Source organism: Aulonocara stuartgranti (assembly GCF_965226115.1).
Source record: "Aulonocara stuartgranti genome assembly, chromosome: 8".
In the NCBI taxonomy this organism is placed as follows: domain Eukaryota; kingdom Metazoa; phylum Chordata; class Actinopteri; order Cichliformes; family Cichlidae; genus Aulonocara; species Aulonocara stuartgranti.
The window spans coordinates 3221833-3362908 of record NC_138959.1 but is presented as its reverse complement, the minus strand read 5'-3'; the positions used below and the strand labels follow the sequence as shown (position 1 = coordinate 3362908).

The 141076-nt window shown below is 41.3% G+C and overlaps 10 protein-coding genes and 1 long non-coding RNA gene across 16 annotated transcripts; 8 read left to right on the top strand and 3 right to left on the bottom strand.

The window, feature by feature from the left end:
* Positions 1–6192: 6192 nt before the first annotated feature.
* Positions 6193–9226, top strand: oxld1 (oxidoreductase-like domain containing 1). The gene is made up of 2 exons (XM_082544434.1): positions 6193–6512; positions 7272–9226. The coding sequence occupies exons 1-2, from the start codon at positions 6462–6464 to the stop codon at positions 7617–7619; spliced, it is 399 nt and encodes a 132-aa protein (XP_082400560.1). The 5' UTR covers positions 6193–6461; the 3' UTR covers positions 7620–9226.
* Positions 9227–14704: 5478 nt separating this feature from the next.
* pde6gb (phosphodiesterase 6G, cGMP-specific, rod, gamma, paralog b) lies at positions 14705–18134 on the top strand. The gene is made up of 4 exons (XM_082544435.1): positions 14705–14813; positions 16257–16478; positions 16574–16614; positions 16700–18134. Exons 2-4 carry the CDS (start codon positions 16333–16335, stop codon positions 16774–16776), a joined length of 264 nt encoding a protein of 87 aa, XP_082400561.1. The 5' UTR covers positions 14705–14813; positions 16257–16332; the 3' UTR covers positions 16777–18134.
* Positions 18135–20429: 2295 nt separating this feature from the next.
* LOC309713077 (uncharacterized protein) lies at positions 20430–27527 on the bottom strand. The gene is made up of 2 exons (XM_082544421.1): positions 27153–27527; positions 20430–23936 (listed from the first exon to the last, which is right to left on the bottom strand). Exons 1-2 carry the CDS (start codon positions 27310–27312, stop codon positions 22474–22476), a joined length of 1623 nt encoding a protein of 540 aa, XP_082400547.1. The 5' UTR covers positions 27313–27527; the 3' UTR covers positions 20430–22473.
* A 2084-nt stretch (positions 27528–29611) lies between these two features.
* Positions 29612–32922, bottom strand: LOC309713083 (uncharacterized protein). Its single transcript, XM_082544430.1, has 2 exons — positions 32691–32922; positions 29612–31468 (listed from the first exon to the last, which is right to left on the bottom strand). Exons 1-2 carry the CDS (start codon positions 32809–32811, stop codon positions 30309–30311), a joined length of 1281 nt encoding a protein of 426 aa, XP_082400556.1. The 5' UTR covers positions 32812–32922; the 3' UTR covers positions 29612–30308.
* Positions 32923–49274: 16352 nt separating this feature from the next.
* On the bottom strand, positions 49275–54566 carry LOC309713080 (uncharacterized protein). The gene is made up of 2 exons (XM_082544424.1): positions 54154–54566; positions 49275–52100 (listed from the first exon to the last, which is right to left on the bottom strand). The coding sequence occupies exons 1-2, from the start codon at positions 54272–54274 to the stop codon at positions 50779–50781; spliced, it is 1443 nt and encodes a 480-aa protein (XP_082400550.1). The 5' UTR covers positions 54275–54566; the 3' UTR covers positions 49275–50778.
* Positions 54567–54684: 118 nt separating this feature from the next.
* Positions 54685–57673, top strand: LOC309713089. Of its 2 annotated transcripts, XR_014278479.1 has the most exons (5): positions 54697–54729; positions 54851–55466; positions 55825–55977; positions 56342–56432; positions 57037–57673. It is a non-coding gene; the product is annotated as an uncharacterized lncRNA (long non-coding RNA). The 2 variants fall into 2 exon arrangements; XR_014278478.1 differs by having other exon boundaries at positions 54685–55466.
* Positions 57674–63021: 5348 nt separating this feature from the next.
* Positions 63022–78224, top strand: nploc4 (NPL4 homolog, ubiquitin recognition factor). The gene is made up of 17 exons (XM_082544420.1): positions 63022–63231; positions 63857–63937; positions 67309–67418; positions 67567–67794; positions 67872–67920; positions 67999–68093; positions 68169–68292; positions 68794–68973; positions 69120–69206; positions 70465–70536; positions 70625–70751; positions 72675–72835; positions 72985–73056; positions 73161–73253; positions 73760–73876; positions 74209–74311; positions 75528–78224. The coding sequence occupies exons 1-17, from the start codon at positions 63217–63219 to the stop codon at positions 75686–75688; spliced, it is 1875 nt and encodes a 624-aa protein (XP_082400546.1). The 5' UTR covers positions 63022–63216; the 3' UTR covers positions 75689–78224.
* A 278-nt stretch (positions 78225–78502) lies between these two features.
* LOC309713085 (uncharacterized protein) lies at positions 78503–82507 on the top strand. Its single transcript, XM_082544432.1, has 4 exons — positions 78503–79379; positions 79494–79594; positions 80598–80727; positions 81155–82507. Exons 2-4 carry the CDS (start codon positions 79495–79497, stop codon positions 81423–81425), a joined length of 501 nt encoding a protein of 166 aa, XP_082400558.1. The 5' UTR covers positions 78503–79379; position 79494; the 3' UTR covers positions 81426–82507.
* Positions 82508–82885: 378 nt separating this feature from the next.
* Positions 82886–86530, top strand: LOC309713075 (uncharacterized protein). Its single transcript, XM_082544419.1, has 7 exons — positions 82886–82973; positions 83516–83664; positions 83754–84763; positions 84841–84996; positions 85474–85640; positions 85734–86020; positions 86111–86530. The coding sequence occupies exons 2-7, from the start codon at positions 83563–83565 to the stop codon at positions 86351–86353; spliced, it is 1965 nt and encodes a 654-aa protein (XP_082400545.1). The 5' UTR covers positions 82886–82973; positions 83516–83562; the 3' UTR covers positions 86354–86530.
* A 90-nt stretch (positions 86531–86620) lies between these two features.
* Positions 86621–116076, top strand: rnf213b (ring finger protein 213b). The gene is made up of 58 exons (XM_082544409.1): positions 86621–86873; positions 86962–87175; positions 87271–87326; positions 87399–87564; positions 87650–87799; positions 88071–88169; positions 88313–88438; positions 89819–89987; positions 90083–90250; positions 90461–90610; positions 90706–91334; positions 92203–92362; positions 92469–92686; positions 92783–92926; positions 93026–93178; positions 93521–94787; positions 94875–95059; positions 95161–95313; positions 95921–99721; positions 99807–99943; positions 100444–100542; positions 100643–100755; positions 100869–100982; positions 101561–101619; positions 101715–101871; positions 102043–102178; positions 102611–102799; positions 103170–103303; positions 103400–103575; positions 103911–104114; positions 104199–104386; positions 104475–104595; positions 105181–105281; positions 105409–105585; positions 106025–106170; positions 106262–106361; positions 106498–106609; positions 106830–107034; positions 107174–107361; positions 107495–107617; positions 107983–108084; positions 108186–108431; positions 108977–109061; positions 109146–109180; positions 109301–109401; positions 109502–109646; positions 109742–109898; positions 109989–110083; positions 110170–110418; positions 111737–111869; positions 111974–112057; positions 113010–113193; positions 113595–113796; positions 113876–113953; positions 114108–114305; positions 114496–114585; positions 114942–115120; positions 115598–116076. The coding sequence occupies exons 1-58, from the start codon at positions 86704–86706 to the stop codon at positions 115734–115736; spliced, it is 13659 nt and encodes a 4552-aa protein (XP_082400535.1). The 5' UTR covers positions 86621–86703; the 3' UTR covers positions 115737–116076.
* Positions 116077–116820: 744 nt separating this feature from the next.
* Positions 116821–139020, top strand: cep131 (centrosomal protein 131). Of its 5 annotated transcripts, none has more exons than XM_082544414.1 (30): positions 116821–116978; positions 119093–119289; positions 119376–119464; positions 122100–122211; positions 122720–122847; positions 123166–123270; positions 123395–123574; positions 123710–123827; positions 123951–124067; positions 124595–124790; positions 125291–125385; positions 125466–125585; positions 125722–125917; positions 126017–126111; positions 126216–126395; positions 126483–126674; positions 127035–127172; positions 127250–127375; positions 127617–127733; positions 127917–127946; positions 128348–128450; positions 130059–130260; positions 131311–131418; positions 131585–131702; positions 131811–131885; positions 132340–132482; positions 132899–133076; positions 133237–133433; positions 136743–136803; positions 136910–139020. In XM_082544414.1, exons 2-30 carry the CDS (start codon positions 119104–119106, stop codon positions 136979–136981), a joined length of 3777 nt encoding a protein of 1258 aa, XP_082400540.1. In that variant the 5' UTR covers positions 116821–116978; positions 119093–119103; the 3' UTR covers positions 136982–139020. The 5 variants fall into 5 exon arrangements, with proteins under 5 accessions (XP_082400540.1, XP_082400544.1, XP_082400541.1 ...); XM_082544415.1 differs by lacking the exon at positions 116821–116978 and adding an exon at positions 117256–117434; XM_082544416.1 differs by lacking the exon at positions 116821–116978 and adding an exon at positions 117585–117660.
* Positions 139021–141076: the final 2056 nt, after the last annotated feature.

The window sequence follows — 141076 nt, the reverse complement described above, 5'->3', positions numbered from 1 at the left end:
CCTGATTATCAGACATTTTCAGATAGTTTTGTCATAAATGAAAGATAATGTGCAATAAAGATGATGTAATCGGATTAGGTCAACAACCAGTTTGTGCTGTGATGTAGTTTTTTCCATCACCAACAGCAATAATTTACACTGATTTCTTATTCAAAAATACGCTTAAATGCAATTCAACACTTTATTTGTTTTCCTGGTAAACTGACTCGCACACACAAATATTTTTCTGCCACTTCTGGCCATTCACTGTTCACTTCCTTGTGATTTTATGGAAGCAGCGGCTCCACGAGTGAGTGAACAGTGTGGTCTTTGTGCGCTCAGGACAAAGCTGGTGCTGTGAGTCAGCCATCAGGACCTTGAGGAAGGACACCTGAGCACCAAAACACCTCCATGCTACCTGTTAGACTGAGCTCATCGTCGCAGACTCACAAAACAGCGGGAGTTATCAGTGCCACTCTTCCCTGTTTGCCCAGACTGTTAACACACCAGCAGCAAGAAACTGTTTCCTCAGTCATGCAGTGCTGTCCTATTAGAGGTGCATTACCAAATAAACCTATTCTGCACCACCAACCTGTAGGAGAGGAAAATATGCATGCCTCATATCTGAGGTCAGACAGCATGACAGAAATGATAATCAACACTTTGCTGCCAGTCTGAGTTTCAGAATCCAGAATCCAGCAGATGACAAAATCCAGGAGGAACCATAGAAGCAGGAACACAGAACAACCAGAAACATTACAGGCAGTGTTAACTAATGCACTGGCAAAGAAATGGGAAAACTTAAGCTTGTTATTCACACGGAGCTACAAAAGAAAGTGATCGCAGCTGTGGGGAACAACAGAGACGCCGAAGAAAACCAAACACAAGGCACAAAAGACAACTGACAAAATAATACAGGAAGTGAAACGTGATAACTCAACAGGAAAACACAGACAAAAGAACCCAAAACAAAGGAGCTGGCATGGGAGAATGGAAGTGAACCGTAAACAAAAAGAAAAATACATAAAGATAAATATATCAAAAACTATGACCAGGAATGGAGGAAAGGGAAAACATGGAGCTAAAGACAGCGTAATCTAAGAAGATACCAGAAGATAATTACAGAAAACCAAACTAAAAGTTCATAAACTCAAGACATGTGCTTGTTTTGATCCCTTTACCTTCGTTTTGAGTCTCTTAGTTCTTGTTCTGAGACTCAACTTGTGCTGATTTTATTCTTCTTTGTGGGTTTTTGTGCTTTTTTATGGCTATTTTACGTCTCCTTGCTATCACTTAGAAGTTAGTCTGTGGTTGTTTTATGTCTTATCACATTTCTCGCACTTGCCTGGAAAATATTTCCCACCGCGCGGGTGAATGTGCAACAAGTTGTTAGAAATACTCCCAGACCTTTTGTGCACCCAGGCTTTCACTGGGATTATCTGTGATAAAGCTAATCCTGCAGAAAGCCTGCAGCCACTGCAAAGCTGCGTGTTGTTTGTGTCAAAGCAGTTTCTAAAAAGTCAAAACGATGTCTAAAGTTTGAGGCTTTTATCCTTTAACCCTATTTAATTTCACTGAACACTTGTCAGCTGTTAAATTAAGAAACTCCCAATAAAATAAACCCAAACAAAAAATGTGCACACCAGTTTTACTGCTGGTTTGTTTTTTGGTCCTTTGGGCCCCTAATCCAAAAACTGAACGCATATTTTGCTTCTGTTTGGATATTAAACATCGAATCCCTGCTAATGAAAACGTCCTACACACAGAGAAACTTTGTTGTAGTAAAATAACTCAAGACTCATCTTTGCAGCACCTCAGGGAATTCCCAGAAAGCCCAGAGGAGTGCTGAGACTGCACTTTGGGGCCATGTGAAACTTTTCCTAAATCAAAAATAGGGGTGAGGCTGCTCCTGAGGAAAGAAGCTGGTGGAGCTCTTGGAGAAAACCGACCCCATGGCCTCCACTGCACTCAAATGCCTGGCATACTTGAAAGGTTCTCAAAGCTCCCTGATCATCTTAACCATGACTTTGCATTCCACAAATGAATCAAACTTTTGTTTAAGTTCATGTAAAAGCAACATTTTGTGTAATATTTATTAGTATTTGTTATCATGTGTGTATACTCCTGTGCACAGACTGCATTCAGTCAACACAGTTTAAAAGGCTTTTGTGTTTAGTTTTGTGGCAGCACGTGTAGTGATTAGCAACCTGTGTGTGTCCCCCTGTTTCACCCCACAGTCCAAAGACATGCACGTTTAAACGGTGATGCTAATACAGCTGTGGGTGTGGATGTGTGGGTGTCTGACTCTGTGCACTGGCCCTGTAATTGACTGGTGACTGGATCTATTTTCAGTTGTTTTCCATGTCTTGGTGATTGTGTCTCTTTGTTTGTTTTGTATCGTTAATTTGTAACCTCTATTTTTAAATATGTTGTCATTAAGGGATTGTTTTGTTTCTTTGTGGTTACTTTGTGTCACTATGGTGAGTCTGATAGTTTCAGATAGTTTCAATTTCAACAGTTTGAGTGTTTTACTTGTGTTTTTATATCACTGTGGGAACTGTGTCTGTCATTCTTTTGAGATTGTGTTTGTTTGTGGTCATTTGGGGTCTTTTTGTGATTGTTTTACACTTTTTGTCACCTTTTATGCCACTGTGGCCATAGTAACCGTCGCTGTTACTTTTTTGTGTCTTGGTGTTTCATTTGTCTCTTTTTGGTTGTTGTGTATCACTGTGGTAATCACGTGTGTCACTGTCTTTGTGATCGTTTTTGCCTCTTTGCTTATCTTTCTGCATTTCTATATTACAGTAGCAGCTGATCAGATGACCCCGTGTAATGTAAAAGGCATATTTCTATGTGCATTATGATGTGACTGCATTAATTAGTATCTTCTTTTATTTTGGGAAGATCACAAACTGTCGGGCACACTTCCTGATAACAAAACCTTTGTGGGGTGGACTCTTTTTATGAAAACCATAAAACCATTATGCTAAAACTGAACCATTGAGCCTCTCCTCAGGATAAGTCACAGAGGGGACTTCTGCTGAGATAACATGCCCCACCACACACCTGGTATCTCATGCCAGGCTGAGCAGCTGCTGTGTTTCCACACACGTTACCATGGATGTGGACTGCAAACACTGAAGTCTGTGGGGACCTCACTCACACTACACACACACAGAGACATGTCCTCCATGCATCAGGGAACTGATCAAACAGTTAAACCACGGCCATGCAGAGAACAACGACATCAGAAGGTTTGTCTTCACGTGTGGAGACATTTCACCGACCAAATCTGCTTTACTGTGGCTGTAAAGCTCTTTCAGGCCACTGAGCCATAATTCACCTAAATCTGGGTCACTGAAAATACTTTGTGGAGAAAGCATTTGAGCCTTTTAGTACAGTAACAAAAAAAGTCAGTCAGTAAGGCCGATAATCCAAACAAGAGGCAGGCGAAGGGCAGTGTCCATAAACGGGTCACTTCCACGCATGAGAAAATCTAACAGGAACTAAAAATGAGCAACAAACAGGAAAATCTTACAGAAGAATTGTGCTGGAAAACACAAAAACAGTTTAAAAGCTTGATATTTGCAGAGTGCTGCTCAGGTGGAATAAATACTGGAATGACAAATGAGCTAATGCTACAAAGGTGTGACACAAAAGGGCAGAGCACAGCACAAAGGCTGTAAGAGAGCTGAATGAAGTGTTTGACAAACAGAGATTTCAAAATATCGCCCTGGAAAGCAACCGAGGTGCTTAGTCTGTGTAGATTCTCAGTCATCCAGGTCATGGAAGTCTTAAGAGCTTGAGAAAAGAAAGCAACTGGACTTCGTTGAGCTTGTAAAGATGTTTTGCCTCGCATCCACAGTTCAATTCAAAACAAAAGGTGGAGAGTCCCAGGTAGTCCCCTAGTGAGGGTTGTCCCCTTTGAAGGTTGTCCTGAGGGTCACCTTGCCCCAGATGAGCCAATAGGTCACATGATAGGGTGTGGTAAAGTCCCACGGTGGTTTCACCCTTAACCCCCTGTGATGAAAATAACCCATCCCTTTTTTACACCTTGGCTCATATGAGTCATGTGATCAGCAGTAGGTCAGCGACCCCTCAGGACCACCGAGTCCAGGTGTTCTCTTTTTTCAAGCTCTTAAGACAACCGAGACACTTTGCTCCTGTCTTCAAGTAAAAGGATCATTTGACTTTATTCTTAAAGCATTTTGTTAAAAACAAATCAGTGTGGATCATCTCCACTTCATTCAGAATGAAAAATATACAATCAGTCTGAATCAAATACCAGACAAATCACCAACAGCTGTGACATAATGCAAAATGTAAGGATACATTTCAGAGGACTAGAGGTCCCACTACACGGTCCCAAAAAGGGTTTTACATCAAGAAAAATCTCATGTTTATCCATTTAAACATAAATGAAAATCTTTTTATCTACACATGAATCCCCTGGAGAAATTTTGGATACTGCATTGTTTTATGTCTTCCAGTATAGCCTAGCAGTTAACAGACGGCCAGCTACTGAGATCATTTTGTCTGTCTCAGGAGCAACTGAGGCAAAAATTTTTAGACTCCAGTTTCCAGTTACACACTTCTTATTTTTAGGAGTTTCTTCTTAATCAAATTTCTGTTTTTAGCCTGAGGATCTCAACCTCCTGATCCTTGATCTTAAACTCCACTAAAACACAAGGCCAAACGGAGATGTGAAGTTAAATGGAAAATCTCCCCCTCCTTTGTTTGTTTAAATGGGCCCGCTCTTAATCCATAGAAGGAAAGAGATAACTGTGTGTGGGTAAAGTGCACAGTGCATTGAATAGAAGCTGTCTGGCCTGATTGGCCACATGCTTTCTGGTCAGTTGGTTCAGTGTGTTTACCTTTGTATGTAAAAGTGGTGCACGGCAGTAAAAGCCAGTAAAGATGAACCAGTGTTACAGTGACTACTTCTAAACCTAATCTAAATCTAATCTCTTCTTATTGTCAGAAACAGCTGATTTGTTTTTTAAATAAAGGTAAGTATACCTGAAGTACTCATCGCAGAAACAAGCTCCTCTGTGACTGATTATTTTAATATATGTGACATTAATGTGTGTGATTTCACCACTGTAGCTGTTGAAGACAGTAACTTTTACTAGTTTTATTTCAGTGCATGTCCATAATAATGTTCCACCACTAAGGATAAATATATATATTAAAAATAATTATGTTCTGCAGCATTCAGAATTTCACCAAGATAAGAACTTTATTCATCCAAAAAGGAAACGCTATGTGTATCCACTATCCCTCCTCTGCTGATGTCGACCATCTCAGCCTCGCCTCTCTAGCTTTGTTTCCAAACTGCTCAACCTGACCTGTCCCTTTGATGTATCCATGTCTAATCTTATCCATTCTGGTCATCTTCAGCTCTGCTGCCCCCAGCTGTTGTTTGGTCAGTGCCACAAACCGTACACCATAGCAAGCCTCACTACTATCTTGTAAACCTTCACTTTCACTTTTGTTGCTATTGTTCTGTCATAACTCAATCACTCCATCCTGCCTGTACTGTCTTCTTCACCTCTCTTGCACACTGTTCACTCATCCACTTCCACCTGTCTCCTTCTCATTCACACATATGTATTCTGGCTTCTCTTTTCAAAGTATACCTCCACCTCTTCAGGCTCTCTTCCACCTGGTCCCTTCTCTCACTATAGATCACAGTGTCATCTACAAGTATCACAGTCCACGGAAATTCCTGCCTGATGTCATTTCTCAACCTGTCACCAATGCAAACAAGAAGAGACTCATAGCCAATCACTGATGTAATCTCACCCCCACCTTGAACCCATCTGTCATTCCTACCACACATCTTACCACTGTCCCTCTATATGTCCTGCCCCACCCTCACATACTTTTCTACCACTCTTGAGTTGCTGTACCACGGCTTTCTCTGATTCAGCAAAATGCAGTGAAGCTCCTGACCTTCTTTATACTTCTCCATCAACACTCTCAAGGCAAATATGGCATTTCTAGTGCGGTAAGTGATCAAACACTATAACTATAAAATGAATACTGTAGTATTAATAGTAATCATTCCGTCTAGTGAAGACAAATATTATTTTTGACTTTTAATGTGTGTCTTTAATATTTGTCTGGCTTTACTGCCGTTTCTGCTTTGTTTGTATTGTAGAATACTGACACCTGCTGGCCAGATGAGGGAAATATTTTTATGTCCCGCCCAAAAACCTAATCAATGCTTTCAATTGGTTTAAATTTTACAAAGCCCCCATTTAATTGGGTGATATGCTTTATATTGGCCAATCACCGCTGTTGTTTACAACCAGCCTCAAAAGGTCAGAGTTGAAAAATGGGAAGCAATGCAGCTCTAGCTGTCACAGCAGCTAACATGGTGGAAGTTGTAAACTCCAGGAAGGAACAGCTTAATTAAACATTCACTCTAGAAAATGAACCACACAGACGCATAACCGCCCGTCCTGCCCGACTCTGCGATGCTGTGTGCGGGTGTTAAAGCCGTGAGGTCGTCGGCGTCATTACGAAAGGTTGGTGGCTAAGCTAACGGTTCGTTTAACAGCTGATGATGTCCGTTGTGTTTTTAACACTGGAGTAACTTTACACGGTCACTCGTTTGGGTTGGGAAAGCCCCGGTGTCCCTCCCAGGAGAGCTGAAGGACGTTACTTGAGAAAGGGAGCTCTCCTTAGACTGCCGAACCGAGATAAGCGACACAAACTGGAGGGAGGCTGGAGAGAGGAATTCAGAGAGGCTGGAGGGATTTACAGACCAGGATCAAACCTTTGAACCCTGTAAAGAGCAGATAGGAAATGGAGAGCCTTGAGAATTCAGTCTACTATTATTATTATTATTATTATTATTATTATTGCATTATTATTGAGACCATACTAGGATCAAGAAGTTACAGCCCCGGGAACAAATGTTTGGTCCTGCTTGCATCGTCAGGCTTTTTTCCCTTTCTTCAGTAATTATACTCATATATGAAAGTGTACTTACTGTACATGTACACAGAATAGCTTGATTTTAACTTACTGAATCCACCACCATGCACAGTTTCACTAAAATCTTTACAGTGTCTTATAGAAAATGGACGATGGGGCTTTTATAACCCTATTTCTAATTTAAGTATCTTTACATACACACACCTGAAATATGAAGAGATTATTAATACTTAATATTTATAGTATTATTATTATCATTAGTATTTAAGAGACTAAAATGTAAAGACAGATTGATGTGTCCTCACCATGTTTCACATGATTTTCACTGGTCCTCTCACTGTCCTCAGCAGTTATGGACGAGTCATCTTCACAGCGGGATTGTTCACCACCTCCCTGCAGGACCAGATTCGCCTGCTGCTCCTCCTGTTCTGACGGACTGTTCTGAGCCCGCCGACACAGAGCAAAAGCGTGACTCCATCTCCACTTGGACCCCCGCCCAGGGTCCCCCGCCGCCTCCTACGCACTGCTGCATGAGTGGCTGTCATAACTGCGTGTGGATCGAACACGCAGAGCAGCTGCTGGAGTACTACAACGATGGAAGCGAGCGGGCGCTTGCTGCTATTGAGGAGAACGTCCTCGATGAGAACCTTAAAACTTACCTGAAGATGGAGATCAGACTCTTAAAAAAGACGTGACCGTCGCAGCCAGTGGCATTGACCGCAGTGCTGCCAGAAACCCTTCACAGGCTGAGGTTTTACAGCACACAGTGTACCTCCACATTTTCACCCCTCCTTCATCCTGTGGGGCCCACAGTATATGTCTCATTTTAGAAAGCTGGCAGACGTTAACAGATAAGACTTTGGGTCTTTGGTGGTCATTGTTATGTTGCACTTATCTAATATTTGCTTCTAAAAAGCAAGGGAGGAAGAGTCGCCATCTGGCAGGTTGCTGGAAATCATAAATATTCAGAATAAAAATACTCTTTGATTTTTACTGGAATCTGTTCAGACCTGCTTTGGCCTTTATTTCATTTAGACAGTGCAGATCTGTCAGGATGTCAAGAAATCTCAACCATGAAAGAAAAAACACAAACACTTACATTTGCAGAAGCTTATTAGGATTATCAAACTACTTCATTTGAAAATGAAAGCAACTCATTGTAAAAGAGTTGAGTCAGGAAGTCTTTCTCCAAACTTCGAGTGTTTTTAAGTTATCTAAGGTTACAGCTTCCTCTGAGGCTCCACAGTGTGCAGAGAACAGATGCCAGTCGGACCCTTTTAGATCTTGACATGTTTGTTTTTTTCTTAAGGAAGTAGTTCATGAAAGTCACAGTGTGAAATGTTCTTTTTCTGTTAGAACCTTGTTTTTTGGTCCAGTTCAGTTGTGGTCTAATATTTTCTAAAAATGGTCGTGTTCTGTGTCTCCGCCTGACGGTGCTGCTTAGCAACACCAGGGCAGATGTTACTGATGGGGGCGTTCTGTTGCAAAACTACAGAATCATGAACCTGGACTACAAACAGGTCCTCTTAGATTTCTTTGCTGGTCGTGCAGGCTGACCAAAGACAATCCAGTGAAAATAGCACTTTATTACCAAATATTTGTAATAGGAAATGTTATTCTCTCTGCTGTCTACTCATACTCAGCGCAAGATTTTCTTATGTGGGTCATATGAGTTGTTGGAAGGTATTATTTCTTTTAATAAAGTGTGTCTTCTGTTAAAGGAGGTGATGAAGTATTAAAGCACATTTCCTTAGTATTTGGAGAATTCAGTGAGGTCTGATTATTGAGGTCTCACTCAGATAAAAAGCTGCCACAACTTTAGTTTCCAACAGTTAAAGTTGTGCACAGACTGCAGTCCAGCCAGTGGTCTGCTTATAAAGCATAACATTGCATCATAACACAGTCCAACGATTCTCTACATGAAAGACCATCGTTACTGTGAATAAACATAAAACAAACTAGTCCAGTGAAGAAATAAATAGCTCGAGCTTTCAGGGTCTGGAACTGCAGCTTTTTGAAGGTGTGATGAGTTTTTGTCCCTTTCTAGTGGATGTTTGCAAGTAATAGTTATAATGTGCACAGCATCATGAGCTGACAAGAGGAGCAATGCTTTAAACTTGAGGGATGTCTGAATTGTTGTCACATGCTGTTTGGCGTTTGATTGGTTTGCATTGTGTCTTTGCAGCATTTGCACATTTGAAGCATCCGAACAACACTTTGCCTCTCTGTATTTGACTTTATTTAAATCATATTAGAAATTAGTTTTAATCCAATGCTTGTTAAATAAATATTTTTTATTTACTGTCAGATTCAGAGTGCTTTATTTTTATGCCGAGAATTGGTGCACACAAGCACACGTGCAAGTTCAAGCCTGAAAAACTTTAATAGCCTCTGTAGCCACTAGGAGGAGCTACATATGCATAAAACTGTCTGCTGTACTGCAAAAATGATATGTATGACGACCTAACTTGTTTATTTCATCATCATATATTTTTATCCAACCAGCTCCAAGTGTTGTTTATATTCTGATGGGATTATAGTCCGAATATTTAATAAACACAAAATCTTTGTGGCTTCAGGAAATTAAACTTTGTTCTTAATTGATATTTACAGTAAGTATGTAAAACACTGCATTGTTCTCATGATGTTAATGAGATTTAGATCCCTTCTTAGGTAATAATGACTGGTTGTGTCAGAGAAGAAGCCGATCACGTTCGGTCCTGCCACCTTGATGACGTCTTTAGTTAGCCTTCTCCCAGTCCCTCTGGACCAGTATCTGAGGTGACCCTGATCTGACTGAGTCAGCATTAGTCCTGATTACTCAAGGTTCAGTGCTGCAGCCAGCCATACAGCGTGCAGAGTTATGCTTTGATCTAGGTTATGCAGCGGATTAAGAATGAGACGTTTCACTGATCATATGTAGAGCAATGACTCTGACGTGATGGAAAACGTTCAAGACAGATTATTGGCTGATGCCAAGGCTGCAACATGCCACTTTGCATCATCGCAGTGGGGAACGTTCTGTGAACAGTAAGCTGCGAGAAGTCACGAGTTAGCGCTAAACAGTTTTCTTGTTTCAGTTTCTTTCAAACTGGCATAAAATTGGACCTTTCTGTAGTTTAATAAACGCAGACTGCCTGTAGCTCAAGAACTCATCGAGAATGATTTACGCACCAAACGTAGTCAGATTCACGGGTGTGGGTGGAAAACATTCTAGTTAAACTTGTCAGTCATAAAACTGATAACTTGAAAGAATTAAATGTTAACTGCAGATGACTTCAAATCAATGTTCCCTCTAAGCTGCGCGCGCGCGCAATTGCGCATTGCTGGCACGGTCTCTGCGCACAGAAAATCTGCGCTGCGCACAAAAAAGTCTAACCTGAATTGAAATTAAAATTAAAACTTTAACAATTCTGTTTTGCAGTGTTAGTCAGTAAGTGACTGGCTGCTCCCGTATGGGATTAGAACGATGCCACCTTATCCCATAGTCCAGCCAATGATGCGATTCACATTCATATATAATCAACGTGGTTGCCAGGCTATGACAGCGTCCTTATGTGCCGACATCGGTGTTTTAGCTAGCAAAGCGGCTGATGTGGAGTGAAGCCACGTTAATGACAACGTGTACAACCACTGGAGATGTGAGCAGGACAGACGGAACAACTGACAGGAAAAGTGTGGACTTTATACCAGTTTTTAAATTGTGTTGATCGGCCACGTAAAACCAGAGTTATGATAAAAATATCTGCAATGTTTGGTTTTCTTCCTGAATACTGTTGTTGTTTATATTTACTGTGCGAAGAAACGGTAAAAACGGCGATTAATAAGGAAAACCTCTCCGCCTGTGAGCAAACCCCCCCCCCCAGCCTGCTTTTCTATTGGTGGAAAAATGTACCATGTCGACCAATCAAAAATTGATATGGCAACATGGCATTTAGTTGTTTAGGTAGGGGGAAGTTTTAGGAGTGACGGACATGTGAGAGATTCGCAACGTTTAGCGCAAATAGTGTGTAGTTAGTGTGTAGTGTAGTCAGTAGTGTTGTGTGTGTCAGAACAATGAGGCGCCTGCTGAGTGTTACAGGTGTTACAGCAGTGACACATCTGCTGCTGTCAGGCCTGCAGGTATCAGGCTGCTGTTCTCCTTCATCTCATAGTGGACAGAAATTATTTTTTGGAGCGGCACAAATAATTTGTGTGGCATCAGATTTGATGCAGAACAGCTGATTGTTCTGTAAATAGTTTGAAATGTTTATTTAAAAAACGCCTTGGCTTTGCAAAACTCAGTTACTTTTTTGAAGAAGTAACTATATAATGAATTGCCCAACATTGGTCATTATATACTGTATTTTCCAGACAGAGAGTTACAGACTCTCTCCCAGACCACAGACAGTCTGTGGTCTGGGAGAGAGTATTATAATACAAGTCAGAGCTTTATTAAGAAAGAAAGAAAGAAAGAAAGAAAGAAAGAAAGAAAGTTGTGTTTTCAAAATTGGAGTTGAAGTTATTTTTCCTTCCAATAGTGTTAACATGCTACACAGGTCATGAACAAGGTTTTTAAAATTTTTCATTGTAAGTGGGCTAAAGCAGTTGATTAAAAGTCGTCTAACATAAATGTAAATGCTGTAATGTAACTTGGATGGATTCGATGCTGGCGTGACCACAGTGCACACGTCTGCTGTTGCTCACAGTGGTCCAAGGGACGCTCAGGGAGTTTGTGTGTTCGCTCAGACACGTGAAAAATTAGAGGGAACATTGTTTTAAATGTATAAAACTGTGTCGTCTACAAAGAAAAGAAAGAAATGTGCCAAGAACAGGGCCCCGTCGAACTCCATCAACAATCACTTTTCTTAAAGGATCCTAAAATCAAGCTAATATTGAAACAAAGAGGAAGGATTATCTGAGTCATTGTGATTCTTTTTTCATTAATTTTTACATTTAGATTTGTTTTTTCTTTAAAGCCACAAAAAGATATGAATCAAGGAGTTTGAGACCAGAACAGGGTCTAGAGAACGTGGCCAGTACTTCTTCCACATTAGTGTCTTCAAATCTAGAGTTGAAGTAAAATCCTTCTCCTCACATGCAACATCTGATCCCATCACATGTTAAAAATCGTATAGCCCTTTTATCCCAACAGAGCACTTCCCTCTCAGAGTGCAGGATTACTTGTGGCTCCAGGTGTTTTTAAAAGTAGAACAGGAGGCAGAGCTTTCAGCTTTCAGGCTCCACTTCTTTGGAACCAGCTCCCAGTTTGGGTTCAGTCAGACACCCTCTTTACTTTTAAGATTAGGGTTTAAACTTTCCTTTTTGATAAAACTTCTAGGGCTGGACCATTTGACCCTGAACCATCCTTTAGCTTAGGCTGCTGAGGGATTTCCCATGATGTACTTCTGAATCTGTTTCTTCTCAATTTGCCTCTTTTCACTCCAGATATACATGTATATACCCTGACTCCACGTATTAACATTTGTCTTCTCTCTCTTGTAGTTTGTTATTTGTCCTGTTTACTTGCTCTCATTTTTTCTTCTGTCTTTTTCTTATTGTTTATTAAATTTTCACTTAAACTTACATGCAATGTTTTGCAGGTTTTGTTTAAAGCTGAAGGTCAAATGAGTGAAGAATTTCTCTAACAGTGCTTTGTGATGGATGGTTCCAGTTCAATTATTTAAAAGAAAACCGAGCTGCTGTTTGGGATGTCTCCACATGTTCAGTGTGTCTCTAGCATGTAGATAGGAGCTGCTGATGTTGGCTTAGTCCCCTGTTTAATGGAGAGTACTCCCACTGCAGGGTGTTACAGTGATACACACAGACAATGTAAAATATTTCTGTGGGTTGGAGGATTGGAGGGTTTCACCTTAAGCAGATGGAGAGATTGCATAACAAAGATGGAGTGGGACTGTGGGGCTTTCAGGAAGCTTCCAGCTTCATCTATAATCTGTTTGAACATATTGTAAGCTGTGTGATCTCATCCTGCATCCTACTGACTCAAATCACTAATTTAATCAGCATTAGGATTTCTAAAGACATTTCTGGAAAACTTCATTACAAATACTATAAAATACATAAAGATAATGTTTATATGGCAAACTGCATTTATCACAGAGCATCTTTCTTCCATAATCTATCATTTCCAAAGTGATTCTGGAAGAAATCCTCAGATCCTACTGATGCTTAGAGCGCAGCATCAACCATTTATTTACAGATGAAATGTGTTTAATTAGCTCATTAAACAAAACTGTGAGGCTGTTAGACAAACGCTGCTCTAAAAATAACTTCAACTAAGAAACTATGCAAATAATACATTTAAGTTGAAACTAGTTTTTAAAAATCCTAGTATTAATTTACAAGAAAAGAAAATTAAGTAATTTACTCTAATGATACAAATGCCTTTATCATTTTAAGCCATTTAGTGAGGTGCAAGCAAAAATCCTGCATCGGGACTGCAACAATTTTCCTAATTTGATCAATTTGCTGATATTCTGTCCTATTAACTGCTATTTTTCTCCAGCTATATAAGGGACACTTTTCTTATTTAACCTAATCCAAAATCCCAAACAGCATCCATCGTTGCACACTGTTTGGCTCTGGTGGAAAAGGGAAAGCAGCTGGTTTTCACTCATTACTTGATCAGGTTTAAGCAACGAAAGTTTAGGAGGTGCAGGAGGAGACTGTGGCCTGGGTTTAAATCATGGACGTAGCCACAGTAACGTGACCCATCGCCAGCTTTAATAGCATCACAGGGTTTTGGGAACCAGGTGTTACTATAGAGGGACATGCTAAGTTGTCAGCTACATTTGCCTGCTGTCTTAAAATATACAGGTGCAGTGCACTGTTCCTAAGTAACAGGCTAATAAAATACTAGAAAATCACTGACCAAAACTGAAGGACGAACTTCAAAACATATTATTTATTAGATAATGACCACAGAAATGCTCAGAAAGAGAAAGGCCATAGCTGACTGCTACCACCGAATGTGTTAATCAACGTGGCCTCATGTATGAGTTTAAGGCTTAACAAAATCAATCAGGTGAGTTACAAAAAGAGAGAAACTATTCATAGAGGCCAAAGCTTTGTAGCAGGCTGTAAACATGTTTACTTCTGCTTTAAATTTGCAAATGGAAACTAAAGGAACTACATTTCTGTATTATCTTCATTTTTCTAACATGATCCTTAAAGGAAAGCATTAAAACGCTAACAGCGATGTTTTTTACAACAGGCAGTCTTATGCATGTCTTTCTGAAAGCATCAGTATTTATGTCCCGGGGGTGGCACAGGGCTGATTTACACATATTGTGAAAAAGAACTTGGCGAGTGTAGATCAGAGGTCATCAATAATTTTAGTTCGTTTATGTTGTGTACAAGAATATCAGCTTTAGAAACCGCAGCTGCAGATAAATATAGTGCATTGAAAAAGTGCAAAATATCAATAAAATCAATAAAAAACAGATCATTTTTCCCAGTATGTTATCTTTTTTAAAATATTTCTGTAGTGTAGTTTCTGTAAAATACTCAAATTCAATGTATGGTTACAAAATATGAGAAAACATCTGTAAGACAATAATAATATCAACAATTGTATAATTTCACAGTGAAATTTCTCACTGAAATGTTGGAAGTTGACTGTAAATGTACACAGTTATGCTCCACCACTGTTCACAATGTGCACGTTTGCACCTATGTACACATTACAGTTTAACCTAAACCTCAAACATGTGAACTGTTGACAGTCAAGAAGGGAGGCGGTGCCTCTGTAATCTGTGTCGGCTATAAGAGGGACCACAAGCCCCGACTGGCCCTCACAGCAAGCCTAGCATAGAAGTCCACTCATCTGCTAAACGGATCGGCGCTGCGCTCACACCCACTCGTCTGGCTGTTCTTCACCCAAGCAGCCGGTGAGTAGACCATCATCACCGATCAGTGCTGATATTCAGACACCGTCGGTGGGAAACTTTGTTGCTCTTCTGCAGCTCTGTGTGTCTCAGTGAAGAACATGGGTGTTAACATTTTTTCCTTTATTAGGAGAAAATAATCCAGATAAAAGAGTTTAGAGCTCCAGAAATCGTCCCGCTTGGATATAAAAAGTAAACAGCGATTTATGGTGTCGTTTGTAATGTGATTAAACATGACAGAGTAAATTAGTGCAGATGTTTCTGACCTCTGTTAATCAACAATTCTGCAATCTATAGACCGACGCTGTTTAACACTCAGTTATCAGTTATTTTTATAGTGTATCTAAAAACTGCCTACAGTGCAAACTTACTCCAAACCTGGATATAACAACTTGTTGTTTCATGTACAAGTTCTTGCTTCATTTATTTATCTGACAGATACATTTATCAGCAACCTGGACAGAAAAAATATTTTAAAATGATCTCACAACAAGCACGTTCACTTCGGTTTGGCCTGTTTAAAGCTGTCAAAAAAGTTTCATTTTAAAACTGGCTCAAACAAAAGCAGATCTCTGAGTGTGTATATGTGAGTATATTTAACCCACACATACTCTTTTCTTTGCTTTCTTTCTTTAATTTACTTTCTATATCTTAATTTTTTTTTTTAATTGTCTAAAAATATTTACTTTTTTTTTGGTTTAGTTTTTCTTAGTTTGTTTTGCCAGTTTTATTGTTTAAATACACAGGGTGTTTCTCCGGGCAAAATTCAGAATAGAAATTACAGTTGAAACACAAACATTTCCATTAAAGCCTCCTCAGACAGGCTGTGATGGCAACTTTGACCAAACTGGCAAAAACTAAAACTCAGGACGTTTGTTTGTTTGTTTGTTTGTTTGTTTGTTTGTTTGTTTGTTTTTGTTTTAGTTAGCATCGTGCGTTAGCTGTAATAACCTTGGTATAACCACATTAATGGTTAAGACCTGTTCAGGCTTGTCTGTGTCATTGGGACATGGTGAGCGGATTTAATGGTTTAGACCTTCAGTGCACAGCTCAGCGTTTCTGCAGTGGTGTCCTTGCTTTAACAAGATTACAAGTTCACAATCAGCTCAAAACAGAGAAGGAGAGCGCACTTATTAACTTGAGCCAGGGATTATGGGTAATTGGGTCATCCCAGCAGGACAAGCTGCAATGTGGTCCACCACATTCAGGTGCTGGGAAAAATGAGAGTGTAAGTCCTGGCAGGTGCTCATCAGATCAGTAATAGGATTATAGATGGTAATGTCAAACAGAGGTGACAGGAGCCGCCTGCTATCTGAGACAGGGTTAGAGAGTTTCAGATCATTCGCTGCTTGACACTAAAAGGATTTGCAGATAATAACCTAGTGAGAGTTTCTCTTTATTTCTGTGCTTTTAATTGCTTTTTTCCCTTTGTTTCCAAAAATAAAGACTTCACCACCAAGACTTCAGAGAGGTGTCTAACGCTAACAGCCTGCACGCACATCCTCATACATAACTGCTCAAAATGAATCTTGAGCCACCCAAAGCTGAGATCAAGTCGGCCACCCGTGTCAGCGGCGGCCCCGCCACCCCACGCAAGGGACCCCCCAAGTTCAAGCAGAGGCAGACTCGTCAGTTCAAGAGCAAGCCTCCAAAGAAGGGAATCCAGGGGTATGCTGTGAATACTTTTCTTCTTCGGGGTCTTGTTAAAAACCAAATAAATCAAATTAAGTGATTTGTAATTATTGCAATGTTCTTCTTTGCAGATTTGGAGATGATATCCCTGGGATGGAGGGCTTAGGCACAGGTAAGTGTATGCTACGGCTGAAACCATTGGCTTCAGTGCTCTGCAGGGACCTAAACAAGTTCACATCTGTGCTGTCTTTTTGCAGACATCACTGTCATTTGCCCATGGGAGGCCTTCAATCACCTGGAGCTGCATGAGCTGGCCCAGTATGGTATCATCTGAGCCTTCCCACATCTCCCTGCAATCCCCTGAGGATTACAGACCACCTTCATGCACTTCAAACCATCTGCCTCAGGATCCATCTCCTATCTTTATGTGGAACTACTGAACCATTATGAACTGTAACCAACACAAAAAAATGGAAAAAGAGAAAAAAAGCCACACAAAAAAAACTCTCTCTTTTCTAACTCTGGATTCTTTCTGTGATTCTGCAGCTCACACACATCTGCTTATGTTTAGGATCTGTTCGTTTTAAATTCTCACCACTTCTCGCAGTAGACCTGCACCGTCGCCCGGCCGCTCTCCTCCTATCTTTCACTATCTCTGTCTCTCTCCTTCCTTTTTCTTCTTTCCTGTTGTCCTCGCGGACAAAAAACAAAACGAAACTTATGCAAGCAAGGCAGCCTCAATTTGAGTTTAAGTGACAGACCCGTGAAGTGGGTGGGTTCCCATTTCATGTGCTTCGGCGCCTCTCTCGCCATCTCAGAGGCTTTTTCCATCGATGCCGAACCTATAAAATTCTAAACCTGAATTCTGTAGAGAGCAGACACCAGTTGCTATTGCTGAGCGTAACATTTCGATGGGATAAGCGTTAATCAGATATCCCTCTTTTCCCTCTGTTTTGACCTTTAACTGCACCCATCTTCACCAGGATTGCACAAATCTTCACCCTCATGGTATCTGGAAGTCTTCTGTTAGTTGATGCATGTGAAGAACAACCTCTCACCTTATTTTCACAACACAAACTAAGAAATAAACCACTTTAGTCTCACCTTAGCAGATTTTAAATGTTGAGGAAACCAGTTTCTTCCCTTCGACTACCAGGAGTGTGCGTGTCTCCATCATTTTTCACACTTTTGTTCTGTTAACATTATCCCTATTTGTATATCTCCCATATACATCAGTGTATATGAATCTATGTATTGCATATTTAATACTTGTTTATTTCTAACACTTGCACACAACACTACTGTGCCCTGTGTGTGTGTTTGTGTATTTGTGTTTTTAAGCTCATTATTTTTAGTCTCATGTAGAGTAGGTTGTACATTTTTCCTCACTGTCCATTATTCGGTCTTATGTTTATTTTATTTCAACTCTACAGTCCTCTCTATCACTGTCATCTTTTTGGCCCATACCCCAAACTTGTGTCTTTCAAAACATTAATCTAATCAGGACAATGCTGACAAGCTTTGATGTAAAGCTGGTGGATGCACTGTAGTAGTGAAAAAGATGGTGGAGGGATGAGTGGGATGGATGTTTCAGTACAGATCTGAAGAGATGGGTAGTGGAGCGTTGTCCTCTCTACAGGACGAGGGATAAAAATAAAGCATAAAAAGAGGAAAATAAAAAACAGTGTGTTATTTTTTCTATTCAGATTCTTTTGTGGTTACACTACACTAAAGCACATTTAAGTATTACTGTATTACCTGTATTCACATGTATCAATTTATATTTATGGTAGTGCAGATACAAGTAATAATTCTGCACATGCAGGACTGAGATGTGGACTTGAAAATATTTGAATCGACTGCTATAAATTTACTGGTAACAGGACTAAATGCACATTAAATCACAAAAAGCCATCCTGAGAATCCGAAATCCACATGAATATGAAGTCCAGAGGAGCAGAAAGACAAAAACAGACCCTTTTTATATAAAGCCCGGCATACAGATAAAATGCTGTGAAGCGACACTATTTACACAGAGTGGACACGGGTGAAAAGATGAGGATTGTGCTGGCAGTTACAAACAAAGAAGTGGAGAGAGGGGAAGAGAAAACTAACAGATCTGAGGTTACTGACAGGAAACTCTGGGAAAACATTAACATGATGCTAACATAAAAGGAAGAATGTCAATAAAAACAGTGACCCAGTTAACAAGAAGCCAGAACCCCAACATCCACTTTATATTTTACTTTATTGGTCAGCCTATTATTGTTATTATGTAGTGAATATACTTTACGTTTTAGAGGTTATTAGTGTATTTATTGGAAGAAAATGACGGCTAATGTAATTTCAATTGATATTTTTGTAATGTCGGCTATTTTTGGTTCACTTGGATATAGTAAAACATTAAAAGTACTTGGGAGTATTCAAGTACACTTAAAGTGTCTTGTAGTATACTCGATTATCCTTCTTGTGCTTTAATACAGCACTGGATAACTAATTCTTTGGTGACACTGTGAGTAAAAAGAATAATTAGTTTGTACAGTGGTCCCTCGTTTATCGCGGGAGTTGCGTTCTAAAAATAACCCGCGATAGGTGAAAACCATAAAGTAGTCAGCTTTATTTTTGAGACCATTCAGCATTAATGAATCAATGGTACAGTAGTGGAGGAAGCAAAAAGAATGATTCGGGTAAAGTTTGACTTATGTGACTGTTTTGTTTCGCTTAATGTGCCTTATAATCCGGAAAATACGGTAACTTCTACCTTCCTTTAGCATGTCCAGAAGTCCACCTTTTTATGCGATGTTTGGCATCATCATCTGCCTTTGACGGTGCAAAATGTTTTGTCGACATTGTTATGTTTGTTGGGGAGAAAACTTACAAACATACACTACAGCACAGAGCCACACTGCTAGCGATCGAAGATGTATGTAAATTTGACAAGCTGAACGCATTCTGTACTGGACTGGAGACATAGCACGAGATTGATTGACAATGGTCTACAGCCAATCAGGGCGCAGAAAACGATACGCTGTTTTAAAAAAAAAAGAGCATGCAAAATTGCACCAAAAAAAATCAGCAAAAACAGCGATTCTGCGAAAGGTGAACCGCGAGAGGGACCACTGCGATGCGCTTCTATCTCTTCCAGGTATTGGTTGGGTGGTGCTGCTTCGATTTAGGATGCTCGACATTGCATACACACTGATGTCCTGACAACCATTCACACTAAACTTTCTTTACTTTATTTAATTTGACAATTTAACAGCAACCTGAGACTGTGTGGCCTAAACTCAATGTAGAACCCCATTAAGAAGCTAACGTAGTGGGCTCTCTTCTTGAGGCCTTACTATGTGGGTATTTCAGAAGGAAAGATAATGTAATGCTTTGTAATGGCAGATGCTTTGTCCTGGGCACAGCTCATTTGGTGACAGTGGGAGGAAGAACTTCGTTTGAACAGGAAGAGCCCTCTGATACAGCCTGGTTCAGGGAAGGGGAGTTATAACTGCTCCTGAAGGTTATTCTTGTTTCATGTTTGGAGTAGAATAAAGGGCCATGCTCCAACTGATGTTTAACCAGTATTTTACTTCTCTTCACCAGCAAACACTGCGAAAAACCATGCATGCGCACCACAAAGCGCCATACTCAGATCCACCAGTAGGTGGCGACAACACAACATAGGAACCAGCTTAAACATCCAAATTTGAAAATTACAATCACCTTATAAACACATTCCAGTGCGACAGCTACAGGAGTCATCTGCTGTAAATGGCATGGGTGTGATAAGTAGGAGAAAAAACGTTTATACCACAAGTAATCTGATTAAATTAAATTCATTTTTCTAATCACTGTCAGGCTGAGCGGCACTGATTACTGTTGAGCAGACACTTGGATAGTGATAACATTTCTTTATCCATGTTGATTTAACTGTTCTTACATTGTTTGACATGATATTCGCCTTAGCTTATGCAAATAATACACATAAAACACGAGTCTGTTCAAAGAATGGTGTTTTATTTTATTCACAGTTTTAGTGTGATTTATGTTTCTTTTTTTAACCTGAATGAGGTCACTATCTGTATTTGTCAGGGAAATGTACAGTATTGCAATATTTGCTTAAGAACCTGGGATTACATGAAAACAGTACAAAGATAAGTTATCAAATGTTAAGAAATTTTATTTGTGGACCTCAAGTCTTCAGTCCATCAAGTCAAAGGAAATTAGAAACACAGTTGTCTTATACAAAATATTTATCTGGCAAATTTACCTTTAGAGCCATCATGAGTGGTTACATTGCATAGTAAAAAATAAATCTGGGAGCAATAATAAAAATCATAATACTGGTAAATAACAAAATGTGTATAAGGCTAAAGGAAGGAGTATTATACATTTTGATCAACACTGAAAGTACACTTTTTCTCGATATAACACTTTATTTTTAGCAGTCGAGCTACACTTTCCTGCTGTTATTTGTTCTCCATCCAGCCTATTCTTATGTGCTTTCCTGTTATTAAAAGTAATAGTATTATTATTATTATATTTGATCTATTTATTAACTAAATATGTAGTCCATCTATTGTGTAAGGAGCTTGAGAAAAAAAGCCTCTGGACTTCTTTAAGTTGCTTGAAGACGTTTCACCTCTCGTCCGAGAAGCTTCTTCAGTTCTAAGGTCAAATACCTTTGACCTTAGAACTGAGGAAGCTTCTCGCAACTTAAAGAAGTCGAGACGCTTTTCTTTCCAAGGTCTTTAGAATATGATGACCTAGATGACTGAGAACCTTCACAGACAGTACATCCATCCTTTTTCTTAACCACTTATCAAATCGAATGTGACAAGGGGCTGAACCCAGCATTAATCTTATTTGTGTTACTAAATGGACTGCTCAAAAACATGAATTGACTACTATGAAGATGTCAATGGGAAAAAATCATAATGGCTATCTAATACTGATATGGACTGGAGTAATGAGATAGAATGAAAGGCTGCCTCATTGTTTGAGGAAATGAAAATTATCTTAAGGGGCTTAATTCAAAGACACCTCAAAAATTAAAGTGAAAAAAAGATGCTACAGACTGGTCCATTTTGCCAAGGGAACCAGGGCACCAGTGTGGACCTGCCAATTCTGGTATTCGATGGCAACTGCCAATCAGGCACCACGGTGAGCATAGGGCCCAAGAGGACTTCAGGCTACCCTGATGAAGTCTGTTTCTGATGGTTTGTTTAGAGACATTCACACCAGTGTCCTGCTGAAGATCATTTTTTAGCTCTGGCAGTGCTCATCCTGTCCCTCCTTACACAAAGGAGCAGAAACCAGTCCTGCTGGTGGTTTAAGGATTTCCTACAGCCCTGTCCAGCTCTCCCAGAGTAACTGCCTGTCTCCTGGAATCTCAAACCTTATGACAATGGCAAGTATTGATGTGCCATCCTGGAGGAGTTGGACTACCTATGTAACCTCTGTAGGGTCCAGGAATCATCTGCTAAGTGTAGTGACACTGACCCTTACCAAATCCCAAAATAGTGAAAAAAAAATGAGATAAAAGGAGGGGAAAAAGTCATTCCTGTTTTGGGGGTTGTCTCATCATCGCCCTCCTGGTGCACCTGTTGTTAATTTCATTAACACTGACTAATAACCCCCTCTGCTACTTGACTGACCGGGTTAATATCCCAGTGGTTTAACTGACTTGATTCTATACTCCTAATAAAAAGTATTTCTTTAACTTTTTGAGCAATGCATTCTTAACTTGTAAAAGTTGCTTCACTCTACCATCACACGTGACTGGGGAGAATTTACTTCTTTCCATGGATGTTAACATTTTGTTAGCATCATCATTTACCTCGTCATTCTCTAGGATATTTCTCCCTTATGCATTTTTGTTTAAGCTTCAGAAGAGAGACAGTGGAATACAGTAGACCTGTCTGAGAGGTATCAACCTACACTCTCAGTTATCACGGCGCCATGAAGGAAATCCACTGCTCTGATCTGCACCAACACACTTTACAAATATTTTGGACAAAACCCTGTTACTTTACAGTTTCTATCGTGTGTGGACCCTCATGTGTCTTTTCAGGGTTCCCTGTCGTGAAAATGTTACGCCGCAGACATTACAGCCAAATGGTTTCTCTCCTGTGTGAACTGTCATGTGTGCTTTAAGGTGTGTCTTTCGCTTAAATTGTTTTCCGCAGTCATCACAACTAAACGGCTTTTCTCCTGTGTGGAGTCTAAGGTGTCTCTGCAGACATCCCTTTTGGCTAAATCTTTTACCACACTTATCACAACCAAATGGTTTCTCTCCTGTGTGGACTCTCATATGCGCTGTGAGATCACTATGTAGTCTAAACTTTTTATCACATCTACTGCAACCAAATGGTTTCTCTCCTGTGTGCACTGTCATATGTGCCTTCAGAATTCCCTGTTGGCTAAAACTTTTACCGCATTCATCACAGTGAAATGGTTTCTCTCCTGTGTGAATTGTCATGTGCGCCTTTAGAATTTTCTGATGACTGAATCTTTTACCACAGTCGTCACAGGTAAATGGTTTCTCCCCAGTGTGAGCTGCCATATGTATTTTGAGAGTGCATTGGTGTCTAAATCTTTTGCCACAATTATCACAACCAAAAGGTTTCTCTCCCGTGTGAATTCTCATGTGGATCTTAAGATGTGTTTTCTGGTTAAAGCGCTGTCCACAAAAATCACAACAGAAGGGTTTCTCTCCCGTGTGAATTCTCATGTGAGTGTGTAGATGTGTTTTTTGGTTGAACCTTTGTCCACAAACGTCACAGCCAAATGGTTTCTCTCCGGTGCGTACTGCCACTGATGAATCATCATTTTGTGATACTGTAAAGCATTCCTTTTTAGCCAAACCAGAGGAAGACATTCTTCCCCTCTCTCCCTGAAGTGACTGTTTGCAAAGAAAAGTTTTATTACATTCAGATACTTTAGAACTGTCTTGTCCTTTGTCACTATTTACAACTAATTCAGGTGTCCTGGTTTCCTTCCAGTCACTGTCACTGTCTTCAGTGTCAGGTCCAGAGTCTGATAAAGGCTCCTGCCAATAATAGTCATCATCATCATCCTTAATACTGACTTCAGTCTCAGATAAGCTGGAAGCCTTTTCATCACCATTTGGATGTACATAAATATCTTGATCTGGACTTCTAGCTGATTCCGGTCCTCCACAGTCATCACCATCAGTTTCCATTTTTATTCCTTTAGCTGGGGGGGCATTTAAAGCCTCTGCTTCTCTGTTGCATTTAGTTTTTCTTTGAGAAGTTTGTGAATACTCGGATTTCTCGTCACTGTCTTCATGTTTCACACTGACAGTATGGCCTGGAAACCTGGAGATATCCGCCACCTGCACCCCATTTAGCTGCTCTCCCACCTGACTGGTCCAGAGCTCCTCCTGCTCCTCTTTTATTTGGATGACCTCTGGGTCTTGCGGATCTGAGGTGGGGCTCCATTCAGGGGGAACCTCTTTAATTGCCAACAGTTGTGAGATATCTGCATGGAAAAATAACACAGACATGAGCATTATGAACAAAAAACTACAGCTGCAAAGGGAGAGATGCCAAACTGTGTTTCATTGTTCTGGTAACAGTGACAATAAAGATCTATCTATCTATCTATACTAGAGGTAATTAAAGTAAAACTGGTAAAAATGGTAGTGATAACGAAGTAAATGGAATGAAATTAATAACTAAAAAAACGTAGTTATAGTTATAAAGTTAATAACCAAGTCACACAGGAAGCTCATGTGTGACTGTGACGGTACATGACTGATATCTGATTTGACACTACTACCAGAACCACAAAAGAATGTGGCTGTTTTCTAATTTTACAATCCATCTGGAAAAGAATAAGAAAAAATTGTTATTATAGCTATACAGAAGAAGAATTGCTTACTTAGTGCTAGGCAATTCCACGCATGCTATGACACTTCTGATTTTACTACACAAGCAAACAGAAAAAGGAGAGTTTAACTGGTTTATCAGTAATAAAAAGAATAACTGCTCACTTGAAGCACTGAGAAGCACACTGAGAGGTGATCTGTATCAACCTCATACATTGGTCAAATCATATGATGCAGAAAAAAAATGCAATGAAATGATAATCATAATCCATTAATAACTTTTTAAGCATGGCAAAAATCCCACAAAGGCTGGTGAGGTGCAGACATTTTTAGCACTAATAATTGCAGATTCAAATGAGCTACATCCAAGAATAGTAAAGAGTAGGGATGGGTATCGTTTAGGTTTTATCCGATACCGGTGCCAAATCGGTACTTTTGAAACGGTGCCGGTGCTCAAACGGTGCTCAAACCGGTGCTTAAAGAATGGAGAACACAAAATTGGTCCAAAAACCTCTCATGTTCAGCTGTTTTTTGTAAAAATATAACAATGTTAGCCTTTTCTGCAGCTATGGGGCATATATGGTATCACTCTTGGCTGGAAGCAGTGCTTAAACAATGGAAAAAAAACACAAACTTTGTCCTAAACCTCTCATGTTTAACTGTTTTCCACTTTTTCTTTGGTCATTTTAGCCTTTTTAGCCAGGGTGAAGGGAGTATCTGCCATCAAACAAGAGGACAGCCGCATGTAGCTATGATGATGTTTGCTAGTTCACCTTACATGCATTAATGTAATAACGTGGTTAGCCTACTCAACGTAAATTAGCTACTCACGCAGAGAAGAACGGCTGCTGCTGCCATCATCATCCGTCATCATTTCTGCTACACTGGCAGGCTAGGGGCCAGGACTCTCCTCTTCGTGTTTTTGGGGGATGTTGCATAACAGGCAACCCACCCGCAGTAGATGTGCTCGGTGTGAGGTCTCGCAGCAAGCTATCAAATACGGCGCATTTCTGGGCTTTTAAAAAAAACTCTATGCGTCGCCAGGTGTTTCATCGGATTTGAGGTGTTACCTCCTTTGACAGTATCACAGTATCAGCTTAAAGCACTTGTTGCAGGCTGCTGAGTTTGCATCTTCTGCTGTGAAGTACAGCCAGACTTTTGACCGCTTCGCCTTGGACATTTTTAATCTGTAGCTCTGCTCTAACAGAACGTACGTACCTGGCCCCGCCTACTATCCTCGGAAACGTAAAATGATTGGCTAGAATCTAAAGTGTATCACAGCTCAGGAAAAAAAAGCACCGAAATGTGCGCTGCTTTTCGGTCTGGTTACTACCGTTTATGTCAGAACCGGTGCCATCATGGCACCGGACACCGGTACCCATCCCTAGTAAAGAGGGGTGGAGAATGAAAAAAAGAGAGCAGAGACTCTCAGCAGTTAACAATCTATTAAAGATCATTAGGATCCCACATGAGGAATTGGAAAGTGTGGCTAGGAAGATGAATGTCTGCAATGCCCCGGTGGATGGATGAATGCCCTGCAGTGTGTGAGCTGCTGATGTTTTACAGACTTTGGCTTGTTTTCAGGTGATTACCAATGTCTGTTTTGGTGTGGATTAATTTCTAAATAAAGGCCCATGCAAGAAGAAATAATTTGAATTATAATACTAGTACTACAATATACTGTGAAACCACCAGGGTCCTAAAAGTGCAGTGGCACAACTTTTAGGTCACACCACCTAAAATTGAAAAAATAAAACAAAACAAACAAACAAACAAAAACAGTCAGCAGAAAACAGGAAATAAAAACTGGATTTTGTTCTGAGTGTTCACTCTTGAGTAATCCATCCACTCCAGCCTTCTCTCTCTCTGCCAGTTTTTTGTCTCTACAGCACTTCCAATATATTTCTGCTTTAACCTTTTGTTATGTTTTTTTTTTGTTGTTGTTTTTTTTTAGAAGAACATGGTTTTGGTTAAAGATGTCTTTTGCAAATAAAAAAATAACAGTCTCTTATTTGTTCAGAAGTATATTTATGCTGCACACAAATATTTAAGATATGAAGCCACCTTTAGTAGAGCCTTTATGGACGCTTAGAAGCAGACTGAATTTAGTCCGAGATTAAAGAGCTGCAGTTAGTCTAAAAACATTCTTGCCTACAATATAAACACCAGGCCTGATTTATTTCTAGAAATATTGATCAATCATGAAATGTGAAGACTAACAAAACATATTTACAGATTCAAAGTCCTCACAGTCATACACCTGACACATCAGTGATACTAAGTTCTGATGTCTTCACCTTTGCTCCACAGAAAATGTCCTGTTGTATGGAGGTTAAACTATAAATGGAACATAAATAAGAGACTGCAGGTTTTTGATGTAAACATTCATAATCTATCGTGTCATACAGGGGCACACTTAAACAATTAAAGGCAGTATAATCTCAGTAGAACAAGTACATAAGTTCATACTTGTGAAATTCTTATATTTGTACTACACGCCTTATCACATATTAAAGGCACACTGACAGTTTGCAGTCAGGCATCCATTATGTTAGAGTCTCTTTGAACTTTTAATTAAGTAAAAACATGTCCCAAACTTTGGCTTGCACTGAGGCTGAACTACAAAATAACCCTGTTGTGTACCCACTGTAAACCGTCCGGGTGCTGCTCTGTACTGTTGCCGTTCAGTTCCGTCTTTTACAGCGTTTAAAAAAAAGGAAAAATAAAGTGGAAAAACTGTTTTTGGTATTTGTGAACATATTCCGCTTTACAGAAGCTTTTTATGTGAATCTTCTTCTTTACTAAGCCCTAACGTCCGCCTTTTCACCAGTAGAAACACTCCACATTAAATCTGTGATGATCCTTACCATCTGTCTGCTTTACATCCAGCTGCTGATGGACTCCCAGCGGTTTACTGTCCAGGTTGTCTTTAAAACGAACACTTTCAGTGTCGTGCTGCTGACAATATTCCTCTTCGTTCATAGTGTCCGCATTTGTTCTGTTCTTTAAAATAAACTGGAGGCTCATTTGAGATGAACCAGGCCTGCGCAGGACCGATCACCTCCGCTCACAGTTAAAGAAGCGCTGGCTTCATTTTCTGTCCTGCTTCTACATCCGTGGATGTATTATATAAGAGCGGGATGCAGATTCCAACAGGGAATCCACTCTCCTGAATCCTTTTGTTAAACGATTTGTTGCCGTCTCCGCTGGTTTTTGAGCAGGCATCGGCACGGACACCTTTATTCTCCGTCACCATAGTAACTACAGGCCTTGCAGCAGCAGCAGTAAACAGTTACACCACACAAACGTACATGTCAAAGGCAAATATTAAAAGATAAATATATGTTTTAAATATATCATATTACTAGAAAAATAAGTATTGTAAAAAAAATTATATATTAAATAAATAATAAAGAAACAAAATAAATTCTAATATTATAAATACTGTAAAATAATAGTTAAATTCATTTTTTATTGTGTTTTTTAGTTGTATTAATTTTTAAGTTAAAAAAGATCACAAATGTTAAATGTTTAGCTATGAACAAATTACATATTTACAATCATGTTGTTTGCAGCATTTGTGAAATTTTTCAGTTTTTATAGACACGTTCAAAATTTTAGTCACTCAATACAAAAATGTTATTCCTGGTAGAAGTTTGAATTAACAGGATTAAAAGGAAGTCGCTTGATTGCATTTGTGAACGTCTTCAGGAACGGAAAGATCGTTTTATTTTTAGCAATGATACAGCTATTAAAGCTTCGGGGTTTTAATTAAGAGTTTAAAATAATATATTAAAATAGGCCCTATCTAAGGTATTTATTTCCCATTTATTCTTTCCAATCTTGCCATTTATTTTTATTAGTTCTAATTAGTAGCCCAACTAATGAGGATTTACATACTTTTAACTCAACAGCTGAAACAACTTGGGCATCTGTGATCCAAACAGTTCTTACTCTTTCCATTCATCCCTTACAGTAAAATCAGGCCGATGTGATATTTCTGTCACTAATTTTAATTTGTGTGCTGTATCAGTCTCCATTATTTCCATAAACATTATCCACTGATTAACACTGATCAAAACGTGACTTCTTTTTTTATTAATCCGACTAATCAGTTCTTTTCTCCATATATGTTTTATTGGAAGCCACAACCTCCCCTGTTGTTCGGGCAGATGTCGCCCTCTGCTGGCCTGCTAAAAGAAAAGCACTAGTACTACTCGTACCAATTCAAATGTATCCTACCATGAATAAGAGGGGTGTGGCTGTCCTCTGACGTTTTCCGTTTTTGAATTAATTTATCATCCAAAAGCAGAGAAAGAAAAATAGTGTATATGCTGTTCTTTACATAAAATATCTCATTTGAAAATCTGAGAAACTCTTACTTCACTGTTTGCTGTAAAGGTAACGGTCCTTATTTCTCCATTCACCATGTACACACACAGTGGCTGGAAACAACACCTTTTCTGTCACTTCCTTTTATTTCTGGTTTTATTTACCAAAAGATTTCACAACAGTACAAAATAGACACATCTATATTTATGATATTTATCCTCATTGTTTTCAGAAAGGCATCTTCTGATATACGGCACATTGGTAGCTACAGTTTGGTGGACTAAGAGGACGTCTATTTAACTTAGGAATTGTTCAAAATCAATATTTTACTGGGTAGGCCTTGCAAATTCCATGCATCTATTTTTTCTCCCTTTACCCATGTCAGGGTCATGGGGGTAGCAGCCTTAGCAGTGATGCTCAGACCTCCTCCAGTTCATCTGGGGGACACCGAGGTGTTCCCAAGCCAGCTGGGAGAGTCCCTCAGCTGGCATCCTCCAGTGGGATGTGCCTGAAGCGCTCACCTAGGAGGCATCCCAGTCAGATGGTGAACCACCTCACTGACTCCTCGCAGAAATTAGTTCCTTTTCTGGATATATTTTTTTATCATTGTACTTATTTTCATTGAAAATAAATACTGCCATTCATGAGAAAAGAAGATAAATTGCTTTCATTTACATATCTTAATGGCTCCTCAGCAAAGATTTCCTCCACACAGTGAAATGAAATTTCCAAATTAATTTCAGTCAGATGTTATTTCTAATCAGTTGCATTCCACTCAAGCTTCAAATACAATGAAGCTGATAAAAGCAAGGTATGTGCTTGACTTTGACAATTAAATATCAAATATTGTACCTGAGCACATTTGACCAGCTTGGTTGACTAAACACAAACCCAACCAACCCAAGGAGGGGCATACTCACTGAGAGCACATCCTGAGCACTCTGAAGTACTTTTCGGTGTAAAAACAGACACACAAAGACTTGTTTTTTTCTTTCTTAATTCCTTATTTATTGCACGCAGGCAAGTAAAAGACTTCAAATATATATATAAAATAAATCAATGTAAGACAATTAATTGTTGCATTCAGTGTTTCTTCATATTTCAACAAATTCAACTGAGAAGGATTTTCATCCGAGTATTAAAAACAATACTTAGAATTACATTTATGTTAAGTTGTCCAGTTTTGAGCCTCTGAAAATAGGGCACAAGTATAAAATGGTGATGATTCTTGAACGTTTTTTTGTAAAACCTCTTGAATTAAAGGTGAAAGTCAACCTCCAATCGCATATCGATTGATTTAAAATCCACTGTGCTGGAGTACAAAGACATCTTCTACTATCCAAATATTTATGGACACAGCTGTACATGACTCCAGACGGTACAAAGGGCTTTCATTTACTTTTGTAAAGCAAATCTCTGATTTATACATGTACTTTCTCATGAAAGCAACATTAACAGAAGCTTGATTCAGATTTACTGCCAAAACACTTTTTAAACAACACTCCATTAACTGCAGTTTCTGCAAAGCAACTTCTTAAAAGCTGACTTGACAATTCAATACATTTGTAGGACTCATCAAAATCAGATTGAAGGCATTTAAAAAACTTAAAATATTTAAAAACTCTGTGTGGTCCTTACCAAGGCACTTGGGTAATGTATCATTCACAATGAACCCTGAAATAATGCAGCTTCTAACACTTGTGAAGCGTCATGTGAGCCTTAAATCGTGTCTTTCGATTGAAGGTTTTTCCACAAACATCACAGCCAAACGGTCTCTCTCCTGTGTGGATCGTAACGTGACTCTTCAGATACTCCTGCCGGTAGAACCGTTTTCCACAAAAATCGCACCCGAACGGTTTTTCTCCAGTGTGCCGTCTGGTGTGCTCATCAAAATGCTTCTTCTGGCTGAAGCTGCTGGCACAGAAGTTACACTGATAAGGTTTCTCTCCAGTGTGGATTCTGATGTGTGCCTTGAGATGAGTCTGTTGGCTAAATTGCTTTCCACAAAACTTACACCCAAACGGTTTTTCCCCTGTGTGAGTTCTCATGTGTGTCCTCAGAACACCCTGCTGTCTATACTTTTTACCGCAGACGTCGCAGCTGAATGGTTTCTCCCCCGTGTGCACTCTCAGGTGACTCCGCAAGTTCCCCTCCTGTGCAAACCTCTCACCACAGACGTCACAACCAAAGGGTCTTTCTCCCGTGTGGGTCCTCATGTGTGTTTTAACGTGCATTTTGCGAGTGAACTTTTTACCACAAATATCACAGCTGAACGGCTTCTTTTGTGGGTAGAGTCTTATGTAAGGCTGCTGCGTAAACCTTTCAGTGTTAACACTGTTAGGAAAGTGAGGCACAGGCGTCTCCTTCTGATCTCCATCGCTGGTTTTTGTTTCAGGTCCAGGAGAGGATAAAGGTTCCTGCCAATCATCATCGCCGTCACTGATGTCAGTTTCAGAAGAATCAGAAGCGTTTCCATTTGCTTTCAGCTCTGCACAAATCTTTAGATTTGGGTTTCCAGCTGGTTCTGCTCCTGGATAGTCCTCTCCATCAGTTTCTGCTTTTATCCGATTAGTCTCTCTGTTGTAGTCATGTTGGTTCTGGTGGAGATCTGAAGTCTGAGTTTTCTCATCATCATCATTTTCAGTCTTCACAGTGGCAACAGCGAATGAGAACCTGGTGTTATCAGCTTCCTCCGACCCGTTAAGCTGCTCTCCCCCCGCACTGGTCAGGAGTTCTTCCTGTTCCTCCTTTATTTGGAGGATCTCCTGGTGCCGATGGTCCACACCGAAGCTCCAGTCAAAGGGAATTTCTTCTTTAATCACCAAAACCTTCTGGACATCAGGTGGCAATACTGAAACACACAGACATGGACAGTTGTGTAATTAACTGAACTATTTTAAAGGAAACTAACTTTTTGCTCCTCAATTTAAAAGGACATTCTTTTTTTTTCTGCTACTCCTTTATTTCCCGAAGGGTCTCCACAGTGGAGTTTGCAGTTTATCTGGGTTTGGTAAAAGTACTAAGAGCACACTAGTTGGTGCTCTAAGGTTTGTCTCCTTCCAGCCTCAAGATGGGGATCTTTCACATGACAGCCAAACCACTACATCATGAAGCCATGGGTGCATGAGACACACATGGTGGAAATTAAGCTATTAAGAAACATGCAGTTTTACAAATACTGGAATAAATATTAGAGGCAGTGGATGCTGCTTATAACCAAAAGTATAAATGTTTCAAAAATGTATTTCGGGAAAGTAAGAGAGAACATCATCATCAGCAAACTGATAACAGTATTGCAGTTTTCCTATTAAGAAGTAATAATTAGGCTGGAAGCATGTGGTTAGCTGTTGTGGTATGACTTACATTTCTACAGCTCAACAAGTAAATATTTAGAGCTAATCCTTCCGTCAGCCAAGATGTTCAAATCAAATCAAAAACATAACACACAGCTACGTTTAGCTTTGGGCTAAAATATCACATCTGTAAAGGTAAATCATGGTTTGGAGTAAAGCTATTAATTGTGTTTTGTTCTCAGCTTTAAAACGTCCACATAAATAGACATAGAATTTGGAGCTGCATATAGAGATGTTGAAAAAAGTCAGCTTATGGGATACAGGGTTTGTCTCTGCAGTGGGATGTGGTTTGTGGCTCAGCTGCAGAGGAGGGCTGGAGCAGTGGGTTCAGGGGACAGAGCCAGGGAAGGCTGGCTGGCACAGCTGTTATCCATCACACTAACCACGCCTGCCCCAGTTCAGCATTATTATTTAAGTAATTAAAGCACAAACGCTGCCTTGAACTACACTTGTGTGCACCCTTTAAACAGTCCGGGTGCAACACCGAACCCCCCACTGACTTTCGCTCTTTTTAATCCGTAAATGTCATTAATAACTATTAACAACAACTATCATTACCAAAGTCGCTTGACTGCATTTGTGAACGTCTTCAGGTTAAGAAATAAAAGGAAGCTCCGTTCCTACGTGAACAGTTCATCGACCCCCTAAAACGAGCTACCAGCCGCTAAGCAGCCGTTTCCTGTCCGATAAACTCTCCACGTTAAATCTGATTATTCTCACCAGCAGTTTGGTTTACACCTTCTTTGTCCTGTTGAAGGACTGCGTGGAATTTCATTTCCGGGTTTTTCTCAGAAAGAAGACTTTCGTGGTTCTGTTGTTGAAGATATTCCACTGTGTTCATGGTGCCCGCTGCGTATTTGATCCTTTTTTCCAAAAGAAACTTGGAACGAGCGACGCATGCGCAGATTATCTCGCAGTTCAGTCCGTGCAGTCACGCCACTGGCTTCCCTTCATTGGCTTCCTGTTAAATCCAGAATTCAAAATCCTGCTCCTCACATACAAGCAATGTTCCCTCTAAGTCCCCTCTAGTTAGTGTGCAGTTAGTGTGTAGTGTAGTCAATAGTTTTATTGTGTGTGTCAGAACAATGAGGCGACTACTGAATGATTACAGGTGTTACAGGAGTGATACATCTCCTGTTGTCAGGCCTGCAGGTATCAGGCTGCTGTTCTCCTTTATCTCATAGTGGACAGAAATTATTTTTTGGAGTGGCACAAATAATTTGTGTGGCATCAGATTTGATGCAGAACAGCTGATTGTTCTGTAAATAGTTTGAAATGTTTATTTAAAAAAAACGCCTTGGCTGCATTTTTAGGTAAACAGCTGCAAAAAACTTTGTTTGCATAAATCAGTTACTTTTTTGAAGAAGTAACTATATAATTAATTGCCCAACATTGGTCATTATTTACTGTATTTTGCAGACAGAGAGTTACAGACTCTCTCCCAGACCACAGACTCATAATATAAGTCAGAGCTTTATAGAAAAAAAAGAAAAAAATAAATAAAGTTGTGTTTTCAAAATTGGAGTTCATGTTATTTTTCCTTCCAATAGTGTTAACATGCTACACAGGTCATGAACAAGGTTTTTTTTTTTTTTAAATTTTCATTGTAAGTGGGCTAAAGCAGTTAATTAAAAATAGTCTAACATAAATGCTGTAATTTGATTATTTTAATAAACCATGTAACTTGGATGGATTCGATGCTGGCGTGACCACAGTGCACACGTCTGCTGTTGCTCACAGTGGTCCAAGGGACGCTCAGGGAGTTTGTGTGTTCGCTCAGACACGTGAAAAATTAGCTGGCTTATCTTAATGACCTTGTAGTACCATATCACCCCATTAGAGGACTTCACTCTCACACTGCAGGTTTACTGTGTTCCTAGAGTATTTAAAAGTAGAATGAGAGGCAGAGCCTTCAGTTTTCAAACTCCATGGATGACGTCAGTGCGCACACTGTGTCTGAGGAGGATGTGCGGAAGTGCTTCAGGAAGGTGAACGCGCGCAAAGCTACTGGTCCGGACGGGATTCCCGGCCGCGTCCTCAAGTAATGTGCGGCTCAGCTGGCTGGAGTGTTCACGCACATCTTCAACCTTTCCCTCTCTCTGTCTGTAGTCCCAGCCTGCTTCAAAATGGCCACCATCGTCCCTATACCCAAATCCTCCACCATCTCCTCATTGAACGACTGGCGACCTGTAGCCCTGACCCCCATCGTAAGCAAATGCTTCGAGAAGCTGGTCAGGGACTTCATCTGCTCTGCACTGCCCGACTCACTGGACCCTCTACAGTTCGCATACCGCCACAACAGGTCCACTGATGATGCCATAGCCCTGACACTACACACTGCCCTGTCACACCTGGAGAAGAGAGACACGTATGTGAGGATGCTGTTTGTAGATTACAGCTCAGCATTCAATACCATCGTTCCCTCGAAGCTGGACAGGAAACTGCAGGATCTAGGACTGAGCAGCTCCCTCTGCAGCTGGATCCTTAGCTTCCTGTCTGACAGACGCCAGGTGGTCAGACTGGGCAGCATCACCTCATCCCCCATCACACTGAACACTGGTGCTCCACAGGGGTGTGTACTGAGCCCTCTCCTGTACTCACTCTACACCTACGACTGCACAGCCACTAACAGCTCCAACATCATTGTGAAGTTTGCGGACGACACTACAGTGGTGGGTCTTATCACCAATGGTGATGAGACGGCTTACAGGGAGGAGGTCAGCGCCCTGACCCACAAGACAACCATCTCACCCTCAACGTCGCAAAGACAAAGGAGTTGATAGTGGACTTCCGGAGGTGCAGAGAAGTACACACCCCCATCACCATCAGCGGCGCTGCTGTGGAGAGAGTGAGCAGCTTCCGGTTCCTTGGAGTACATCTGGCTGAGGATCTTACGTGGTCAGTACACACAAACAAAACAGTGAAGAAGGCGCAGCAGCGCCTCTTCTTTCTCAGGAGACTGAAAAGATTCGGCATGAGCCCCCGCATCCTCAGGACCTTCTATCACTGTACCATTGAGAGCATCCTCACTGGATGCATCACCACCTGGTATGGCAACAGCACCGCCTACAACTGCAAAGCTCTCCAGCGAGTAGTGCGGTGCTCTGAACGGATAATTGGAGGTGAGCTTCCCTCCCTCCAAGACATCTACAGGAAGCGCTGCCTGAGGAAAGCGGGGAGGATCATCAAGGACTCCAGTCACCCCAGCCATAAACTGTTCAGACTGCTTCCATCAGGAAGGAGGTTCTGCAGCATCCGGTCCTGTACCAGCAGACTGAGAGACAGCTTCTTCCATCAGGCCATCAGACTGCTGAACACGTCATAGACACCTCAGCTTCACTACTGGAACTTTAACATTATGCACTCCATACTGTATATAAATGCCACTTGTTTTGCACATATTCAACTCTGTATATTTTATATATTTTATTATTATTATTATTATTATTATTATTATTATTATTATTATTATTTTATTTTTTTTACTATTTAATTTGTAAAAATGTGTATACACACACACACACACACACACACACGTAGGAAAATATTTAGTATACACATCCAGAAATGCATACACTATTATATATTGTACATATATTTATTAGTTTCAGGTTGGCCATTCTTATATTTTGCTCGTTTGTGTTGTTGTGTTTGCACATCTCTGTTGCTTGTGGGGCTCGCACACAAGAATTTCACTCGCATGTGCTGTGCCAGTGTGCCTGCACATGTGATGTGACAATAAAAGTGATTTGATTTGATTTGATCCATCTCTTCCCATCTCAAACACAGAAAACATGCAAGTTTACACGAAGTCTTACAGACTCGTGACGCACATACACGCCATTTCTGTGTTTCAGAAATGTTCTGAGAGGTGTCAGTGGCTTAAGTTCATCTGGACTCGACTATTTCAACAGTCTTTCTTCAGGTGTGAGTCTGTCACTGTTCACTCAACTATAGATGGTTCAAAAAACACAGTTATTATCTGGAACATGGAAGCAAGACCACATATCTCCTGCACTGGCTGCCAATCAGCTTCAGAAATTATTTTACTGATTCTTTTAAGGGTTGCACAGTTTAGCACTTTCTTACCTGTCTGATCTTTTCACTAGATCACCAAGGTCTGCAGATGCTGTGCATTAAAATACTGTGACTGCTGACTTTAACTAATTTAATGTATGTACATGTAAATCTTCTGTGTATTTGTGGTGTGTAAAGATTGTAAACAGTGGTGCGTAAAATGTACTTGATTGATATACATTAAAATGATACCACATTTTCCTTAATGATTAAATAAACCCATTTCAGCTACTCAGATTTGTTGCTTCCTGTTGACTGAGGGTGAAGGATCATTGTTGAGTGTGTGAAACAAACTGCCTTTCACATCAGGACAACATTGGACACTTTTAAAATCTTCCTAAATGTCTTTTACTCGTCTAACTGTGGACGGTTTGGTTAACGGGTGCTGTTTCTTTTAATGTGCTTGAAAGTAAACTTGACTTGGCAACAAAGGAAAACCAGCAGCTGAGGTCAGGACCCAAAACCCCATCTGCACCTGAATGTAGAAACACATCAGAGCACAACAACTGGACCATTATGGCCTGATAAACTTTCACTCATGTGCCTTTAATGTCTCCCACTGCTGTTGGGTGCGTCAGAATTTAACACAAAGGCAAAATGAGGGAATCAACGACTCTCAACGATCCAATCAGATGATTAACTGCCGCCCTGCACCAGCTGTAGAGCCTTTGAGATCTGAGTTGAAAGGCTTCAGAAACTCAAGTCCAGTTGCCTCATTTCAGCACAGTGTAGACCCAAATTCTCAAAATTATTTAACAGATTAATTCAATTATGTTTTTAGAAGCTCTAATCAGCACATGTCAAGTCAAGTCAAGTTTATTTATAAAGCACATTTAAAAACAACCAAGGCTGACCAAAGTGTTGTACAATAAAATACAAATATAAAATACAATAAAACACAAGTACATAAAACACCTCACTGATAAAACAATAAGTTAAAACAGTAAGTTAAACCTTGCTAAAAGCCAATGAGAAGAGGTGAGTTTTAAGAGCAGTTTTAAAAGTTCCTAGGCTTGTGGAGAATCTGATGTGAGGAGGTAAACTGTTCCACAGTCTGGGTGCAGCCACAGCAAAAGCCCTCTCTCCCCTAGTCTTTAATCTGTACCTGGGAACATCTAAAAGCATCAGGTCTGCTGACCTCAAAGATCACCTGGGGCGGTAAATGCTAAGAAGCTCTGCCAGGTAAGGAGGTGCAGTACCGTTAAGAACCTTAAAAACCAGCAGTAAAATTTTAAAATCAATCCTAAAAGCAACTGGAAGCCAGTGGAGAGAGCAGAGGACCGGAGTGATGTGGTCTCTCTTTTTGGAACCGGTCAGCATGCGAGCAGCAGCGTTCTGCACCAGTTGGAGGCGATGCAGACAGGAACGATCTAAACCAGCATAAAGGGAGTTACAGTAGTCCAGCCGTGATGTAATAAAAGCATGGACCACCCTTTCTAGATCGTTCCTGCACAGGTAGGAATTGACTTTAGCTAAAATCCGTAGATGATAAAAAAGATCCCTTGACTACGGAGCTGATTTGTTTATCAAATTTAAAAGTAATGTCAAAAGTAACACCGAGGCTCTTAATGGAGGAACCCCTAACTTTGGAAGTTAGGGGTCCCATAAAATCAAAGGAAAGGTTGGGGTCTTTAGGAAGCCCAAACACAATGACTTCAGTTTTACTTTCATTTAGATGTAGGAAGTTAAGAGCCATCCAAGTCTTAATGTCAGACAAACAGGAGAATAACGGCTGCAAAGAGTCCTTACAGTCTAACCTCAGAGGGAGGTGGATCTGAATGTCATCAGCAAAGGTGTAGAAGGACACATTAAATTTGCGCAGCACATCGCCCAGAGGGAGCAAATACAGAGTAAACAGCAGGGGGCCTAGAATGGATAACAGTATGGATAACAGTATGTTGTGATCGACAGTGTCGAAGGCTGCTGTCAGGTCTAAGGTTACTAGGACAGCAGCACAACCAGAGTCTACAGTTAAAAGCAAATTAAAAACTCTCAATAAGGAGAGGTTAAAAACCTGAGAAGTCACCAGAAGGTCTGCAGATGCTGTGCATTAAAATACTGTAAATCTTCTGTGTATTTGTGGTGTGTAAAGATTGTAAACAGTGGTGCGTAAAATGTACTTGATTGATATACATTAAAATGATACCACATTTTCCTTAATGATTAAATAAACCCATTTCAGCTACTCAGATTTGTTGCTTCCTGTTGACTGAGGGTGAAGGATCATTGTTGAGTGTGTGAAACAAACTGCCTTTCACATCAGGACAACATTGGACACTTTTAAAATCTTCCTAAATGTCTTTTACTCGTCTAACTGTGGACGGTTTGGTTAACGGGTGCTGTTTCTTTTAATGTGCTTGAAAGTAAACTTGACTTGGCAACAAAGGAAAACCAGCAGCTGAGGTCAGGACCCAAAACCCCATCTGCACCTGAATGTAGAAACACATCAGAGCACAACAACTGGACCATTATGGCCTGATAAACTTTCACTCATGTGCCTTTAATGTCTCCCACTGCTGTTGGGTGCGTCAGAATTTAACACAAAGGCAAAATGAGGGAATCAACGACTCTCAACGATCCAATCAGATGATTAACTGCCGCCCTGCACCAGCTGTAGAGCCTTTGAGATCTGAGTTGAAAGGCTTCAGAAACTCAAGTCCAGTTGCCTCATTTCAGCACAGTGTAGACCCAAATTCTCAAAATTATTTAACAGATTAATTCAATTATGTTTTTAGAAGCTCTAATCAGCACATGTGACATCAGGCACCACAAGAGGTTGGTGGTTTTTAAGGTTGACCTGTCGATCAACAGACGATGGTGAGTTTTCATTCATTCTGTTGTCTAAAACAACTTCCTGCTCACATTAACACGTAGCTGAGGAAATGAAATATTGCTTTTGTGTAAATGATTTAATCACATTAGTACTTGGACTAGTTATAGTGGACAGGAAATATTTACATTCAATGTAATGTCCAGTTACGTTCAACCCCCTGCAGATTTGGAAACTAGGACACTGATACAAATGGATTCAACAGCATCTTTAGCAGAAGAACCTTTGTTCCAGTGATTACATTAACATTTAAGTGTTCACCTTCAGTTCACGGCTGTGGTGTGAAAGACGAGTGAAAGAAGTAACGACAGTTATGCTGGAGTAACTGTTATTGTTCCAGGAAGCTGGACCCTGCCCCTCTTATCAGATACCTGCAGGGCATCCCAGACGACTCGGAGCATTTCACACCTTGACCCAACAAACCCAAAAGGGTGAATGGGTGGGTCAACGACTCTGAGGCATCAGGAGAGGTTAAAAACCTGAGAAGTCACCAGAAGTCAGTCTGAACCGCAGGACGAGAGGAAAGATGTCTTCAACCATGGGTAAGTCCTGGCTGCCTGCTTTTTAGCACTTAGATGTTCGCTAAACTAAGTCATTCTTATTACAAATGTACAAAGTGATTCTTTTAATTCTATCACTGCTTTCATCATCATCTATTCCTGACCTAACCTAACCTTTCTTCCAAAAAACTTACCAAGTTCAGAAATAACCTTAACATTTATATTGTTCTGAAGGCTTCTTTTTAAAACAAAGTAGAAACATTTTATTTTTAATAGTTGCTGAGATGAAGTGATGCAAACCATCAGCATACACGTGATCTTGTCCTGTATCTTGGTGTTTACCAAAGAAACATCATGCAGGCGGCTTTGCTAATGACAGAAACGTCCAGTTTGAAGCTCCAGTCAGTGTACGAAACGATAACTAACGGCGAGAACTCATTTTCCTAATGAGTAAAGAAACTTTGATTGTGTTTCAGGGCCACACGGAAGAATTTAATTTTGTTTCTCATTGCATTGTTGCTCATACATTTGTGATGCTTGTACCTTTCAGATATTCAGCAGCTGTTACCAATCAAAGAAGAACCAGATGACTGGAGCCCTGATATGGAGCAGCAAGTCTCACAGCTCCTCAGCATAAAGAAGGAAGAGGAGGAGGAAGCTGACATCACTGATTTCCCGCTCGCTGCTGCTGCGGTGAAGAGTGAAAATGAAGAGAAAGTGCACTCACTGTTTCATCATGTTAAAAATGAATACAAGGACGAGGAGGAGACTCAGACCTGCAGCTCAGGTAACAAACAAATTAAATTGAACTATGAAACTGCACCAACATTTTTTCTCTGTGAGGAATCAGGTTTTATATTTTGTCTGCTTCTGTTGTGGCTTTGTTAGTTTCACTTCAGTAATGTTATTAAAATATGGAGGGTATTTTTAGGGCGAGATTTAAGAACAAGTGATGAAATCCATTGAATACAGTCACCTCACTAATTTGATTTGTTTTATTTTAGTTTCTCTTCGTTTTAACTTAGTTGGCTGTGATTCGATTGGATGATGTAACTCTGTGAGATGGGCTTTAGGTTAGAGTCCATTCTGCAGGATACTGGAAACCAGTGTCCCCATACACCCAGCATTTTGGCTTTTTTAAAATATGCTCATCCATCTGTGTGTACCTTGCAGGTGTCCATCATCTGTTTGATATTAAAGAAGAGGTTTCCCATGAACGGAGCCCGATTGAAGACTCGGACTTCTTCCAGGAACGCTGCATTGGCCAGGATGGACTGCAGGAGGATGACACACGTGCAACAGCTCCCAGAACCTTTCCGATGCCAATATTCAGTGTTGCGTCCCGCAATGCATTGCAACGCCTCAAATTTGAACAGAGAGAAAAAATCAAATTCTGCGTGAAAACCAAGATATCTGTGAAGAAAACCTTCCAAATGCTTCAGGAAGTTTACGGCAGCAAAGCAATGAGCCGATCAAGATGCAAGGATTGGTATTTGCGTTTCAAAAATGGCAGAACATCCGTCGATGATGAAATCAGGTCAGGGCGACCCAGCACGAGCACAACTCCCAAGCACATCCGAGAAATCGATCAACTTGTGCGCCAGGATTTCCGGATCTCTCTGAGGGAGATTTCTGCCATTCTCAACGTGTCATTCGGAACGGTCCAGGCGATCCTGACGTCCACTTTGAACCTGCACCAAGTGGCTAACAAGCTTGTGCCCAGGCTACTCACTCCCGAGCTGAAGCAGTATCGTTTACGAGCCTGCGAGGATCTCCGTCAACAGACGCGAGATGACCCAACGTTCATGTCCCGGATCATAACTGGCGATGAAAGCTGGGTGTACGGCTGCAAGCCTGGAAAAGCAAGGAGGGTGAATCCGACAAGGAGCCAGTTCAAGGTCAAGCTCATCGTCTTCTTTGACATTCACGGGGTGGTGCATCGGGAAGTTGTTCCCGACGGTCAGGCGGTTGATGCTCCGTTCTACCTCAGCGTTATGACGCGTCTCAGGAAGAACATCGAGGCCAAACGACCTGAACTGTGGCAGAAAGGCGACTGGCTGCTCCATCACGACGACACACCCGCCCACGACGCACTGAAAGAGTGCCATTATTTCTGCTACACCGACACAAATCTCATTCTTCACCCACAGCACTCACCAGATTTGGCCCCCTGCGACTTCTTCCTCTTCCCCAAAATCAACGCCAAGTTGAGGGGACATTTTTTTGACACAGTGGAAGAGCTCCAGCATGCGTCACTGATAGTACTGGATTCACTGGGAGAAGAGGACTTCCGCAGAGCTTTCAGAGCGTGGCAGCAGCGCTGGGTGTGGTGTGCTGCTGTGCAAGGCAACCGCTTTGCAGCTGATGGTGGCCAGATTTGAATTGAATACATATTTTTGTATATTTGTTTCATATTTTTTCTATTTTTATTTTTTTTGCATTAGCATGCATTTTTACTGATGTTTGATCTTGTTACATATAACTTTTTTTATTGTTTAAGTAGAGTGAAAATGGTAGGTGCTACATTGCCGTTGTAAATATGTCAGCATGTGCATATTTACAATTGGATCACTTTATAAAATGTAAATAACAACAGAGCAACAACAAAAAAGAGAAGGATGGGTCTTATTGTCATGATCAGAGCGATCCAATATTAATTCTCCAGATCCTCTGAATCTTTTGATGATAGGTGGTGTTGATGTTTAGATTGGCAAAGTCTTCAGTTTTACATTGATAGTTATTCTGAAACTGTTCCACAACTTTTAGATGTTTCTTGTTGTTTTTTGCAGACTGGTGAACCTTTACTTGAGAAATGTTTTTTTATTCCAGTCATGTTGTTGACCTGTTGCTGTAATTAGTCATGAAAAACTTCCTCCAGCTGTTTATTTTGAGTCCCTCTCGCAGCCTTTTTGAGATGTGCTGCTGCCATAAAAGCCAAACTGAGCGAATGTTTTTCATCTCAGGTCAAACATTTGATGTATTTTGTTGGGTTCTTTTGTGAATAAAAATATGGATTTGTGAGATTGGAAGTCACTGCATTCAGTCTTTATTTTACACAGCATAGTTTTTAGTTTGTAGTTTGCTGGGCACTGGGAACGTAATAGAATATAATAGAGGCACAGAGACCAGAAACTACCGCTGACCACGAAACACTGACGATGCAGGAAGAATAAAGAGAGGATAACTTACAAAACTGAGCGATTAAACACAAAGCAAAACTCAGTATTCCCAGGGATCCACAGCATACTGGAATTTAAAAGGGAACAAATAAACATGAGCCTAAAAATACAATAAACAGAAAAGTGTAAACCTTGAACACTGGAGACGCAGGAAAAACCCCAAAGAAGCTCAAATTCAAACATATAACCAAAAATGTCTAAACTCCAGAGCACAGTGAAACCCAGAGACCTGGTTTGCACCGACTAGCAGACATTTTTTCCCATCATTCTCCACTGCTGACTCAGTGTCTGTCCTCCACATGCCCAAGACAACATCCACACATCATTCTTTACTTTGGCATGAAGCAGCTCACAGGCCTCGCTCGGCCTAGCAAATAAATGAACCCATCTCAGATTACAGCAGACCTAAAGTCAGATAATCTACAAACAAGCTGTTATAAAAATTTTTATTAACCTTCACGCTGTGATAAAAAGGCAATAAAAAGTAAATGTGCACGTGAACTCCAGACAAACAGCATCAGGGGGAAAGAATAAACAAAGGAAGTGAACACACAGAGAGAAAACACAAGGAGCTAAACTTCAAAATAAAACAGGAAGCAAACAGAAATGGAGACCAGGGCCCTATTTCAGGAAGCCGGTTTAGAAAACTCAGAGTGAAAAACGATATGCAGGGTTGAGTAACCCCGAACTGTCCAACTCGGAATATTCGGTTTCAGAAAGGCTGATAACAATTAGTTCAGTCAACGCGGAGTTGCTTTAACCCCAAGTGAAGCGCGCGGACGAGGATACATAAAGCCCTGATCAGTGGAGCACAGATTAAGCGAGTCACCATGGAGACGGAGGGAAAGAAGGCGCGGTCATTGTATTTTACAGCGCTTGAGGCCGAAATTCTGATGGCAGCATATGCCGATAACATGCAAATTCCGCGGAAAAAAGTAACACAGCGACAGCTGCAAAAGAAAGGGAGCATGCATGGCAAAACATAGCCGACAGAGTCAATGCGTGAGTGTTAATTTAAACATTGATCTAGGGATTTCCACCCATTTAACACGTTATTTTATCATATGTTATTTTATCATATGTTATTTTATTTGTTATTTTATACATTTTATTTTGTGACGTGATGTGAGCGCAGGTGCAACCCAACAGGCCCCAAACGTTCCTGGCAGCAAGTAAAAATGAAATATAAAAATATAGTCCAAACAGGTAAGGTGTAATTGTATTATGAGCCATAGTGCTCGGTCTGTTTGTCCGATGTAAATCAATTGCAGTTAGAGGCTACATTAATTTTCTTTCTGTAAGCACTTATTGAAATTATCTGAGCACATTACAAGTACATATTTGCTTACTCTGTATGCTCAAATGTGACCCGTTATAGCCAACAGAAAAAAAGCGGAGGCCCGAAAAACAGGTGGGGGTCCTCCACCACCACCACTCACAGAGGCTGAGCAGTTGGCCCTCAGCCAAAACAGTGGGCGCCCTGTGGCCGAAGGCATCTCTGCGGGGACATCCTCTGAGGCAATAACCCCGCAAGACACAAGTGCCTACATAGGGGGTAAATTCAAAATAATACATGATGTGCATACATCCTTTCTTCACAGTCACCTTTGCAGTGCTACTCATTCATTTGATAAACTCTTTACCATAATGGATTATTTTGTAGTGAAGTTATTTTCCTACTGATTTTGCCTTCCCTCAGTCTTGGTTGTCTTTGAGAGCATAATGACAATGAAGTGTAAGGTGATTGGTATGTTTGTTAATTGCCATTTGGTCCCTTGTAAGTTATAAGTGACCTGTATAAACCTCATATTCTATCAGTTGATGGTGATGGTGTACTGCATCTGGTGCAGCCTCCTGTTGAGCCAGACCAACATGCAGTTATGAGTAATACTCCACAGATTATATGAGTTTACAGTAGAACAGCAATGTTGTTTATTTCTTTACTACAGGAAAATAATGAAGAAATATTGACAGCTGTTACAGAGGAAGAAGCAACAGAGACACTTTATGAGGTTTACATCTTTTAATACTTTGTGTACAGGAAATACAGGCGACCAATAAAGCCAGTTGAACAAAAAATCTGTTTATTCTTCTTTCAACATGTTGAGGTGATGGGTCAAAAGAAATGATTGTGACATATGGTGTCTCTGACTGCGCTTCCATCTTGTATGTCCGTGGGAGGGTCAGGATGTTCATGGTTTGGATCACTGCTGATGTTTGGTTCAGAAGGACAGTGTTCTCCTCTAATTGTGGCAATGTTGTGAAGAATCACACATGCCACAATAATGTCACATGCCCTTTCTGGGGTGACCCTGAGTCTTTGCAGGCACTGGAACCGGGCCTTAAGCATTCCAATAGTCATTTCAACTCTGGCTCTTGTCCTGCAATTAGCCAGATTATATCGCTGCTGTGGGCCCGGTTCAGGGTCAGGGTAAGGGGTAAGCAAATAGGGTAAACATGGATACCCCCTATCACCAAGCAAGTAGCCAGTGAACTCTCCTAAGACAGAAGGATACACTTCAGTTCAAATGTCCCTGTAGCAATTGGTCTTTATATATTTTAAAGTATTTTCAACTCACCATGTCCAAATTTTGTGCTCAGTGTACATTCACGGAATATTTGTGAGTCATGAACAGAGCCTGGCCACTTGGCTTCCACATTTGTGATAATGTTGGCAGCATCACATATGATCTTCACAGTGCAGAGAACACAAATTAGCATCCATTACTATGATGAAATAATTTGTTAGTTTGACATGCTACAGGGAACTATGTACCTGTACATTAATGCTGTGGAAAGACTTCCTGTTCACATAGTCTCCTTCATTTACTGAAGGAGCAATGATTGGAATGTGAGTACCATCTATACAGCCAATCACGCCTGGGAACCGTGAGAATAAATGTAAAATTTAAGTAGTAGTTCAAGTATCACCACATCATGAATTAAGTTTTGGTCATCCTGATACCTGCAATTTTGTGGCATCCCTCTTTGATAAATCTTGTGGGTCTATGACCGGGGAACACCACACACGAGTGCAGGAGACGTTTCAGTGCAACTGTAACATTCCTGACTGCCCGACAGACGGTAGCCTTGGAAACGTGCTCAGCTTCACCAATATTATACAGAAAGCTCCCGTTTGCAAAAAACCGAAGTGCGATACAAATAATATGTACAGAACTGAGAGCATGTCCGCGATGTGTCACATGCGTAATATATGGCCTGAGGATGTTATTCAAATAACTTAGAGATTGTGCTGAGAAACGGTAACGTTCGCACAGACAATCATCAGGAAATGATAAAATGTCCAAACGCGCTCTGATCACTCTCTCCCGGCGGAGAGCTCTGCGGAGAATTTGGGCTTCACAATCTACTGGCTCTTCAAGGAAGGGACACGCCATGTCTGACACTTCCTACTGTCAGGTTTCCGACAAAGGGGCGGAGACAGTCAGGGTTAGTTGTAGTAAACCTGCTAGGGGGCAGGTTAGCTTCACGGCGTGTGTCGTCATAGTGACTCACTCAGGCTTCAGCTGAACTCGCTTTGTGAAACCGAAAACCCAGAGTTTTCGTTAACTCAGGGTATACTTACTCAGTTTTTCCACTAAACCGGCTTCCTGAAACAGGGCCCAGGAATAATCTCACATAAATACAAATAAACACAAACACATGAGAACAGAGGAAAAACTACAAAAACACAAATGAGCAGAAAAACTAACAACAGCCAAAGACGATTATAAAAACCGAGACAATTAACATCTACTGTTCAAAGCAAGCAAAGCCTTTAAGTAATCTACACCATTTATTACTTTTCCTCGGTTTTCTGGCATCACGCCTGAAGTCGAGGTTCGAATGAACTTAAAACATCTGAGTTTCGTAATGTGTTCTCAGCTTGTTATAATTCTAGACAAAGGGGAGTAGCAATTTTAAAACATAAAAATATTAATTTCACAGTACTCGATACAGTTATATTTCCAGAGGGCAGATTCTTAATCATTAAACTATCTATACTTGATAAAACGCTATGTATTGCAAGTGTATATGGTCCAAATGTTGATGATCCCTCATTCTTTCACGGTTTTTTCAGTGCACTCTCTGAACACTTAGATGGCACACTTGTTCTTGGAGGCGACCTCAACCTGGGACTAAATGAAGACATGGATAGGCTCAACACAGCAGGAACTCAGCGTAATTGGCAGTCCACAAATATAATCAAACAGTATATGAGCGACTTTGGTCTTTGCGATGCATGGCGCTCCCTTCACCCCACCAGTAAGGAATATAGTTTTTTCTCACATGTTCATCACTCCTACTGTCGTCTGGATTATTTTTTTATTATTTATTTCTGCAAATATTAATCTCCTGCTAAAACCAGGCAAAGACCCTGTATATCCCTCAAGCTATCGTCCAATATCCCTTATAAATGTAGACCTTAAAATAATCTGCAAAGCTCTCTCAAAGAGACTGGAGAAAATAACCCCCCTCTTAATTCATCCTGACCAAACTGGTTTCATAAAAGGTAGGCACTCATCAACAAATACACGTAGATTACTTAATTTGATAGACTACTCATACAGTAAAAACCTTGAAACTACAATATTCTCTTTAGACGCAGAAAAAGCATTTGACAGAGTTAACTGGAAATTTCTGTTAACAACTTTACACAAATTTGGTTTTGGATCCTCTTTCATTAACTGGTTAAAAATATTTTATAACTCCCCAACAGCTTGTGTCAGAACAAATGACCAGACATCCTCCAGCTTCTGTCTCTTGAGGGGCACCAGGCAGGGATGCCCACTCTCCCCTTCACTGTTTGCAATTTTTATTGAACCACTAGCAGCAGCAATTAGACAGAATTCAGTAATTAAGGGCATAAAATGCAAGAACGCGGAACATAAAATCAGCCTTTATGCGGATGATGTGTTACTCTTTCTCCAAAACTCACAAACCAATATCTCTGGGGTGATTGAATTGATAAACTCTTTTTTTAAGAATATCAGATTACTCAATTAACTGGTCAAAATCTACAGTCCTCCCAATTAATTGCTCTAAATATAAAATATTTAGGTATTAATGTTTCTCCCAAGCTTGCAGATCTAACTAAATTAAACCATATCCCACTTTTAAAGAAGGTAGAAGGTGATCTGACTAGATGGAAATGTTTACCCATGGGAAGGGTTGCTGCTATAAAAATGATGGTCTTACCAAAAATAAATTATTTATTCTCAATGATCCCAACTAAACCGCCACAAGATTGGTTCAGATCTCTAGATTCATGTATGTCCAAATTCCTTTGGAAAAATAAACCCCCACGTATAAGCTTAAAAACACTACAAAAGACCAAGGATAAAGGAGGACTAGAACTGCCTAACTTTCAGCACTACTTTTTAGCCAACAGGCTTCAGTTTATCTCAGGATGGCTAAAACATACCCTCTTAGATGAACCTTGGCTAGATGTAGAACAAGCACTTTGCAATAATCTAGAGATTTCAGATCTACCATTTATCAGCTCAAACATCCAACGACATGAATGCTTCAAAAGCATCAACATCAGCTCTTCTCTGACAGCATGGTGGGAGTTTCTAAAATTGACGGTGTCTTCATTAATCCCATGCAAACGTACACCTATCTGGAACAACCCTGACATATTACAAAACAATAATATGATAAACTTTCCAGATTGGAGTGGTAAAGGAATCAAATACTTAGAACATATACTAGAAGGAACAGAATTTATTTCATTTGACGGACTAGTTACACAATATGGGATCAACAAGAAAAGACTTTTAGAATATCAACAAATTAAATTCATAGTAAAAAAGAAATTTAAACCGGGTCAAGTTGAACTACAAACACCACCAAGTGTGGTTCAATTTCTTACTCTTAAAACCCCAAATTACTATCCAAAATATACAGAATGCTTTCTAAAACGGATGAATCAATATCACTTCCTATTGCAAAATGGGAAGCGGATTTATCAGTTAACTTAGACCAAAACTTCTGGTCTCAGATTTGCTTAAAAACCTTTCATCTAATTAGAAATCCCAGTCTTCAATTAATTCAATACAAAATATTACATAGAGTGCACTATACAGGTCATCGGATGTTCAAGATGGGCTTTACGTCTACCAACAACTGCTCACACTGCCAAACCAATTCACTGGACAATTATATCCACGCTCTTTGGTTCTGTCCACCAGTTCAGAAGTTTTGGCGCGAGATATGTGAAGACTTATCGAAGTGTCTGAAATGTAACATTCCAACTTCCCCCTTAGTGTGTTTGTTGGGCCGCTTAGATAATGTCACTTCAGAAAAGAATATCGCCCATATGGTTTTCATTGCCCTATGCATAGCCAAGAAAACAGTCCTCATGAACTGGAAAAATAAAAATAATCTTAATTCTAACCAATATAGAAATTATCTATTAGATTACATTAGTCTTGATATCAAGATATGTAGGCTGTTACATCTTGCAGGAGCTCTCCTCTCTTCAGGAACTCACTCTGCAGGAGGGGGAGATACAGGAGAGGTGGAGGAAGATTTCAGCCTGGGCGTCTATTGGGGTCACTTGCCCCTCCCTTCCTTCTCTCCCCATCTCCAGCTGCCTCCCTCTTCCCGCTCCACCACAACCACCCACACATGCAGGGCCTTGGAGTAGGGGTATGTCACCAGGGTGCAGGGGAGGCATCCCCCCCGTCCCCTTCTGGCTGCCTGTGCCTCAATTTTATCCCACAACTTAGACATTCACATTACTCACACTCTCATAACACATACATATAGGATCTTGGGAGTGTGCCGCTACACAGAATCCAAAAGACCATCAGGGTGTACACCCCACCCCTGGCGTCGTTGCCCACCTCTCAAGGTTAAATACACGTAGACATTGAGGGCTATCAGGAGGGGCTGTGCGCTTACCTGCTGCTCTCTGGCAGGTAGCTCCATGCCCTCCTGGGTTTTAAATGCACCTTAGAACACACATGCATGAACACTACATATGAGTAGGCGGAGGAAGGTTTGGCGTCTTCTCACACCCCCGTTCTCTGCAGCCTGTTGGAGCAGGGGGGCTAGGAGGAGGAGTCAATTTTCCGATTCAAATCAATTTTAGCCAGAATCTCAGGTAAACGCTCACAAAACTATTTCAACAACCGCCAAACAGCTAAAAAAGTAAATGTGAGCAGGTAAACGGATTCTGCACAAAGATGCATCGTTCACTCGATGGCATGTACACAGACACACCATCGAGGCTGAAATTCAAGTGTCACTCGCCAACCAAAATTCAAAAGCAAAAGAAGATCAAAACTACGCTTCACGTTTGATAAACATAGTCATGAATTCCCTCTTACTTTTGCTGTTTTGCTTCTACCATGATACAAATCACACTTCCTGCACAGCTCTTTCTCTCTCAGTGTACTTCAAGAACAGCTTCCCATCTAAAATCTTTGTTTTCTGCATTATTTGCTTGCTTATTAAGCACCAGTCTACTGTTGTGTACAATGCTGCCAGGCGGTAAGGGTTTTTTTTTAAGGACCTCCGACATGACAGTCTAATTTCTGCTGTTCAGTACTGAAGACATTTAAACTTTTGCTAAATTGCAAAACGCTGTGTCTCTAATTAAACCTCTGTAACTTTGCTCTGCTTCAGTTCAGCAGCATCAGGTAATGTAGTAGTTGTTGATTCATGGTTTTCTTCAGTTTTTGATCCACTGCAGAATATTTTTAAGGTTATCTGCTATAAAAAGCTAGGCCAGGAAAATCTCCTTTGTGTTTTTCTGTGTTTCATTGTCAGTTACTTTGACACAAAGGCATCTGCTCTGAGGCTTACACCTCTGATGAAGTCTCACAAGCGTCAGTACTGATAAATGATCAGAATTATAATATTTCTGACACTCTGACTCAAAATTGAAGTGAATCGAATCGAGGATTGTAGAAATCATCGATACCCAGCTCCAATTGTATATATGTGACTTAAGACTTAAGCAGTGTATTAACTTAACTGTTCACAAGAATATTGATTTTATACCTGAAGTCTCTGATTTAAGCAGGCAGGTAGTGCTCAATTGGTTGATTTTATATGAAAGAAGGATGAGATAACATGTCAAACACCACCTTTTCACCTAAGCCTGGGCTAACGAAGAAGCTCAATGTTATGATATCAGTTACTTTTACATATCTACACCCCGCCACCTCCAAACAGGAGTTTTGGTTTTCTCGAGCCAGCTAACCAGCCCCTCATAAAGAACTCTCCTCGGTGTGAACTTTCATGTGTTTCTTAAGAAGTACGCTTTGGTTAAATTTCCGTTCACACTTATTGCAACCAAATGGTTTCTCTCCAGTGTGGATTCTCATATGTGTTTTGACGTTACACTGATGTCTAAATTTTTTACCACAAACATCACAACCGAATGGTTTCTCTCCTGTGTGAATTATTCCATGTTTACTAAGCGACTTCTTTTCATTAAATGTTTTACCACAAATATCACAGTGGAACGGTCTCTCTCCTGAGTGGACTATCATATGCCTCTTAAGCCCACATTGAGCTCTGTAGGTTTTTCCACAAAGCTGACAGCCAAACGGTTTCTCTCCTGTGTGGCATTTCATGTGCTGCCTAAGATCATCCTTTACATTAAATCTTTTATCACAAACATTGCAATTAAATGATTTCTCCCCTTTGTGGCGTCTGGTGTGTCTTTTGAGACTGCACTGTTGTTTAAATCTTCTACCACAAATGTCACAACTAAAAGGCTTCTCTCCTGTGTGAACTCTCATGTGTCTTTTAAGATTAAAGCGATGTCTGAATCTGTGTCCACAGTCATTGCAGACGTATCGTTTCTCTGCTTTGCCTACGCTCATCTTTGAATCTGCTTTCTGCTTCACCCTGGAGCATTTCTTATTAAGCAGATGGCTGGAAGGTGTTCTTCCTGTATGACTTGTCACGTGACTCTGAAGAGACTGCTTGGAGAGAAAGTCTTTACCGCACTCGGAGCAGCTGAAGGATGTTTTAGCAGGATTTGAATCCGACTCCTTCTGATTACTGTCTCTGTCTTTAGTTTTAGGTCGACAATTGGACAAAGGTTCCTGCCATTCATCATCATCATCAGTAGCATCATCATCACTGTTGTTACCATCAACACTGACTTCTGCCTCAAAAGCAGCTGAAGCTTGTTTATCAGTATTAGGCTCTGAATCTCTGCGTGGATCTGAGTTTGTGGTCGTTACTGGTGCTCCACCTGTTTCTGTTTTTATGTGATTAGCTGAGCTGCTGATTGGAGGCTCATCCTCTTCCTCTTTTTTAACTTCAACTTTAACCTCTTTTTTAAAACTTTGCCTTTGATGCAGCTCTGACAACTGAGGTTTCAAATCATCATCATCACCATCTTCACTCTTCACAGGAACGCCAGTGATGAGGAGCCCATTAGGTGGCTTTTCCTCCTGAGTGCTCCAGGTTTCCTCCTGCTCTTCTTTTATGTGGAGGTTTGGGTATTGCTGCTCCAGAGTTTGGATCCATTCAGGTGAAACAACTTCTTTTTTAATAACCAACAGCTGTGGGATATCTGCAGGAAACAATGAAACATGTAGGTAAATTGTGTGATGTTTATATGAATTCTACATCAGCACAGAGCTGTCCCATTATCTAAAAAGAAAAAAGACAAAATAAGAAATATTAACATATTTTAAAATATGGAGAAAAGAGCCTTGTAATGCATTTACGGTGGTCCTACAGAAAAACGTGTTTATAGGCCTGATGTCACAGTTGTTGAAGGAAATACAGAAGTAGCACAGCATCTCTTTAATGATCAGTCCAGAATGCTCAGAATGAAAAACATTAAATATGATTCATCAAAGTCAGGTGAGGCGTGCCCGACATGTTCTCTCAGGTGGAGACGCTGGAGTAGGCCCAGGACACGCTGGAGAGATTACATCTCTCAGCTCGCTTTGGAATGTCTTGACGTTCCCAAGAATACAGTAGATGCATGGATAGGTATCAGACTGGCACTCAATATCACCAAATTTCCAAAGAAAAGGTGTTTGTGTGGTCTCGGAAAGGCTGGATTCTTGCAGCCCTAACTTATTGTGATTGTGTAGTTCTTCCTGTTATGTTTCATGTAAATGGGTTAGTGAGCTTCTCGCTATGATAGAAATTCAAGCTAGGCTATCAAAGAGCGATATCGTTGTTGTACTTTCTATACCAAGTGTGTGAATTCCTGATTTGTTATATATGAAAAAACAATTGTCCCCTAACCTTATTGTGCAACCTTTGGCAAAAGCATCTTAGTCAGATTTGAGCCTGGACTTTGACCAGACCACTGCAGAGGCTCCGTTTTGTTTTGCTTCTTTGAGCCATTCGGAGATGGACGTACAATACTGATGTGTTTTGGATCACTGCTCAAGTGCTCTTGAGCTTGAGTTTTATGCTAGATGTAAGGGAACTTGATTTAACAGGCAATAATCAGGCCTCAGTGTGGCCACTGAAATTGAACTCAGCTTTCAAAAAAATGTGATTAATCAGCTAATTCATGATTTTTTACACTTTTCACACAGGGCCAGGTAGGTTTGGATATTTTTTCCCTTGTTTTTGTACGTGTAAATGTGACAAATATACAAAAAAATAAAATAAAATAAGGGGCAAATGCTTTTTCCATAGCATACACTATGACAATGTAATTTGAGTGCATTTTATTTTGTTTTCTAACACTGTACAGTTTGCAGAGACGCCATTTACCATATGTAGACTGGGGTGTACCTGAGAAGGAATCCAGTAGAATCTTTGTGTCACCTCTCAAAGAACTGAAGTAATGATTGTGGAAAATTATATCATGAAATATCACATTTTACAGTTACCATGGACTGACACGTGCTAAACTTGAACATTAATCAATTTTTAAAAATTTAATTAAATTAAAAATTACAGAAACATATTAAGGATTTTCTGAAATTACAGTTCAAAAATAATATAACAATGTGGTAATTTAAACACAATAGACTGATTATTTGCTGGCTGTGCCTTTATTTTGTTTTTACAAAATAATTTTGTTTTTAATATATAGCAGTATTATATGGCAGTAACTGTGGATAAATGTGTGGACAACTTCAAATCCACTTCTCTTGCATATTTCCACAACCATATCCATAATCACATACTGTGTATGCTATCGTTGTATATAGTGTATTATCTTACTTATTTTATATTTGTTCATATTTTATTTGTATTTTTGGTATTTTCCTTCTGCTATCTGTACCTGAGATGAGGTAACACAAAGATTTCCCCGCCGTGGGATCAATAAAGTCTTATCTCATCTTATCTTATCTTATCTTAATTTTGTGTGACCTTTTCTTCAGACAGCATTAAAATGTTTGATATTTTATTATGATGTGTAAAATTATTAATTATAATGTATTATATGTGTCCAAACCTGTACTGGTCTAAAGTAAAGTTATTTTTGTAAATAATATAAAAAAAAATGACTGCTTTCATTGTGTTTCTGCATCAGCAGCACCGTAATGTCGACAATAGAGGAGCAAGAAAATTTGACTTCGCCGATGAGGGTAATCGTTTGCCATAACGCGATGCAGCGATTAACAGCAATGAAATCTGATTATTCTTACCAGAGGTTTGGTTTACATTCTCGTCCTGCTCCGGCTGGACTCCGAGGGTTTTAATATCAGGTTTTTCTTCTAAATCCAGACTTTCTCCGCCCTGCTCCCGATAATAATCCACCTCCTTCATGCTGTCTTCATTTGTCTCGTCTCCAGAATAAACTGCAGGTTCGTCTGAGAGAAGCTGGGCCTCGGCAGAACCGAACACCGCACAAACACATGCCGATTACATTCTTCTCCACGTGACTGTATTATCAGAGCCGGACACAAACAGAGCGCACGTTCTCATAAATTAGCACAGGCATCCGCACGGACACCTTTGATACCGAAACTTGTCCTGAAGCGAGGTTCTTTAAAAACCACTGTCACGTGACCAGTGACGTTTCACGTCATCAGCCCTTCACTGCAACTTTCTTCGGTTTTGGTGGTCTAAGTTTTATCTTAGGTTGTGATTATAATATAGATAAGCTTCCAGAAAAGCTCTCGATGTTTCACAAACAAGTTCTATTAGCTTGGTCCCTTATATATAAACACAACTTTACACCCCACACTGAAAAAAAGGGACTGGCCATCTCTTGGATTTATGTAAGCATCTTGCATGTATTTAACACAATTGCCTCATGTTTTAAAGTTAAATGTAACTATATAGTGTAAAAACTACATGATATGCAGAAAGGGTGTATTAAATTGTTCATATCATGTTCAGGTGAAGTAAGTCAATAAGATAGCAACGTTAAATCTCGTGAAACCACGCGTGATTTCATCTCGCGGGCTTTGGATCGTGGTTTAAAAAAGGCATCCATCTCAGTCAAGTCGAGCAGCCAACTCTACATTTTTGGTATGTCTTGATTTTTTGAATTAATATTTACCATATTTCAGCCAAATGTAGTTAAACGTCTAGAGTGTCGCCATGTAACATGCTAAAAAAGAGCCGTTAGCTTATTTGCTGTTTTATCTGTTGTCAAAGAATTGGCGCTTTTTCATTTGAATTTGTCTTTGGCACAAGAGCCGTAATATCACATTAAACCTAATTACGAGGCACTCATAACATAATTTGGTTTTCTGTGTGAATAGATTTGCCAACTGACTCTTCAGTTACATTGTGTATTTACTGCACCATGGTGTTAGTGAGATTTTGGACATTGAACAGCTTTAGCTAATATCATCAGCGGCATTATGCTAGCTTACATCCCTACCCCTCCTGCCCTCACCTGCTGTCCTTTTGTTTTTGTTTTTGTTTTTTTTGCTGCACATTGAGAGACGACCTCTATTCTGCATTTCACCAGGAGTCAGCTGATGGATTGTGGGTTCAAGGTGTTATGGTAAGAAAGTATATTCTATTTTCGTTTCTGTAACTTAATTATAATGGGTTTTTTATAATTATTAGGTGCATGCATACTCACCCTATTAATACAACTGAGAAATCCAAAATCTGCCATAGGTTTAACTTATACCTGTATGTATTGCCAGAAAGGTGATTACTGGACTCGCATTAATGCACACTTGAACTGAAATGAGGTTGTAACTTGTGGGTTGTTGGGTTGCAAATCAGAAACAAACATCTTTGGATTTTTTTTAATCCCATAAGATCTGGAAACACAGTTTTTATTCAACAAAACATTACTGATTAACCAAGCACAGTGCCTGCTGTTATTTCAAAATAATTTTATGTCATTTCAGATAAAATGCAGCATTCCAGTGCATCCCAACCATGCCTTTACAGTCAAGGTTTCTGTCGGAGCTGAGTTTCTCTCTGACAGTCTGCTGAAAGTGTTTGCAAAGTGATCGGGGGAACAGGGCACAAAGCTAAAGGATGTAGCTGCCATTATGACAGTAAGAACTTTAAAATTCTTTAACTACAAAGTGTATATGTATTGCATTAGGTCAGTAAAATTTTTATGCTACATCCATTGAAACAGTCAACTATTACCTGTGAGTAATGATTCCACTAAAAGGATGCCATAATTTTCGTCATGCATTTACTGGCCCACTGAGAAAAATTTATCTTTTTTTAAAAATAAATGTTCTGGAAACTATATATCCATAAAGTTGATGTCAAACAGGAACTTTTGATATTGCTTTGTAGATGCTGGTGTTGCATGTTGACTGGTTTAAAAAGTCAAGAGTTTTTGTCTGGGATCATTTTCTTCTGTGCTACTGAAAAGTTCACAAATCTCTGTTTTCTTTGTTATAATAGTCAAGGATGACATTAATGCTCGGAGTCCCTCATCAAAGTGCTCCGCATCTGTGTGAAAGACAATTGCAACATCTTGGTGCAGGAGTTCATGGTGAGTGTTTTATGAGTAGATTGTGGATTTGCAACCTTTAAAAATGCATTTAGTTATCCACTTGATCCTCATTGGACTGGTTAGGACCAGTAGTCCTCTTTAATAATTTGAAGTTCACATGAGGCCTGGTAGTGAACTCGGCCGCCGGCCCTTGAGGCCCCACCCCCACCCCTGTATTAGGGGTCACATCAGTGTGAAAAAACTTTAAATTTGTCATTCTAATGAACAAAGGAAAATCCCACCAGTATTTACATTAGCTTTTGTTTGAAAAAAAAAAAAAAAAAGACCAACTGACCAACAGCTAACCAAATTGTGGGGCTGAAAGTCTAAATTCTAACATCTTCTGAGTGACATAGCCTGGATTTCTGATGGGCCAGTGTCTTTCTAACAAAAACTAATGTAAAGCATTTGAAATTATGATGTTTTTCACCCTCTCTTAGAAACTCTGTTAGACCATGAATGGCAGCATGGCAGGCCACTCTTTGGCTATAGCTATTTACTATGTTGCTTGCATTGGTTTAAATTACTCTAACATTAGAACTGGCAGATTCAAAAGAGATGAGTTTAAAAAGGAATATTAAAGAAATGTTTTGTGTTTAACCAGGACTTGACTGAGGCCACTGCACAGATTGAGAAAACCACAATGAACATCTGTCTCCAGAGATGCGCCAGGCAATGACTTTTCTGATGTTGTTCTTCAAGATCTGGATAACGTGACCTTTGCAGTAGCCATGCTGTTTGGACCTTTTTTATTCCTTCAACATGAGTTACCCATCACAACTCTGCTACACTTTTGAGGTGATTCAATGGGTGGTAATGGAGTTGGATGCAACTCAGCTCTCAAGAAAAGCTCACAACTAAGACAAAACTGCTCCTGCAACGAAGCTCACTGTTATGCATGTGAGGTGACCAGCTCTAGGTGAGAGGACATTTAAATCTCACACTTGTTCTGCTGCATTTTTGAAGCTCAATTCCAGGAACGGATCGCAGGGTTCATTTTTATATACTCTGCAACTGCCATGAGGACGAGCTGTTTTTTGTTGTTGTTTGTTTTTCCTTTTGCTCTGTACAAGTTCTGTTTGTCTGTTTGGCAGCATTTTTAAATTTCTCTTTGTACTTTTTCTTTCTTTTACTAGTGAAGAGATGTAGCGTGAACAGTTATACAGTCTAAATATCCCATATGGGTCGTGTGAAATGGTATTTTCAGTTTCATTCAGTTGAAGTAAAGAACGTTGAATATTTCTAAGTGTGCTGTTTTGAACCAAGATGTCACAGTATGATCAGTGCTGTAATTTTTGACAGTCACTGTATCAATGTTATTTTTGCGTCTCTTGAATAAAGTTTTTGACCTGCAAGTGCTAATTTCTTTAGTTATTGGGGTAAAATGGGTAGTGTTAATAGGAAGGTGTTTGCCAATTCAGTAACCTAATTTAATGTTAATGGAAACTAACATTACCTCAAATTGTTTAGTTATAATTGTTGTTTAACTGAATCTTGATGTCAGAGGCCTTAAATAGAATGTTTTGTATTGTTCTTTTCCAACATTTTTCAAAAGAAACAGTCTAATTTCTTTGCTGCGATTGATTCCAGAGAACACGGAAGAACTGACATTATTTAACTGTTGATTTATATAGATTCAGTAGAGGAGTAATGTCAGTTTAATTCTTTACCTACTGCAGTGAAATTAGACATGTTGTTTTGAAAGGTTACTGGTGGATGCCAGCAACCATCTTGGAAGAGAACAATATAATCTGTTATAAGGCCTCCATTTGAAAATTGTGTATTTGATACTAGAATATAATAGCAAAATGTAATTTGAAGATAACATGTAGTATTTAAGTGACCAAGTAGTATTGGGTAAAAGTTATTGAATCGTGTTGGGATAACGTGAGAAAATTGTGAAGGATTAAAATATTCCAAGAGCTCAAATTACTTCATCAGAACATGTTTAAGTCACATTTTATCAACACAAATTGCACAGGTTTATTGAACATGAATAAATTGTGTTAATTTAACTCAATTGTTTAAGTTGCTGCCAAAGCAAAACATCTGTGTGCAACAAATGTCCACCATTGAATTAAGTAAATCCAACAACATATTTTTTTCAGTGCATACGTATTCAATTTGGAATAATAGGAACATAGTGTATAAAATTAAATCATTATTTTTTTCTAGGTGGGTTGAGAAACGGATCGTTTTAGTGAATCAGCTGTTTAATCCTAATGGGCAGCTTATGTCCTATTCAGAATTCTTAAACACCTATAAATTTCCAGCCACACCCAAAGAATATGCTATATTATTTGATGCAATACCTACGGGTATTATAATGCTTTTTAAAGGTATTCAACCTTGCATATCATCTGTTTCTCTCCCCAACCCTTTAGATTCACACATAGGAAGAATCTGTCTAACAAACCGTAGTAAAAGTAATAAGAATATCCGTGCTTTGTTCCAGACAGAATCTCTAACTATTCCACATGTGGTCTCTTATTGGAATTTCTTCGTCAGTGACATTAACTGGAAAAGAGTACGGACAATTCCTAACAAGTATCTGGTAACGAATAAAGTGAAGGATGTCTCATTTAAAATACTGCATAAATTTTATCCTGCTAATCATTACATGACGAAGTTCAAAAGGGACATAAATGTGAACTGTGGATTTTGTGGAAGCCATCCTGAGACTGTGCAACACCTCTTCTGGATCTGTTCATACGCTAGAACATTTTGGAAAGACTTCAGTAGATTCATTGCTGGACATCTCTATAATGACTTTACTGTGAAACGGGAAAATGTTGTATTTTGTTTCTTTCGAAGGCAAAAAAAAGAAGATGTTTACTTTATAATAAACTTATTAGTTATCTTAGCTAAATTTTATTTTCACAAATGCAAATACAGTAACAAAAAACCTAATTTTAAACATTACTATAATGATGTTTTATGTTACATAAAATTGATTAGTGGATCACTTAACAAAAAGGCTATGAAAACTATTACTATTTGTAGTAATTACAAATTATTTGAATGTTTGTAATTCTTTGTATTACACCCCCTGGCATATGTTAATTTTGTTCTGATTGTATACATGTTCTGTATACTGTTTCTTAATAAAGTTTACTATTTTGAAAAAAAAAAAAACTTTCTTCGGTTTGAAGCTTCTGTTAATAAACACTGTTTATTAAACAGTCACAGAAATAGCTGATAAATCAAACGTAATCTTTTTTAAACACTGTTATAAGACTAGACAAGACTAAGAAAAGAATAAAATAAGACGTTTGGGACCCCATCATCAGCTGCGAAGCTGCAGCAGGTGTGTTTTTAAGTGAAACTTGTCTAAATCTGTTAAATACGTTTAAACTGGAAAGTGTTTGCGGAGTATTGTTGGTGTGTGGGTCTGCATATGTCGTGTCTTTTTAGTAAGTAAGTAAGTAAGTAAACTTTATTTATTAAGTGCTTTTCACAGACAGGCAATCACAAAGCGCTGTACACAAATATTAAAATATTAAAATAAACAATAAAATCAATAGACATTATATACAATGTAAAAGATCAAATGTAAATAATGTAAAAAATATATAAAATATGTAGATCAACAAAAGGCTTGTTTGAACAGAAGAGTTTTTAACTGTTTTTTAAAAGAATCCACAGAGTCAAGCAAACGTAATTGTGGTAAACTGTTCCACAGCCTTGGTGCAACAGACTGAAAGGCTCTGTCCCCTTTTGTCTTCAATCGTGTACGGGGAACAACTAAGAGACTCTGAGTCTGTGAGTGGAGATGACGAGCAGCAGTGTATTTTAAAAGAAGCTTGGATAAGTAATCTGAAGCCTGGCCATTTAGTGCTCTGTATGTTAAAACAAGAATTTTAAAGCGAATTCTAAACTCTATTGGGAGCCAATGTAAAGAATATAAGATGGGAGTGATGTGAACACGCTTGGTAGAGCGAGTTAGTAGTCTGGCTGCTGCGCTTTGTATTGTCTGGAGGCGAGAGAGAGATGATTTATCCAAGCTAGTAAACAGGGAATTACAGTAATCTAAGCGTGATGACACAAATGCATGAATGAGTTTTTCCAGTTCAGCTGAGGAAACCATATGTCGCAGTTTAGACATGTTTCTTAAATGATAGAAACAGGAACGAGACAAAGATTTTACATGAGAGTCAAGGCCCAGAGAAGAGTCAAATATTACTCCAAGATTTCGAATATTTGACTTGACAGATGGACAGAAAGAGGCAAGAACCTGACTGATTTTAGAATGTAGCTCAGGAGGAGCAATGATCATGGTCTCGGTCTTGTTAGTATTTAGAACAAGGTAGTTGCTTGAAAGCCAATTTACCATTTTATTACCAGCTATTTAATTCAGAGACGACACTGAAGACTCAACAACTTGTTAACTGAAGTTAACAACAAAAAATTAATTTCAGTGTATGACAATGATGTATTTATTAATTAGAAATTAAAAACGGACACGCAGTCTTTTCAGAACTTTTATTGATGACCTGAGATTGAAACAGTAAGCCGCGTCAATGTTTAAGTTGTATTGCCTTCAATTATCCACCAGATGTCGCTGTTATTAGTGACATTTTTTAACTCCGCTTTAAACCACTGAATACATAAAAAAATAATAATAATAAAGTAACAAAAATATGAAAAGGAAAAACATGCAGTGCATGATCTTCACACCACAGAAAATGAATATTTTCTTGCCGGGATGGCTTCATTTTATTTATATATGGATTGTCTGCAGGCTGTGCAAAACGCTGCAGCTATTCACATGTGACACCATTGCTACCTCGGGTACGCTGGTTTCCTTCCCATTTTAAGATCCTGGTCATTTAGAGCCTTGCATGGACTGGCACCAGTCTACATCTCTGATCTGCTACAGCCCTATGTCCCTGGCAGGTCCCAGAGGTCATCCGATCAGGGCTTACTTGCTATAAAAAAGACTAAGATGAGAACTAAGGGTGATAAAGATTTTGCCACTGTGGCCCCTAGGTTGTGGAACTCTCTCTCCCAAACCTTAAGAACTGTGGACTCAGTAGTTGTTTTAAAAAACAACTCAAAACTCACCTTTTTAAAACTGCTTTTGATTAATTTTTGCCTGTTTTATATTGTCTGTTTTACCATTTATTATCTGATATCTTATGTGCAGTACTTTGTGACTCTGTCTAGAAAGGTGCTTTATAAATAAAATGTTATTTTTTTATTTATATACAATTGAAGAAAGTGACCCCAGCTTTAGGTTCATACATGCAGTTGTAATGTTGCAATCATAAAATTTGTACTCCAAATACATTTTCCAAACTACACCTTCTATAATTATTCATAGTTGGACCACTGCTCTACATCAGAACAAACATCAGAAGCAGTAATGAGCTCACTGATTGTTCCATGCAAAAGTTTTATGGCAATTTTCATTTTAATGGAGAGAAACAGAATATCATCTAGAAAAATCCAGAAAAAAACAAAAACACATTACATAAAATCTGTAAACTTGTCTGGATTCTGGATCCCACGATTGGAATCTGTGTCAGCAAATCAACACATTACTGATACTTCTGATCGCACCTTAAGCACAGCTATTTAAATAATTAATTTCTGCCATTACAACCTCTGGTCTGACCCAGGGCAGTGGAAAGTATTATAGCATTAAAATATTAAAATACAAGCTTATTTAGATATGACAAAACAAAGCTGGTATTTTTTTAATAGGAAGGTAGAAAAATATCTCACATTTCTTCTTTAAACATTCTAAAAACCTTTTACAAAAACATATTTCTTTCTCCAAATCAGGGAAAACTGATCGTTTGTTTTCCTGCATGTCGCTTACCAACACAAACCACACAGTTAAAGACACTTTGTGCAGTTTTTCTTATATGTGGACTTTCATGTGCTTCTTCAGATTTTCCTGTCGTGAAAATTTTTTATGTTTTGTGTAATTTTTTTTAACTTTGTTTGTTCGTATGTATTTGTTTGGAGTACAAAATGCTGCAGAAAGTACAGTAAGTAACATAAAATCACCCTCCTTTGAACCTACAAATAAAAAAACTAAAAGTAACTGTGACATAAAACAGCAAAAACTAAGCAGAATATAAATTATCTGATTACTGACTACTCAGTCCATCACATCTCCTTTAAATGCTTAATTACTGCCCTGTCCCTTTAAACACTGTACAAAAGCTTTAAAAGCCAGAAATTCCACATTTTCATGCCATAGTGTTAAAGAGTTTAGGGTTTGGGCTACTTTTCATCATCTTAGACCAGACACTAGTTTTATCCATCCCACATGTTAAAACAATGCTTCATATTTTATGATAGTGATTTTTTTAAATGAAAAATGTTAGTTATTGTTAAGAATTCAGAAAGCAGAATAAAATTAAGATAATGTTGTGCACTTACAAGGAGGGCTCAAACATGCTGTAGTGAGCCTCTATCTCTGAAAATGTTCTCAGGAAGATTTTGTATCCCACCTTTCAGCATATTTAATACTAAAAAGGATCTGACTCGGGGGGGCTCAGGTGGGAGGCAGTCACTGACGGGAGAAAAAGAAAGAATAATAAAAGTGGAACCCTTGTTTCCAGCTCAGTTTCTTTGTTTCGACCGTGGTCGCTCCGCTGTGGGATCGCTGGGGGCGCTAATGTGTGCAACACCCGGTGTTTGAGTTGCGGGATGGAGTTTCGCTGACACACACACACACACACACATATACAAAAGCGTTACGGAATATTTGTTTTGACCCTGTCTGTCCACTAACAAAGCCAAATCTACCGGGCGCACCTACCCGAGCAGCATGGCCGATAATATTGTAAGTACAGCGGCGGGTGGGCTCCGGCTAACGTTAGCTAGCCTGTTAGCCGGACTCCTGAGTGATGAGGCAGCAGAATTAGCTTGGCTAGCATTAGCAAGCTAACATGAGCTAAGAGTGACCAGGGCCTGTTCAGCTAGCCGGCTAATATGATAGCTAGTAGGCTAGCTGACGACATCCGAATGAAAAGAGTCATTGTTGGCTAACGGGAGAGCGACAATAACGGCCGGCTTAAAATGACTGGCATATTCTTTCAGCTCTTTAGCATGACAGTAACACGAATAGCTCGGTAACGATGGGAGCTGTGATGTTGCACATTCACCACGAAAGTGATATTTAGTTAGTCTGTGAATGAGCCAGTACACACTGACAGCTTTCCAGAGTAGTTCAATGTCAACATCGTCATGTTGCAGCTAAAAACCAGAGATTGATGAGCTAACGTTAACCCGACTTTTCTTTCTGCACTGTCACGGTTGTCATAATACCCCGACACTGACACCGGAGGGGGGCAGAAAGGGGGGGAGCTGCGTCCTGGTTTTGACTGACAGGTGTTTGAAATGCTACAATGGATTCGGGCTTGTACTGTAACGGCTGAATTGTGGGTTTATTTCTGTCCCTCCTTTAGATCATCAGGGTGCAGTCCCCAGAAGGGATGAAAAAAATTCCTTCTACAAAGAGGGAGACAGCTGCTGCTTTTTTAAAGAAGGTAATGTGGTAAATATAACAGCACTCAAGCATCTTGTTTTCTTCTGTGCTCTAAGGGCTGGTTTCCAGCCTCAGGATTTATCAGTTTGGCCTGGCAGTCCAGTATAAGGGGGTCAGTTCAGCCTTTAAATGAAGGTGGTGGCTGACTTCTGAACAATGCAGGATTTTAATTAGTCATGGCTGCTGTCTTCTTCCCTAAGCCCCATTCTGCCTTTTTATAAGGATCCCTGCTGACAAACCCACTGGATAGCTAAGAAAACAGTTTAGTTAAAGACTTCTAAACACATTATAGTTTTAATTCAGCTGTAGATAGTATGCTTTATTTGATGTTTGCATAAGATAATGAAAAATGATCTGTGAATAGTTGTCCAGCAGTTACAAACACAATAACATCTAAGCCTGGGCCATCATATTCTGTTCTGCTTATGACCTCTTTGGGTTTCTGAAGGCATGGGAGAAGATGAGGGAGAGTGAGCTCAAAACAGTTGTCCTCAGGTTTTTCAGATGTAAAGGAGGGGAAACAGGTATTTTCTGTAGCTTGTGTTTCCATAAACTGCCAGGCACCAGCACTCCTTCACCTCAAGGCTTTGTCAGCTCATCCTTATTATTTATTTTCCTGGAAGTAGTAACACCGTGTCCTCATGCAGTTGAAAAGTCACAAAATTCAGAGTACCATCCTAATCTGCACGCCCTCCCTCACTTCATCTCCAGTTCACAAAGATTACCCATGTTTGCTGCCTTCAGGGTACAGTGGTGCCACATTGTTTTAAATTGCTATGCATTGTAAAATTAAGTAAGAATAATAGACATAAAATAAAATGGTCACAGTTTTCTGGCTGGAAGAATGAAAGGCTATCTGAAAGCCACAGTATAGTTGCAAAAAGACTTTGATCCAATAGAAATCTGGGAAAAAAGCAACTTTTTGTTTTGACCGTTTGGTGACACCATGTTTCAAAAGGGGAGATTATCAGCTCTCTCAGTGGTTATTAGACCCATCACATGCAGTTACTTGTGGCCAAAACAGCAGGAATGTTATTCTTGATGCTTCAAAACAGGTCTTTTTAAACCAAAGGGCTATGATATGCTAGTCATGTTAATACTGTCAATCATAAGGATGTACTGATATATGAACCAAATATAGTCATTAGCTGATATTGGCATATCAGCAAGTAAGATGGCATTTATCCGCATCAGTAGCTGATATTTATCTGTTGTGTCACATCGGTCATGTGCTGGCAAAAAAAGCAAAGAATTTCCCACTCTCTGCTTTCCTCCACACCAGAACTGGATCCAAGCCTTCTGTACGTTATTTCCACAGTACACTGAAAACCTGTGGAGGCCTCTTATTTTTTCCACAAAGAAAATTGATTAGAAAATGTTTTATCTTTCAATCAGTACAGGAGTGTTATGTGTTGTGTGTGGGCTTTGTTTTGTTTTTTTCCTCCTCTTGTGCCTGTACATGCATGAAGCTGTGTAGGAAGTAACAGAGCAGGTCGGTCCTTCACCGCTCCTGTGCGTTTTTGTGGATTGTGTTTGATGTTTTAGAGTCCAGGCATTGCTTCACATCACAGAAGGCACAGATAAAAGCAGATAATCTATTTTTTATAGGACTTGAATTTTACTGAAGGCCTGTTAATAATTTAATCCACTTCCCCAAATCTAGTGCATAAAATACAGGAAATTCCTGTATCCATTTACAGCTGTCTGGTAATGTTGAACCCAACATTTGCACCAGTGGTGAATCACTGCTGAGCTGGACTCACATCAGATTTGGACAACTCCTAATCTGATGTCAGTCCAACTCTGCAGGACTGTGAACGCCCTTTGGTGTTTCAAGAAGTTTGGCTGACACAAACAGGCTTCAGAGATGTGAATTTGAAGACCTGCAAACATGAACTGTAAGTTAAAACTTTAAATCTAAAGACCTTCTTTACCAAAAAGGACAGAAGCCGGTGAAATGACAAAAAATGAAGTGATCTGCTTGATTGGTAAAATATCAGGTATTCAGGTGACAAGAGTCAGCAAAGGAAAAATAGGAAGTTTTAGCAAATTGACAACAAACGTGGTAAAATACAGTGTGAGGTAAGAATAAGGCACCGTAAGACGTATAGTAAAGCTGACCAATGGTATTACTCCCAAGTTATACAAGTCTCACTTACCAAAGGACTTAAGACCCACTTTCCCCTCTGTTTCTGGGTAAATTTTCTCTGTTATGCTTCAATTTTACACATGAGGATGGGAAATAATTACATTTGCATTTTAATCACTGTCTATGAAAAGCCTAAAATAGAAGCATATAACGCAGACAGAGCACTGCAGCAGCACCTCATCAAAATGCATTTGTTAAGGCAGGACTGTGTAGCTTGCAATTCAATGGAAAGTTTTCACTCCGTACTGAAATGCAGCTATGAGCCAGACAGAAAAGAGAGGAGCTGAAAACAATGTCTGATTGTGTACTTTTCCCATAGTGATGAGATCTTACGCTGTTCTTTTGGTGTGTCATGAGAAAAGTGATCCCCAGACAACCTCTATGCTTCTCACTGCTCTTCTGTTCTCTGCTAATTTTATTAGTGTGGACATAGTACTTTTCAGACATAGGTGTAGAGTTCTGGAGTGCACCGGATCAATGCCACTTTCTTCCTCAAAGTGAGGAAATAAAATATTGGTGTTTAGCAAAATTCTAGTGAAATCCAGTTATCAGTTCAGTATATTTCATGTAAGAGAGCCATTAAAGACTAATCAGATTTGAAGTCAGTATTTTTCTCCTCTGTCTATGCAGCGCAACATGTCTCAAGTAAAACAGTGTTTATAGAATGACACAGAATACCAAAAATAACTTGTTTTTTTTTTTTTCACACAACCCAATATGTAAGTTTTTGGGTTTTTTTTTTTTTTTTTTTACCATCAGTACAGGTTAGAGTCAACTATTTGGATTTGTGGAAGTTTCCTTTGGTTCTAAAGCCTCTTTATCAGATCGTAAAATGCATGTACGTGGAAAAAAGGCCTACACAGGGAAATGATCAGCATCCCACTGAGTGTATTACAGTTACATGATGTGATGTAAAAGTGCTACGAGGGAGACCCTCCTGTTCGATCCGCTCAGAGTGCCAACCATAAAGAGGTGTTCCTCCAGGCTGACGCTCTTTGCTAATCTGCTTTGAGTGATTGGTATCTTTTCAAGAGCAAACTGTCTTTACACAAGAACCAGCACATGTGATAAGAATTCACTCCTGGCAGCACAAGGCTTTGACGTTTATGCTTAATGATGAATTTAAAGTGTCTTGATGGCTATCAATGTTTTTGTTCCAGGCTATATGAAATGTGTGTCGTATCGATATTCTTGTCAAAATCCGGTATCTGCTTCTCCCACAGGTGGCCAAAGAATTTGGGTTCAACTCTAATGGGTTTTCGGTTTATCTGAACCGCAACAAAACCGGAGAGCTCGTATCCCAGAACAAAACCCTCAGCCTTCTTAAGATCAAGTAAGTAGAAACAAACAGACTTTAACCTTTAATTAGAGTCTGAATTTCACTCTTGCCTCTCCGGGGAGTGTTGGTTCCCAGAAATACTGTCTTCTTTGTCGACCTCCACAGCTTTAATCATCTTATTCTTCTCTCTCGTGTTTTGTAGGCATGGGGACATGTTGTTTTTGTTCCCTTCAGAATCCTCCACCTCCTCCGGGGAGGTTATGGACACGGCCACCCCTCACACATCTTCGTCACTACCATCCGTCTCGTCCTCTTCTTCGTCCTCCATGATCCCCCGGTCCTTTTCAGCGCCCCAGGTCCAGGAAGATGAGATCGATCAGTATCTGGCCAAGCAAGATGGCAAGATCTACAGAAACAGAGATCCGCAGCTGTAAGGAAGAGGACCAGCTGCACACATCTGACCTCAGTGCAGATGTTGGATACCTAATCATTCTTTTCTTGTTCCAGATGTCGCCATGGTGCCCTTGGGAAGTGTGTGCACTGTGTACCGCTAGAGGTAAGATATTTCATTCCTGTGCTTTGTTTCTTAAATGATGAATGTTAGGGCTATAAAGCATATTTCTTCTGATTCCAGCCTTTTGACGAAGACTACCTGAATCACCTCGACCCACCAGTGAAGCACATGTCATTCCACGCATACCTTCGCAAGCTGACGGGTGGCGCTGATAAGTGAGGAGCTGTTTTTAATTTTCCAGTTTGGTTGCTCATAATGTCAGACTCTGACACTGTTCTGATCTCCTGCAGGGGGAAGTTTGCTGCTCTGGAGAACATCAGCTGTAAGATAAAGTCAGGCTGCGAGGGTCACCCTCCCTGGCCGGAAGGCATCTGCACCAAGTGCCAGCCGAGTGCCATCACATTGAACAGACAGGTATGTCACGGTAACAAGTGTTGGGAGAAATATTCGTTTACTTCTTTTATCAGCAAATATGACACCGAAAATACTTGAAGCGAACCTTCCTGTCCTGGGAGTACTCCATATTTCACCATATGAAAGATGGAATGAGCTCCAGAACCCTGAAGTGGTTTAGAAAATGAATGGATTGGATTACTCTGCAGCTGTTTTACTGAAAATGTGCCTATTTGCTTAATACTGCACACATTTGTAATGTTTTCTGTCCCTGTTAATAATTTAGATCACAGTAAAAGTTTCAGGCGCATTAAATGGCAGGTGTACATTACAGTTAGCTTCAGTACAAAGTGCTGAGCAACACTGGGAATTTAATCCCCAAGTATATTTTAGCATGCAGACTCCTCCTGAGCGGCTGCTTCCACATCTTCAAAGAAACTTGATCCATGTCTAAAAAAACCAAACAACAGTCCTGAGTATCACACCGTGTATGTGAATGTAGTTTTTCTTCCCCCCCCCCAGAAATACAGACATGTAGACAACATCATGTTTGAGAACCACACCATTGCTGACCGCTTCTTGGACTTCTGGAGGAAGACGGGCAGTCAGAGGATGGGGTACTTGTACGGCAGATACACGGAGCACACAGACATCCCCCTGGGCATCAGAGCGGAAGTGGCTGCCATCTACGAACCCCCACAGGTGGGACATTCTCACTGAGCGTATTGCTGCCTGATTCTGCTCTGCAAGTGAAATTGTGTCTTAGTTTATTTGCTCAATAAGGTTAAAGTCCTCACTGAGCATTAACTGCATTTAAAACTATGCTGTTTTTCTCGGCTGTGTTTCAGAATGCCACCCAGAACAGCCTGGAACTGTTGGATGATCCCAAAGCTGCAGCCGTGGACGAGATTGCTGCCAAACTGGGCATGTGCAAGGTTGGGTTTGATTTCCCTTCAGTGCTCTGTTTGACCTCACATTGCTTTCATGTTTGCATACAGGCAGAACTATATGCATGCACATATATACAAAAAATAGATGCCTCTACAGTCAGACGTTAATCCAGTGAATGGATTCCAACTCCACCACTTAGGCTGCAGCTGGCAGACGTCCTTGTTCTGCTTTGCAGCTTTACTGTGCTCAGTACTAGTTCTCCTGGTAGAGTGGCCTTCCAGCTACTAAAGGGACTACTGTCAGTGTCGAGTTGGAGTCTGTCAGAGAGCTCAAGACACCTAAATGACCCTGATTAGCCTGTTGCTGCAAGTGGGGCATGGATGACCAGGGAGAAAAATCTGACATGAAACTTAAGGGTGTACTCAAAACAGGCAGTACATAACATGCCTGACCACAATTGTCCCCCAGAAGTCGAGTTAGTTTGGCTATTGTGATCTCTATCCCCACCCACCCTCTTGACTCCAGCACTTCTTCAGTTAAAGCTGCAGATTTTCTATGAAAATCTCTTTAATTAAATAACATCTGTAAGGCCTGTCAGAGGTCAGCCTAAGATTAAAAACATGACAGTAAAATAATGAAAGTCATGAAATGGATTATTTTTAATGACAGTTTCAAAAATACCTTTCTCTGCACTGTTTTTAGCTCATATTGGGCTATTTTTGTAATCGTGGTGGTAAGTTAATAGAAAGCTTTCTATGGAGCTTGGTTTCAGTCTGATATCTCAGAGGGCACAGCACAGGCAGGCGTATGTCCAATCAGGTGTAGCTCGGTGTTTGGAGCTGTCAGTCATCTGTCACCACTGTTTAGTGGCTCACACATCATGTGTTTGGTACTGTGAAGCACGGTGACCTTCACGTGTAAAACGGGAACAGCGATGGGGAGATGCATGCTGTTGCTGTAATGATGTGTTAGTGTGGTGGGAGAAAATCATGCAGGGATATTTGGAGTATTGAGAAATACAAATTTATTTTGAAAGGTTGAAGAAGCACAAAAATATTTTTAAACTTCAAGACTCGGGCGTATGCAGTGATGTTAATCCTTGCATGTGTATGTGTTTTTTGCATATCACCTGGTGTCTTGTGGTTTTTGTTTATCTAAGGGCTGTTTTTGTTCCATTTGGATAAAAAGATGAAACTTTGAGAATTGAGTTTAACTTATAGTTTTGTTACATCATGTAAAATCGCTGAATATTCGAGCAGATAATCTTATGAGTGGACATTATTATGTTTGCTTGTTCTGCAGGTGGGGTGGATCTTCACGGACCTGCTGTCTGAGGATACGAGGATAGGCACCGTCCGCTACTCGAGAAACAGCGTGAGGATCCATCTGACTCAAAGATGATCTGTTAGTCTTAATTGTGGTGTTTTCCTCTGTGTATCCTTAATGTCCTTACTTGTGTTAGGACTCGTATTACCTGAGCGCGGAGGAGTGCATCACAGCGGGATACTTCCAGAATGAACATTCAAACCCCTGCAGACTTTCTCGAGACGGACACTTTGGATCCAAATTTGTGACTGTGGTCGCGACAGGTTGGTACTGTTCCTTTTTTTTTTCTTGTGAGTGGTTTATGAATGAGAAACAGGGGAACATTTTCTTCATTACTTTATCAATGCAGGCATGGTTACTTGATCATAAACCACAAAAAAGCATCTCTTCCCAAAATGTCCTTTTGGCTTTTCCAATGGGAACACAGTGGCATCAAATCCTCACGTCACACCCTAACTTGTTGTTAACATGGAAAATTATGTAGTGAAAAGCAGAAGGTGGTCGATGTCCTCTTATCTGCTGAAGTTATAAACATACTGGACAATTACGCAGGTAGATAACCTTTTTTTTTTGGTCATATAAATCTACCACACCTGTAGAAAAATATTTCAGGTAAAGGTGGGCACACAGCAACTCATGCAACTGGATTTTTATTTCGTATTTGTATGTTTTTCAAATAGCAGAGCCCTTTATTTTTGAGCTGTTTCCGTCAGAGCCAGTAGCGTACTGCAGTTTGGGGGAAGTCGTAAAGTTTAATCATTTCTTTTTGTTTGTATCTGCTGTCGGTTATAGACCTTAGAAAAACATTCAGTATCTGCAGGTCACACTTCAGCAGGCTAAAAAAAAGTGATTTGGTGCAACTCTGGGTATAGTTAAGTTTGTGGTTCAATCACAGATTACCTCAAGCCTAGAAACCTGCTTGACAATTTATTTGGGTCAGTCTAATACAGGGTGTCCAACTCCAGACATCGAGGGTCGGTGTCCTGCAGGTTTTAGATGTGTCCTTGATCCAACACAGCTGATTTAAATGGCTAAATGACCTCCTCAACATGTCTTGAAGTTCTCCAGAGGTCTGATAATGAACTAATCATTTGATTCAGGTGTGTTGACCCTGGGTGAGATCTAAAACCTGCAGGACACCGGCCCTCGAGGCCTGGAGTTCCCCACCCCCTGATCTAAACAGACTTAAATCATTCATTAATCTGCACATCCCAGAATGCAACACTCAGCATGTTGTAGCCTCTCCTTTCATATATCCATAGAACTCTTACAATCTTAAGGAAACTGGTTTAGGTGTTCAGTTTACAGCTTTACTGTAAGGTCTGTCAAGTGTTAAACTACGACTTAAAACATGTGCGTCCATTTGAAGCCAGAGGAGCCAGACGTTGTGCGGGATCAGGCATGAATGTTTTCACCGCCTTTTGTATTTGTTCCAAGAAAACACCCAGCAGTGACCTCAACACTTTTATTTGCATGAGTGAGGCCCCGGCAGCCAAAGCTGATGTCATGGCTACGCATCTCGCAGCAAGCAGGGGCGAAGTCCATCTGTTTTACTGTTTGTAAATCACTTGCATGTGTAATGCTAAACAGACTTTACACACTCAGTGTTTTACACACTATAGTGTTATTGCAGTGTGCATGATTTCTCTGTTGATATTTTTAACTTCTCATCAGGTTGTCCTTGCTTATTAAGATTGACTTTATTCTGGCTTTGTCAAAGATTACATTTTGTGGTAAACTGGATGAATAGAAAGCTATTTAAGGAGAACTTAAACAGCTCAAAATCACTTTGTTTAGTTCAGCTTGAGCTGCTAAGGTGACTAAAAAATCGAGCATTCAGTTAGCAACATCTACTGACAAAGGGTGAAACGCTTAAGGTTCTCAGGGGAACCTGTGGATTATTGATGGTTGGCTTATCTCAGGATCCCTGATCACCTGATCCACTTTATACAGCACATCACATGTCACTGCTGTCTTTGGCTCTCTTGATAGTCTTGTGATTGTTGCACAGCTCTCCTAACGTGGGCCTTTGTTAGTGACTGGCAGTTGCCTTTGCAAGACTAGTTTTAAAATCATCACCATCCTTAATTTATTTGCAATGGAAATAATATTTTTGTTTTTCGGCGAGTGGTTATTATTTATTTATTATTATTTATTTATATTTCTCTGTGCTGTTTTATGTGCAGGTGGTCCAGATAACCAGGTGCACTTTGAAGGATATCAGGTGTCCAATCAGTGCATGGCTCTGGTGAGAGACGAGTGCCTACTGCCCTGCAAAGACGCTCCCGAGCTGGGCTACGCTCAAGAGTCGAGCCCTGAGCAGTATGTACCAGACGTCTTCTATAAGGTGAGATGGCGTATAAAAAAAGCTCTGATGTGATGAAGTGTGCATGTTTAAGAAAAAAATAAATATTAGGTACTTATTTTGGGGTTAGATGTTACTTATCAGCTCATCCAGATGTTGAGATTGATTTGTCTGATTTTCACATCCAACAGGACAAAGACAAATTTGGAAATGATGTCACGTTTCTAGCTCGACCTCTTCCCGTGGAGTATCTTATTATAGATGTGAGTATTTTTAATAATACTTTTTGTTACTTTAGTGCAGCAAACTATATTCTGACACTAAATTTCCGGAAAACTTGTATAGAGAAATATTATTTTCTTCGCAGATAACCACAACTTTTCCAAAGGACCCCCAGTATACCTTTTCTTCTTCGCAACGCTTTCCCATTGAAAACCGGGATATTCTTGGAGAGACACAGGTAAGTACTGTCAGCATGAGCTTGTATTTCCCTCATCCGATTCAACAAGGTATAAAAAGGCCATCAAAGTATTTGGTTTAAGGAGAGGATTGATGGTCCCAGTTTGGGAAATGGGTGTTTGGAAATTTAACTTATCTCTCATCCCCTTCGTCTTTGTACTGTTTTCACGTTAATGCATAAAGACAGTCGCTCGTCCGTCCGTAGTGTGGCTATCTTCTACAGATAGCAGAGACACTGAAGAATCCATCACAAATCTGGCATTCCAGACAACCCACAGTGGAGGTTGTGGGCAAGCAGGGAACAACAAAATCCAATAGCTGAAAACACTCTTCATCTCCCGTGTTGTGGTAAAATCACAGAGTGCACGGCATAAGTGTTTAGAAAGGAACTCTCAGACAGTGAATTTAAAAATAGCAGCCATGCTGGAAACTGTGTGGACATGCCTGAGTGACTGACTGTGAAGGTGTGGTTTAATAATTCATCTTGTTTTTCTTGTTTGTTTGCAGGATTTTCACAGTTTAGCCACATACCTGTCTCAGTGCACCTCCACATCATTCCTGAACATCGTGTCAGACTTTCATCTTCTCCTCTTCCTCGTCACCAATGAAGTCATGCCTCTGAGAGTAAGTTCAAAGCCTTGACGCTTTCAGGTTTTCATTTGTTTCCCATTTGTAATGCAGATGATGGGTTGGACCGCATTCTTCTCCAGTCTGGAAGTAGTTACTCCTCCAAGGATGTTTTCACTCAGACCTTTCTGCTCATTTTCAAACCGGCCCATCACGACGGTCGCAAACATTGTTTTTCTGTAATGAACCGCTTGATCAGATTTGGATGTCCTACATAAAGCACAGACTTGCCAAACATAAACTCTCTGGTGTACTGTTTTTGCTTTTAACTCCTCAGCATCTTGAATAATTTTCAGCAGATAGATGAAAGCTTGTGTTTGTATCTGCAGGACAGCATCGGGCTGCTACTTGAAGCAGTGAAGACTTCTAATGAGGATCTGGCACAGACCTGGAAGAAGTCTGAGCAGTGGGCCACCATCGAGCAGCTGTGCAGTAAGTCAGGTTTTTATATGAACCACAGATTTAAATTCTGTTTTTGACGGCCTGTAAACTTGGTGTCTTGATGGTACATTTCATAAGGTTCTCATCTGCACATAACCATAAATATATAGCAACATAACCAGCTGCCTCCCGGGTGAGTCTTTTCCTGCAGATAGACTCCACCATGTTAAACTGCAGCTCATTATTAAGCTTACATGCTCTTTCTAAAGAGCGCCTCAAATAAACCATGACTGCACAAAAAATGTTCGATCACACGTGTGTTTGATATGGTTGGTGTTAAATATTACTAATAAATATGAATAATTTACTATGGTTAAAAAACGAATGTGTCTCTGGACTGACTTTGAACTGCAGCAGGAGGAAAGAAGCTGCAGACATTTCTATAAAGTGGAAAATCACTCAGATGGTGTGTGCTGCTGATTTGAGCTCATTAGTAAACAGATTATTGGGGATTATTTAACTCAGCAGACCACAGAAATAAACTCTGCCTGCTTGTGACCTCTCCACCGTTACCACCTGTAATTTTCCAGGTTTCCACCAGTGTATTACAAGCTGTGTCTAAGGTGACGCCCTGTTAATACTAAGTTAGCTTGTAACTCCTTATCTTGGTGTTCTTGTTAACTGTTTTAACATCTATAGACAAGACTTAGGTTTCAGTTTAAAAACAGGGAGTAAAGAACCAAACAGATGTTATATCTGGATACTGTTTCAGCTGTTCAGCTGACTCACTTATATCCACTTATTACTGAAAGAATCCTGAATGGAAGTCTGTAGGAGAAGAAACAGCAAAGATGGTGGTAGCTTTTTCAACCTTATTTCAAGTGACAAGTTAATTATAAGATGCTTTAAGAGTGAGAGGACAGATGTGTTTCTAGGAGGATGTTGACTGTGTGTTACTCTGCCTTTGTGCAGGAAATGTGAAATGCATCTAAACATCTGTAGAAAGTTTTATTTTAATACTAGTTTAAATAGACTGCTGGTGCCACCATGAGCATGATCGGATTAACCAATCAGCTCCTGAAAATCACCCTGAAAGAAGTCCCTGCAGAGTAGCTTCCTGTAGTGGGAATGCTCATAAAGGTATAGGTCCACTCAGCTGTTGATCAGAGAAAAGATGGCGGCATATCTTCCCAGAGAGGCTGCTGCATAAAACCACTTCTACTCTTCACTGTGGTAATATCCTGTTTTTCCTCTGCTGTCCTTCCAGGTACAGTGGGTGGGCAGCCCTCCAGCTCTCTGGATTACGGGGCCATGGGCGGCCCCTCGGTTCCTGCCTCCTCCTCCGCCATGTGGTCCTGCCTCCACTGTACCTTCATGAACCAGCCCGGCACTGAGCACTGTGAAATGTGCAGCCTGCCCCGCAGTTAAAACCCTTCGCCCTCGGCCCTGCTTCCACACCCTTCACCGATCGAGCTCAGTCACTGCACCAGGACCAGCTGCGAGACTCTGACGGCGTCAGCGATCTTTTCTTTTCTCGCCTCACGTCGAAGCCTCTGCCCTTCCCATCTCACAGGCTGCTGTGACGTGCAGTGGGATTTGCTCGTTTACATCAATTTCACTGAGTCAAAATAAAGTTGAATCAGAGGGTTTTTTTTGGTTTGTATCCCTTCACACTGTTGCTTTTCTGAGAGGCAGAATACATTTTAGATAAAGCACTCTGTGGCTGAGACCCCTTTCACTCAAATAATCCCGCCGCCCTCCTCGGCTCAAACATCCTGCTGTGACTCAGGACAACAGCGAAGACTCGAGTGTTTGGATTTTTTCTCACACCAGTGCCCCGCTCACTGTCACATGTCTTCTGGAAAATCTTGCTGTGTATAAATACATTTAAGAGTTGATACTGTTAATTTAATTAAGCATTTTTCTTTTTTGGTTTTTTATCAGATTGTAGCGTATACTTTAACATTTTGAATCTTCAGAGTGGGCTCGGCTCCGTCAGGTTTTCATAGGTCTCTTTGATGAGCCCCTTAAAGTACAATCATCAGTCAAAGCTCAGACCTGGAAATGCTACGAGCTGCAGAGTAATCCCACTTAAATAGAGTTTCTATTTTCAGTATTAAATTTGAAAAGACGCCCTCCTCTGATCGAACACGTTGGTGATGATCGCCCTTTTTTTTTTTGAATGAGCCTAAAGTTGTTTTTTTTGTGTTGCTGGTTTTTTGTAGCGTTTGAATTTGGTGGTTTGAACTCGAGCAGGCACAATATGTAGCTTCTTATTTTATCAGCTGTATGTTCTGTGTCTCTGTTAAACTACATCCCCAGGACAACCACCCGCCTTCATCGTTCTCTTCACCGACTCGCAGAGTATCATCCGTGAGGTGCTTTAGAAACAACCGGTGCTCGCCACTTTCACCTCCCTGCCTGCCAGCCAGGGCAGAACTGATGTTCCTCCACTGATGGTCCCCTGCAGGTTTTCTTTTCTTCTTAATCACTCTGTGTGCGAGGGGTCGCAGGTGAACACGGGGGGGGGGGGGAGAAACACCCAATTTAAACCTGCAAACTAGATGGCACCACCTCCCAAAATCCACGTTAAACCCAGAGTCTGTTCATCCAATTTACAGCAAATTACTTTGCAGTATTATAGCAGGAAAAGCTTTGGGTGTATTAGTGATTTTTGAAATCAGTCCACCTGTATTTTACCTGCTTACACCGGCAGAGATATCGGCTGTAAAAGAGGATCTGTGGAAGTAAAGGGAAGTTTGTGGCGCTCGGAAAATTCCCAGTACCTGTTAAAAATACCCTTAAAAATCTGACCATCGCTAATTTATGACGATAGTTTTCAATTTTATTTCTGCATCAAATATTGGGACCAAGACATAGCATCATAAGAAAAAAACCCTCCTTTGTTCTGGTGAACATGCGGTGCTCAAATCTTCTCTAACATCTAAGCAAAAAAACAAAACCAACTGATGTTTTTTGTTAATAGTGTTGTTTAAAGGGAATTTTGGGGAGTTTGACACATGTGGCCAACGTTAGCTTTCACGACTTTGCATTTTTCTAGTACTTCTGGATGTTTTGACCTGTTTAATGCATTAAAAAGGGACACAAACACCATAAAGCTGCACAGTAGCTAATGTACACCATCTTCAGACTGTACATAAAAGATGGACCTAGCCGCAATATTTAAGTCCCAGCTGAGGGTCTCCTCTGCTGCAACATTTGCATCTGGAAACTGAAAGGGACTTGTGTAATCTGTTTGTGACTCTAATAACAAACAAAACTTCCTAAATGAGCATCACGTGTTCAAGAAGACCTCAAACAATCAGCAGAAAACTGCTTAATCAGGTTTTAGATCCACGGAGCTTCTATATATATGGAAGTCTTTCTGAGTCGCCCCCTGCTGGCCATTACAGAGAATGCAGGTTTAAGGCAGCGCTTCTATGGCCATAAGCTCCGTCCATCTTTTGTTGCCACCTTATAGGTTTAGTTTGGGTGTTTCTTTTTTCCCCACCTCAACACTTTTTTTTTTGCCCCAACAATGGTCCACATTAATGAAATCAGTAATCAGTACTGTAGAGTTGAACTGCAGCTTTTGAAAATAGGGCTCTTCAGGTCAGAGGACGAGTCGTGGGCGCCAGATTCCTGCTATTTATGAGACGTGTGCTTCTTTGTAAGACGGTAATTCCATTGATGGAGTGAGGATATATTTTTAGTTGTAGATTGAGTTCTTTTCTTTTTGCCCGGTGGTATCATTATCGCCCCTCCTGAGCGTGATTTCTCTGATGTCATGCTGACAGACAGCGGTGACCTTTTCCTTTTGTATTGACCCGGGGGCCGTTTGCTGAGCAAGCATGCTCTTGGACTTGCAGCCGTTCCTCACTTTCCACAGAGCTAACTGAGGACCCTGAAAGTTGTATGGTGTTGACCTGGATTTGAAACAATAAAAAAGGAGTTGATGGAAAAATGCTGTCTTTGCTTTGTTGGTCTGCCTGGTTCAACGTAAATCGATCTCTGGAGGATGAATCTATGCTTCATTTTTTTCAGTGGCACCAGGCTTATCCAGAGCCTTTCAGGAATCTTTTTCCTCTGCAACATTTTCCACGTACACCTCAGTGATCCTGATGTGCTCCCAGGCCAGATGACAGGTTTTCTCCAAGTATTACATCCTGATCAGATGCTGAACCACCTCAGCTGCCTCCCGAGATGAAGAAACGGTGACACCATACATTTTCAGAGAAAAATAATTTAAAATTCATTTGTGACATCATTCTTTCAGAGCTCATGGTCATATGTGAGGGTTAGAGCATCAGTCTACTGGTAAATGGAAAGCTTTACCTTCTAGCTCGGGCCTTTGCAACTTCTGCATGACTGGTGACTGCTGGAAAACCGTCAGTGAAGCCAGGCAGGAGAACTTCGCTGGGAGCCCCTCCTGAAGGCAGACCTGGGAAGATAGCCATGTCTTGCTCTATGGCGCTCGTGAAGAATTAACATGAGTCTGCTGGCCTGTGGACAACAGCCTTTATAATTTAGTCTTACATTTGTTTTGTAGACGTTATTTTATAACTAGGTATCAACTGGTTTATTATTTCCACACATTAAAACATATTTATGTCACCATGAAGGCATCTCAGTAAATTCCCATGATATGAAGTGGTATGTTTACATGCAGATAAAATGCTGACTGTGTTTAATTGCCATGATTAGACCCTGTGGAGGCGGTCCGGGTCTGGCTGGTCTCCTGTGAGCTCACATGGACAGCAGATGAAGAGCAGGAATTTTTAAGCTGACCTTAAAACATCAAAGAGCTCTGCTGAAGCTCTCAAAGGACTGAGATCATATTCCAGCTTTTACATTTTTACATATGCTCCTCTCAACATTTTCTGCCTCATTAAATATTGTTTCTAAGCTTGAGGTTATGCAACCCTCTTTCTTCTGTTATTTTGACCCCTCAAACGTAAGAGTTAACAGAGATAGAAAGCAGGTTTCCCTCCACTGTGAAATCCTGATATATGATGCTCTGGCTGATGGGAGTGAGGACTGAAGATCCTCCCTCTGCTTCAGATTAAAAAGCATCAGTTTTATCCAGATCTCTTTGTTTTACCTCTGACTGCCAGAACAGGTAGGATTCCTACACGTTAACTACTTCGACTGCTGTTTTCCTTCATGGCCTCACACTCGGTGACTGAGAGCTCTCAGGGGTTCATTTGTGTGTTGTTGGGCTTTTTTTCATCAGGATGAGAATCGCTGGAGTTCTGATCGTGTTGTCTGCAGCTCTGTGCATCGCTCAGAGACAGAAAACAAGCTGGAGACCGGAGTGGGATTACAGGAATGAAGGCAAGTTTAACAGCTCAGTGTTATCAGCTCGGCGTTACAGGGAGCTTTTTGAGAGGAAAACTCTACTGCTGGTTATATTTATATTTTCTTTCAGCAGAGCTTTAGCTCATTTTACTTTTTTGTTTGTTTTTGTTTTTTTAATCTGACTAAATAAATTTCAAATAAATAAATACATTTCTTAGATGTATAATGCTTAGAATAAATGTTACCAGAAGTGTTTTCAAATAATTATTCTTAGTTTTCTTCATTTAATGTTTGTCCTGGTAATACTGAGTGAATGTTAACAGATCTGAAGGTTTACACATCAAGAGGGTTTCCTGTTTTCTGTTTTGAAGTAACCTGCTGGAAATTGTAAATGGTAAATCATCGATTCCAGTTTGTCAGCTATATTCAGCAGCTCGGGTGTTTTTCAACAGGATTTCAAGCATCTTTGTGATTCTGTGTGTTTTTAAGAAGAATCTCATCTACTTAACTAATGTTAAGGATTAGTTATCAAAAACCTTTCTATTCTGAAGAAGCAGTGAGTCAGACCTTTTAAGAAAAAAGAAATCCCTAGCGCTGGAGCTCGTTCTCTGTTATTGTGATTCATTGGTTCTGTGAACTTAAAGTTTGTATGTTATTTTAAAAAAGAAGTGCTGTTGAAGAGAAAAGACCTTCCCTTGATGTTCATCTGCTTCCTTCATTTTCAAACATGTTTTATAATTCCTGGGAGATCCGCATCTCCACTAAAATCTACACCCATGGCAAGTTTTACACACCAGCCAGTTTATAGAGAAACTCATCCACAGTCTATGAAAACTATTATTAGTTGCAGCTCTGCACTGACTTCCCCACCACTCTCCCTCCCTCTTTTTTTTACTTCTTTTACTTTTTTCTACAAGGTTACAATAATTCATGATACCTGTATGAATGAAGTCATGTAGTACAGTACAGTTGTTGCTGATGTAATAATTCCAAAAGCAGAAAATAATAAAGTTTGTTTTCCTGGCTTGCTCACCTGCAGCAGAGAGAGTGAACACCAGAGGATGTGCCAACCTCACGCTGGTTTTAGACAACTGGAAATACGCCATCATGACGCAGGTCAAAGATCTGCTGCTGCATGACCACAACACTGTGCTCCCCGACTATGGCAGGTGAGGTTTTCTGTTTTAGGGCCTTTTCTAAGTCTCCTGCGGCACAGTTACATCAGTCTGGGTGTTCGGGCTTTGCGCATCAGTCAAAATGTAAAGAATAACTGTAACATTAAAAGGTCAGCTTTAATTTGAGCAGGTTTGCACAGATATAGAAAGTATATCTTTCTATATCTGTATCTATTTTCTTCTAAATGTGACCACAATTATTTTTTTAAATTAACATTTGGTATTCAGTATGATTTCAAAGTAGCGACTGAGGCCATGAACTCATCAGGGCCTTCTTCTTACATGGACTAATGTACTTGGACACTGCTTTCCACAACCAAGAGGTGAAAGAGGAGAGACAAAAAGAGGGCGCAGAGAAGAAATATAAAACTGAAACTGTTGGAGAGGAAAAAAACACTTTAATTTCTTTGTGTTCTTTCAGGATCCAGCCTCTGTCAGAAGCTCTGGGAGATCTTTACAAAGAGTTCAACTCCCTGAAGGAGCGTCTCGCTGAGCTCACGACCAAGTTTGATGGAGTGGAGGCTTTCGTGGACGATGTGAGATTAGGGAGGAGCCCTGCACCACTCCGAGGTGAACCCCGACCCCCAGGGTCACTGCCAGGGGAGGCGGATGGTGCTGGAGGTCGGCCCAGTGGAAGGAGGAGCCGGGTCATAATTCGGAGAATCAAGAAACCTGCCGGCTCACAGGACTGAGGATACAGCATCATACTGTTAATGCCGGGCCGAGACGGGGTTACATGTTTGTCTTATATTTCACCTCACTGTGTTTTCTGGTGCAAATCACATTTATAACTTGGACTTGAGAAGGAGAGACTGTAACATAAACTTAATTTACACCTTAACGCTTGAGTTAACACACATGTTAATATAACAGCAAAGAAAGCCCACTCTGAGTCCACACGAATCTGCACAAAAAAGTCTCAGATGTTGGACCAAAAGCACAAAAGTAAGAACATAAATAAAGTGCACTGTGTTGGCACTCTTTCTGTTTTGTTCAGTCCATAGTAATCACAACATGCTGCTTCTTATAGCATCTAACTAATTTTTAATAAATGGAAAATTACTATTTCCTCCAGAGGAGTTGTTATACTCTTCTTCACCAGCAGATGTCTCCCCAACATCACCGAGATCAAAACAGTGATTTAGTTGATTGAGAACTTGGTTTTCAATCAACTTCGATTTCGACATATTTGACTGAATACAAAATGGATTTAAACTTGTTGTGGTCAATAATATTAATATTAATAATAATAATAATAATGATGATGATAATAATGACATGGTTTTCTTATGGTCTTTCAAAATAAAAGCCTATTTGCTACAAGGATTGAGGATTTCTAACAATCTTCAATTAGTCAGCATCGGTGGTGTTTCAGTTTTGATTCTTCTTTACTTAGTTTTATCGGTGCGCATTATTGTTTGGATCACTTTTGTGTTTGTATGTTTGTGCATTTTTTCTAGTTAATTGAGCCCAATAGCCTTAGTGCTACTTCACTTAACCCCTAACCAGGATTTTAATCAAGTTATCTACACATGCAGGAAGTTCACAGCTTCATTAAATAAAAGTTGTTATGAACAATACTTACCCATGGTTATTAATACCCATTCATCCATTCATTTTTTAAAAAGTGACGTTAGATACTATTAGTAGTAGTAGTAGTAGCAGCAGTATCCTTTAGTGAGAATAATGTGGATATATTACACATATTTGATGTGATTTTTGTCTTTTTCTTCAAAATAAACCTTGTGCTTTTGTCACGAAGTAGTTTTTTTTTTTGTTTTTTTTACTATAGAATAAAACATAATAAAGATAGATGTAATTCACGGTAATAATGTCAGTGGCTGGGTTTCTTTGTTTTGGTACTGAAAGTGAAACTTCCGATCATCACCTGAACGCGGCATAAGTTTCTTCTTTGCAGAGAGTCACACAGAAACGAAACTGAAAAGGTTGCTTTCCGGTTTAGGGACTCTCAAGATTTTACCTACAGAAACAAGACGAAGGAATCTGTAAAGACTGCATTATCTAACCAACTACTGACCTAAACGGATTTTTATAAAACCGCGTAATATTTTACAAATACAAACGTATATGTTAGATCAATAATGGGGAGATGCGGGTAGGCTTGTGAGTCTGAACCTTTGGGGACGGTCCCTGTGTGTGGGCGGGTCCATCAGGAAGTTAAGTAAATGTTTGTCTGGCAGATTTTTAGTGTACGACTTGCGAAGCTAACATACAAACAGGTAAGCAAGAACATCATGAACTTTATGTATTTTTGTCTTTATTTAATAAATGTCACTTGGTTATTTCAGATCTTACGGTCATTCTTGTCCTTTTATCCAGTAATAACAAGCGTACTAGACTATTTTTATTGTATTCTTATTACCTTTAATGCCACAGTCGCTTCTCAGCCTGTTTTTGTGCATCTCTGGTACTTTTTGGTAGTTTTTACTCCTTTTATTAGACTTTATGACGCTATTTTGTCAAAATATGATGCTGTCATTTGCTGTTCTACTTCATTTTATCATAAATTAATTGTTATCATATTCATTTGTACTGCTGATAAGATGAGGCAACCTAATAGGGTGTTTTTATGACTATAAAGGAAGTCATTGCAGAGTGTGTGCCATGATATGCTGTGTGCAGTATTTTTAAGGTATTTCTGCTCTTATAAAGAAGATCAGTTGCACTAATTTTATTAACTGTAATGCAACAACCTTGACCTGAATAGTAAGCCTCGCAGGGATTAAAAGCTGTAACTGTGCCTGTATTTTTATATTTAAAGACAGTTCCCGCAGAGCAGGGGCTCACCTGAGAAAGGTGTCTCTACAGATGGAGGAGGGGGGAGGACACCCCCACTGTGCCAGTGGGCAGCAGGTGCAAACCAAGGAAGCTGAGGATTCTGCAACCAAAAGACCACGGAAGACAAATACGGTAGACATGCAGTCACAACAAACAGCTTTCAGGGGCCTGTTAGTGGTGTTTGAGCCGTCGTGAAATATATAAATTAATGTGTGTTCCAGGAACATGGAGCTGGAAAGCCCGGCAGGAACAGTCGAGAGAAGGAGAGGAGAAGAAGGAGAAATCGAAGAAGAAAAAATGCTAAGGGAGAGGCAGATGTCAAAAGTGAAAACATACAGAAGGATCAGAATAAGGCTATGGAGACTGAAAGCAGCCAAACTCAGGACAGCGAGTCTTTAAAAACACAGCCTGAGCTTCCCCAGACTGAAGACAACTTGCAAAAAGGGGAAAACAGCGGCGAACAACCACAGAAAGATCCTAAGATGGTGCAAGCTCAGACTGAAACAGGGAAGCTCAAAGGCCCAGATAAATTCACACAGACTCCAGTTGTTACACAGAAGAATCAGGAAACACAGACAGACTTTCCTGTGCCGAAACAAGACGAGGGAAAGGGTGAAAAGATGGTGCAAGCTCAGACTCAAATAAGGAAGCTCAAAGGCTCAGATAAATTCACACAGACTCCAGTTGTTACACAGAAGAATCAGGAAACACAGACAGACTTTCCTGTGCCGAAACAAGACGAGGGAAAGGGTGAAAAGATGGTGCAAGCTCAGACTCAAATAAGGAAGCTCAAAGGCTCAGATAAATTCACACAGACTCCAGTTGTTACACAGAAGAATCAGGAAACACAGACAGACTTTCCTGTGCCGAAACAAGACGAGGGAAAGGGTGAAAAGACTCAAGCCGCCACAGAGAAAGCTGCTGAGGTGCAAGAAGATCAGAACAAGCACACACCTGGACCCAAGCTGCAAGGAGACAGCTCAGTTCAGACTCCATCAGAGCAAAATCCAGAAGGAGAATCATCAGAGCCAGCCAAGGAGCAAAGAAGCGAGAAGGAGTCAAAGCCTAAACAGGAGAATCCCTCTGCAGAAGGTTCAGGTGTTGCATCTCAAACTGAAGAAGGTGCCAAACAGAAGTCTTATGCTAAAGCTGTGGCTGAAGTGGGAGGGAGTGACAAACAGTCCACTGTGGCAGCCACTAACATGGCAGAAAAAACATCCCAAAGCACACAGTAAGACTGATTTTAACTGTTTATTTAAACTCTGGAGCTAAAGCTCATATTTAAACATTTATCTTTTTCACTCACAGCGATCGAAGCCCAGTGAGACCTCCACCCGGAGTGCCTATGTTCACCTTTCACATCTACGCTGTGCTGGACAAAGCGTTTAGATTCAACCAAGAACACGACAGGCTTGTGCTGGGTTTTGAACAAGAGCATTTACCCCTCGAACTGACACACTTTGTGTAAGTATTTATAAATATGTACAAGCTGTAATTCACAGAATATAAGCATGCTTCAGTTGCATACCGAGCCTTTGCAACATTTCTGAAATGCTTGGCCTAATTTTAATATTGACAGTTGTAATAAGTAAAATAATACTAAAGAACTTTTCAGAAACATGTACAAAATTACCCCAAAAGTTGTTTAATTTTTTTTATTACTGACACAGTCCTGAAATAATCACACAGAGCTCATATCTGTGAGTGTGTTTACTCCATGTAACAGCTGCTGCATCTTCACAGAGTGAGGTTAGCAAGCAGCTTCATGGTCAGCAAAGAAACTGAATGAGAAAAGAAAAATTGTGGATGTAGATGATGGGGTAGATTTTATAGTGTAGATCTAGCCAGAGCTTCAAGGACACGATTAAAGCAAAGGATGTTGAAAAAGGGTGGAGAATTTACTAATGGATGGAAATCTCTTGTTCAATGTTTTATGTTTAGTGGAGTAAAGGAAGGCTATCTGGTGGAAGCACGCCTCTGTGTTGAAGAAAGAGATTTAGTACGAGGTGTGGTATGGTCTTATTGCTATGGTGTACATCAACGAGATAAAAAGATTTGGGGAATGGCCATGAGGCGTGTTCAAATTCCTTTAAACCCAAGCATTAAAGGTAAGGAAATCTATCATCTATATTAATGTCAGCCCACCAGTGTTGGTTCCAGTCTTTCTTCATAAACTGATCACATGTCAATGTTTTATACAGAGCTTCATCTTTATGAAGGATTCATTTGCCGTAACAATGTACCACAAAGTGTTTTGCCAAAAGTTCTCCACATAATTGGCTGGAAGAACACAAAAGGTGTGGAGATTTCAAATGCCTGGCAGTCCTCAGCTTCAACTCTGCTGAACAGAATCTTCCAGAAATGGACTCCGTCAGATAAACAGAGCACTGAGAGCTTGTGTCAAAGTTTGAGGTATTTTATAGAGAGCCTTGGTTCTGCTCACACTAGGATGGCATACCCAGATGGTTCACATCCACCTCAGGTCAAGGTGTGTTCAGCAAAAGGACAAAAAAATCAAAGTAGAAATTATCTACAGTAGCTTCTATAAACCACCGTTAATACATGATTTGATTTTCAGGTGTCAGAGTTGATTTCAGAGAACTTGCTCCAGATCTTAAAAGGAGAGCCGAAGGAGAAGCTCCCGAGCTCCTGCAGGGACACTAGTCCTCTCGTTCTGGGGCTTTCTGTTTTCATGGTTACCCAAAGTTGTAGCATTAACCTTGGAGTTAAAGGCTGGGCTGAGCTGTGTCTGCTGGTCTCACAGTCTGCACTGGACAACAAAAACCTGGATGGGTTGCAGAGTTGTTTCACACAACAGTAGGTTTTTACAATCTTTAAGAAAAGTAATTCTTGGCCTGGTTAGACAACAGTTTCTCACTGACAAACGTTTTGTTTGTTTGTTTAAGAAAAATCCATCTAATTGATGTGAAATAGATGTTGCTGTTTGCTACATTTTATGGACTAATAAAAAAGCAGCATAGCAATTCAAAGGCTTTAATTACTTTAAAAACGAAATTAAATTAAATGAAACTCCACTTCTAAGTTAAGTTAACCTTCATCTTTAAACATTATCTTGGTGATTGAGGTGTTGACATTTGAGCTTGTATCCTCACATGGTTCGGTTTCCCCCTCAGCACTGGGGTGGGTCTGATAAACCGCTGTGCCCAGTACATGGTGGCAGAGGTCGTCCTGCTCGTTCCTCTCCTCTTCAGACTCAGACAGCCTGGAGCTGATGCAATGAAACTGGGTCCCACTGTTGAAGAAGAGAACTGGTCTGGACTACAAAGCATCAGTTTCAGTAGATTCAGAGAGACTGTCAAGTTCTCTCCGGACAAAAGAAAGTGAGTCTGTCTCAAACCCATCGTAGCTTTCTTTATTTCCCTGAAGTGTCGATCAGATTTACTGAATTATTTCATTTTCCATCCACAGGAGGATGCTCTCTCTGATCCAGAAGCACTTATCACTGGCTACAGAGACGCCTCTGCTCCTGGTGAGCTGGTTATCTCTGGTTGCATTTGAGGACCTTCCTGAATTTTCAGACGTGACAGGAGTATCTGCAGAACAGCTGATCCAGAGTCTGTTGTACAGACTGAGAAAATGTGGTGAAAGACCAGATTTAAAGAAAGAGGAAGAGAATTTAAAGGTGAAAAACCAACTAACTAATATAAACTTGTAATTTGACCTTGTTCCATCTTTAATACAGTCCTCTGTGATCACCTTTGTTCTTCCTACATGCAGCATGCTCAGAAGTGCTTTACCCACATCCTCCTGAAGGTAGACAGAGAGAAGGACAGGTAACGACACCTGAAATGTGCTTCATACATTCTGGTGTTGTGCTTTTTGTAACTTTAACTTTGTGTCTGCAGAATTATTGAAAGTGAAACCATCAAACATGCGTTCGCGAGCAGCATTGATGTTGCAAAGAACACGCGCCGCTTAGTGCGAATCGTCCCGTGGTACCAGGCCATCGTCCTGTCCTACCAGCTGGTGCTGAAGGTGGCAGCGATTTTGGAGGCTAAACTGAGAAAAGAGGTAAAACCCTTCATGTTATATGTCCCATAATGCCTCAGTGTGATCTGTTATCTTAAATTTGTTATCTTTGTTTTGTGTCTTCTAGTCCAAAGAAGATGAGTTTGAGACCTTAAAGCAGCAGCTTCTGAAGGACTTGTTTGCAACGCAGGACCGAATCAGAGAGAAGAGAGACGAACTGCTTCCAAACCCGCTCCTGACATCATCAAAATCACTCAGCTATCCAAAGGAAATCGAGGCATGTAGCAAACACAGCTGATAAAATCAAACTACGTTGCTAATAATGATTTTTAAATGTATTTTTTGTTGGTCAATAATTGCACATTCTAAAGACATTACTGAAATGTAAAAAAGGGATCCTCGATAATGTAACTATAAACTCTTTGCACTTATTTAAATGTAATCTGGGCTGATATTAGTAATTTATTCTGATTAGATAATCAGAGTTACCCATCAGCCCTGCCTCTAACCACTCAGTTCACCTCGTTTAATGCCTGTGATGTTATCAGATGTGGGACGCGCTGCTGAAGGTCGAGTGCTCTTCTGAGGAAGTTTCATCCCGCTGGAGGCAGAGCCTGGAAAAAGACCTGAGGAAGAGGGTGTCCAAGGTCAGGACCCGTGCACCGATCGGTGTCAGACCAACATTACTGGTCTTGTTTTAGAAACACCTGAGTTCTATTCTTTCAGACTGGTGTCGGTTCAGCATGCAGATGTTTTCCCTCTGAACTCACCCGAGCTGTTTTATTTACAGATAAGTGACGAGGACAAAGTCATGCTCTGCTGCCTCGAGTCGTCCCAGACTGCATTAAGTAAAAACCAAGTCATACAGGCCTGTTTGGACGAGCTGTGTCGCTCTGCGATCAAGGCAATCTGCCAGGTACACTGTGAATTAATAAATGAGTCAGAGCACAGTTCCAATATTCGCTTTTAAAACCTTTAAAGAGCACTTCCAAAGTTATAGACTTTTTTTTCTTTTATCAAACGCGTAGAGATTAAGATGCACTTTTAAGTGTTTTAAGTGTCACCAGGGTCACAATGTAGTTCAGATCAAAAAGCAACCGTACTTTCACGGCCAAGTGACCCCTCGCTCTCTCCCACAGTCTGTGTCTCGAGCTTTGACTTGTCTTTTCCCTACATTACACTCAAAAACCTCAGAACAACAAATAATGTAACAGAGAGCTGGTTTAACAAATCAATCAGTTGATAGATATGATTTTAAACGTAATCTTTTATTCTATGGTGCCGAGCTAGGTCACTTAGCTTTTAGCAGGTCAAATGTAAGATTTGGTTTTTGTGTTTTTAATGATGATCTCTGAGCTACAAAACTGATTAATCTGAACGAGTTTTTGTGAGCTTCTCTCAGTTATTAGTTTTATATTTTAAATTCATTTTTATTTATTTTCAGACTGGTTTAGCTGGTTTCTCGTTCATTTGTATTGTTAGTTTATTACATATTAGTTTCACTATACATGTATAATACGATATAACATTTATACATTGTAACAGTAGTCAGGAAAAGATTTGAGGAGTTCGGAGCAGGAACTACGCACCCAAACTTCTCTCACAGTAGTGTAGACGTCCATGTCAACACAGGCTCCTCAGACTAAGGGCCTGATTTACTGAGTACAAACTATTTAAGCTCAGTGACAGGGTTGTGTGTAAGAGAGAACGCAGAGATTTTTGCACCTGACTCTGTTGTTTATGCATTTCAGAGAGTTCCTCTATCAGGACACCAAAAATAGGGCAGGGAAATTTAAAAGAAAGGTGAAAATGACTTGCTGACATTACTGTTTACAACATGCAGTTTACTGCTAACGGCACCGATTTTTAATGCTGAAAAAAGCATGTTTTTTGCACTTGATATTGCCTATAACATTGCCTGTGAGCTTTATTTGGAGATCGTGCACACACTGCATTTTGCCCCATTTAGGAAATCTGGCCATTGCTGTCTTTGCAAATATGACCCTATTAAAAAAGACTAAAACTTAAGATACATATTTTTGGTTTAAGTTAACTAAAAGGTTCATTTTTGGTTATAATAAACTTTTCTCTCTCAAAATTTGTAATTTTTCTCCAGTAAAATTCTTTTTATGTGAATGTAAAATGTCAGCTTTGAATAAATGTGTGGCGTTTGGACTTTAACAAGACTCACTGGAAAATTCTCCCATTAACATTAACGTCAGTATTGATAATGTATGCTACACTGTATGTAGCATACATTATGAAGAAGGAGAGTAAACATGTGTTCTGTTTTTAGAGAAGGCAGGAGGGAGACCTGATGCGAAGTCTGACCTCTAAGGTCAGATCAGCACTTCCTGCTGCTGTTGTGTCTGCTGTGGTGGTCGAGTCAGCTGCACGGTTCAGAGACAGCGTGGTGGTTCAGCTGCTCGACCCTCAGTCCGCCGTGAGCCATCTCCTGTTGAAGGGTACGTCATTTCTTTGCTCATTTACGTCTTCTTGAAATTTTTACTCGCTGCTGTTCGGGTTTTGTGATGGCTGCGGTGTTGCTGCTTTGGTCCAGGTGACTGGAAAGCGATCCAGGTGGACGACACCGCAGGGCAGGTGGTCCACAGCTGTGTGGAGGCCGTACACTCTCTGGTGGGGTCTCTGCTTCAAGGAGACGTGGCTCTAGGAGACCTGCAGACTTGCCTGAAACACCGGGAGCAGTTTAAAAAGCTTTTCCAGCAATGTGAGAACCATCAGAGTCTGCTATTCCTTCATTCTGTTTTTAATAATCTCACACATCCTGTCCTTTATATAAATGAGATATTCAGAAGATTTAAGTACAAGAGGGATGCAAAGTTAATTAGAACACCCAAACTAATTTTCTCCGTTTGCCTCTTTAGCTCATGCTTGCAAACTGTCTTGATTAATATGAGCTGCATCGTGTTTTCCACAGACCAGTCAAACGCTAAATCTGAGAAGGTTGCTGTCAGTGCAGACGAGGTTTTAGCTCAGAGAGAGAAAGATCTGAACACGTTCGTGCAGAGGAAACAGCAGATTGAAGCTCTCATAAAGATGATAGCAAAGGTTACAGAAAGCATCACAGGTGAGTTGAATGTCGTTCATTTCATCATTTTAAATATTTTTGCTGTGTGGTGGTTTAATGGCTTCTTCACACTAACATGGTTCTTATGTCAATAGTTCCTGAGATGTTGGCCCTGGAGGAGCAGCACAATGCAGATCTCCACGCTGTGAGCCTGAACAAACTGATGCTTGTTCAGCCCTTTGATGCTGAAGGCAAATTAAAGAGTGCCGGCTCTCCATGCGTCCTCTGGTATAAAACCAGTATGAATGTCTTAAAAATGGCCACAGAGATGCACAAACTGCGAGACAGCAACCTGATTCTGTCCTCGTGGGTCAAAGGAGCTGCATCTTTGGCAGCGAGATATTCCTTCCAAGCTCCTGTTTCAGTGAACCTAACACAGGTCTGCGACAACATCTGGAACCCCCTGCTCACCGAGTTTGTTGACCTCGCCGTGAGCATTGCAGAAGCAAATATCACTTTTAGGCAGCTCGATCAGGTTTTGCTTGAGTCTGGGGACCAGGGTGATGGGAAAATCATAAAAACAGAGCTGGATCTGATGTTGGAGATGTTTTCTGAGGCAGGAGGGTCCAAACCTGAGGTCAACTGGATGAAGATGAGACTCAATCAGATCCAGAAGTATAGACAACTCCACGAGGCGGCGGCTGCAGCCAGCGCCGTGCTGAAGATTGCAGGAAAAATGGGGCTTTCTGGAAACTTCACTGAGATCGAAGCACTCAGTCAACTGGTAATACTTTATGAATATTACTATTTACTTAAAGCATGTTCTCAAAGTCTCGTTGACGTGGTGACCAAAACTGAAGACGTTTAATAGATTTGTGTAGGAAAAAAAATATACGCGACATTTTCGAGAATTTGTTTTTAACAGTTTCTAATGTTGTAACCTGGAGTTTCAGTCAGGCATCAGCCTGGAGGGACTCTCGGCGTGTTTTTTGGCTCATTCTCCTGCTGAAAAAACAAATGTATTTCCCTCTGAGCTTGAACTAGATGAGACTGTGTGTCTCTGCAGGAACAGTGGCAGTAGCAAAACCCCCAGACATCATCACAGCTCCTCCTGCACATGTGCAGATGCCATTTGTTCACCTTCTCTGTGTCATGGCAGTTTTCTTTTTCTTTTTTGTCTCAAGAAGGCGGGGCCTCACGTAGCACTTTCATCGCACAGGCCTGCTGATACAGTCTCCTCCCAAGAGCTTTTACTTATATCTATTTGCTGCTTGATCTTTGAAAAGCAGAGAGAACATTTCTGGACCTACTGACCTTCATGTATTAATGTAATTAGTGTATTTCAGCTCACTGAGCAGATCTTGCCACAATGTGCATGTTTACAGTAGCTGAGTCACGCTTCTTTATTTATCTTCTGCACAACTGAACTGAAGTTCTTAAAACCATCAAGGAGCAACTTCACGTGCTAAATGTGTGCAAAGCTCTCCTCATAGTTTTGGTGTCTTCAGCTATCTTGACTCCTACTGTAAAAATAAATACTAAAACAAGTGATATTTGTTGGATAAAACATAAGTTACACAGAAGCCCAAACATTTATATTGATATTAACTAAATAATGTTTCATTCTATGACGATATTCGTACCTTCCACAGGAAGAGGACAGCTTTAAGCGCAGGGCTCTGAGCTCTCTGAGTGACGACCTGTTTCGTGCCAGACAGCAACTCTCCAAGGTCACCAAGCAGCACACTGCCTGTCTGGAAGAGTTTCTAGCGAGCCAAACTCTTGTCACCTGGGTCAAAGAGAACCTTAAAAGTAAGGTGATCTCATGAAAAACACAAAGCGTCCCTTTTTTGGTTATAAATAATCTTGTGGCCTTGCAGAAGATGCCTCCATCCTCACTTTGTTCTCCCGTCAACAGACATGAGCGATGTGAAGGTTTACGTGGATCTGGCTTCCATATCTGCTGGAGAGAACGACACAGAGATCGATCAGGTGGCCTGCTTCCATGATGCAGTGATGGGCTATGCCCCTCTGCTCTACTCCCTCTCCCCTCAAGCTGGCTTTAATGAATTCATGAGGTGTGCTCGGCAGGTGTGGGACACCCAAAGTAGAGATGAGAAGCTCCCTGACAAACTGGTAAAAACTGGTATTTACATCATCTCTCTTATTTTTACGCCTACATCCTGGCTGATGTTGCAAAGCAGCTATAAGAGTGTTTGGTTTGGTTTTCAGAGCGAGTCTACCCGCTTACTGAGCTGGCTAAAAGCACTGAAGGAGACTCACGGCTCTGTCGAGCAGTCCTCCCTCTCCTTGGCTTCCTCTATTAATGCTAATGGAGTTTATCACATAAACTGGTCTGATAAAAACACACAGAGGGTGAGTGCACAGTGTTCCTTTGACAAACAGAATATGGGGCTTACAAACTGAAGTGATTTTCAAATTCTTATTAGTCAGTTTTTTCCGATTCCTTTGCAGAGATGTCTTCAAAACATGGTGAAGGTCACAGTGAGAAGCAGCAGAGAGGAGAAGAGCTACAAGCTTGAGGATCTGCTCGAGCTACAAAACAAACTCATGCTCATGTCATCCAAAGGGGAGCACGGCAGAGAGCAAGTCAACAGGTTCACAGAGGTCAGCGGCTTTTAAACGGTTAAATTATGACTCTTCTTAACAAAGGAAACTCAGTGGAAGGTTCTCAGCTTCTTTATTGTGTTTCATCATATTTGTCAGACTTGTGTACCTGTTGTGTCCTTGAATTAAAGCTTTGACTCCACCACTTTCACAGCTGAGATAATAGGATGCAGGAGATCTCAAAAGTATTCAAGAAAAAAGCAGACCCTTTTAATGTACTCTTGGTTAGCATGACGATAGTCATCATATCTGACACCATCACTAGTTTTTTGTGCTGTAGACCCGGTGTCTGTGGTTTAGGATAGTATTAACTGCAAAACTCCTGCTGCCATGTCCTTGTAGGTTTTTGAGGGAGTTCAGAGACTGGGCACCATCCTTCTTCAGATGCAAACATCTGGGAACATGCTCTTCAGAGACTGGCACGCTGAGGTCGAGTGCTGCCAACAACAGCAGCAGCCATGCATCAGAGTCACCTTCTTGTCCCTGAAAGGTAAACAGATGACATACTACGGTGAGGTGACAGCGCAGCTGCAAAGCCTTGCGCAGTCCATGGATACATGCCAGAAGGAATGGCGTTCCTTCATCAGCAGCATGCGCTCCCGCTTTGGCTTGCTGAACCACTACACCTCGGAGCAGATGGTTTATTTGTGCCACTGGATACACAAAGTGTGTCAACGCCAGGCGTCTGTTCCTCAGCAGTTATGGCACTTACTGTTTCCCATAAAACCTGAGTGCACGCCAAATGATGTCAGACACGCCTACAGTAATGCAGCAAGAATGAGCTCGAACGCTGATGAGTTAGAAGATGTTTCATCTGATGACGACGACATGTATTACGAACCTTCAGAAGATGTGATGCCAGCACAACAGGCTGAAGTGGACATGAAAGAGGCTTCTGACTTGATGGAGTTTTCTTCGGATGATGAAGAAGATGAAGAGGACAGTCTTGAGAATCTCTGGCAGCAATTCAAAAAAGACATGAGTCTTTACCTGAGTGAGTCGCTGGATATCTTGACACTAGCCAACTTCCTCTCATGCCTCTCTGAGATGAACCAGCAGCACACGATCAGAAACCTTCTGTCAGTTCTCCAGGAAGGAAAGCCCAATCTCATTCTGTGCCCCATTGCAGAGGTTTTTACCACCACCCTCTCTTTTTACATGGAGAGTCCAGAGCAGCCTATGCCGTCTGTTGATGAGGTTCTAGTCTGCAGAGAGGAAACCACAGAAGAGGAGGTGGAGATCTTTCTGCGCCGTGCTCTGAGTCAAGGCTCCAGACAAAACTGCCAGAAGATATACTCTCTGGTGAATCCAGGGCTGCTGGGATATGATGTCAGTGTAGCTTTAGGGGAGATCTTCGACAGTCTTGAGAGAAGTGCCGGCCCGTATTATCGTCTGGTCATAGTGAGTCCGGTTGTGCACCAGCACAGATACGTGCCCTCTTTCTTCAGCAATGATAAAGTGCAGGCTGGTGTGGGTATAACAGCCGACACTGCCAGGAAATATCTACATCACCACTTCACAGAAAACACGCTTCAGCAAAACCCCGTCACACGGGTTTCTCCAGACAAGCTCTCAGTCTGGATCGTGTCATCTGAGCGCCCTGCAGTCGGTAAGGACAACCCCTCCTTGCACTAAAATCCATTAAAAATGCAGTTCAGTTACAATATTTAAATGTTGGCATCTTTTCTTTTCTTAGGGAAATCACTTTACATTGATCGTTTGTTTGAGAAGTTCCAGCAGATATCTCCCAGAGCAAAACATATCAGCCTCAAGCTGATTGAGCCAAGCGTTGACGTAGACTCACTGATTAGGAGTCTGTCAGAGAAACTGGAACCTTTGAGAGAGCAAGATCCCGTCATTCTGCACATTGACACTTCTGGAGTAAGTATGCAAGCATTTACAGCTGCAGGCCGTTTGTTCTGCTGTTGCTTGTGCTTGTCTTTGACAGTCTATCTTGTTTTTTCACTTTGGACACCTCTCAGGTTCGTTCAGGTTTGGAGGAGCTCTTGTTCCACCTGTTAGTTCTGGGTTGTTTGAACGACAGCCATGGCATGCTGTGGAGAAGAAATGTGGCTCACTTAATCACAGTTGAGGTCCTGAAAACATATGCATTCCCCCCAAATCATCAACAAGAGGTAATGAGCTTTTTAGACCCTCATTGAATAGAACTTCAGAACTCGTCACACGTCACATTTCATGTCTTTAAGAAAAACTCATCTTTTTAACTAGATTTTTTTTATAAATGGATTTAACTTTGAATGCTAAAATATTTTAGATGGTAAAGAACTCATACAAAACCATCATGTGTAAAAGATTGATATTGCCTGTTGGTTAGTGAAGTTGTGAAACCTCATGATGAGTCTTTTTGTTGTCACAAGTGAGTGGTGAATCTTACCACAGGACTCTGATTTTGACGGTTATTTAGACTTTTATATAGCTGGATGCTTTGCAACCGGGGGAGTTGCAACAGTAATGTGGTAGTGTAACAAATTACTTTCCCTACCAAGTAATTAAGTACTATATTGCATTACTTTAAATAAAAGTAACAAGTAATGTGCAATACATTTTTTTTTGAGTAACAACTCCAACATTGTCTTTGAGTCTAGTATATTTTAATTCAGTGCCCTAAATCTGCAAGCTTATTATATCTGTAAACTTTTAAAAGGTTCAAATAAATCATTTGCCATTTGGGAATCTCCTGTTGATTGAATTTTTTCTTTAATGTTTGATTTTTTCATGCAGACGAAGCTTGGACTTCTTGATGTTTTGCCCACCATTCGTTGTAAGCCTCCAAGAGAAGTGATGCAGTTATTGGCCAATCGAAGGTCATTAAGAGTTAAGACCTTTGATCCACTGATGGATGGTCAGGAGTTTTGCAGTGAGGGAATTCAAAGACCCTATCAGTACTTAAGGCGTTACAAGGAGAAACAGGATCTGGATCATTTTAACTACCAGGAGGGTTCCAGAATGGGGGATCCCAGTGACTGTCTCAATCTCTTCCTGTCCTACTGTGGAATGCAAGATCCATCCTGGGGTGAGCTGAAGAACTTCTCCTGGTTCCTCAATGTGCAACTGAAAGACTGTGAGAACTCAATTTTCTGCGATCGAGAATTCCTTGCTGACCAGCTTCCTGGTTTCAAAGGGTTCATCGTAAAGTTCATGATTCTAATGGCAAGAGATTTTGCCTCGCCATCTCTGGACATGTCTGATGAGAGTCCCATGCCACTCATGGAGAACAGTCAGGAAGAGGAACTTCTGGCCCGTCTGACAATTCGTAAGCGCTGGGAAAATGAGTCTCATCCATACATTTTCTTCAATGCGGACCACATGTCAATGTCTTTCCTCGGCTTTAATGTACAAAGTTATTGGCAAAACACACTCAATGCAGTTGATCCTCGCAGCAATGCAGTCCTGATACACGATGTGATGTCACAAGAGCTTTTTCAAGGTTTGCAGCAGCAGAGGATATCTCTCACTGAGGACTTTGATCAGTTACCCCGGGCAGACAAAATCAAAAGGATTTCTTGCGTTGTTGGAGCAAAGAAAGGAATTGCAGACAAGCGATTTGATCCAGACCCTACCTATGAGCTCACTGCTGACAATGTGATGAAGATGTTGGCCATACACATGAGATTCCGATGTGAAATTCCTGTTGTCATCATGGGTGAGACTGGCTGTGGAAAAACCAGATTGGTTCGTTTCCTTTGTACTTTACAAAGGGAGGGAAGATCAGTCGAGAACATGGTACTTGTTAAGGTGCATGGTGGAACCACTGCAGAAATGATCTACAGGAAGGTGAAGGAGGCTGAGGCACTTGCTCACCAGAACCGTGTGAAGCACAATCTAGACACCATTTTATTCTTTGATGAAGCCAACACCACAGAGGCCATTTTTGCCATCAAGGAAATCCTGTGTGACCGAACAGTGAGAGGACAACCTTTGAAGGCTGACAGCGGTTTAAAAGTAATAGCTGCCTGCAATCCTTACAGGAAGCACTCACCTGAAATGGTGGAACGCTTGGAACGTGCTGGATTGGGATACCGAGTGAAGGCTGATGAAACAGAAGACCGCCTTGGCAAAGTCCCTCTAAGGCAGCTGGTCTACAGAGTTCACCCTCTGCCTCCTAGCATGGCTTCTTTGGTGTGGGATTTTGGTCAGCTGAGTGATTCAACTGAGCTTTCCTATATCCAACAGATTGTCCAGAAGAAAGTTGCTGACCATCATTTGCCACTATCATGCAAGAACATCATTTCAAATGTGTTAGCAGCCTCCCAGAAATACATGAGAAGTCGTAAAAACGAGTGCAGCTTTGTGAGTCTCAGAGATGTGGAGAGGTCCATGAAAGTGCTAATTTGGTTTTACCAGCACAGCAATGTCCTTTTCAGCAACTGCACCCGTCTCAGTGAGGATGATAAAACACTAAAGTGCCTGATTCTTGCAGTTGGAGTCTGCTACTACCCATCTCTGGTGAACAAAGAGGAGTACCTGGATAACATTTGCAGGTACTTCCCGGATTGTTACCGCTCTTCAGATGCACTGCAGACAGAGATTTCTTCCTGTCAAGACTTCTTCCTTCAGAACATACAAACCAGGGAGACTATAGCCAAAAATGTTGCACTTAAAGAGAATGTGTTTCTCATGGTGGTTTGTATTGAGCTCAGGATCCCACTCTTTCTGGTTGGCAAGCCAGGCAGCTCCAAGTCACTTGCAAAAACTGTGGTTGCTGATGCCATGCAGGGACAGAATTCCCACTGCAAGCTATTCAAGAATCTCAAGCAAGTTCATATGGTCTCCTTCCAGTGCAGCCCTCACTCAAGTCCAGAGGGCATCATAGGAACATTCAGGAACTGTGCTCGCTTCCAGAAGGATAAAAACATGGATGAGTATGTGTCAGTGGTAGTGCTTGATGAGATAGGACTAGCAGAAGATTCTCCTCAGATGCCACTGAAAACCCTTCACCCTCTCTTGGAGGATGGTTGCATCGACAATGACAAGCCAGATCCACACATGAAGGTCGGCTTTGTTGGCATCTCCAACTGGGCTCTGGATCCAGCCAAGATGAACAGAGGGATATTTGTTTCCAGATGGGATCCAAGTGAGGATGAACTTGTTGAAACTGCCAAAGGCATTTGTTCATCCTCCAACCCAATTCTCCTGAAAATCAAACACCTCTTCCCAGCTTTGGCAAAGGCCTTTCTGAGCATCTGTAAGGAGACCTCCAAGAATCAGTTCTTTGGCCTGAGGGATTATTACAGCCTTGTCAAAATGCTCTTTGCTGCAGTCAAAACTACACAGCATGAGCCGGATGGTGAGCAGATGGTAGAGGCCATCTTACGTAACTTCAGTGGACAGCCAGAAGGTTTTGACCCTGTCATATTTTTCCAAGAGATTCTCCAAGACCTTAAAGAAATTCCAAGACCAAGCACCCTGCAAATGGTAAAAAAGAATCTTGATCATGGCACCACTGAGGAGAGCCGGTACCTCCTTTTACTGACCACCAACAATGCAGCTCTCCATATCCTTCAGCAACAAGTGTTTGCCAAAGGAGACTATCCACAGCCAGAAATCATTTTTGGTTCAGGATTCCCAAAGGACCAGGAATATGCCCAAATCTGCCGTAATGTGAACCGAGTGAAAACATGCATGGAGACTGGACGTACTGTCATCCTCCTCAACATGCAGAATCTCTATGAAAGCCTCTACGATGCCTTGAACCAGTACTATGTTTACCTCAGTAAGCAGCAGTACGTTGATCTGGGTCTTGGCTCCCATAGGGTCAAATGTCGTGTTCATACAAACTTCAGACTGGTGGTAGTGGAGGACCAGAAGAAGGTGTATGAGCACTTTCCAGTGCCCCTTATCAACAGGCTGGAAAAACACAGAGTGGATAGGAGCACCGATCTGGAGCCGTGGCAGCACACAGTTCTTGACAAACTGAGAGAGTGGGTGAAGGAGTTCTCCGGTGAGGCGTCAGAAGATTTCAAACAATCTGACATTTTTATTGGCTTCCATGGTGATGCCTGTGCCAGTGCTCTGTTGCAAGCCCTGGAAAGGAGAGCACTAAGAGTGGAAGACACTCAAGAAGCACAAGGCACTCAAGAAGGACCGCAGCAACAGGGAGAACAAAACAAAACACTTGAGACAAGCACGCAGAAAGATGTAATTCAGCTGGAAGATGATCAGGTGGGTGATGCAATGGAAACAGATCAAGAAACTGAGACATGTGAAAAGAATGATGATGACTCCATTGAGGTATGTAATGAAAACAAAGTGATGCCAGAAAGTGAAGCGATGATGGACGCAGAAAGTGATTTTGAGTCTGCAAGACAAAGTGAGGAGGACGAAGTCTTGGATTTAGCCAAAGGTCTCTTGTTAAACTGTGCCACTCCTGATGCCGTGGTGAGGCTCAAGTATTCAGATTTAGCAAAGCAAGAAATAGACAAACTCCAGAGATTGTACTTCCAGCAACAGCATCACCACTCACTTCGGGATTTTCTGGAAGATTGCTTGAAGGTGTATCAGGAGTCCAGCAAGTTTCTGGAGGTAAGGCGCAAAACAAACCTCTAGTTTGTTCTTCATATTCCTTACAGTCTGTTTACTGCACTGTGTGCTTTGTGGTTCTGCATAGGTTACTACATTCTCCAGCTTGTTAACCAAATCAGATGTCAAGGTTGTAGCCCACGCTCTAGGACTGCACACAGACAGGATCCTACTACTGTCGCTCCACCAGTTCGACACTGAAGTCTCTTTCTGCAATAAAATACGGTAACGATTTTTCAAATAAAGCAGGATTTACAGCGTTTTAACGAGTTATTTTTCAATGAGATCTTTGTGCAAAATAAAGCTGCTCTCCCATGAGTCTCGACCTGCCACTGAGCTTCAATCATTTTGGACCAGAGTTGGTATTCCTTGTGTTACTCTGCAGTATTGGAATAGTAACACGTAACACATATTGATTAAATCCAGGCTGCCATAGGGCGAGAGGCAGGGTGCTGGACCTGGACAGGTTGCCAATCTCTCACAGAGCTAAAGTGAAACCCAAGTTATTATTGTAATTGGAAAAAAAACCCAGTGTAATTTCAAGTTTTAGTTGATGATGGCAGAGTTTCAATGTTGCAGTGTCTAAACACAGACAGTGATGCAGAAATGAGCAAGTTTGGCTTTGCAGGTGCTTACCGGTTTAGTTCAGAGTAGCATTTTCTTTGCAGCAGTATCAGAGACGCTGATACGGATTAATCTTGCTCCTGCTCATCTGTCTGTATTAGGGGTTTCCTTCAAAACGCTGGCCACTCTCTTCATATTCTGCTAATCCAAATGGACCTCGAGGAATCCCGCTGCAGCAGCGAGCTCATTGCATCAGCAAAGTAGGTCTCAACCTCAAACTCGTGAACAGATCTGATTTAAAGCAGGGTCGGTGAGAAACGGGACATTGAAGGCATTTGCGTTGTATTTGTCTGCCAACAGATACTGCACCATGAATTATCTGATGTCACTGGAGGATCACACTTGTTGGGTGATTTTCATTGTGAAGGTTTCAAGGATCCCAAGTCATTCCCAGTACATTGGTTTCCAAGGAGGTGAGGACCAAGTGGGACAACAGTTATTGTTCCACCACAGTTATTTTCATGATTGCAGCATTATGCTTGATGTATTACAATAATAACATAATGTTTTATCTTTTCTATCAAAGGAGTTTGGCACTCGGTGCATATTGACGACCTGAGAGATTCGGAGGACATGAGCCTGAACCTGTCGGCTTTCTGTGGAACTCTGATTAGCAGCCTGCTCAAACCTGCCCTCACAGGTAAACACTGTGCAGGAAGTATTATACTGTATTATACTACTCTGTAATGACAGAGAGTACGTCAAGGAAATAAAAACCTGTTTTCACGCTACCTGGAGCTTATTAATCATCATTACATACAACACTGTTTTAACCCAAAGTACCCACAGAATAACAAAGGATGAAAGATGCTATTGTTTATATTTCTTGCTCATTTAACCTGATTAGCTAGCTAGGCTAGCTCTCTTAACAACAGAACCTTTTATTTTTTACAGTTTCATTCATTTAAGTTTCTGCAATTTTTCTGTGATTTATCAAACTGTTACTGAGACCTTTGATGTTTGATGTTAAATGCAACAGGAGAAAGTGGGTGAATTACTTATAGTTACTAACATCTCACCGGCCAGCTTTAATAAGCCCGAGTGCCGTCACAGGTGTTTGGTTTTAATATACGGTTATTTATTTATTTAATCTAAAAAGTAAAATTAAGCTCTTAACTAGATTTTTAATAAATATATAGTTTTGGTTAGTTTTGTCTTCAAAAGGCAATTTAAGCCTCATTTTCTTGTTACATAAACAGTATTTTTAATCTTCATCAGCAAACCACGATGATATAGAAACCTTGAGGGGAGGAGAGGCCTCTAAAGAAGACAGACATGTGAGTTAATGTGAAATGAGATGATAATGAAAACATGTTTCATTATGTTTAAATGTTTACACTTGAAAAAATAATATAATTCTCTTTGCTTACAGAGCGACAGAGCTCAGCTTGACAGATTGTCTTTAGTGAGGTCTTGCATCCAGAAAGCAGTGGGTTTGCTGAGGGACCCCGACAGCGTGGCTCCAAGAAGTATGGAGAGGATGCACGTCCTTCTGAACCTTCTAGGAACTGGTGAAAACCACACAGGAGGTAAATATCCAATGCTGATCTCTATTTATATATTGCTGAAGTACGCTTTCAATGCCTGACAACAAAAGATGCTCTAAATATGCAGAATTTTGAAATGGTTTGATGACTTATATCACTCGACTAATCTTAGATTCTTCATTTCTTTCTAATCAAACTGCTCTCTGTTTAAAGCTCACTTTCAGAGGTTGTTGTTGAGCAGACTGGTTGAGGCGTTGGCACAAAGAGAAGAAACGATGGGCGCTCCTAAAGAGTGGGTGTGCTCAGAGGCCAAGAAACGCCACGCTCTGCAAGAGGGAGGGACTCTCAGGTAAAAGTCTCCTGCAGATGTGACAACAAACCTCACAAGATCCTGTGAGGCATCATTAACTCAGTCAAAGTATTTGACTTTATCCCTGTCTATGCAGTATGAATCCATAATTGCAGTAATTCCTGTAAAAACAAATATTTATAAAATGATCAGTTTTTGGAGGTGAGAGGTGCTCCAGATAGAATTGGACATTTTTATTATTTGTTCATGCACTTGTACAAATTAGGCTCTCATATGCTGTGATTTTCTGTTTTATGTATAAACAAAAGAAATACTTGTTTTGATAAATAACTGTTTCAGAAAATGTTCAAGTAAAAATGACAAAACAATACATTTTACGTTATTTTGTGCTCATTTCTATTGTCAGTGCAGTTTTCTGAGACATTTTCAGGAATACATATAAAATAAACTTGTCATATCTTTGGATTTAAGACACACCCTGTGGCGCTGTCTTCAGTCCGCCGTGACACCGATCCTGGCCAGCATGTTGGAGGTTATGGACCGGTATGCGAATCTGGATCTGCTCTCTGATGACAGGACCGGTCCGGGCCTGATACAGCTGTGGTTGGACATCCTGGGAGACTCGCAGGTTTTACACCTAACACCTCCCCAAAAACAAAGGTACTTTGCATTACCTCTTCTGTGTGTGAACATTATCACCACCTCTCTAACAGTTGCTGTTCGTCTTTTGTGTGATTCCAAAGCCAGCACGTAATGTAAGCTGTGTTTTGGAGTTACACCACATGCTCCGCTGTGAAAGCTTTGCACTTTCTGAGAAATCGGGAGCCGGTCTAACTTCCTCTTCCTCTTACATCTAACACATTCATTTTATTAAAACCAACTATTTTCTTATTGTCTAATATATCACAGAGATATTCACGTTTAATCATGTCACCTAAGAGTGGTTCATCTGTTTGGTTCATCTCTGTAATAAAAACTGCATTTTGTGAACATAAAGCAATTTTTTGTCTCTAATTATAATATTTTCCAGTGAGTCAGATCAGGAGGTGCTTGTGCAGCACCACTTCATGCTGGATGGTGAAGAGCAGCCCTGCTCGGCCCCGTTCAGCTGGCTGGTCAGCATGCACCTCGAGACTCTGTGGGAAGAATCTGAATTTATGCCAGGTTAATGACAAACTCAAAAACAAATCAAACAAATGAGGTAGATGTAGAGCGCGTTGAAATGGACATCTGTCTGTCTGTCTGTCTGTCGCTCTTCAGTAACAAAAGAGGGTGGTGCAGAGAGGATTCTCCAGTTTGTGAGCACCTTCAACAACAGCAGGCTCGGCAGTCACCTCCAGAAACTCTCAGATGGGGACCGTTTGGATTACGCCCGCCGCTATCTGCATGACTTCCTGCTGCTTTCTTTGAAGATCAAGTCAAAGGAGGAGCTTAAGGTACAAATATTATCAGTCATATTTCAGTAAAACATGTTTTGGGTGAAATAGTCTTGGAGTTATTTAAGTTTTTGCAAAATCAAAACTCATTTTTGCCAATCATCTTTTTATCACAATAAGAGCTTCTTGCCATTAAACAAGCAATATACTGTATGTAAGGTGGTGAATGTGAAGATCCTAGTTTAAAAAAGTCATGAAAACAACCATGAACTTTAAATAAATTTTGAGGAAGAGAAAGAGGGCCTGCAACAGCTTTTGTTTTGTTTCAGCAGCAATGAGAAATGAGCCTGCTCTGATGCTTTTACAGTGGCGCTAATTATACGTGTCACATGCAGGTGTTCACCAAGGCCATGCTGGGCTGCGTGTGTGAGCTTCAGACGTCCACAGGCACCAAAGCTGACGTCTCTCCTGCTTGGATAATGGCAGCCTCAAAGCATTTTGCACCCAGACTGGACACCCTCTGCCACATATTTCTGCTGCAGCCCCAGCTAGCCAATCATGTCGCTCAGCAGGGGCCAAACTGGGAGCCGGAGGAAATGGTGAGGATCATCTTTTTGGCTACATTTTAAACATTCTCGTCACACTTATCTGTTCTGTGTTCTTAAGTATTTTATTTCTGGCAGGTGGAGGACATTTTAGCTCTGGGTATCTGTGTCGAGGAGACCAAACTTCTGACCGTGACTTCCCTGGACGAGTGTGAGTCCTTTATGCGCAGGGTGGAGTTGCTGCAGCCGTGTTTGGATAGAGCATTCGGTCAGAAATACAGCGCCCTGTGTGGCCCTGCCAGTCTACAACACCTGGACTCTATCAGGTGAGTCAAGGTGACAAGATCTAGAGAAGGAAAAGAAAAAAATTTCAGTGTTTCTTGGGTCCATTTTTATTCTCATCTGCCATTTCAGGTCACTGTGGCATGGCATGCTGGTCGTTGCATCTTTCATTCAGCATGTCACCTATAAAGTTAAACAGGACGACTCGAGATTGAAAGATCTGGCTCTCAAACACTGCAACCTTCACCTGAACGTATGTAAAAATGGTTTCTGCGTCTTCTGTGTGTCTCTGGATTTCACAGATTTATTGAGCAGATAACAGCATGAACACTTCTCTCATTTTGACATTTGCTGTTAGAAGGAACAGATCATGAAACTTAATGGCTTTTTTGATTTAATAGTTTCTTTTAAACAGTTTAAAAGCTGTAACAGAAAGTAAAAGATCAGAGAAATGCAGAGGTTGAACGTAACCTGGAATTTAACACCTGATGCAGGAAAAATGTCTCGCTCTGACAAAACTGCAACTAATTATTTAATACATACATATGGCAGATGTTGCTGAGCTTAGACATGAGTACATCAGAGGGTCGACAAAGGTAGAGAGGCAAGGCTGAGGTGTTGTGGACATGTGCAGAGGAGGGATAGTGGATATATTTGACAAAGATTGTTGAAGATGGAGCTGCCAGCCGGGAAGCAAAGAAGACGAAGATGTATGTATGTGGTGAAGGAGGACATGCAGAGGGTTGATGTGAGAGAGGAGGGTGCTGGATAGGAAGAAACAAAGAAATAATTGTTGATGACTCAAAAAAACATGTTTCCACTTCTGATCCTCTAACAGCTGATGCAAGAGTCTCCTGATGTAAAAAGCGTGGACACGCTGCAGCAGCTGATCCGCATCCTCAATTCCTTCCACGAGGAGTGCATCAGCAGGGACCTGAGGTCAGGCTCCAGACTTCAGTTCAAGACTTGATTTTAGGCCTAATCTCACAGCAGTATTTCTGTTGCATTGATGGTGTGAATCTTAAATTAAATAATAAATATCTTACCTGATCATGTTTCTGTGCAGGTTTGGCATTTCTTGCCCGGTTTGCCTCTCTGAGTTCAAAGAGCCGTCCGTCCTGCCGTGTCAGCACGTTATCTGTCTGCCGTGTCTCCAGCGCTGCATTCAGGCCCACAGTCGGTGCCCTAAATGCAAGAAGGAACTGCCATCCAACTTCAACCCCACTGTTTCTCCCACCATCAAGTGAGTGGGGAAAAATAATGTAGAATCGACAGTGGGTCATGTACTGATCAGTCTGTGCAATAATAGTTTAATGGTCCACCTTAAAATACCCCTCAGTGGTATTTTAAGGTGGTCATAGTGAGGTTTCACATTTATAACTCTCTTACTGGGAGCACCTGTCTCCGCTGTGCTTGCCCCACCTGGGCCACAGCCAATCAGAATCCAGCCACAAATGTCCGAAGATGAAAACTAAACAACAACCACATACTCCAGGTATACAAACAAATAATCCTTCGGTTAAACATCTGTTCTTTGAGCTATGTAGTTTGACCCTGGATGCCATAATTTCATGTTCACTCTCACAGTCAGTCTTAATTCAGTGATGCTGTCCTGCAGTGTTATTAAAGTCTGAAAGCTTTCTTCTGATTAATGGCTAACTGTATGAATTTGTGTGGCTCAGGAAATCACTAGAACAGCAGGCGGCCATCAGACGCTGCTGTAACGCCTTCTTCCTGGAGGTGGTGTCCAGGTTCTGCCTGTCGGAGGGTCAGAATCCAGAAGAAGGGGTCGTGGAGCTGCTCTTCTCTTTACTTGTGTTCGCTACCGGTCAGTGAGCAAATTACTCAGTGATATTAATCAGATAACCGATGATGCTGTGGCAGTGAGGCATTCTCTGTTGTGGCTCTGTGTGCTGCAGGAGACGTGTACAAGACCAGAGAGCTCACTCCCTTCCTGGAGTGTGTGGATAACAGTCCGGTGGTCCGATCTGTGCTGCTGAAGCTGCTGCTGCAGTACAGGTGAGGTCAGGGTAAATTAGAACTGACGCTGTAGAAACATGGCATGAAAACTAGAGTGTGAAAGAAAAACCAAGGCTCAAAGAAGAGATTTCATTGAACATCCTGTATGTGGAGATCATTGGAGTATATGTGTTAGCTTTGCCCAGGTGAAGTCTCACATTCACACCTACCTGAAGAACCTGGAGGAAAATCTTCTAGATACAGAAGACCGCACTGAACTCTACCTGCTGTTCGTCAACTGCTTCCAGGTGAAAACAGACAGACTCTCCTTCCCCTTTAGTGCTCTTTGCAATTTTCACCTGGGTTGTTTATATTTGTATATTAAGTTCATGTAATTTAACAGAAGTGAATTGTTTCACATGATGAGAGAATTCAACTTTGAGTTTTTGTACATAATCCTTCATTTCCCAGAAATCAAAATTCACATTTTGCACTAATTTCAGCCTAAACTGTCTGTTTGCCACTCAGGATTCTCTGTTGTGCTTCAAAGCGAGAGACGTGGAGAAGAGCGTAGAACAGCAAACACAAAGCGATATCAGCTTCCTGAGCAGGATCGCCAGGAAACAGACTCCAGACAGACAGGAAGACCCGGCAGAGTTCCTGCTCAACACCGCCAGGCTCAGAATCTGTTTGAGCACCGCTGCAGAGCTGCTGGAGAGAGCCACAGCTCAAGGTGGGCTACACTTTGAGTCACATGTATGCATGCGTGCATGCCTGAAATCTTAAATCCAATACTGTGGTGCTGTGAGCTCGGATCAGCTGTAAGTCAGTTATCCCAGGCAGGTATTGAGTGTTTCGTCTTGCATTCAAAGGTGGAGAAATGGAGGCTAATCAGTACCTGCGACAGGTGAGGGGTGTGTGTGAGTACAGCGGTAATGATTGGCTCAAGGTTTACCTGCTGCGAGCCCTCCACAGACGCTCTGGCATCGAGCGCATCCTGTCCCTGATGAACAGTCCGGCCTCAAGGTGGATCTTCCCTGCAGAGGTGCTTCGACTTCAGGTAAGAAAATATCTAAAACGACAGAGCTCCATCCATCCATCCATCCATCCATCCCTCCATCCATCCATCCATCCATCAGAGGCTAGGTTACAGTATTTCAAAATCAAACATTGAAATCTTTTTTTCCTTGCAGAGAATGATTCCGACTAGCGTGGACAGTTTCCTTTGCTGCGGGGCTTCTTATCGAGCCATGAGAGACGCTGTAGCTCGAGTTCTTCTGGAGAACACCTCTGACACCTTTGTGACAGAGCTAAAGGTGAGCAAGATGCCAGGAGGTGGATGAGGATCTTATGTTGACTTCTTTTTTGGGGCAGTGTGCACAGTTCAGAAGAGGAAAGAGCTTTAATGCTGTCTGTAGATGTGTCATGTCTCCCTATGACCACCAGGGGTCAGCGAGGTCATTTAAAAGAGTGTCTGAAACGAAATAATCAGTTAATCATTGAAGGAACATAAACATTTCATATTAACTCAAATTTTTAGCGTTTAACATTTAACAAAAGAGATTTAGGATGATTTATTGACTGTTTTTTCGTGTGTTTTTAAATTCTACATTTAAAACAAGCTCCTACCTTCAGCTTGTTCACTTCTTTCATGTAGTATTTGTTTTGTCTTTCTCTACAGAAACTTGAAGGTTCTCAGATCAGCCTCCTGGCCCTGGCCTTGTTCAGACAGGTCACCTGTCGCTACAAGTCACCTGATGTCAAAATACATCCCTCCAAACAGGTAAATGTCTGACTTAATCATTTATGTGTCTGACTAAAAAAAACGTTGTATATTTAATGTCCATCTACAGTTTTCTGACGTGTTGCACTCTGAATATACAGGACACAGCAAGGCTGGAAGAGCTCCTTGGAAAAAACATCAAATCAGGGGAATTCAGGAATTTCTGCACTTCACTTCTTTCCAGTCACATTGGCGGACCACATTCACGTCTCCATATAAGCCAGAACCTGCCAGCTCAGAGGCAAACCCTCCTGGAGCTGCTGGTCCATCTGGTCTCTGTGCTCCTCAGTGAAAGTCCTCTGCTCGTTCCTCTTCGTCAGATAGCCTTCCAGCCTGAGAACGTCACAGTAAGACACTTCTTACAGTCACTTACACTATTTTTTGTCCCACCCTGCTAGAGTAGCTTTGCATGACTCGAGGCTCAAAATAATCATTGTTTATTTGATGCTAAGCCTTGACTCTATCTAGAATATTCACTCTGCCTTCCTCTAGAGGCAGAAAAAACAGAGCAGCATGAATCCTGAGCCTTTAGCTCTCAGGGATTATCTGCACTTACAGTGACCTTATTGTGGAAACTTGAACCATGTTTAATGTGAGCGTCCACCATTGGAATAGTGTATACAAAGGAAAATCTGAATAAATGTCAGTTTACATGGTTGTTTCATGTCTTCTGGATAACCTGAGAATGACATTTGAATTTTATAAAACCAGGAAATAAAAGATTCAGTTAAGTTTCATTATGTTGAATGTAGAATTTTGTTTTTTAAGGGAAAAGTAACTGCAGATTTTTAAATTGTCCCGTGAGGTCATACATTTGTGTTCATAAATTTAGCTAAATGATAAAATCCTGAGGAAGGGGATAAAATTAACTCAGTTTCCTTCTTCCCGGCAGAACGACTTCCTGCCGACCATGCCAGATGATCACACAAATGAAGCCAGACAGTGGTTGAGAAAGGAGACAAAACTACAGAGCTACAGTGAGTGATTCACATTCTGAAGTTTGTTACTTTTGTTACTGACTCTTTCAAATCTGTCTTTTTTTCTCTTTTTTCTCATTTTAGCGTGTGCCAACGGGCATGTGTGTTTTGTGGGAGAGGTATGAACTATTACTCTTTCCTTAATGCTTGAATTAAAAGTAAATTATTTAACAAGTAAAATATTTCAGATTCAACAAAGCAAAAACAAAATTAACCAAAATTCATGTGCTGTCCCATAGTGTGGAAGACCAATGGTTACATCGAGATGTCACTGTGGGATGCCAATCGGTGGAGAACGACATGTCCCAGTGTCTGGATTTACACAGCACACAGTGCAGGGGTATTTCTTTCTTCAGTTAAGCAAACTTATTACAGTATTTGTCAAATATCTCTCTATATATCTAATATCTGCTTTCCTCCATGTTTGTGTGACATGTCAGAGATCAGACGCGAACAGGACACATTTTAGGAGAAGCTCATCAGCGCTCTGAAGCCCCAGAAAGGCAGATGACGTACGCTCAGTCCTGCATCCTGCGGCTGCTCACGCACCTCTCCATGCTCCAGGGTGCCATAAAAAATCAGAGAGTGAGAATTTACCTGAGTGTGGCTTTGCATATCTGTGGTTTTAAAGGCTTGCATCATGTGATAATACTCCTGTTTTTTGGCGGGGGTGTTTGTAGGAAGTCGGTACATTGATCCACCCCACACCGAATGATGTCTTTAAATTCCTGTGGCATCATCTTGAAAAGGACATGAAGGTTTTGGGGCAGACTCTGGATCAGAACATGGACAACACAGCGATTACAGTTCACCTGATCCTGGCACGATTCCCTGCAGGTGATACTGACTCAACCATGATTGTTAACATGCTGCTTGTAATGTCGCTGTAGAATAAACGTGTTTTAACTGTGCTGAACATTAACAAAGGTTCCCGCAATGCAAGACCCGATCTGTCCTCCAGACAGAGCCGGCAGCAGTGGGAGAAGCTTATATGTGATTCTGCCATCAGCCCAGTGCTTCAGGTAAGGAATACAATGTTTTTCAAAGACATGAAAAGTCATTTTGTGCTTCAGATTGATAAAGTTTTGTTTCTTCTGCCTGTTTTCAGGATTTGCAGAAAAATCTGACTGAAGCTCAGAACAGAATTGGAGCTGATGATGGACTTGCTGGAAGCCCTTTGCTGAATCTCCTCTTTGGGGATCCTGGGAAAATGCTGTCCTCCCCCTCTAACTGCCCAACACACCGCTCGTCCTTCTGGACTCTACCCGAGATCATCACAGTGGAGCGTTTTTCTCAGTTGGTGGAAGAAAAACAGGGACAGAGTGCTTTACCTCTCCTCAGCTTGTTTCTTAAGAAGGTATCAGCCATCATCAAGCCGATGTGCACCACATTTCACAGATTTTACCTTAAGAGATTAGGTACAGTGAGGATGGCACAACTCTCCCTTAAATTTCACTGAAATCTGCTGAGGAGTGTCAGAGAAATTGTGCTCAATATCAGAAAAATTCAACTAAGAAGAAAATATCAGAAGTGATCCTGAACGCTTGTCTGTCACAGTAGTTTAGCTGATGATCTGGCGAGAAGTGAATGTCAAGGCAGGTTGAACCAGAGAGGGTGATGCCTGCAGGGATCTACACACAAACAGAGACAAGATGTGCACAAACACAGAGGGAGAGGGCACAAGACCACAGCAAACAGCACCGGAGGAACAAGACCGCTTTTAATAAGACAGCAAAACAGTAGTTTGCTATATTATTGAGTCAGCATGTCAGCATCAAGCGAAGAGTCAAAACAATGTGACTACGCTTTGAGGGCGTTGCATATTCAGTGGTTAGTTCTACACTGAATAAACAATGTCAGGCCTCCTCTTCCTCCTGTTACTCTAAACTGTAAAGCCCTTGTACTCTTTCAGTCTCTTCGATTTATGGCTTTCCTCAGACTCAGGCTTACACTATGCAAACAGTGGAGAGGACTTTCAGATGAGAGGTGAAACCTGAAAAAAGTCCAGTTATCTTCAGATCAAATGTTTAACACAATGGCCTGGATGACTGAGAACATACACAGGAAAGCAAGCAGTGAATATTAATGCCCATTGCATTAACAGGCTTTACACAGTATTTCCCATGTTTGCTGTTAGGGTGTTGAATCATAGCACTGATCTCTGTGCAAAGATCTGAGGTAAAGACCTGACAACATTACAGAGAGAAACCCAACAGTTGTCTTTGAGCAGCAGTTAGCAACAATGGGGAGTAAAAAAAAACAACCCCAAAACTCTTTTTTTAATTGGAAGAACTGTATGAAGCAGCTTAAGCGGGACAAAAGGGGAAAAGAAAGCATGTGCCAAAACGTAAGGACAGCAACAGCATACTTCTGCAAAGGCTGAAAATCCCCCCACACCATTAAGTCTCTGAATCCAAAAGCATATCTGGATACGGATGATTTTGTAATGTTTTTTGGGAACATCAGGAGGATGTCTCTAAATGTGTCCTATTGGGTCAAGCCCCATATCCAGAGAAGCTTCGTGCATATCCATTTATTTATTATTTATCACCTGGCTAACAAACAGAATCGACTGTATAACCTCCTTTTCTCGGGGATAATAAAATTCTGTGAGGTTGGTGGAGCCATTAACTTGCAGAAGAAAAGCTGACGCTGGCTTTGTGTGTTTTTCCCAGATTCACTGTGTGCGGCAGTTACATCACCTTCCTGAGCTAGCTGCTTTACAGTCTGACCTGCTGAGGGTGTTTCCTCTGGCGTCACACTCCACACCGCAGACTATTGCGCAGAGGTTACAGCAGATACCAGCAGGTACATCGGCCTTGCATCTGTGACTGATCAACACCAGCAGCAACATAACACAGACACAAACACACTCACAGACACAAACTGAATTCTTGTGTCATCCTCACTAGGGTACCAGAAGAAGATGCTGAGTGAGAGAGTGGACAGATTCATCAGAGTGTGGAACTCCCTCAGAGCAGAGGTGGCAAACAACTGTAAGCATCTGCATGTCTGCTTTAAACCCAAGCAACGAATCTCCATCTGATGATAATCAGTGTCGTTTATTTTATTTTATATTATAAACTGAATGCATATCCACCAATTTTATATATAAAAAATAACACTTTATCAAGCAAAGTCTCATTTAGAGTCAACATAAAGATGTAACTAGGTCCAGATGTGCTTCATAATAGAAAAATAATCACACACTGGCACATATTTAAACATATTTAAAGCTCAGTCACATGATTACTAAAAAGAAGTGAAGTGATTGTTGGGGTGTTTATTGAGTGTCAGAGCAGTTTTCAGTTCCAGCACAGTGTTTAATATAAACAGTGGGAAGTCTTCAGTGTTTGGTTTCATAATATTTAGTTAAACGGTGGAAACATTACATTTTGACTTTTATTTTGGAAAATGAAAACCTCAGGTACAGTTGTGTTATTTGATGTCAACGTGGTTTGGGTTTAGAGTTCGTATTGCAAGAGTTACTTAATATTTTCGGGGCATCAGTTACTAAAGTGACTCATGAACGAGAAGGAGATTTCTGTCTGGGTGATCGATTTTCCAAAATCATCACCTGGGCTCATTCTGACAGCTGTGAAGGACAAACAGTCCAGTATTAGGAGACTTACAGTTTACGCAGGCTGGTGGGGCCAAAGAACATCCAGCTCCAGGGAGTACTGGTGGCACTGCTTATTGGGAAGAATGTGAAGTCTTCAGTCTTCATATGATTCTGGTTAATGTGCACATGTGTGACTCCTTTCAAATGAAACAACAAAATGCACAGATGATGAGGGAACACTGTGTTTCTTGGCAGAAAGATTCAGTTGTTTTGGGAAGATGTCAGAGCTACGTGTCAAAAATAAATTCGACTTAAAGAAAGAAAGATGTTTTTATTCAGCTGAGCCGCTGTGTTGTTTCATTCTTCTGACTTCTGTGTGTATACAGCAGCAGGCTTGGGTGTGGATGTGAACTTGTGTGAGAGGGAGGTGACAGCCGAGAGCTCTGGGGAGTTTCTGACTCCGAGCCGACACGGCCCGGGGTCCGTTCTCCAAACTCTGGTCGACTTCCTGTCGGAGACTCACAACAGCCTGGTGAGAAAGGCCAGGCGAATGAGCGGCACCGAGGACAGGTCAGTCCAACATCAGCTGCAGAGGCTCGTGGGCCACAAGACTAAATCAAAGTGCCGTTTTCTTCTCAGCTTCCTTAATTAAATAACTGTTAAATTACAGGTGAAGCATAATTGGCAAATAGTCTTTTGTAGGGATCGCACTGAGATGAATTAGAAATCTAATAAGATTCCAGACAACTATATACAATCAATAAAAATAAATGAACAAAATTCTTGTGAATTGCTGCTAGATTTTGGACATTAGCAGGAAAATAACTTGCAAAGTGATGCATGTGTTGCTGTGTACTTCATGCTTCAGAATGATAAAAAACTACATTTTGTCACCAGTAACTGATGTAACATCCTGTTAGACCCCCTCTGGCCTCTTTAACTGTTAAAATCTTCTCCTGTTTTTTCCTCAGTGAGTACAGCGTTCCTTTGGAGAGGATATCAGAAACCCAGCTGACACTGTGCCACCCAGAGAGAGAGCTGCTGCCCCTGGTTTTAGCCCATTGCCAGTACACCTTGAAGAAAGGGGGCGAGACTGACAGCAGCTATGACCTGCCAATCATCCAGACCCAACTGGCACGCCGCTTCCTGGCTGGAAAACCACTTATCAAAGCGGTAATAATCTAAAATGCACGTGGATGTCAGGTAAAGCCAAACTCTCTACTGACCTTTTGTCCTCTTTGGTCTAAATCAGGACACCTCGAGGTACCTGAACCGACACCTGCAGGATTTCTCCATGGTTCTAACTGAAGTCAAAAAAAAGATTCCTCAGGTAAAACCATTTTACACACTGCTGTTGTTATCTGGAACTGACAAATGCCAGCTGAGGAATGTTCTCACTAGTTCCTGTGAGGCCACTTTGTTCAAGTTAAATTCCTCCCCTGACGTTCTGCTCCTCGGGCCCACTGACAGCGTCTGTCTTGCAGGAACCGCTGAAGGGTTCGGTGAGCAGTGCCCTGAAAACGGTGCTGCGCTCTTACACGGATGTTTGCGATGCTGTGTTTGTGATGGAGATCGGCCTCCGATTCCTCGGGAAAACAGGCGGAGAGCCCCAGGGTCAGCTTTTGTCCTACCTCACTGATTCACTGCAGATGGGCCCACAGATTTCAAGCACCGTAGCCAAGGTATAATGTTGCAGATCTGCAGCTTTGTCCACTATGCAAAGAATGTTTTTATGTTTCTGTCTTTGAAAACTTCAATTATTGTTTGAATTTTGACATAAATCTGTTCTGTAAATCTGAAGTATACTTGAGCTGTGACTGAGAGGTGAAAACAACATTTCAAAGGTCTTTTAAAACTTCTGTTTCTATTCAGGGTCTTGGCCAAAGCAAACTGGAGCACAGCATATTCACCTGGCAGCTTCTGACTTGCTGGAAATCAGAGCTGATGCTCAACAGGAAGCAAGTAAGTGTGAAGAAAATCTTAAAATTCAAGGAATGTTCTCGGTGTGCTCGTTATGCAGTGTGCGGCTTCACCACCGCTCATTAAAGAGCCACAAAACTCCACCCATGGTGACCACACAATTTGTTTTCGAGTCAGTACTGTTACTCGTGACCCCTGCTGGCTGCCAGGGACTGACCCAAACCACACCATGGAGAGTGAATTTTTCGTGGCTGTAATCTGTGGAAGGTGTGCCGTCTGACACGGCAGGCGCCCAGAATCTCACCTCAATAAAAACAGAGAATTATTTTCTCTTTAAAAACTCTCTTGATACCTGAAATCAAGCAGACGGCTACATCTAATTCATGATCGTGTTGCAGGATCCGTTTCAGAAACTGCCGTCTGAGTTCCAGGAGAAGCTTTCGGAAGAGCAGAAGAAAGACCTGAAGGCCTTCCTCGCTGTCACAGACGTCGACACCTTCTCTTTGGAGCTGCATGAAATTCTTCTGCTGAAGACGAGCAGCGCTGTGCCTGACCAGGCTTACCAGCCACACTGGGAGTAAGAGCGTACACATCACAAATGCACCATTTGTGAGATTAGTTGTTGTATGAGGTAACACACCAAATGGTAAAACAACACAAAAACAACAGCATTATTGATGTTTTTACAGCTGAGATTACCCAACAGCTATTTTTGGACTTTCTTTTTTTCAAAAGTGTGCCTTTTGTTAGCGTAAGATTACCACCCCAGTCTAAAGGAATCCATTGATTGTAGACAGCTTTAATGAGAGTAAAGTGTGGCGGTCTCCCCCCCTGGGATTTGGAGCCTTTTGACTTCCAGGGACAACAGCGTGACCCCTCCAGGCAGCCATCTGTCAGAGGAAAGCAGCTTAAGTTGTGTCCCCTCAGCCACAGGTCATTTCTATTGCAGCAGCAGCAGCTGGGTGGGAAGTGAATGGGAATGCTTAAGGATGACAACAATGGATGCAGTGCTAACAGTTGTTTTCTTCATGTCCTCCCTCCCTGCTGTGTGCAGCATCAGGTCCACCTTAGAGATCCATCTGGAGGTGAAAGACCTTCCACCCCTGCCGGAGCTCGAGTCTTTACCAGAGGAGATCAGGCTGGGACAGAGCGCTGATGTGTGGAGGGCAGCTGTGGAGTTTAAAAGGAGATAGAGAGCAGAAATGTTTCTAGAGTTGGCTGCCACAGTATTGGATACGTTGTTATTAAATGTACCTTCATACGATGTAAATATTGTAAATAATTACAGTTGTTAAATTTCTATTACTTAATTGTGCCACGTGCAATTAGGGAACAAGTTAATGAATAGATGAAGGACCTAATACAGATGAGGTATTTCCCAGCATTTTCACAATCTTTATTTTAAACTTTCATCACATGCAGAGTGATTGGAAGCCATGACAATCCCTCACACACACAGTATGAAGCATCATGCGGAAAGCCAGTAAATCAAAGATAATAAAGAAATGTTAGCATGGGAACATGCTCACTTAATTTTAAAGATATTGCACACTTTTATTTCTTCTGTTTTCCTTGAATGCAAAGAATGATAGATTTGGAGATTTAGTGCCAAATAAAATAGATTGGGGGAAAAAATGGTCTGAGTCTGTTAGTATGAAGTGATAAATTCTCTTGGTGTGAACACTGCACATTCTTGCTCTAATTGTACAGCTATTGAATTTTATATACAAATTATAGACACATTTTAGCTCAACTTGACTGTCTGGCTTCTTTCTCACGCTCTTATTATGTAAACCAGACTGCTGAGGGTAACCTGTTATATTAGCCATCACAACCACAAGTACCTAAAAGGTAAATTTATAGTTAATATTTAATAATTGCTTATTAGTTGTTGAAGACTTTGTGCCAGGTCTCTTGCCTTTCCGGTCAGCAATACAAACAAAGTTAGTAGCATGTAATGAATATAAAGAATGAAGCCTTTATTCTGGAGCTGTATTAAAGGAAAACTTTATGTAATGCTAAATTAAGTTGGGTCAGCTCACTCTCAAAGCGTATAACGATGCAATGTGCGGATTATTTTATAATAATTTAGAGAAAATCTTGTTTTTTCCTTCACGTCTCCTTTTTTGCAATGTCAACCTAACCGTGGTTTGAGACGCGCCCCCCTCCAAGCCCCCTGAAATATGCGCAGCATACAGACGCCTCTGAACTACCAATCAGGTGCAAGAATGAGGAAGCTTTAGTTTGGTTTCCGCCAATCAGAAACGTCGAAGGGAGGCGATTGTCAGTGTTGCCACAGCGATGATGTTAAAGCGTTATATTTGTGCTGTGAGTCAACGGACTACTTTCACTGGTTATCAGAGGATTGTGTTGGGGATTAACTATCAGTGAGGCGTCCTCAGGCTCTCCAGCTATGGTGCCATCCCGCTTTTAAAGTAAGTACTTGACGCTGACGTTATTGCTTTTACGACGGGCGTTTTTGGCAGGTTGATGGGGCAACATTAAAGGAGTGAACAGTTAGCTCTGACCAGACTTCAGTTAAATAACAGCCGTTTTTATTTCTCTCCAGCTGAGCTACATCAGAGCTTTACAGATTTGATTTGCAAATCAGAAGCAGTGTTTTAATGCTTTTAAAGGGTAAAACAGACAAACACACCGATTTTCACAGGTTTAGCCAACGGGGAGACCAAGCTTACGCAGCTGTAATAACTGCGTTAGCTTAGTGAAACTAACGTTAGCGTGCTGGGGGTTTGTTTTGCTTCAGTTTCTCGTTTGTAACGACCAATAGAGACTTCTGTGGTTGAGAACAGACGTTTGGCTAATGTAGTTAACAAAGGTACACCTGCCGGAGTGTCGGGAGCGAGCATGTTGTAGGAGAGCTGCTCGGAAAGGTAAACATTCACGGTAGCTTCATGCCTCAAACATGCCTTATTTATGGCTAAGTGGGCCGAACCAGTCTAAATAAATAAAAGGTTAAAAAAAAAAATTCACGGTACCGATACTGTCGCGTTATTTATAGCACGACGTTTTAATTGGAGGTATTTAAAACTAACGTGACTGGTGTTATTCTTCATTTGTTGGGGGGCATTGCAGCTGACGTCAGGTGAAGAGTCTCAGGTGAGCACCTGTGGCAGGAAGCACAGGTTGATTGGAGGTGTAATTAAAGATTTGGGATTTTCAGATTCCAAAGTTTGGGAATATTTTTCATAAAAATTAAGATAACTGCGCGACTTTGTTGTGGAAGGTGTTTCGGTATTGTGACCTTCCTTCAGTCCAGTGGTTCTCAAACAGTGCAGGTGGGGAGCAGCTATCATAAAATGACTTAAGTAAAGTCATTTTGTTTGTTTGTTGGATTCTTTTTTTTTTTTTAACTGCTGAGTTATTCATCCACGAAGCAGGTAGACACGGTTGCTTTAAAGCAATTACTGAAAGAGAAGCGTTGTGATAAACTCCATCCCACTCATTTCTTAATATTTTGCTCCAGTGACTCAGAATGTCTTGCCATTTTTAAAGTAGTCTTGAACAATAGTTCTCCAGGCTTTCTGAAGGTCGTTCAAATTTTTTCTTTGGGAGTGCATTTCAGCCATTGGACTGTCAAAATTGATAGAATTATGCAGCAGCTTCTGGAAAAAGCCTGATTGGCAGTTGCTTCATTTTGCAGTAAAAGCATATCAGACTCAGAATCACAATCAGAGAGACTTTATTTATCCCCAAGGGATATGGAAATAAAAACACACTATCATGGCTCAGTCTCCACAGAGCCTGGACATCAGCATTACGGAAGCATTGTCAGATCATTTTGACAGAGAAAGAAAAAGCAGCGAACATCCACAGAAGAGCTTTGAATGTCTTTGAGAAACCCAGAGAACTATTCCTGAAGATGCTTGGAAAAGAGTTCAGGCTGTGCTGAACAATAAAGGCAGTCTTACCAAATATTAACCGTGCAAACTGTTATGTTTTTTTTTTTTGCCTTTTATCATTGAGTTAATTACACCTCTAAATCATTCCCCTTTTTTTAGTGTAATGATGCAAACTCAACTAATTAATGGCTCTCTGGGAAAAACTTTGCCCACCCTTGATTAAGAGCCTGAGATATCTAAGTGCTTGTTCAATATTATTTAGCAATGTGAGTCTATTTTTCTGTATTCAATCTGCTCAAATGTAAAGCTGTCAGTTGTTAGGATTATGGAAAGAAGCAACTGTAGTATTTTACTTCTTTGTGATCCAGACAACTTGTGAAGAGCTGTAAGCGCTTTTCTCCTGTGTAGTAATCCTGGAGTAGGAGTGCATTTTAATTATAAAATTCACGTTATCAATGCAATATTACCACTATGCAGCTGTCCATCAGGATCATTCGTTAGTTTTCACATCTCTCTCTGTTTTTGAGCTGGTGTAAAAGTAGTGCGTGGTGTTGTTGTTGGTTACCACGGGAAACAAAGCGGCCAGAGGAAAAAATGGCTGTTATTTCCTCTATTGTTGTGGTTTCGCACATTGAATCCTCAGGGAAATGGCATTTGTGGCCGACCGTGTCGATTCAACTCTGTTCCAGGTTTTTAAAGGATGCACACAACACGCAGCCCTTCGTCCATCCCATCAGGTGTCTCAGGAGACGCCCTGGATCTCAGCTTGTCAGGCTCCCAGCTGTCTATGTCCAAAAGGCCCAGCAGTGCGTCGCCGGGGAAATGCTTCTCTCGCTCTGTTTCGGTCTCTGTGGCGGGCGATAGCAGAGGCAAACGCAACACTTTAGTGAGTCACAGATAATTAAATCAGAATGTAGAAATGCTTGTTTCTGAATTCTTCACATAATGTCTGGAATGCTCTTTATTCTGCAGAGCGACACCAGCTTTGGCAGCTCGCGATCCATCAAGAACTTGAGGCGGTCCAACAGCACCACGCAGGTCAACCAGCAGGCCAACATCAGGTGCAAACATAGAATCTGGGCACTGTACAATGAAGCACGTTCAACATAGCCAAGATGTCTTTTACTTGCACTTCTGCTGACATCAGCAATCAGGCTAAGCAGTCACGTGATTATGATTATTAATGTCATAAATCAACCCAGCTTTTATCAATCTATCTGTGAGCGCGTTCACATGAAAGGGACGATGTTGGCAGCATCTTAACTGGCAACAGAGCGACTGATTTTAACAAATGAAGATAAACTATTGGAAAAATATGTGGAGGTTAAACACAATACAGACTGAAAGTAACACAACTGCTGCAGGTAAAGCAGCAGGGATGTGAGTGTGTGCAAGAGGAAAAGTATAGTAAGTGCTGCTTGAATGTGTGCGGGCTTTACACAAAGAGCTGCTATCCTAATAAAATTCAGTCTATTTGAAGCCAGGAAGAAAAGCTGAATTTGTAAATTAACAAATTTAACTATTGGTATGACAGCTCCATCATTAAGATAAAGACAGTTGCGTACTCTCTTAAATTAATGTTTAGATGTGCACACAGTCTTAGATTGTATTCTTTCATCTGCAGTGACAGTGATGTTAAACAGTCTGTGGGTGAAGAATAAATACAAAAGCAGAATTCAAATAGAGACTTGGCCTACATACATGATTAACAAGTACTTTAGTTACCTTTACTTATCTGGTATTCTATATTGAAGGATAGAGAAAATAAAATTGTTTGTAGCAGCAGAAAAAAGCAAAGCTTCACCAAAGAACGCAGAGAAAGGAAAAGACGTCTGAGGGACCTTCCAGGAGAGGTGATGCTGTTTTCTGGAGAACTGATTATGATTTGATGTTTGATGATTTCTTATCTCAGTAATACTGTGAACCAGAGCAATGCACCCCAGTAAGAAGTGCGTTAAACCTGGAGTTATCTGGATAAGCTCCTGCTCCTTATTACAAACCTCTGTCGGTAATAGCACACTGTGACTGTCCGGCATTTGCAGCCCTGAATTTCTATTTCCTTATCTCTGACATTGACAATCTGCAGTTTATACAGAACACTTTGTACTGAGACACATACTCTGCTAATCAGCCTGGGAAAACCTGCTTTTGGGCTCTGTTAGATCATCAAGCATCATTCCACTAACGCACAAGATCTGAAATCTGAAGGTCATGTTTGTAGTCAAAAAGAATGCGTACATCTTAGATAATGTGCAGGCTTGAAGCCGTGTGTGTCTCTTTCACCTTTGCTCTTTAAACCAAAGTGTCTCTCTTCAGCGAGCAACAGCTGGCAGCCCTGACTCCAGCAGCTCGGACAATGGGAATTTTGGCGCCCCGGCTCTTGCATGATAAAGAGCGGAGGGGTGCCGGGTGGCTGTTGCTGGGGGTTGCAGGGTGCATAGACTTGCTTTGTCCCTCATTAGAGGGGGAGGGCTGGTACCTCTGGGGTCAGGTTACCCCCTTCCACAAGGACACAGTGAAAGGAGAAGAAGTGTGTGTGCATGCTGTGGTTGCATTGTGTGGCAGCTGCCGCCCTCCCCTTCCTGCCTCTGAGGATGCAAAGCTGAGGGGCTTTAAATGTAAAGACATACTAAGCACTCCCCTCACCCTCCAAAAGTCTCCAGAGTCCTTTTCAGGCTGTCATTGGGTCACTCGCCAGCCCTCTCCCTCTCGGCTGCTTCCTCCTCCTAAAGCAAAAAGTAAAGGAATGTGCAGCCTGAATAGTGTTGTCAGATTTCTTTTCATTGGGCCAGCTGGCTTCAGCCCCCTCCCTCACAGACACACACGCTCATTTACACACTTACACAGACGGAAACACCAGCAGAGGCCGAGCCAGACAGGAGGTCACCCTACATCTGTGCCTCACGACGGACAGCTTGGTGCATAAAGCTATTTGAAGGCTGCATGATGAGCCGTGGGATCAGCATATGCATGCGTTTACATGGGATCCATAACCCAGCCCATACTCCCCCCAGCAGACGGTCAGTTGCTGCATACTGAATTCCAGCGCTTGGGGCTACAAGAGTAAGGATGAGACGCGTTTCTGCAGCTGTCATTACAACATTTATCACAGAAGCTCCCACTAAAAGCCACAGCTCAAGTTTCTGCTTTGTGTCACTGCTAAGCCCCCGTGCTGCACCCAGATAGTGCTTTCAGCCACATTTAATGATGTTTTCAAGACTTTTTTGGCTTACGGGTAACATTTGAGTCTTTTAAAAAATAGCAAAAAAAGCAAAATCAAGTAAAGCTGCAGGTCGTGGAACCAGAACCGCAGTTCAGTTCACAATTCTTGACCACTCTTTAAACATTACAGCTCTCAACCGACTAGCATTCTTAACCGAGTATTAATAGCCTGATATCATTATTTTAGGAAGTTGAGTCTACGAGTGTACGTTCGTGCCAGATTTAACCGATTTTGCTCTAATTTGCACATCATGGCACACCCGTAGCTACATTACTGTTTTTTTATTTTGTCCAAACAGAAATAAAAATAAAATCATGGTGACAGTCGCAGTAATGCGTCATGTTACAATGATAAAGTAATGTGAGCACTACTTCATAACACTCTGTTCTCAGTGGTATCCTTCCATGCAGATGTTCTTTCTGATATCATCTGTCTGTGTTTGTGGTCTAACTCCTGCCTGTTGTTTTCCTCAGTGAGGACCAGAGGGAGGACTACTTGGCCCTGTTTGACAGCAGCTCCGATGGACGCAAGAAGTTGGCGAGCCTGAGCAAGACCTCGCCAGACAGAACCACATGGAACATCCTGGTATTTACCTTCGATCTTATTCTCACTCTGTCGTCATATTTACACCTTTCATAGAGGAATTATTTACCGTGGCTCGCTGCAGGTTTCTCTTCTGCAAAAGTTTTATTTTGACAAGTTTGTCAAGTTTTCCAACTGATGTATTCATAAAAAACTACAACGTACAGTACTGCTATAACTCCACAACGGCCCGACAGGGATTCTCGTCTGGAAATGTTTGAATGCTGAAGACGTGATGAACACAAAGAGTGCCGATAAAAAGCTGATGAATGAGACGAAGCACTGAGGCACACTGTAAGGACAAGATCAAAGGCTGGAGACACTTGAATCTTGAAAAATGGTTGAAACAGTACGGCTTTACAAGCAGATACATTTCAGTTATTTGGCAGCTGAAGTAACCAGTAACAATGTTTAACAAACTCTTTGTGTCTTTCCAATCATACACACTTTCTAGATTGTCGTGTTTTGCAGTATTTCAGGGTGTAATGACTGTTTGTTTTCCACCGTTAAGGACGACCAGCCGAGAGCTTTCCCCCCGCACTCGAGCTCCCGCAGCACCGGCAGCGTGGACTCTCCCACCAGCCTGAAGAAACGAGAGCCTGGCATCGCTCTGGCTGCCAGCTTCACTGCCAACAACAGGTGGGCCTCGTCTCCCACACACACACACACACACACACAATAGTCCAGGTGTCTCCTTGCATTGCTGAATTCTCAATGTTTAGCCGCTTCTCGTATTTCATACCTGTTGATCACAGCAGCTGATATTTCTTCAGAAAATTCCACCCACACAGAATATTTCTTCCATGAAATATGTCAGAAAAAAAATCCTGCGTGGGCTGAGATTGTAATTGGATAAGAATATGTCTTAGTTATTTTAATGCCTGCGGGAGGATGAAGTGGGGAAAGATGAGCTGATGAGTCTGATTGTCCTGTTTTGGTTTTGTTATTTTTGCACAGGAGCAACAAGGGAGCTGTGGGTAACTCCGTCACCACCATCTTACACAATAACTACTCGGAGAAGCCGCTCACACCTAAGAGCTCCAACCAGAAGCCTTCTTTCAAGTATGTCCTGAAATCAAAGAGCTGCTCCCTCACACAGCTTCAGTGACACGTCGTCGATTATCTTCACATTTACAGTCCGCTTTGCGTCTCGATTAAAGTTTTTTATTTTCCGTTTTTCTTTCAGTAACATCTTGAAAGCCACAGCGAACGACGAGGTGTCGCTGGAGAGCGGCTCCCTCACTAAGTCCCAGAAAAATTTCTCCACCACCTCCCCCGCCTCCAACAACAAATCCCCAGTGTCAGCTCAGCACGGCAGCCCTGTCCTGCTACGGAGGAGGGAGGTGACAGAGGAGGAGGCTGAAAGGTCAGACCCACATGACAGTGTTTCCACTGTGTGCGTGTGAGCTGCTCTGTTGTTTTTAGTCTGGGCGACCTGAAAGTAGTGGTAAAACTGACGTTTGTCCAAAAAACCACAAGCACTTCTCTTGTGTATCTGCAGGTTTATTCAGCAGGTGAATCATGCGGCGGTCACTATTCAGCGCTGGTACAGACACCATGCCAAGAAGCGACACGCTAACCAGGCAGCGCTCAAACGCATCCTTGACAGTAAAAGAAAGGTATCTATGTGCCCCTGCAGGCTGTCTCACAGCTCCCCTTTTATTCGGCGTAATATTAACTGGGTTTGTCTTTCTCCTTGTTTTGCGGCTGCACTGAAACAATCTGCATCTCTCCTGTCGAAGGAGTGGGAGGAGAGAACAGAGGAGGAGAGGCGCCTGGAGCAGCAGCAGAGGAAGGACGAAGACAGGAAACGGATTCGTGAGGAGAAGGCTCGTCTTGCCCGCCTCGCTGCCATCCAGGTGCTCACCTCTGATTACACAGCATGTGGTTCCATAAAGTTATGAGACTGAAGCAGAACAGCCTCAGATAGCTTTAATCTTGGATGTTATATTTTATAATGCAATTGTGAAACATGTTTCGTTGGACCTTCGTAGTAAAGATTTTCATTTAAAAACTGCATTAGCAACCACAGACTGTATGTCAAAGATGGATGTCGCCACTGTGAGGTCACCAATTGGTTTAGGACTCAACATTAGTGCTTTTGCTGTAAAGTTGGACGTTTTAAAATTGGAGTCTGTGGATGAGTTGTTTCTATAGCCAGCCTCAATTATTGGATTTTTGGCACTAGCTTCATTTTTTCCGGCCTGCTGTTTGCTGTTGGATGTTATGCAACTGTGTAAAACTAAGAGCACCATGTCCATATATGAAAGGAGGCTTTGTGGATCCAAGTCTACTTTGTAAAGACATTGATTGTCACTTTGTGTCTGAGTGCTGCACAGTTTTATCATCAGCATTACGTTTATCTCCCCCTGCTGGTCTGTTACAGGAGCTGCAGCAGAAAAGAGCTCACAAGGCTGCAGCAGACACACAGCACGCAGCAGAGGCGGAGCCTGAAAACCTGAGGCAGACCGCCGTGGTAGGCCGAAAGAAACTGCCCAAGATTTCCCCGACCAACAAAAGTCCAGCCTCACCGAGCAACAACAGCCCGATGTCGCCCACAGATGTTAAGACGAAGAACACAGGTCCACATTGTTTCACTTTGCAGTGGAATATTTCTTATATAGTGCTTTTCTACTAACATGTCTCATTCATACACACGTTCATAAAAGGCCTTTTTCCTACATCTGAGTGCTTTCTATCAAACATTCACACTCAGTATCTTTCAGTATCGCGGTTCTCGAGCAGCAGGGGTTGAACCGCCATCTTTCCAATTAGTAGATGCCCTCCTCCACCTGCTGACTCCCACATAATTACTGTTAATGTGTTTGCAGCTCATTTTAGGACACAATGTCTCATTATTTTTCATTAACAAATATTATAGGAAGTAATTTATATTCAGTGGAAAATCCAATGTAGTCTTTAAAAATATACAGCGTATAAGAGCCCTGGTTGTTGTTATTCAGCACTATAATGTAAATATTACAGCTACCTACAGTCTTGTCTGATTGCCAGGAGAGTGTTATGAGTAAGCATGAATAAAGTAGCAGTAATATGTTTATTGATTTATTGTTTGTTTCCACAGACTCTAATCTGAATGTTGTGGCTGACTTGGGTGATCTGACCTTCAGAGCCATTTCCCCAGCTTTGTCCAATCACAGAGGCTCTCAGTGCTCCCAGGTACCTGCTTAGCTCTCCAGGTAATCGATTCTTTGTCTTCCTTGTATTGATATGTTAAATAAATATTTTTGGGTTTGCAGGAGGACAGAGCAGAGGAAGACAATTCCCAGGAGCCACATCAGAGGAGTGAGAGGAAACCGATCCGTAAGGAGAAAGCTCTCCTGATCCGCCCCACTGCTACCAAAACAAACACGCCTGATGTACGTGCTTTGTGGTAATCCCTACTTGAGTGTTTAAGTGATGTTTTAAATGAAAATACTATTTGTATAGTCGTGATGTAAAAGTCTCCCTCTGTTTAAAAGTTGTCCTTTGTCTCCCTCTGGTGGTGTGACACAGGGACCGCAGCACATAAAAGTGCAGCAGGCCGCAGAGACGCAGCACACTCTGGAGGTGGAGTTGGAAAACTCGAGGCAGACTGGTGTGGGAGGACGTAAAAAAACGCCCAAGATTTCCCTGACCAACAAAAGTCCAGCTTCACCGAGCAACAACAACAACCCGATGTCGCCCACAGATGTTAAAACGAAGAACACAGGTCTGTGATGTGTGTCTCGGTCCCAAAAGACTTTATTAAAGACTGAAACGAAATTGAACTACTTTGCATTTAACATAAATAGTGTCTTTGTTTCCACAGACTCTAATTTAAATGTTGTGGCTGACTTGGGTGAGCTCAGCTTCAGAGCTGTTTCCCCAGCTCTGTCCAATCGCAGAGGTTCTCAGTGTTCCCAGGTAAAAATGAAAATTTCCAATATTCCTTGTTTTACCATGCATTTTCTGTTGCTAATTCTTGCATCTGATCATTTTTAAACACATTTGCTCTGTTTGTGCTCCAGGAGATCCTGCAGAGGTCGGTGAGCGTGGAGGACCAGAGGCAGGGAGCCTCATCCAGCAGGGCTCAGTCTAAAACCACCCTCAATGAGCTGCTGGACACCCTAAAGCTGTTGGAGGAGGAGCCGGAGAGGCTGTCGGAGCCGAAGTGCTACCGCAAAGAGAAATACGCCTGGATCGATGAGGTCAGCGCGTTATGTTGCACTAATTTTTATGGTTTTTCTTGTAAGAAATTTTGTGAACTAACAATGACGCTGTGGCTGTAATTAAAGGACGGGGACTCCAACTCTTTGACCACTGATAACCTGGAGCGTCACGGCCAGCTGAGCCACCACCCTGCACTGCCAGATGGGGGCGCCCTGCTCTCTGAGGCCAAGCTGCAGAGTATCATGAGCTTCCTGGATGAGATGGAGAAGTCAGAGCAGGAGAGGCCACGCTCTGTCACCTCAGGATCACACCGAGAGGTCAGTTTATTGGCTAAAGCGCCACAATGTACTTCATTTAGCAAACTGACACAGATTTGAACGTTTCTGACCAGTTTGGGTTCTTTAAAGGTTTGATTTAGAATATTTAACAGAACAAAACATGTATTATGTTTAAGTAAAGGAAACACAGTTAGGTATACTGGTTAAAAAATAACCATAAATCTCTGTGGACTGAGAATAAACAGACCGTGACTGTGTGCAGGTGTTTTTCCCTATAATTGCTGAGGACCATCTAGTTAAGCCAGCCCTTTAAATTTATGGATAGATGTTCTGTGAGTCTGTCCCTGGTTGTTTTATCTAAAACTGAAAGGTGACATGTTGGCTTCGCTGTGCTTTCAGGCTGTTTTGTCTGAGGAGGAGCTGGCCGGTGTTGAGCAGGCGTCGGCCACTGCTGCCGAACTCACCGGCTCCATGATGAGGATCAAACTGGAGCTGGAGGAAAAGAAACGCACCGTCAACATGCTGCAGACCGCTCTGGTAGGAGAGATTAACACTTGTCGCTGTTTTTACCTGCTTTAGATGGTCGCGCTTACAGCTCGTGTCATGTCTGTCAGGCCCAGCAGAGGGAGCTGACGATAAGACACGTGAAGGAGACGGAGAGGGAGCTGAGCAGGAACTTCCAGCTCCAGAAGGAACAATATGAATCCACCATCCAGAGACACCTCACCTTCATCGATCAGGTATGCACTCGTTTCGTCTTTGTTATTAATTTACGTGGTTTCTACTCGAATATTTTCAAACCGTGTTTGTATAATCGGGCCAATAAAGGTTGATGTTGGTCCAGACAATGATGAAGCAATACAGCACACATGCAAAGAGTTGGTAAACAAGATGGGCTTGTCTCGACGGTCTTCGATGTTTTCCTGTTGAGTGTTTCAGTGTTTTTTAAACATCACATCTGAAAAATGTTTGTTTCTTCAGCTCATCAATGATAAAAAGGCTCTGAGCGAGCGCTGTGAAGGAGTGGTGGGAGAACTGAAGCAGGTGGACCAGAAGTACACCAAGAAGATCACACAGATGCAGGAGCAGCATGAAATGGTAAGAGAGGTCCCGAGCGCTTGTGCAGATCTCTCCTGCCTCTGCTTTGCCTCCTGCGTGACTATGTCGTGCTTTCTTGCAGTGCTGCTTTTGTTTAATTTTCTCTTTTCTCTCTATTTCCCCTCCTTCTTCTTTACTGTCTTTCTTTCTTGTCTGTACACGTGTTTTGTTTCCTGCTTTTAGGTGTGGCAAATTCTCGGTCCCTTGTGCGAGGTAACTTTTTTTCCCCTCTTCTAACTAAGTCATCTTTGGAACAGTCGTTTCCTTCATTCTTCCATCATTTGTCATTTCATTTTTCCACACACTGTTTCTCTTGGCCAGTCTGTTTGCATGTGAGTCTCTTTCATTTATCTACATTTTACATTCAGATGAAAAAGCTTACACTTCTTGATGTTATTTAAGTTTTTCTTTGCCAAAGATTTTAACCCTACTTTTCCTTTTATTACCTTTCACCATCACTGTCCCAGTGTCAAAGTCACCTAAGAGCACCCTACTTTGTTTAGAAAGACAGATACTGTGCTGCTTGTGTATTAAAGATCTTCATCATTTTGGTGGCGCTCAACTTTGATACCATAATTTTACCCTCTCCCCTTCCCGACTCCCTCGCTCAACAGGAGATCAAGAAGTTAAAAGACCTGATGAGTGCCACGGAGAAGATCCGACGGGAGAAATGGATCGATGAGAAAACCAAGAAGATCAAAGAGATCACAGTCAAAGGTAGCGCAGACAGAGCCTGGAAATCTGAGCTTACAGCAGCTTTACCAAAGCGCTGCTCAAACACACAAGGCAAAGAGGAAGAATGCACCCTGCTCCAGGAAGACGTTTTGTTTTTATCAACACTTTTGTTCACTTTATTTCAAGAAAATAAATATTTCTGATTCCACGCTCTCAGATTCACATATCGCCTTTTACTCATTCAGATTTCATATGAGATCTGAAACACAGTTTCCTGACAAAGGTATCAGACGGTGTCATGGAATTTATTCCCATTTATAGCACCAGATACAGCACCAGCATCACAACAACAGTCGCCTCAAAGGTCCTAATAATTAAGGTAATTATTAAGAGAAACCACAACCATCAGATGACCCTTACATGACCAAGCACTTTGGCAACAGTGGGAAGGAAAAAATCCCTTTTCAACTTACCGGTTGAGGCTGACAGGAGGAAGACAAGACGAACAACATGTGTGGATATATATTCATATATGTAAAAGCTCTGTTTTGGTTTAGTCTTAACAGGCCTTCAGCTTTTCTTCTGTGCTGATAAAGTCTCAGACTTTTCACGTCCCTGAACTTTGCAGGTTAATGTTGCTACGCACTTCAGAGATTCCTCCTGCTTAGCACCTGTTATATCACAAGTGCACAATATGACAGCAAAAACATAAGCAAACAGTGTAATGAAAGCAGCACTTTGCATTCATTTGCATTGAGATTATTTATCAATCAGTCTATTATGCTGTTTAACAAGATACCAACAGAGGGCCTTCCACTTTGAACTTGAAGGCCACAGTCAGCCTCAAAACTGGTAGAAACTATTTGAGTTCATTCGTGTTCTGGTTTTGATTTGAAGCTGGGAATATAATTATGTTCTCTTTATTTATTTAGAGAGGTGTGGTAAATATTAGCTTGTAATGCCTTGCATCGATATTTGTAATATAACAGTCTTTTTCACTGTTGAGCTCTGCAGTGGTTCATGTCGGACAATTAGCTTTATGGAGGCTAATTAAAAAGGTAATACTGATTTAATTAGATCGTTTAATGTCAAGGAACCTCAGAGTGCACGAAAGTGGACTTACAGTGGACCAAAAAAACGACTTTAGTAAGGATGTCTTGCTCTTTGCCAGTAGTCTCACACAGCCTCTGGTAAAATTATCTGCTGTCTGCTGGGTCCAAGGTGTGGCCTTTCATTTACTTTGGCATAGTCAGAGCTGTATTATGTGCTTGACAGTTACCAGACAAATGCTGGTAAATAAACTAAGTAGTGCAAACACAGCAGTTGTTCTGTGTGTAGCTTGGATTATGGGCAAAATGAACAACAGTTTCCAAAAGCTGACCGTGCTGTTCCACTGCTCTGTCTGCTGTGGGCCGCTTCCATGAAACGTCACAGGCTGTTGTCAGCCAGAGCTGATGAGGGGTTTGTGGCAGGCCCGAGGATGTAGAACTGTATTTCAGAGGCATTTCTCTCCTGTGTTTGCTTCTACTTCACTAACACGTTCAGGTTTTTGATTAAAGAAGTGAATATTAAAAGTTTGTCCTGTGAGCTTTAAACATCGTGCAGACCCTGTCCATCTAAAGCTCGAACATTTTTTCTTCCTCCTCTCAGGCCTCGAGCCCGAGATCCAGAAGCTGATCTCTAAACACAAGCAGGAGCTGAAGAAGCTGCGGACGCTCCATGAGGCGGAGCTGCTGCAGGCGGACGACCGGGCCGCCCAGCGCTACGTCCGGCAGTGCGAGGACCTCCGTCAGCAGCTGGAGAAGGAGAAGGAGGAGCAGTGCCAGAGAGAGCGGGAGCTAGCCAAACAGAGGTGGGCGTGTCACAGTATATACTCTGTCTACCTGCCCAAGGCTCTCTATGCTCAAACAGATGCAACAGAAACAGCTAACATCAGCATTAAACTGTCTTGGAATCAGTTTTCAAGACTACATGAATTTCCAGCGCACAATGTTTTATAAACTTTTAGATCAGGCATTTATGGGGGTGGCACTCAGTGTGACATTCAAACCTTGGATTAGAGAAGATCTGAGGCAAAAAAAACAACATCCAAAATGCCCTTTTCTTCTTGTGCTTGTGCTACAATCAGCTGACTAACACGTGTTCTATATTTTGATAAATTTGACCCCATTTTGTTTTTAAAATAAGGTAAAACCTTCTTTAGCTACAGTCCTCGTGATTTCCTTTTGGTGAAAGGACAAAACCTCTTTCATGGGCACCAGTGCTTTTATATGCAGGAAAGCCCTGCTAATGCAACAGCATCATTAGGCATTAATACTTCCACTAATCCTTTCCTGTTTTTATAGTTTTAAATGGATTAATGAGATACATTAGCTAATCTAATGGTTGTAGCGCACACCAATAAAAACATCTCAATGCTGCAAAAAAGCCCTCAGTCAGCCCTTTGCTCATGCAGGGAGTCAGTGCTGGAAATCCTGAAGATGATGGAAAATGCAAACTTGGAACAATGGGCTTTCCTTTCGTACGAAAATGAGACTTTTGTTTGCATTTTATATTAATTAAATATTAAAATAAACTCAGACATTCAGATCAATGTGCTTACATTAAAAAAAGGTGAATTTTATTTACTTACGCAGGTTTAGTTTTAAATTTAAAGTGAAGTCCAGCTGACGTGAAGATGACCTTCCATCATTAAAGTTTACTCTGCATGTTGCTGATGAATATTTTTAGTGTTCACATGGTTCAGATGAGAGACAAAATAAAGATTCTGGCTTTTCATGTTACTCACATCATGGCACACACCAGTCCACGTTAGCAGCTGTTTCTTAATTAGACGCCTGCGTGTTTTACAGGCTTTTGTGCAGATTTAGTCATCGTCTGTGTTTGTGTGTCTGTCTCTCAGATATGAGAAGCAGCTTCAGGAGGAGGAGGTGTCTCTGCAGCAGCAGCGCAGGCGTCTCTACAAGGAGGTCGCTGATGAGAAAGAGAGGCTGGCCCAGCTGGCTGCAAGGTAAGGTCAAAGGTCAGGTTTATCTGCACGAGCTATTTTAATGGATCTTTACAGGATCCTTTCCCATATAACACATCCTTAATGAGTCAACAGTTTTTTTGGCATATGGGATGAGTGTTGATGTTTCTGTCCATCTCCAAAGCACTGGTTTGTGTTTGTGTCACAGGCAGCGCGCTGAGCTGGAGGATCTGCGGCGGCAGTTGGAGGAGAACAGCTCTCTGGCTGGACGAGCCCTCAAAGAAGAGCTGGACAAGACCAGGGAGGAGCAGGAGAGGAGACATCAGGTGAGGACACTGCAGAGCCGCGTCAAGAGCCTGAAATAAGTCTGCGTTCTATCAGCATCACGAGCATCCATCTGAAAGTCTCACGCTGAGTGTTGTTTGTGCGTTTAGGTGGAAATGAAGGCATTACAGGAGCGTCTGGACATCGAAAAGCAGACGTGGGAAGAAAACTACAAGAAGAAAGAGGTTTGTGCAGCCTTGTGCTGTATCTGCTCTCATTCGCTTCTTCTTTTCTTCAGATTGAAGTGTGGCTGCTGTATACTCTGTCAGTGGGAAGTGTTTGACTAACTGACATGTAGATATCTAGGTTACCTTCTCTTGCTTGTTTGCCTGGGATTATTATCCCTTCCCTTTCCTTTTTCCAGTTTGTGTATCAGTTTCAGACAGAAATGTTGAAATGTGCGTGTCACAACACAGGAATGTGGCAGGTTTCCAGCTGACCTCTACCCTCCAGCTTTCTCCTCAAATCAAACTGTGGATTTGTAGCAAAACATGAAACTGTTTCTCAGAGAAAGCAGAAACGCTGACAGTGGAAAAAGAATTAAAAAGGACGCGATGACAGATGAGGCTGAACTGACAGTGTTAGAATTCAGTGCCATGTGTGTAGACTAACAGCATGCGTGTTTCTGTGTGTCCACAGGAAGCGTGGCTGCTGACCCGTGAGCGCGAGCTAAAAGAAGAACTGCGAAGAGAACGTGACAAAGAGATAGAGCTCGCCATCTGGACGCTGGAGGAGGAGACCAGCAAGGACAAAGAGGAGTGTGAGAGGGCAGCGGAAAACAGGTGCGTGTGTGTGCGTGCGTGCGCGTGTGTGTGTGTGTGTGTGTGTGTGTGTGTGTGTGTGCGTGTCTAATTTAGACAGTGTGACATTATTAGACATTGAATACGATACAAAAAATCTAGCAACCTGGGTTGTTGCCCAGTAAAGATTCACTACAGTTTCTGCTGTTGGTGGCAGATTTATCTCTGTGTTTTTTATCATAGAAGTTTCATCATTTAGTGAAATATCAGTGAGAAACTTTCAAAGGTCCCCTTTTACCTAAATTTGGATCCAAGGCCCATTTAGTAGCTGTGACTCCTTCTGTGTCAACATCATCTCTAACGTGGATGTGCTTTAATAGTACAGCATTGGGCATTTTTTAGTTTGTTTTTAACAACTATATTAAAAGTCACATTTGTGTTCTGCATTCCTTTTACAGGCTAAAGCGCGTGAGGGAAAAGTACGAGACCGAGCTGAGGGAGCTGGAGCGCTCTGAGAGGACGGCGGTGGCGAAGCAGCAGGACCTGAGGAAGCAGCAAATGGAGACGGAGGGAGAGCTGATCAGACTGCAGGCCGCACTTAGACAGAAAGAACAGGAAACTGAAGAGATCACGCAGGTAAGGAGCATCATTCAGAGAGAGAAACTAAAATTGCAGCTTAGAAGTGATTTGAGATTATTTGCTGTGTTATACATTTACTAGCCAGTGGAAAGTAGACACAGAAATGGAAAATATGTTTAGACAGATCCAGTAGAATTCCTCCAACTTCCCTCATCAGGCCAGGGACAAGTTGGCGGAGGAGCGCCGCAACCTGGCGGAGGTGATAAGGCAGGAGTTTGCCGACCGCTTGGTGATGACGGAGGAGGAGAATCACAGGTTGAAGGTGGAGGTGTCAGAAGTCCGAGCGAGGATGCGGCTGGAGGTGGAAAGGGTCACACGGGAGAAAGAGGAAGAACTGGCAGAAGTCCACCAACGGTAAGCTGGAAGGGACAAAATGATTTAAGTAAAATGGTAAATTTTAAAAGCGAATTGTATTATTTTTCAGTTTTAAACCCCTAAAAACACAATTAAGCTTCAAATATCAGGTCTAATTCTTTACTAGCACAACCTTTAACTAGTATGGACCATTGTTGAAACTGGGAACTAATGAGAAACAACAAATATTACATCCTTTGGATTTACTGGGAAAGAGAGTTGAGGCTCGGGTGTGAAATTGATGATTTTCAGGGTTTTTATCGTTAAGAGAGGACAACGTTACTCTCAATGTTGTTGGCGCATTTCAGGAGGACGCTGCTAATAAAGTTACACAATTATACAGTGAATTTGCGTTTATTATTATATTTACAACATACCACAGTTTTTGTCTTGGTCGTATCATTTTATTTTGTTGTATTTATCCACGACACCTTAAATGCCGGTCTGTGAAAATATTGTCCGACGTTAAACTGATCTGTGGTGCAAAAAAGGTTGGAGACCGCTGTACCAGAAGGCTGAGCGGTACCACTGGTCACCACCTGTAATTTTTAAATGATCTGTTCTGACATTAACTTTATGTGTGTAACCATTTTGAAGCCAAAGCTGTGAGTGAGTCACCATCTCCAGCTGTCTGCCTGTGGATTTAGGTCAGCAGCAGTGTCCAAACATTCAGTAGGTCTTGTCAGAGGCCTGCTGGCTGCTTACAGATTCCCCCTGTTGAAGGTGCAAAGAGAAATGTTGGCACGCGGCTTGAAAGTGAAGCTCAGACTTAATAAAAGGTGGAACCTTAAGCAGCTCCACTGAATGTCTGCCAGTTTGTAAGAGATGCGAAACACGAGAAGGACAGAGGGTTGGAGCAATTCTGAAGGTGACCTGATTAACGTGAACGCGACGTTCAGTGCGGCTCTGAAACGTTTGTCTCCTGAGCAGAAGGCCGGCTCTGTGACACTGAATCTGATTAATAAACATTCAGGTACTGTGGCAATTTTCCAGATGTTCAACCTGGCTGCAGCACTGGTGACATCCAACACTGGTGCAGGATGGCTTCAGTCGGCGTTTCAGGTCATTAAAGTATCAAGATGATTCAAGTCAAGGGATTCCTGGGAAACTGGAGCTGACTAGCTTACAAAGGCAGCACACACACGATTTCCTAAATTATCAGCATATTATTTATCAAGGCTCGCATTTCAGTTTATTCTTAATGTCAGGAAATGTCACAAGGAAGGCAAACATACTAAAGTGCAGCACCTCAGTTCATTCTCAATCTGAAACCACCGCTGTCATGCTGTAGACCCATAAAAACAGAAGCTGTCCCATGGTTCTGTTAGTCTCTGTCTTGCTGCTCAGTCTTCCCAGCATTGTCTCGCGTGCGGCATTTTCAGTCATTTTCTCCTTCCACACTTTCAGGGTTTGAGTCCGAGGTTCTTTCCAAAGTGTTAAAATAAGACGAACACAAGTCACAAGCCCAGTGTTTAACACTCTGAAGCCTGCTTTGTCTAACCGTGGCACCTCGCGTCTGTCCCCCAATAGGCACGATCTCGGTGATCTAGGTCATTTAACTTTCACCCAGCTCTTCATATATTTTCAAACATTTTCCCATATTGAGGAGACCAGTGGACATTCCCATAAAGCACGTACTAGCGTACCTTTTTGCTTCTTGGCACTTCCAACACAGGACATCTTTACCAGTTCCCATTTTATAAAGTCTCGTTGGTGTGTAATAGGACCTGTTGAGAGTTTTATATTGAATACATTTACTTCCAGCCTCCCTAATGTAAAACCCATTTTCAGAGATGATTGAATCTCATGTTCCCTCGTCAAAGGAACGATCCAGATCTTTTTCCCAAATACTTTTAAGACTTTTACATGTGTTGTTTTTAACCCAGTGACATCAATTATACCATTTCAATGCCTTTGTAAGTAAGAGTGGAAGTAGAAGGAAATTCTCTTTGAGACAACTGAGACAACTTTATTTGATCTTTCAGACAGTCTCTCATTTGTTAGTCTCACCAGAAATGGCCGGGTTCTTCCAAGTTAAACTTTGCTGTCAGATCTTTAAGAGACATGAGTGTGTTATCTTCATATAAATCACTTATTAATCTTATGTGCCACTGTGGCCAATAAATTCTTTTTGTTTACCTTTTCTATTTTTGGGTTGTGTCACAGGGTGCATATGTTTGAAAGTATGGGGACAGATTGTTGCCACACCATTTTTTGAAAACTTTAAAATAGGATTATCTACTCTATTCCCTTTATTGTCCGGTTTTTGAGCCAGCACCTCAATGGGGGTAAATGGAAAGGCCGATTCACCTTCCATTATGACCCAGTCCAGGTTTGAATTTGTTGCTGCCCAGTGTTTACACAGCTTGGACATTTCAAATGACATGCTGTAATGTTTTATGTTGGGTAGGGACAGACCCCCTTCTTTTCTCGGTTGGTACAGTCTACCAAGATTGATCCGAGGGCCACCATCCCAAAGGAAGTGTTTTATCATATTAATAATAATAATAATAATAATAATAATAATAATGGATACTTTATTGATCCCCATGGGGAAATTACTTGTTTTTTCTCTGCATTTGACCCATTCACTCAGTGAAGCAGTGGGCAGCCCACTAAGCAGGCGCCCTAAGAAAATTTGTGATGAAATACAAATTGGTATCATTCCAATGAAATAATTAATCAGAGGAGCTACTACCATCTTTATTGTATTTACTTTGCCCCATAATGTCAACTGCAGCGTGCCCCACTTCTCCAAATTAGTTTTAATCCTACTAAGTAGTTTTCCTACATTATCAGTCATAATCTCATCAATATTCGGATTAAGTATTATTCCTAAATATTCCATCCATTTTTTAAGATATTTCAGCTAAACGTGTGTGTGTGTGTGTCACTAACTCCATCAGCAGAATGTGAAGAAACAGCTCCTGTGACTTTATACCCACAATTTTGTGTTTGTGTTGAAGAGGTATCAGCAGGAGCTGGACTATCGTTGGGGCTGTACATTTGTGTAACCACACTTCATACCACAGGATGGCGCAGCGAGTCGTTTAACCTTTATTTAAACAGGTAGATCATTAAAAACACATCTGTATTTACAGCCCGCAGAGAAGGAAAGCCTCTTCAAATGGGGGCCAAAAATAAATTAAAAACCTTTCAACACCCCCGCCACTCTTGCGCATATTTACAAAAAGCATTTTTTACCAGTTTAACATGTTTCAGCTCCCATTGTTGGGAAGTGAAATGAGCAAATCCAAACCCACGACCCAGCAATGTTTTATTAACGTCCTCTCGTCTGTGCGTTACCAGAGTGAAATCGGCCATCTTGAAGAAGGAAGAAACCGTCAACAATCTTCGGAAGCAGCACGAGGTAGGACGGGACGTGCAGTCTGCCTGTCGGGGCGTGAATGATATGAAAGCACAGTGATCAGGAATGACTGACAGACGTGTCTAAACAATGCTCTCTCCTCTGATAGGCCGCCCTGAAGAGGGCGGATCACCTGGAGGCCCTGTGGGAACAGCAGAGGAAGCAGCTGCTGGAGAAGTGACTGACAGGATGTCCAGTTTCATCTCTCTGTGGACCTTTTCATCAGCGTGCCCGTCCCGACACGCCGGGGTCCAACCATTGTGATGCTGCTTTTTCTTTGGTTTGTTTGTTTTTTCCTGCAGCGAGACAGGACCTGTGGACCCTTTGAAAGTTGAACAAGTTTCAGAATTTTGCCCTACCTCACTTTAAAAATACAAAAATTGGTAAAAGCACTGCACACACCCCCTCGCTCCGTTCCCCTGACCGTCACGAAGGAGCATGTTGTGTTTGAACGTCCTCATTTAAATGCCACAGACCAGGTGAACTTCCTGTTCCTTCTTTTTTTCTTTTTCTTTTTTTTTTTTTGTGAATGTTCCTCTTCCTGTCTGGGGCGCAGAAATGTTCCCCACAGATGTGCTTCACCGAACAGTTCCAGATGTTTCTCAGACCAGCCCAGGCCTGCACCGGTGTGACGTGGGACACAGTGGGGGTTGTTCTTCTTTCGTCTGGAGGGCCGCTCACAACCAAGGCCCGAGATCAGCCATGAGCATGAGAGCTGACGCAGAGCTTCTGCCTTTTTTTTTTCTGTTGAGTCATGCATTTTTGTCCCAGCGTCCCCTCAAGGCCAGCGCTAATTACAGGACCCATACCTCCCCCCACTTCTCACTGCAGCCCAGCTCTGAGCGGTTTGTTTTTAACGGGTCTTCGACCAAACTTTAGACCTAACGAAGCGATTTGATGAAATTTACTAACACAGATTTCAGACGTTAGAGAGAGTGTAGGATGTTGTTAGAGCGATGAGACGTAAAGGCAACTTAAAGGAAACTGAGCTGAGGAGAGCTTGTGGTCAGATGATTGCAGAGTGGCTTCTGAATGTAGGGAAGAGAAAAAAGGAGGAAAGTGCATAGAAAATGTTTATAGGGTTAGGAAAGCAGAGCTGGGACCGAGCAGGGTGGTTTGGTGGATTTAAGGGGGCACGAATCATGTGACCAGAGCTTCAAAGGCGGCGCTGTGACAGACCATGACTCAAACATGCGTAATATGTGTTAAAAAAAAAAAAATCACAGAAAGTCATCGGGGGGAGGGGATTTATCAGTTCGTAGACTGAGTAGGGGAGGGGTGTTGCAGAGAGAAACTCTAAACATGGAAGTAAGGCCTGTTATTTAGGTACAGCATGATGTGACTGCAAAAGCCCCGGCAGTCTCAAAATTAGACCCCAGATGAGAAAATATTTATTCTTTCATCTTGCTTTATTTATTTTAGGACTCGTACACGACCTTCGTGGTGTAATATGTCCACAGAAAGGTCAAGGTTGTGAAGGAAGCTTTTCTCAAACCTTCTCAAGACGAAATTGTATTTTATTCCTTCTGTGAGGAACATTTACACGGTTACTAAGTGTGACGGTGAGACCTTAACCGCTCCATTTTTAGTCTATCTAAATACAGTATGTCAGGTTTTTTCTGACCTCCAAGTCGTCCAGGCCCCAATGTGTGAAACGTAATCCACCGGGACCCTGCTGGTTTAAAGTCGGGTTAGTTTGGCCACATAGTTAACCATTAAACCTGAATCAATGTTAACCCTCTCTGCTTAGCACAGATAATAATAATAATAAAAAAAAAATCCCACATGGGTGGTTGATGTGTCACACGCTCCCTGAGTTTCACTGTGAGTCAGCGTGGAGGCCTCGAAGCTGAAGCCGCCACTGTGGCCGTCGGCACAGCAGGCGGGGGGCAGCTTGGCTCGGACACGACAGGGGCGGCGATGTGAGTTGGCATTCCTCACGCATGCCCGTCCTACAAGTGCCAGTGAGCCTTTCTTTTGTGTGTTTGCATGTGTTTGTGTGTGCTTCCTCTCCTCCCCATTGTGACCTGCATTGACCCCCACACGCACACATTCACTGCAACATTATACGAAGCATTCCTGCTCTCTCCTGCTCAGCATTACATCTATAGCTCTTGAATGCACTAGTTCATTTTGTTTTAGTCTGTTTTTTATGATTATTCATTGTGATTCTTTGAAAAACTGTGAAGAGAATAAAAGGCAAAGAATGTTTGGAAAACACGCCGTGTTCCTCGTTTCTTCTCGCTGTAGGAAAAAAGACAAATGTTTACTTGTTTCTGTCCTCCGCCCTCCCGTCGTCCCTCGCTCTCCATAACTCATGAGCAGGAGACGAAGAAGCCTTCAGTCTCAGACACGATGGAGTCCACATAATGAGGTTAAATTGCTGTCGGTTTGGAGCCTGAAATGATTTATTGACGCTTTCTAAACGTTTAATTACAGAATTTAATGCTTGAAATATCTGTAGACCAGTATTCCAGCTGTTACCACCCCTCCCATTCCCTCTCGTTAAAAACCAACTGGGAAATTTTTCAGTCGTTTCAGCTGGAACAATGCATGCACTTCTCCAACCAGCTCAACTCAAACTGTGAGAAGCATGTTGACTGTTGTTTCTCACTTAGCTTGGCTTAATTTTAGTTACATAAAATGTAACTAAGATTACATTTTGACAAAAATAAAAATAGTTGTTGTAGTTTAAACTGAGGAGTTTACTGAAAGTGTTTGGATTGTAATGCTTGCTCTATACTTCTTATATTCTGACCCTGATACTAATAATAATCTAACACCAGAGCTGTCATTTTAAGTAGAAAGGAGAAAAAAATCAAGTGTAAGGAAACATTTTTAAGCAGAAACTAAACGGGAACAAACAAAATTACTCTGGAAGTACTCTGAAACACAAAGCATTATGTAACTCAAGTGTGAACACTTTAAAACCTTATTGTTACAGTTTTCTTTCAGTGCCACATCGCTTACACTTATGTTTCTGCTTTAAAACCGCTGTAGCAATTTTAGCCCCTGCCTCAGTCAAATAGACTGAGGCTATCGGTCATCGGTCAGGAATGCCCATTATCTGCCCAGAAGTGTCTGCAGCTGTGATATCGAATCAAACAAGGACGTATGTGCAAGTGACTGAACTGATACGCCCAGCTCTCACCCTCCCACACTCTGAGGCAACGCTAAAGAAGGTCTTGGCGTTTTCAGATGTGCATTTGATAAAGTTTTGTTCTTCCCCTGGTTTAAGCCAATCCAGTCCAGGCCCTTTGCAGTCCCATTACAGCCGACGTCCTGCGGACTTATGCTGGCTGAGATTCTGTTAACATGTGAAGAGAAATATTCCACTATTTCATTAGTACAGTTATGCAATAACTAATAACAATTAATCCTCTCAGAGAATAAGTGTGTGTCAGGTGATGATGGTCAGCAGACCACAGCGGCTGTGCTGCCAGAGGCCTGACTGAAATGACGTGTAGTAAAGTGCAGAGTTGTTTTTTCACTTATTGTATTTAGTTTCATATTGTCAGCTTAAAGGTGGAGCTTCTTGCTTATTTCCACCCATCTCATATTTTGATTGAGGAGGAGGAGGGAGTGGGTGGGATTTTCCATATTTAAGTAGGGCAAACGTTTTAGCTTTTAGCAAAAGTAAGAGTACTCATGCAGAACCATATACATGCATATCACTTAAATGTGGCTTCTCTAGATGGTTTTAATGACTTATATGTCCCGGCGGAGTGCGCCGATAAGTTTAGTTTACAGGACCCAGAAGCAGACACTGAAAGGCGGAGTTGCTGGCTGAACAGAAGACGATCCTTTATTTGGATGTTGGCACATGAAAAAGCATGAAGCTATGAAAACTAAGAAAACTGTGAACACTCGGAAAACTAAAGGACTAAGAAACTCAGTGAAAATACTACGACAAACTAGGAACACCGAGTAAACTATGACAAAACACTATGGAGACGCAAACAGACGACCTGACAACGAAACATAGAAAACAGAGGACTTAAATACACACATGAGGTGATCAGGGGAAGTCGAGACACACGAGGAAACAGCTGACAAGGATGAACATAACGATGCACAGGAAATGTAAACTCAAACAATGACATGAAAACTGGACTTTCAAAATAAACAGAAAAACATGACAAGACAGAAACATGACACAATAAACAACAATGGGAACATTAACACACGGGAACACCACTGACACACATGAACCTAATAACAAGGCAGGGGAAGGGAACCTAAATACAATGAACAAAGAACATACTGGACTCTTACA

Coding starts and splice junctions, on each gene's coding strand:
- LOC309713075 (XM_082544419.1), top strand. CDS start 83,563: ATGGAGGAGGGGGGAGGACACCCCCACTGTGCCAGTGGGCAGCAGGTG. Junction 84,997..85,473: donor CTCGAACTGACACACTTTGT/GTAAGTATTTAT, acceptor TTTTATGTTTAG/TGGAGTAAAGGAAGGCTATC. Junction 85,641..85,733: donor TTTAAACCCAAGCATTAAAG/GTAAGGAAATCT, acceptor TGTTTTATACAG/AGCTTCATCTTTATGAAGGA.
- oxld1 (XM_082544434.1), top strand. CDS start 6,462: ATGCTGTGTGCGGGTGTTAAAGCCGTGAGGTCGTCGGCGTCATTACGA. Junction 6,513..7,271: donor CGTCGGCGTCATTACGAAAG/GTTGGTGGCTAA, acceptor CACTGTCCTCAG/CAGTTATGGACGAGTCATCT.
- LOC309713083 (XM_082544430.1), bottom strand. CDS start 32,811: ATGAACACAGTGGAATATCTTCAACAACAGAACCACGAAAGTCTTCTT. Junction 31,469..32,690: donor AGGTGTAAACCAAACTGCTG/GTGAGAATAATC, acceptor TGTGTGTTTCAG/TATTGCCACCTGATGTCCAG.
- LOC309713077 (XM_082544421.1), bottom strand. CDS start 27,312: ATGAGCCTCCAGTTTATTTTAAAGAACAGAACAAATGCGGACACTATG. Junction 23,937..27,152: donor GGATGTAAAGCAGACAGATG/GTAAGGATCATC, acceptor TTTTCCATGCAG/ATATCTCACAACTGTTGGCA.
- LOC309713085 (XM_082544432.1), top strand. CDS start 79,495: ATGAGAATCGCTGGAGTTCTGATCGTGTTGTCTGCAGCTCTGTGCATC. Junction 79,595..80,597: donor GTGGGATTACAGGAATGAAG/GCAAGTTTAACA, acceptor GCTCACCTGCAG/CAGAGAGAGTGAACACCAGA. Junction 80,728..81,154: donor GTGCTCCCCGACTATGGCAG/GTGAGGTTTTCT, acceptor GTGTTCTTTCAG/GATCCAGCCTCTGTCAGAAG.
- rnf213b (XM_082544409.1), top strand. CDS start 86,704: ATGGTGGCAGAGGTCGTCCTGCTCGTTCCTCTCCTCTTCAGACTCAGA. Junction 107,035..107,173: donor GGAGAGAGCCACAGCTCAAG/GTGGGCTACACT, acceptor TTGCATTCAAAG/GTGGAGAAATGGAGGCTAAT. Junction 109,062..109,145: donor GACAAAACTACAGAGCTACA/GTGAGTGATTCA, acceptor TTCTCATTTTAG/CGTGTGCCAACGGGCATGTG.
- pde6gb (XM_082544435.1), top strand. CDS start 16,333: ATGAATCTTGAGCCACCCAAAGCTGAGATCAAGTCGGCCACCCGTGTC. Junction 16,479..16,573: donor CCAAAGAAGGGAATCCAGGG/GTATGCTGTGAA, acceptor TCTTCTTTGCAG/ATTTGGAGATGATATCCCTG. Junction 16,615..16,699: donor GATGGAGGGCTTAGGCACAG/GTAAGTGTATGC, acceptor GTCTTTTTGCAG/ACATCACTGTCATTTGCCCA.
- LOC309713080 (XM_082544424.1), bottom strand. CDS start 54,274: ATGAAGGAGGTGGATTATTATCGGGAGCAGGGCGGAGAAAGTCTGGAT. Junction 52,101..54,153: donor GAATGTAAACCAAACCTCTG/GTAAGAATAATC, acceptor TGTTTCCTGCAG/ATATCCCACAGCTGTTGGTT.
- nploc4 (XM_082544420.1), top strand. Junction 67,921..67,998: donor TGCACTGTGTACCGCTAGAG/GTAAGATATTTC, acceptor TTCTGATTCCAG/CCTTTTGACGAAGACTACCT. Junction 73,057..73,160: donor TGGAGTATCTTATTATAGAT/GTGAGTATTTTT, acceptor TTTTCTTCGCAG/ATAACCACAACTTTTCCAAA.
- cep131 (XM_082544414.1), top strand. CDS start 119,104: ATGCACACAACACGCAGCCCTTCGTCCATCCCATCAGGTGTCTCAGGA. Junction 123,575..123,709: donor ACAGAGGAGGAGGCTGAAAG/GTCAGACCCACA, acceptor GTGTATCTGCAG/GTTTATTCAGCAGGTGAATC. Junction 125,386..125,465: donor GAGGCTCTCAGTGCTCCCAG/GTACCTGCTTAG, acceptor TTGGGTTTGCAG/GAGGACAGAGCAGAGGAAGA.